The sequence below is a fragment of the Oncorhynchus kisutch genome, linkage group LG27 (assembly GCF_002021735.2).
Source record: "Oncorhynchus kisutch isolate 150728-3 linkage group LG27, Okis_V2, whole genome shotgun sequence".
In the NCBI taxonomy this organism is placed as follows: domain Eukaryota; kingdom Metazoa; phylum Chordata; class Actinopteri; order Salmoniformes; family Salmonidae; genus Oncorhynchus; species Oncorhynchus kisutch.
The window spans coordinates 19,998,817-20,142,995 of NC_034200.2; the positions used below are offsets into that span (position 1 = coordinate 19,998,817).

The following is a 144,179-nucleotide window of genomic DNA, read 5'->3' on the forward strand; positions in this document are numbered from 1 at the left end:
AAGTTGTAGAAACATCTCATTGTTCAATGGAAACAGGATGCACCTGAGCTCAATTTCGAGTCTCATAGCAAAGGGTCTGAATAGGTATTTAAATAATATATACATTTGCTAACATTTGTAAAAACCTGTTTTCATTATGGGGTATTGTGTGTAGATTGAGGGGAAAAGTTATTTCAGCCATTTTAGAATAAGGCTGTAACGTAACAAAATGGGGAAAGAGTCAAGGGGTCTGAATACCTTCCGAATGCACTGTACCTGTTGTGTGAAGGATATGTACAAAACACCCATTTGCAGGATTTAATGTGGCACACTCAGAAAATGGGTGAAGATCAAAACGGATCCAATCCATTGGAAATGAATGAGAACTAATGTGATATAGAAAATCAATGGTTTGTGTTGTACAGCCCAGCAGCTTGCCTCCAGAGCACATACTGCAACACAGCTGGCTGCATGTTGAACATCATACTGACACCTAGTGGTTTAAAGTCTTCCATGATGTATCAGTATTCCCGTTGAATGGGAAAAGGGAGCACGAAGGTTGTGGTAAGACATATTACATTGGGATTCTGGGCAAAGAGCATTGTAGTGACCTTAACTTGTAATATTTGGAAGGAACACAATTTATTTCCAGACTAATCACTTTATTAGGCAAGCTGGTGATATATTTACCCTCTGTTAATTCAGGATACTGTGATTTAAAAAAATAAAATTTAAAAATTTAAAAAATTAAACAATGACCACACTATACCTGAATTCATTAGCAAATTGCATAAAATATAGAGGAAAGTCATGCACCAAAATGAATTAAGAGACAAAGCTAAACTGATTTGCCATGACTATAGTATGTCCACAGCATTACAGGCTTCTGATCTACAGTAAACTTGTTCCTCAACTAGAGATACTAAATGCTCCAACCGCAGTGATATTAAACACATACCAGACAGTGGGCGATAATACAGTATCCTGAGTGGGTGATCTGAGTGAGTTGTGCTCAGATAGATGCTGCTCTTCCAGCTGACACAGTGTTGTTGACAGAGCACCTCTCTTTCTGAATCCATGTCTGTTTTTATCCTGTTGGGTCTCTTCGAGAGGTGACGTGAAAACAAACACTTTGACACCGATTCATTGTGATACAGACTGAAGCTGCTTTCAGGGCTGGTTTCTCAGACACAGATTAAGCCTAGTCCCGGACTAAAAAGCTATTTAAATGTATGCTTTTTGGTCCAGGGCCAGCGTTAATCTGTGTCCGGGAAAGCGTCCCTTAATGAGATGTTTTTAATGTAGAGATGCTATTCCATTTCTAGTAGTCTAGAATATCAGACTCGCTTTTTACTCATGAGTCAAAACGTAGGATAGTGACCCTTCCTTATTGATGTGCAGAGAACTCTCTCGCTCTGCTGCCAGTTGTGGCAGCATTGGGAACTCTGAAGGGTTTGAAATAATTTCATTAATTCCAATGTCTTTCCTCCAGGTTACCTCTTCTCTGAGGCCTGCAGCACCTGTTCATAGGGTGGAGGAGGGAGGTTGCAGTAAGCAGGAGGGGTTGGGGTTGGGTGTGGGTAGGGTGCTGCCAAGTGGGAGGGGTAGGGATGGGGGCTGTAGGGGAAGGTAGGGGTGAGGTTCATCCCTCCTGGGTCCCCATAGTTCTGCATGCTGGCCTGCTGCAGTCCTGGAGGACAAAGAGAGTAGATAAATTAATGACAACTCACGTAGTTCACCATCTACGCACAGTATTTTGTTTCGTAAGGTTGACGTAAATAATGTGGCCAGCAATACAGGGCATTTCACAAAAATACCACTGTTGTCCAGACTTGTCTGCTACAGTGAAAGCTGAGCTGAGTGACATTTGGTGTGAGAGAGGTCCGAATCTGAGCACGTGTTAAAGGCATGAATATGAATAAGCAGCATTTCTCAGCTCAGTTGCATTTGGTCCACTCAGTGACAGATTTTGGTGTAGCACTGAACTAGAATGTATCACATTTTAAACCTCAACACAGAAAACACATGGAATAATAGCACTATTATATTTTACTCTTCTTCCCTCCAGAGCCAAAACATGAAATATGAATACCCATATTTCCAGATCAATGAGTGGAGGGGCTAGTGTGTGTGTGTCAGTCAAAATAGCAAGAATGTGTTCAGAGTGACATCCGCCAGAATGGATCCAAGAAGCCGACCCAGTGTTAGTCCCACATTGCACCCTATTCCCTTCATAGTGCACTACTTTTGGCCCAAACCCTATTTGTAGTGGACTATATAGGAACCAGTGTGCTATTTTGGATCCAGAATCAGAAAAAGAGAGTCAATCTCTGTACTGAGATCCGAGACTGATCCTTTCTGACCAGATTATTATAGTAAATTGAGAAAGGTTTATTTGTACTCTGCTATGTATAAATGACTGCGCTGAGTCTGGAATAGTGGGAGATGAAAGGAGAAAAGGAAATAACTTGATGGGGGGTGGGGATAAAATAGAGAAGATCTGGAGAGAGGCTGTGGTAGTGGGGTATTGAGTAAGAAAAGAAAAGTGAGAGGAGTGAGTGGGAGAGGGAATAGAAGAGGAGGATGTGCATATGGGACTCACCTGGAGCTGTCATTGGGTGTCTGGCGAATGCCACATTAAAGGTGTCTTCAGGAAGGGGGGAGGGGTACATGCATCTGCGGATGAAGAACCCCGCCCCACAGCAGAACAACACACCCATCATCAGCAGCAGCCTGCAAACAAAGACAGCAAAAACTTACATAATACACGCTACTTAACCATTAATTCATGGCCTTACATAGTCAGACTAAGAGATAAAAGAAAGATGGCATGAAAGGAATAAGGAGCTTCAAGATGTTCTGACTGAGCAAATTAGACTTGAGTCTTCTGTGATATCAGTGGTAGTTGTTGATAGAATTCATGGGCTCAATTTACTGGACTGAAAGAGTTCATCCTTGACAGTCAAATTTCTACTACACTAGTATAGAAATACCTTAATAGCCCAATATTGATATTAATTGGATTGTCTCTGAATGTTTGAAAAGGCTGAGAGACCTTGCTTTAACTTTTCTGTCTGCAAAAATACCTTTCATAAGCTTTGTTTAAACCTGGTGCTAATGTAGCACATGGGGATGTGTGAAACTTATTCCTCGGCCTGAAGTGTCCCCACTTGCGCCAGTGAATAGCTAGTTTTTCGTGTGGCACCAACTGGTGAGAAGATGCTTCAAGAGGGCGGTCACGAGGCTAGCAAGGCAAAGGTCCTGAGTTCTTGTCAGGCATGGGCCGAATCGGAAGGAAGTGATACTCACTAAGCAAGCAGCGTGACGTCGTTTACAGTGGTGCCGTGACCCAGATTAACAGTTGCGCTCAGATCAATGATGGGATTGCTGTTGAGTAAGTTTAAGGGGTGAATGGAGCATATGGGGATGTGTGATGCCCCACCACCACATATGGGTGCCCCACCACCACAGAAAGCACTGAGCTAAGCTGAATCACCTGCAATTTGGAGCTAACTTACTCAAGAAAGCAAAAAAATAGAAAATTATGAAATCAATGTTGTTGTTTTTTACATTGTTTGCAAACTGATATGTGACACGTATTAATACCAAAATAACATGCAAAACAGGGGGGCCACTGCATAAGACAATGGTGCCACCTGTCAATTATTTTTTTTAAATGGTCTCACTGTCAAGATCTGTCTACACTTGTGAGATATCCAGACCAAATACGTGCCTAACTACCTCCGGAGGTGGTCAGGGAGATCAGATCACAATGCATCTTTTTTTCTTTCTTTTTTGTCTACACCTGTCCCAAAAAATTTGGACAACATCAGGACAAAGGACACATGTTACCACCAGGTATAAATGGGGCCATTGTCTTATTGCATCTGATTTAAGATGGGGGCTAGGTGAAGGATTCATTCGAAATTATAAACTGGGCGGTTCGAGCCCTGAATGCTGATTGTCTGACAGCCGTGGTATATTTAAGGAATAAGGCATGAGGGGGTGTGGTATATGGCCAATATACCACGGCTAAGGGCTGTTCGTGTTGTGTTGTGCATAAGGAGTGCCTGGCTACAGCCCTATTGGCCATATACCACAATTGTTATTAACAACTTGTTACCAACGTAATTAGAGCAGTTAAAATAAATATTTTGTCATACCCCTGGTATAAGGCTGTCAGCCAATTAGCATTCAAGGCACGAATCACCAAGTTTATAACAGAAGTTATACCACAGGTATGACAAAAATATATATATTTTTACTGCTCTAATAAACAGTTCATAATAGCAATAAGGCACCTCGGGGGTTTATGGTATATGGCCAATATACCATGGCCAGGGACTCCCCGTTGAGTCGTGCATAAGAACAGCCCTTAGTCGTGGTATATTGGCTATATACCACCCCCACGCCTTATTGTTTAAATATAGTATAGGGACCTTTCTTTCAAACTGGTGTACTGAACTGAAGAACAAACTAAAGTCAAGACCAATGTTCCCTCCTGAAGGACTGCTGCGCTGAAGAAATACCACGACGCGCAAAGACGAGACTGAATTTAACTGAGTTCGTCCCATTAGTTTGCACTATATAGATCAATGTTTTTAATTTTTCTCTGATCAACATTATATCAGCCCATTTTCAATGAAACAAACCAAAACAAATCTAACTTTGCAAGATTGGGTCTGTGATTTTGTTGTAGGCAGAGCCAGAGCGCAATGGAGTATAATTATATTGGCCGAGGTAGCCCACGAGCGGTCTTTCAATCACCCAGTTCAGATCAGTGCGTACAGCAGCGCGTGTGCGTGCACATGTTGATATTCTTTGCGAGTTATTAGCCAAGTTATAGATAAGTATAGGTCAGTAACAGGGAGATACTTCTTCACACAAGAGCACAAAACCTGTAGGCTACATTTCAAGTTGTCTTTGAAAAGTCAGTCAGGTGAAAAACTTATGTCTTAAAGGGGCAGTGTCGTATTTTGAGACAGGCTTGAATATGCAAATAGCCAGCCTACATTGTAATAATCATACATTTTGTTTTGTAAAGTGGTTTCTTGGTCATACAACACAATACAAAGCAATTTACAGTCACCTATTTGGCCCATGGTGTTAAAGACCAAGTAAAAAATCATTAATTGATGTCAAGCCCTTCATAATGTAAACACGCTGTAGGCCTGTACTGAACACCACATATAGGTTACTGAAGGTTATATCATAGAAATCAAAAGCTATTTCCATGTGAAAATGTTATGAGATTTGCTCCATTGGTTTTGTTGGTAGGTCTACTTTATGCTCAAATAGCCACAATAGCCTATTGGCAACCATCTAAAACTGTAAGGGTACAGCCTTAGTGTTCACTGTAAACACATGCCAGGAGTTGCACAAAAATCTCACAATGTTCAAGTTTCCGCTTACAAGACCTAAAATGTGCTCAGTTCCCCCCAAAATTTGAGGGAGCATTGGTCAAGAGGAACTTCTATGCTGAAGTATGACAAATAATTTTAGACCCAAGCCACCGTCTGTACCCGGACTTTGAACTACTCCCCTCCCGGGAGTAGAGGGTATAGGGCAACCCTCAGCAGGAAAAACAGAACTAGACAATCATTTGTGCCAGGTGTGATATCCCTCCTAAACAGCTCGGGCTAATGTTCCTACCGACCCAGTAAGGCCAGCAGGCTACTCTCTTTTTATTGGTATGTAACTGTTATGAAAGTTGTATTGTCAATTTGTTTTGCTATTTAAACGCCACTTTAAACGTGTACATGACACTGCAACAAAATATCCCCATGAGGACAATTAAGTCAGTAAAGTAAAGAAACCCACACACACCACAGGAGGCTAGTGGCACCTTAATTGGGGAGGATGGGCTCATAGTAATGGCTGGAACGGAGTGAATGGAATGTTATTGAACACATCATGTGTTTGAAACCATTCCATTTACTTCATTCCAGCCATTATGAGAAGTCCTCCCATCAGCAGCCTCCTGTGGTACACACACACACACGAGAGAGAGTAGTTTCTGACTGAATTGCATATTAGGATCATGTCATAACAATTAAGCATTTCACTGTGAGCCAGTGTAGCTATTTTAAGCTACAGCAAGAAGCCCTCGCATGAGGGGCATGTTCTAAGTAGAAACAAAGAAGTTCCCAAAGGACCGCAAACTCTATGATCAAACTAATGTCTTATGCATAAATGCACACAAGTACATGCAGGGAGCAAGTTGATGCGAGAGAGAGTGAAAAATACAGAGCGAGACAGAAAGACGATTGAGAAAAAGAGAGAGAGGAGGGAGGAGAGAAGTAAGACTGGCAGGCTATTATTGGGGGAACTCACCAGAAGTACCATAGTCTCTGGATGGAGAGGGCTCGGACACAGCACCGTGTCCCACAACAGTCCTCATACGATCGGCATCTACAATACACACACACACACACATACACAGAGGAAAAGGTTATTCCAATCACCAGCATCTAGAATACTGACTAAGAGACGGCTTTTGTGCAAACAGTATAGTCTTCCAACATCCCTATCAAAACACATTAACAAATGGCAGTTCTCATAAGCACAGTACAATTTACAATACTGTGGGAAAAGTCTGACAAAAATACCAAGTGGCCCAGTAAAATAGACACGTCAAGCAGATAAACTGCTCTGCGGTCTAAGATGAATATTGAGTAAACTATTGAGGGTACACTGAATTTAGTTCCACGTCCATTAATTTCAGTTTGTCTTGAGTCCCTGAGCTGAAATTGGATCGCTATCTGAATCCCCTGCAGATCAATTGTATAGCAGCATCTGTATAGAGGAAATCTGATGATGAATTGTTCTCTGTGACTTGACTACAGTGTGTGCGACACACACACACACACATACCCTCGCCCAGATACAACAAGTTTTCTACGTCAAATATTGGAACTTTTAGGTAGCCATTTATTTATTTATTTTGTATATTTTTTTTGAAAGTTAACAATTAATCATACTTAGTAAAAAATGATTATTATTGGATAATATGTTTGATACAGTGTGATGTTTTTTTGATGGGGTGGGGCTGATTGTGTCAGGCAGAGATGTGATTTGGCGTTTTTTTGATGGGGTGGGGCTGATTGTGTCAGGCAGATATGTGATTTGGCAGTTCCAGTCTTCAGATCTGCCCTGCACAGAGAGCAGCAGTGTCTGATGTTTTTCAAGGGCGTATAGCAGCTTCAGTTTTAAACATGGAGGAGAGATTATTTATGGAATCATTACAGATTTCAGAGAAATGTTCATCATCCACTGAGCTGCACTGAACGTTAAATCCTCTGGCTAAATAGACAGCAAACCACTTCCATGACAAATCCTCCTCAACATTTAAAATGCTCCCTCTCCTACTGTCAGTATTTTGTACTGTATTTCAACACCAGCCGTACTAGAAGGGTGAGAGCTAAATTACCAGCTTTCAGCATTAAAGTGATACTTCAGGATTTTGGCAATGAGACCTTTTATTTACTTCCCCAGATTCAGATTAATTTATAATTCACTGTATCACAATTCCAGTGTGTCAGAAGTTTACATACACTTAAGTTGACTGTGCCTTTAAACAGCTTGGAAAATTCCCGAAAATGATATCATGGCTTCAGAAACTCTGGTAGGCTAATTGAAATCATTTGAGTCAATTGGAGGTGATTTGAAGGCCTAACTTCAAACTCAGTGCCTCTTTGCTTGACCTCATGGGAAAATCAAAATAAATCAGCCAAGACCTCAGGAAAAAAAAATGGTAGATCTTCACAAGTCTGGGTCATCCTTGGGAGCAATTTCCAAACATCTGAAGGTACCATGTTTATCTGTACAAGCAATAGTACGCAAGTTTAAACACCATGGGACCACGCAGCCGTCATAATGCTCAGGAAGGAGATGCGTTCTGTCTCCTAGAGATGAACGTACTTTGGTGCGAAAAATGCAAATCAATCCCAGAATAACAGCAAAGGACCTGGTGAATATGTTGGAGGAAACAGGTACAAAAATATCTATATCCACAGTAAAACAAGTCTTATATCAACATAACCTGAAAGGCCGCTCAGCAATGAAGAAGCCAATGCTCCAAAACCGCCATAAAAAACGGTTTGCAACTGCAAATGGGGACTAAGTTCTTACTTTTTGGAGAAATGTCCTCTGGTCTGATGAAACAAAAATAGAACTGTTTGGCCATAATGACCATCGTTATGTTTGGAGGGAAAAGGGGGATGCTTGCAAGCTGAAGAACACCATCCCAACCGTGAAGCACGGGGGTGGCAGCATCATGTTGTGGGGATGCTTTGCTGCAGGAGGGCCTGGTGCACTTCACAAAATAGATGACTTCATGAGGTAGGAAAATTATGTGGATATATTGAAGCAACATCTCATGACATCAGTCAGGAAGTTAAAGCTTGGTCGCAAATGGGTCTTCCAAATGGACAATGCCCCCAAGCACACTTCCAAAGTTGTGCCAAAATAGCTTAAGGACAACAACATCAAGGTATTGGAGTGGCCATCACAATGCCCTGACCTCAAACCTATAGAACATTTGTGGGCAGAACTGAAAAAACATGTGTGAGCAAGGAGGCCTACAAACCTGACTCAGTTACACCAGCTCTGTCAGGAGGAATGGGCCAAAATTCACCCAACTTATTGTGGGAAGCTTGTGGAAGGCTATCCGAAACGTTTGACGTTACACAATTTATAGGCAATGCTACCAAATATTAATTGAGTGTATGTAAACTTCTGACCCACTGGGAATGTGATGAAAGAAATAAAAGCTGAAATAAATCATTCTCTCTACTATTATTCTGACATTTCACATTCTTAAAATGAAGTGGTGATCCTAACTGACCTAAGACAGGGCATTTTTACTCTGATTAAATGTCAGGAATTGTGAAAAACGGAGTTTAAATGTATTTGGCTAAGGTGTATGTAAACTTCGGACTTCAACTGTATACTGTATCTAAGAAGTAATAATAAGTGTATGTTGGGCTACTAACAGCTTATTACACATGTGCCTCACCCTAATCATTTGGTCTATTTTCACCAATTCAGTATTGTAAACATATCGTTCGTGGCCACACGTGTCAAATTAAAAGCTTCTTTAACGCATCAAATAGTGTTATATGATGTGTATCTTTTTTGACACTTAAAAGACCCAAACGGCGTTCCATGTGCCTCACCCTAATAATTATATTTTCACCTCTTAATTTTGCCTACTGTTTTAACTTGGTAGTGCACATGTAGCCTATAACCTGTTTTAGAGAAATGTAATCATTGAGCTTTCCTTGTCTGTTTATATGCCCCTTTTATTTATCCTACGGTTCTAGCTTGTTGTACAAGGAGTATACTGTAAGAACGGCCCATGTTCTGAATTCTGTCACTGTACATTTCAAAAGTGCTGCTGTTGGGACAGCTTTATGTAGGCTCTAACAGTTTGTGGGCACCGTTCGTCACCGTAATAGTGCAATTAATGTATTGTTTAGTCTTGTGTAGTGGCTTTGCTGGCATGCATCCCACATTTTGTTTTTTTCCCCACTAAGATGTACATGCTAAAATCACCACTGCACTAGTGCAATGATGAAGTTTATAGGTATCTGCTAGCATTCCGGCAGATACTCTTAACTTCCTTCATACTGGTATGGTAGAAAAATGACAAGATTATGTTATAATACTGTTTATGCATCAAATAAGGTTTGATGAGTACTCTCATCTGTGTCTGTGGGACTGGGGTTGGGCCTTGGCGCTAGCAATTGATTTATGATGCCTTGGTGATAAAACCTACAGCCTGCATTCCATAGAATGAGTTGGTGTTTGTATACTGTGAGGTACCAGGGAGGAGATGTCTCTGGTGTGGACGGCTGATAGGAGGAACCTTGTCTTAGGGGCCAAACCCTCGTTTCTATACAATTTGAACAGTCCTCACTGTAAATGCTATCTGGCTGGGGGATACTCTTTCTCACATACAAATCCAGACATCTGTTGTTTGTCACGTATTCAGGAGTGTGTGCCTTAACTAAGAAATACTGTGGCTCGGTTCTGCTCGTTGAGTTCTCGCATCACATTTCAGAGTGTGGAATCCACCCGCTTCATTGCAATAATGAATCGATATTAAATAAAGATGACAAGAAATTACAAAGTCTCGCTCCTTTGAATCAGAAATATTCCACGGCACTGGACACAGAGACATAAAAATTGTATCCACTAGTTCTTCTGACTCTGGGGAAGTAGATAAAGGACATCATTGTCAAATCCCGAAGTATAACCAGAGACTCTGGGTTCGCGCCCAGGCTCTGTCGCAGCGGGCCGTGACAGGGAGGTCCGTGGGGCGACGCACAATTGGCCTAGCGTCGTCCGGGTTAGGCCGGTAGGGATATCCTTGTCTCATCGCGCACCAGCGACTCCTGTGGCGGGCCGGGCGCAGTGCATGCTAACCAAGGTCGCCAGGTGCACGGTGTTTCCTCCGACATATTGGTGCGGCTGGAGGTTGGATGCGCACTGTGTTAAGAAGCAGTGTGGCTTGGTTGGGTTGTGTTTCGGAGGACGCATGACTTTCGACCTTCGTCTCTCCCGAGCCCGTACGGGAGTTGTAGCGATGAGACAAGATAGTAACTACTAATAATTGGATACCACGAAATTGGGGAGAAAAATAAAAATCCGGAAGTATCCTTTGAAGGCCATCCATTACAGAAGTCATTAGCAGCACATCGCTAGGGGCCCGATTTCAATTGAGGAAAGTATGCCTTTCTTACGCACTTTTCAGTAATCGGTATTCAGACTTACCTTATTAAGGTGTGTAACAGGCTTTGCAGGCGTGGTTCCCTTACGCGCTGAATACATGTAATTTAACTGCTGAAAACTCTCCCACTTGCTGGCAACAAATTTTTTCACAGCGTTTTCATTCAACAGGGTTTTCAGTACATTTATGTTAAGCCATCCCTTTAAATACGGTGTACATTAATTTTGTTGACAGACTAGAATGCATTAAGAGAATAGGTTCAGAAAATAGGGATCGATGAAAGAAAGCCATCTAAATAAATACATATTCGTCTCCGTATCGACACCAACTGGTAGATTTAAAAATATTCAGATCTTGTAGATTATTTATGCAAATTTTAGGGTTAGGAAAGTATGTATGAATCATAAAAAAATGCTGGTTTGGAGAGACTTTAGCAATGGAATATATTGATGAATAAAAAATACAGTGGTTTGAGATATAGAATTAAAATAGGGTGAATAGTGTACAATAGTAGGCTATACTCACCTCTATTGCCTATGCTAACCATGGAACTGTGTGATGACACAGCTAATTATTGCGCCATGCTTTGGGTTCAAACTGTACAGCTTGGTCTGCACTCTGCTCCATAACGATTGAATTAGCCTACATGCAGTGGCAATTTTAGCATGTTTTTATTTATTTAATTTTATTTAACCAGGTAGGTTAGTTGAGAACAAGTTCTCATTTGCAACTGCGAACTGGCCAAGATAAAGCAAAGCAGTTCGACACGTACAACAACACAGAGTTACACATGGAATAAACAAACATACAATCAATAATACAGTACAAAATCAGAAAAAAATCCAGAAAATCACATTGTAGGATTTTTTATGAATTTATTTGCAAATTATGGTGGAAAATGAGTATTTGGTCACCTACAAACAAGCAAGATTTCTGGCTCTCACAGACCTGTAACTTCTTCTTTAAGAGGCTCCTTTGTCCTCCACTCGTTACCTGTATTAATGGCACTTGTTTGAACTTGTTATCAGTACAAAAGACACCTGCCCACAACCTCAAACAGTCACACTCCAAACTCAACTATGGCCAAGACCAAAGAGCTGTCAAAGGACACCAGAAACAGAATTGTAGACCTGCACCAGGCTGGGAAGACTGAATCTGCAATAGATAAGCAGCTTGGTTTGAAGAAATCAACTGTGGGAGCAATTATTAGGAAATGGAAGACATACAAGACCACTGATAATCTCCCTCGATCTGGGGCTCCACGCAAGATCTCACCCCGTGGGGTCAAAATGATCACAAGAACGGTGAGCAAAAATCCCAGAACCACACGGGGGGACCTAGTGAATGACCTGCAGAGAGCTGGGACCAAAGTAACACAGCCTACCATCAGTAACACACTACGCCGCCAGGGACTCAAATCCTGCAGTGCCAGACGTGTCCCCTTGCTTAAGCCAGTACATGTCCAGGCCATGTCTGAAGTTTGCTAGAGAGCATTTGGATGATCCAGAAGAAGATTGGGAGAATGTCATATGGTCAGATGAATCCAAAATATTACTTTTTGGTAAAAACTCAACTCGTCGTGTTTGGAGGACAAAGAATGCTGAGTTGCATCCAAAGAACACCATACCTACTGTGAAGCATGGGGGTGGAAACATCATGCTTTGGGGCTGTTTTTCTGCAAAGGGACCAGGACGACTGATCCGTGTAAAGGAAACAATGAATGGGGCCATGTATCGTGAGATTTTGAGTGAAAACCTCCTTCCATCAGCAAGGGCATTGAAGATGAAACGTGGCTGGGTCTTTTAACATGGCAATGATCCCAAACACACCGCCCGGGCAACGAAGGAGTGGCTTCGTAAGAAGCATTTCAAGGTCCTGGAGTGGCCTAGCCAGTCTCCAGATCTCAACCCCATAGAAAATCTTTGGAGGGAGTTGAAAGTCCGTGTTGCCCAGCAACAGCCCCAAAACATCACTGCTCTAGAGGAGATCTGCATGGAGGAATGGGCCAAAATATCAGCAACAGTGTGTGAAAACCTTGTGAAGACTTACAGAAAACGTTTGACCTCTGTCATTGCCAACAAAGGGTATAACAAAGTATTGAGATAAACTTTTGTTATTGACCAAATACTTATTTTCCACCATAATTTGCAAATTAATTAATTAAAAATCCTACAGTGATTTTCTGGATTTTCTTTCTCATTTTGTCTGTCATAGTTGAAGTGTACCTATGATGAAAATTACAGGCCTCTCATCTTTTTAAGTGGGAGAACTTGCACAATTGGTGGCTGACTAAATACTTTTTTGCCCCACTGTATGTGCAAGTAGAGATACTGGGGTGCAAAGGAGCAAGATAAATAAATACAGTATGGGGATGAGGTAGATTGGATGGGCTAATTTACAGATGAGCTATGTGCAGGTGCAGAGATCTGTGAGCTGCTCTGACAGCTGGTGTTTAAAGCTAGTGAGGGAGGTAAGAGTCTCCAGCTTTAGTGATTTTTGCAGTTCGTTCCAGTCATTGGCAGCAGAGAACTGGAAGGTGAGGCGGCCAAAGGAAGAATTGGCTTTGGGGGTGACCAGTGAGATATACCTGCTGGAGCACGTGGGGCAAAAAAAACTAAAATGTGGGATACATGCCAGCAAAGCCACTACACAACACAACACTAAACTATACATTAATTGCACTATAATGGTGACAAATGGTACCCACAAACTGTTAGGGCCTACATAAAGCTGTCCCAACAGCAGTCCCAACACCTTACCACTGCTACACCTGGCTATTAGCGGAGCCTTATCTGGCAGGGCTACAGTTCATTCAGCCTCATTTACTGCCTTTTAAAAAAACATAGCTGACATGGCTGACTTGCTTAAACAAATGTAGTTTCTACTGACAAATGAGATGTACAAACTATTGCATAAGGGGACGACAAGCAGATAAGAGGCCATCCGTAATTTCGATGAAGACATTAATGAGCGAGCTAGGACGGACGTAGTCTATTTAACTATTTGTTCAGCACTTTTGAAATGTACAGCAACATAATTCAGAACATGGGCTGTTCTCACAGTGTTCTCCCTGTACACCAAGTCAGAACCATAGGATAAATAAAAGGGGCATATACTGTAAGACAATGAAAGCTCCTACAATATTCGATGATTACATTTCTCAAAAACAGGTTATAGGCTACATGTGCACCACCAAGTCATAACAGTAGGAGAAATTAAGAGGTGAAAATATACCAAATTATTAGGGTGAGGCACATTGGCTAATTACAGCATACTACACAACATACACTTAGTATTACTTTCTTTGCTACAGTGTGCATATCTCCCTGGCATATTACATAATTTATGCATCAGCATACAAGACATTTTTGGACTTACCTTGTTGTGCTGTGCTCACTTGAACAGCAAGGTGTCGCGGCGGTCCTTCGTGGGCAAATTTTGTCATCAAACTTTGTCATCAAAGTCTGGCATTCTCTGGATTTATGGTGCTTTCAAGACAACTGGGAACTCAAGAAAAAAAGAGTTGAATCATGATGATGTCAGTGATCTTCAGGTTGTAGCTCTAAAAAGAAGCCTGAGTTCCAAATTTACAATTCCGAGTTGGATGAAAGTTCAAAAAGTATTTTCCAATTCGTAGCTAATTTCCCGAATTCTCAGTTGTATTGAACTCACTAAAGTCCGATTTTGGAGTTCCGAGTTAACAGTTGTTTTGAGCAAGGCACAAATGATGATTCATTGACAGCATGGCCAATGCTGAATGTTTATAATTTTAAACTAGGAAAAGAGACCTTAGACTTGGGACTACACAGCCACTCCACTGAATAGCAAGTTAATGGTTGTTTTGCAATGCTTGCAGTTAGCCACTGATTCCTTCCAAACCACTCATTGTTGAATTTGCAATTTCCAACTTGTTGTGTAATATTTATGTCCACTGTCCGATGAGCACCGATTTGATCTATCATTTCCCTTTCATTATTTCTCTTCATATGATTAGAATTCAAAAGGATTTGCCAGTAGATTGTTGACTTGATTCATGATGATGACTGCTAGCTAAGATTTTGAAAGTATGATGTTGACATGATCAGACCAAGCAAAAAAAGAAATGTCCCTTTTTCAGGACCCTGTCTTTCAAAGATAATTCGTAAAAATCCAAACAAATAAACCCCCCCCCCCCCTCTAAATAGGCTCTGGATCACCACTGCCTACGTCTTTTTTTTTCTAAAACAGATCTAAAACAAGTGTAATTTATATTTACAACTCCCTTATCCAAACTAATTACTCATTTATCTAGCTCCTTTCAATAGTTCTTATCATGTTGTGAATTACAGTGCATGGAGAATACTGTTATTTCTATCAAAAGAAATTAAGGAGATGTTTTTTCCACTTGGAACCAGTAGGTTCTTTCGACCTTATTCATGGTTTACTCTCGGGTAAAAGTGGTGGAATTATGAGGGAATTAAGTCAAGGTCAGATTACAGCGTAATTATAAACACACCTCCACCACACCTTAATTTCTTAGATCTCCACCAGAACTAATAGCGGCTCAAGATCATGCTATTCCCATGATTAAGTTCAAGTTCAGAATACGCAAAGAGAGAAAAGTGCATAAAAATGGAATGACGTTCCATTTACACTCGTGTCGGATGCGCATAGAGCTGAGCCAGCAGTCTCTTAATAGTGCACTATAATTCCACACAGTCTGCCTGCACTATACTCTATTTCAGTAGATCTGTGTGTGCACTTTTTTTTACAGAGGCAATGCAATCCAAATCTCCCAGTCAATGCAGTAAAGATCTCCTTTCTCTACCACCATAACTTCAACTCCTACTGATGTATCACCACTGTAATGCATTTCTAAAAGCATAGTGGCCAGCTTAGTGGCCAACATGTCTTTATAATTTCAAAGACTTGGTCTGAAGACTAATGCTTAGCCCATTAGTTCAATGATTTAGATCGAAATCAAAGATCTTCAATGAGGTGATTTCTCAACCCAGTGGATGCTGTGTGGGATTTGATGATTGGATTGGGAAAAGTTACAGCTTATTCTTTCTTTCCCCTCGCCGCTTCGACGGCATCCTATATGAATGACAGCCAAAATCAATCAGTCATAGGCCGGTATTAACTCATTAGAACTTTTCCAATCTGGTGATCTCGCCGTATTCATCCACATCCAGGGACCACTTTCTTTAATCAAACACAACCCGGTCTTTAAACAAGCCAGAGGGAATCAATAGACTGCACTCTTTAAGTTCACAAACAGTTCAATCAGCAGCATACCACCCTGCATCCCACTGCTGGCTTGCTTCTGAAGCTAAGCAGCGTTGGTCCTGGTCAGTCTCTGGATGGGAGACCAGATACTGCTGGAGGTGCTGTTGGAGGGCCAGTAGGAGACACACTTTCCTCTGGTCTAAAAAAAAATATCCCTTAAGGCAGTGATTGGGGACATTCCCCTGTGTAGGGTGCTGTCTTTCAGATGGGATGTTAAATGGGTGTCCTGATTTACTGTGGTCACTGAAGATCCCATGACACTTATAGTAAGAGTAGGGGTGTTAACCCTGGTCTCCTGGCTAAATTCCCAGTCTGGCCTTCATACCATCATAGTCACCTGATCATCCCCAGCTTACAATTGGCTCATTCATCTCCTCTCCCCTGTAACTATTCCCCAGGTCGTTGCTGTAAATGAGAATGTGTTCTCAGTCAACTTACCTGGTTAAATGAAGATGTGTTGTAAAATATGAATGTCTTAACAATAAATATAATGTATGCTACAATTAAATGTTGTCTGTGTCCAGGTAATTTTGTTACCCATGTGTGTGTACAGTATACTTACATTAAATGGATGGGGTAGCCTCCTTCAAAATACCAGCAGTAGTTCTTGGAAGCTGTGCACTGTCAATGACAAGAAGAAAACTAGTCATTGATTTATATTTGCTGGTATGAGATCAGAGGGCAAGTCAGAGGGAAAATTAAGTATTCAGCATTTAAGTAGGAAACTTGTCAACCATGTGAATACCTTGTTGTTTTATTTCTCTGTGATGTGCCAGATGTGACCACCAAACAGGACTTGGTTGGCTTTTCATTAACACAAGTGATACAAAAATCACTTACTGTAAGCAAAGTTTATATTTGATGAACCAAACTTCTATTTCATGCAATGCTCTATGTTCAGAGGCCAACTCAAGATGATTGTGAACCGGTGACTGCAAAGTCCAGACCAGACCAGAACCCACTATGCACACATACAGTTCAATGCCACCTCTGTCAGACTAGGCCCAGCACCTAATGTATAACAAGCCTCTAAAATGAGATACTAGAGAAAAATAGTCTGTGGGCTCTCACTATTATCTGCCTTCACTAGACATAATCACACTATTCCCCAGTGTTATTTTCTATGGCTCTGGCTTCTATGATGATGAGACATCCATTTTTGTTTGATGTCCATCCATCACCATGTAAGGTATGTGTGAGCTGTGAGGTGAGCCGGCTAGCCTTGGCCTTTCTTGGATGGGAGTAATTGTGAGAAACACTCCAGCCTAGATCTGCCAGGTGGATGTTTGTGTCCACGGTCAATTGCAGCATGTCCCTTTCATTTACACTCATGGCAAAGGGACAAAGCAGCCCCTGAGCAGGACTGGAGTCTGCTTTTGGTCATCAGCAGAGGAGCTGGGCTCACGAACAATACCACAAAGAGCTGTTTGTCACTGCTTCAGTTCTGTCACAATTAACGATTAGAAGAGGAAGAGATGCCTGTGTGTATGTGTACGTGCAAATTAGTGAACTGTAGGTGTGTGTGAGTGCATGTGTCTGTTTGTATGTGCAGTCAGCTTTGTAAAATGGTATTGTGTGATCTATTTATTGGATGTTATTGGATGGAACCAAATGGTCTAGAGGCAAGACAAGGCCAAACTAATTGTGGTATATATGATATATGAGTTTTTCTAAATATTGTTTCATTTCAAGAATATAGATTTTAATACATTATGTACAGAATATAATTCAATATACCACGGATTTATGTGACCTTATATAATTGCCTAGCGTTCATAGGCCTAAATAGTTCTCAATAGCCCACAACTTCTGCAGCAGCAGGGCGCATTGTTTTGTTGACTTTCAATAAACCCCAAGGCTATAATATTTCAGAGAACAACGAGACAGTTCTGAAGACCGTCATACCCAGGCCTTTCAACGGAAACAAAAAGAGGACAACAATTATTCACTTTAACATTGAATTGAATTTCTGACTAAAAATATCAGACTCACCTCATCCACTAACCAAAACAGAAGTATGATTCCACACAGAACTGGCATCATTCACGAAATGTCAACTTCGCTCACGGACAGTAGCCTCCACCTAAATACCGTGATAGTCCAAAATTAATCAGACAGGTTTAGAAATCATTTGTCGCCACAGTGCGTTTGGTGAGCCACCGGCCATGACTCCGATGTTTGGTCGACTGTCGGTGCCATTGGTCAATACGGTTTCAGTCCATCAATCAATCGGAGTTGATCTCTTCTTCAGTTGAGTTTGTCATTATCTTTTGCAATAAATTGTATCGAACATAGCCTATTCTTTTCACACACATAAAGATGATAAGGCGACACGCCCCCACAGTAACTCTAGGAACACTGCTATCAAGGACGCAGAAGCACTGCTTGAAAGCAATCGCAAACCATTGAACATTTTTAGCTTTTTTTTAACCCAGGACAGGCTATGAGTCCACACTGTCACAACTTCAGTGTCACAACATTTAGATCACACAAATCATATGCAGTACAGGCAATGCAATATAGGTTGTCATTTGTAAAAGTAATGAGTAATTCATAAATGTATTTATTTTTCGCTTAATGATCTTATTGGTGTGGATTTACCCTGTTTCAGGAGTAACCCAGTGTTTTCTCTGATCACCATCAGCTCTACTCTGTGAGGCTATCAACAGAAGCAGATGGTACAGGCAGGAGCAACACTCATGTCCATCGACTGGTAACCATAGCCTGCAGATGAGACCAGTATTATGACCCTGGGCCAGGGTGCAACAGCTACCTGTTTGCTTGTGAAAAAAATTAATATATATATATATATATATATATATATATATATATATATATATATTAATATATATATATATATATATATATATCTCATGCAGGATTCTGCAATGCTTATTATTGATGGTTGCCTGCTTCTTTCATCGAGAATGTAACGGCAGAATCAAACAGGAAGATGATCAATCAAGCACACATTATATGGCCTATTAATATGGGAAAACTGCAAATTATCAATTTTATTGCAAATTATACACAGTTACAATACACACATTATTAAAACATTCAGGCATTATAATTCAATATAATAGTACAATTCTCCCTCAAACTGTTAAATGTAATTTTCTCTACATATAAATTGCTAATAACACTAGTGACACCCAGTTAATGTGGCCAAACTGCACTCACTGGGTAGTGAATACTTGTGTAACATGGTAGACATACACAGTGGGCTCCAAAATTACTGGCACCCCTGACTGGCAATGCACAAACAATGCTTGAAACAAATATAAACAATATATTTATAGAGAAACTCAAAATACCAACATGTGAGAAATACTGTACTTTATTAATGTTTCAATGGAACCAACCAAAATAATTGATCAATGTCCTCCAAATCAAGGTTTCACAATTAATGGCACCCTTAAAGATTATTGTAAATAACATCTACCAAAATTAAACCACAAATTAAATTACACTTATTTAAGTTTATCTAAGCCCTAAGGAACTATATTGAGCCAATACATCACTTCCTGTTTAACTAGGGTATACAAATTAGGTAACACACATGCAATATCCCACTGTCATCCAACACCATGAAGAAAACAAAAGAACTGGCAGTTCAAAAGAGACAGATTGTCATAGACCTTCATAAATCTGGTAATGGCAACAAGAAGATCCACAAGCGATTGAATATACCACTGAGCACTGTCAGGGCAATTATTAGAACATTCTAAAGATATGGAACAGTTGAAAACCTCACGGGTAGAGGACGCAAATGCATTTTGCCTCCCAGGATGGTGAGAGAAGCAACAAAATCCCCAAGAATCACTGTGAAAGAATTGCAGGCCTTGGTGGAGTCTTTGGGTCACCAGGTTTCAAAGAGCACCATCAGACGCCACCTCCACATCCACAGGCTCTTTGGAAGGGTTGCCAGAAGAAAGCCCATTCGGATCCCAAGACACAGACGCAAGTGCTTGGGGTTTGCCAAACGTCATTTAAATTATGACTGGAAGAAGGTGCTCTGGTCAGAGGAGACCAAAATGTAACGTTTTGGTCAGATACAGCATTGGCATGTTTGGCGTCAAAACAGAGATGCATACAAGGAGAGGCACCTCATACCCATGGTAAAATATGTAGGTGGGTCAGTGATGTTTTGGGGCTGTTTTAATTACAGAGGTCCAGGGGCACTTGTTAAGATTGATGGCATAATGAATTCTACCAAGTATCAGGCAATTTTGGCTGACAATCTGGTTGCCTCTGCCAGAAGGCTGGGACTTGGCCGTAGGTGGACTTTCCAACAAGACAATGACCCGAAACATACCTCAAGATCCACACAGAAATGGTTCTGTGACAACAAAATCAATGTTCTGCCATGGCCATCTCAGTCGCCGGACCTCAATCCAATCGAAAACCTGTGGACTGAGTGGAAGAGGGCAGTTGATAAGCACAAACCCAAGAATGTGAAGGATCTGAATAGAGGAATGGTCCAAAATCCCTCCAAATGTGTTCCTTAACCTTGTCAAACATTACAGGAAAAGACTCCATGCTGTTATCCTTGCCAGAGGTGGTTGCACTAAGTACTAAATGAGTGCCAATAATTATGAAACCTTGATTTTGGTTAAATGCATTTTGTATTAAATAATTGAATGATTTTGGTTGGTTCCATTGAAACAATAATGTACAGTATTTCTCACATGTTGGTATTTTGAGTTTATCTATATAATTATATTGTTTATATTTTTTAAAGTATTGTTTGTTCATTGCCAGTAATTTTGGAGCCCACTGTACATCATTAGATGGGACTGGCATGAATGGATAACAATGGGAGGGAACTGAGCAGGCCAAGGCACAAATTCAGTCTGTCAGCATCCTAGAATTAAGTAGAATACTTATTATATTGTATGGTGAACAGCTAATTTTGAGATCCTTGAAATACTGGTTTGAAACAAAGAAAAAGAAACGTATTGCACAAACTACAACTAAGGAAACAAGCTAGTGAATGATTTAGTGCTAAAACCAGGGAAGCGGTGTGAAGTCATGATGCGGTCCAAAAGTTCCATCCCACCTGAACAGGCTGAAATTCCAGACATTACAAAAACATCTAAATCAAGTTAACTGCAATGCCCCTTTATCAAACACTGAAATATGTCCTCCGATTGATTTTTGAACTTGTACTGTTGAAAAGCAATATCCCATGTATAAATACAATAAAGTATACAAACTAAAGACTAGACAGAGCAAAATAGTGTTTTTTAGACAACTGCAAACGTCAAGGAGTAGGGCAATCAAAGAGTCAGTCTGGTGGGAATCCGTGATTTCATCTGCCTCCCCCTTGCTTGAGGAACAATAGAGGAGAAAGAGAACAAAAGAGGAAAGGCCCACCCCCCACTTGTGCAATGTCAGGACTTGCCTGGACCACCTATTGAGATATGCCTTTTGTTAAGTAAATCAGGTGTTAAATTAGGTAAAAAAGGAGGCTGGATTGCTACTTTAAAACAACTAAATAGATGTGTCAATTGCAGTCCACTGACAATGTTGCAGTTACAGTGTAAATAACACACTTTCACTTGCCAAAGCTATCCGAGATACCATTTACCTGAGGTATCATACAAACACCTATTGTACGGTGTTAATGATTTGAACATGTAGGCCGTCATTGTAAATAAGAAATTGTTCTTAACTGACATGCCTAGTTAATTAAAGGTTAAATTAAAAAAATACCAATAAATCCATCGATCAGTATGTCACTGTTTTGCCTTACACTTCTGTCTGCACAATAGCTATACAACATGTCAATATTAAAACGTTATATGAGATAAGTAAAGCACACCAGCCAATGATAAAGCACCATGAGCTGTGATCAACCACAGGAATGTTACAGTACATTCAACTGTAATGTAGATTAACTTCAATAAGTAACAATGCAAACATCAAACTATATATCAACTGACCTTCCATCAATGTTAAGATGTGGTCTGTAGTAACAGCCTAACCCTAAAATAATAAGCAGGCATGCCCTAGGCTGAGTTTACACAGGCAGCCCATTATCTCCCTCACCAATTTTAAGCGTCAGCTGTCAGAGCAGCTTACTGATCGCTGCAGATGTACACAGCCCATCTGTAAATAGCCCATCCATCTAACTACCTACCTTATCCCCATATTTGTTTTTCTGCTCTTTTGCACACCAGTATTTCTACTTGCACCCTTGCCTCTCCCAAGTCCATATGAGAGTTGCAGCGATGAGACAAGACTAACTACTACCAATTGGGGAGAAATAAGGGGTGAAAAATACCCCCAAAAAGTCTAATTCTGAAAAAGATTGATGTGAAAAGATCTGATGTGATTGGTCAAACATTTCCTGGCTACCCAAACTCCTTGCTCAGGTCAAATTCTACAGTACGCCACACACACGGACGTTAGCTTCTTTTCCGCAATGAGTCAGGATCGGAGTACCTCCCCAGCCAGAACACACGTGGGTAAAGTGGCATTTTGAAAATGTGTCATTGGCTAGAGATGATCCAATCGCTTATTACTTTGTTTTGTACAACACACCTCATTTTGACGTCACTACAAACGACTTCAATGACGGCAGTCTCAGACTGAAGTATATAGAGCAGTGGACGAATTCAGTTTGAGTCGTCAGGCTAGATCAAAATACCAATTAGTGGATAAATATCAGAATTGGGCTGCTGTGTAAATGCAGCCTCTGAAACACATAAAATACCTTAACATTTCAAAGATGCGCTGAGCGTATGTCTACAGTACAGCATGTTACAGTAGCTTTACTGTAGAAGGCTTATGGATGGATCTTGTACGCTTGGACATCCACCAGTAGGTTAAGCGTTGCAAAATTCTGGAAAACCTGGGAATTTTGGGAAAGTTACTGTAATTTCACAACCCTTGGTAGGCTGCTGGGGCCCCTCGGTAGGCTGCTGGGGCCCCTCGGTAGGCTGCTAGTCTCTAGGTGTCCTGGGCTGAGCCCTGCAGGCTCAGCTGCTGGATGCGGTCGGCCAGCTCTAGACAGTGGAGGACCCTGCGGCGCTCTGCATGGAGCTGGTCACGGGGCACCTGGCCCAGCAGCTTCTGACTGAAGAGCACCAAGTCCTGCATAAAGATACCCACTGGCTCCCTGGTGGCTGGGGGCAGCTGGGTGATGGTGCATGAGTCAAAGCGGAAGTTGATGTCTTTGGCCCTAGACAGGCCGGGAGCCCACTCCTCAATCCACGTGAGAGGCCTGTAATAAATCCATAATAGAATAGATAGAGGGGTATAGTTAACCCAACGTTTCAGCGTGGACTACGAGTATTTCTAGATGTAATAAAGGCAATTACGTTTTGTACTGGCAGAATAGCTAAGTTTGAGATGTTGTGAAAGGACTTATCTAATTTGTTTATTTGATTAATCCAAGAGTACAGAGTACATACTTCTGCTCTTTGGTTATGAGTTGAGCGGTCATCTTCATGTACTTGTTTTGCTGGTCTTCCTCCATGCTGGCAGCGGTGACAGACAGCTCTCCAAACAGATCGACCAGCCAGGTGAGCCGGGCGATGCCACTGAAAGCTGGAAAACCAAAGCCCGGCTTCAGAGGACCTCCTATTGTGAGACACACAGGAAAACTACAGTCAGAAGTAGTTGTAATGGAACATGTAATCCAATGGCTCATGTTAATCATCCTCTGCGCACATTATGCCCTTTGTATTGATTTTGTATTTCATCACATTCCGACAGTACATAAACTGGTGTGGTGCTGTTGCAGTATATGTCACAATTATGCATAAAATGAATGAACCATTGAAGTGAATCTCCCAACAGATGTTACATTTAATTTTGCACTTGCTGCCTCCTACAGTCGAACTACGAAAACTGCCCTGACTCAAATTTAAGAGAAACTACTCCCTCTTACTCCTCCATTCTCTCCACTAAGCTCCGACTTCCATTCTTGGTCAACAGGCAGCTGCTATAAAATACTGTCTGTCATCTGAGGTTATGTGAAGCGTGTGGAGTTGATAACTATGATTTATTATTCAATCATGGGTGCTTTAGGAGAAGTCCATTCATATGCATTCACTTGCCTCTTCCCCAGCTGCGAGGCTCTGATGAAATAGGACAGAGCTAGTCAACATCCCAAATGGCACCCTATTCCCTATGTAGCGCACTACTAATGACAAAAGTAGCGCACTATGTAGGAAATACAGTACCATTTGACACACCTCTGGATTTCATCAACAACACCCTTCTGTATTTCACACCAGAGACCAGCCTGCCTGCCTCACTCCACAGGCAGGCTCTCTTTCACATCAAACCCAACACGTGTACTGTGGAGAATGAAAACACAACATTTCACAAGTCGCTTTGATGGGAGCCTTCATTACATCAAAAGCTCTGGAATTAAATATTCATCCCAAAGCCTGTTACCTGGATGATGCACATAAATTTGATACATGCTATGCAGTTAATTTTCTGTAGCAAATATTGTATTTGAGGTGATGTCTGTATCAGTAGTGCTGGGGCCTTCGTGTATCACAGTTGTGTTTTCACCTGGGATTTGTGCTATATTCTCAATTCCAGTCTCCGTCTCACCTGTGAAGTGAAGGAATCCCTCCTCCAGCCTTTTCCCTGCTACGTCCTTCTTCAGCTGCTTGAAGTCGGCTGTTAGGAGTTCTATGTGCTCCTCATGCAGGACCACTCCTAGGAACATAGAAGACATAGAACTTTAAATACGTAGGTGATCAGTAGTTATTAAGATACACAGATCAGGGTTTCCATTAGCCTGTAATAGCCTGGCTTTTGGCCACCCCCAAAAATATGAAAAGCCCAAAAATAAAACTGGTACCGGCCAATTGTCAGGGAGAGATTATTATATATTTTTTAAATTGTGAAATAATGCTTTTTATCCTATTCATTGATAAAAAAATACCAGTCGATGTAAATACATTTAACCAGTCATGCTTATTGGTAAATGGTTATCGCAGACAGCATACAGATACAGAGCCTAGTTTAAGCAGAAAATCTGTCAGACAGCACAAGAGCTGCTGCTACAGCTCCTGCTGGAGTGAAATGTGCTTTTATAAGCCCAATCATTGTGCAACAATAATACATTGAAATTGCATGTTAAAAACAGTTTTGGTGGTTGTGATTAAAAAGAGCTAATATTTTTATTTCTCAACTGGTAATTGAAGCACGCCTCCCATTCGTCATTCATGTGCAACGGTAGGCAGGCTTCATCACGTCACACTTTACAATGTGAGCTCGTGGTAGTATGCATTTTGAAAACTTAATTGTGTGAAACCTGAATGTTTTACTTCATATTATGAGGCATGTCTTACCTTGCTTCAAAGTAGCCTAGCCAAAATCTAATTTCAATGCCATTGAAACATTAACCCTATTACAGGGGCTGAGTCACTGGCTTGCTGGGGCTCTCTCATGCCGTCCCTGGAGGGGGTGCGTCACCTGAGTGGGTTGATTCACTGTTGTGGTCATCCTGTCTGGGTTGGCGCCCCCCCCTTGGGTTGTGCCGTGGCGGAGATCTTTGTGGGCTATACTCAGCCTTGTCTAAGGATGGTAAGTTGGTGGTTGAAGATATCCCTCTAGTGGTGTGGGGGCTGTGCTTTGGCAAAGTGGGTGGGGTTATATCCTTCCTGTTTGGCCCTGTCCGGAGGTGTCCTCGGATGGGGCCACAGTGTCTCCTGACCCCTCCTGTCTCAGCCTCCAGTATTTATGCTGCAGTAGTTTATGTGTCGGGGGCTGGGGTCAGTTTGTTATATCTGGAGTACTTCTCCTGTCCTATTCGGTGTCCTGTGTGAATCTAAGTGTGCGTTCTCTAATTCTCTCCTTCTCTCTTTCTTTCTCTCTCTCGGAGGACCTGAGCCCTAGGACCATGCCCCAGGACTACCTGACATGATGACTCCTTGCTGTCCCCAGTCCACCTGGCCATGCTGCTGTTCCAGTTTCAACTGACCTGAGCCCTAGGACCATGCCCCAGGACTACCTGACATGATGACTCCTTGCTGTCCCCAGTCCACCTGGCCATGCTGCTGCTCCAGTTTCAACTTCCACCTGACTGTGCTGCTGCTCCAGTTTCAACTGTTCTGCCTTATTATTATTCGACCATGCTGGTCATTTATGAACATTTGAACATCTTGGCCATGTTCTGTTATAATCTCCACCCGGCACAGCCAGAAGAGGACTGGCCACCCCACATAGCCTGGTTCCTCTCTAGGTTTCTTCCTAGGTTTTGGCCTTTCTAGGGAGTTTTTCCTAGCCACCGTGCTTCTACACCTGCATTGCTTGCTGTTTGGGGTTTTAGGCTGGGTTTCTGTACAGCACTTTGAGATATCAGCTGATGTACGAAGGGCTATATAAATACATTTGATTTGAAACCATTATGTTCTATTGGCTTTTAAATCAACTTTCTTTCATTGTCCAGTGAGTTGCATGTACAGTGTAAAAATGAATTACCATAATCTAAATGTGATTTCTGTCATTCTGAGCACCGTGTGTAGACGCCCTAATCTTGTAACACACCCAATGCATATGGGGCCTTTAAATTCCTCAAATGTCCTGTCAATTAAAATGCTGCCGGTCAAATGTCCGGCGTCACATTTTCCAAACGGAAACCCTGACACAGATACACGTCTACTACATCATCATGACCATGTCATCAAGACTTATTGAAATATCTTCCAATGATTCTGTCCAACTCACCTTTTTCCTGAGCCAGGTCCCAGAGTTCCACAGCAGTCTTGTGTGTCATGGCCATTGGATATTCCACACAGACGTGCTTCCCAGCTTCCAGAAACATCCTATGGTCCGTTAAGACATGCAACATAGTATAGGATAAATGTTTTTTTACAGTATCCAAGAAGGGTGTCCAAGAGACAGCGCTTGAACAGAACATAAATTCCATTTCAAGAACTGTCCTGTACTAGGGAGTTGCACAACTCAAATGTAACTTTGTAAACCAAACTGACCAGCAAGGGCTCCCAAGTGGCACAGCGGTCTAAGGCACTGCATCTCAGTGCTAGATGCGTTACTACAGACCTGGTTCGATTCCAGGCTGTATCACAACCAGCCGTGATTGGACGTCCCATAGGGCGGCGCACAATCGGCCCAGCATCGTCCGGGTTAAGCAGTCATTGTAAATAAGAATTTGTTCTTAACTGACGTGCCTAGTAAATAAAGTTGAAATAAAAAAATTGTATACAAAATAAGAACCCAATGTTTCAACAACCCATCGTGTTCAGAGTTGGGAAAACTTCACATTGACCGCCCTTCAAACTTCTTGTAACTTTCTCAATTTTCCTTCAAATTAAATTGACCAAAAAAAAGACAATGAAGTATCCTCTATGAAAAAGCTGTTCTCAATAACATTTCATGTCTTTTTTCCCTTTACAGTATGAAGGGCAGTACCTGCTGTTCCATTTAGACAATTAGCCTGGAACTGTCTACCAGTGAAACATGATGGCCATGTTCTAAACACCCTCATTAACCAGCCTAAAATAACTCTCCATTCTTTAATAGCCCATCTCTGCCTCTCTGTACACTCTGTACATTTAGCAGTGAGAGGGAGAGTAAAAACCATAATTTCAGTGCGTTTTCGCTACAGTTCGCAGTCATAAAGAGAGCCATTAGAGAGCTGTAGCCTTGGTGGTCCTCTCCAGGGTTCGAGTGGTGTACATCAAAACAGCTACACTGAAATGTTTCTTACGGAAGAAATATGAAATGCATTTGCAGCATAAGCATGGTAGCAATTAAAAGGGGTTTTGAAAAATTAAAGGAGTCGCACACTCTAGGAGCTCAGATGCAATAATTGAATAACCAACGTTTCGACAGACAAGCTGTTTTCATTAGGGTATAATGAAAAACACTGCAGGGTGACTAGTTTATATAGTGTCAAAGGACACACACAGGTGTCTAATCGTGGCCTGATATCATTGGTTAATTCTCATATATTAAAATAGCATTCAAAAAACCTACATTAATAGCATACGATCACAGATACAATAAGCCTACAAACATTTACTATAGCAAAATCACAATAATCACAAGAACGGCTTCAGATCAAAGTCTACGTTGAGACCGAAGGGAGCAAGGGTCTTTAAATTAAAGATCCAGACAGCCTCTCGTTTTAACAATAATTTGACGAGGTCACCCCCTCTCCTAGGGAGGGTGACATGTTTGATGCCAATATAACGTAGGGACAAAATCGAGTGGTTTGCCCCCAAACAAGTTGGCTTCAATTGGGTAAGTCAAGTTTTTGCATGGTGATACGATGCTCCGAGATACTAACTTTTAATTGTCACTTTGTTTTACCCAGATAATTTTTTACCACAAGGACAAGTTAGAAGATAAATAACTGCCTTAGTGGAGCACGTAATAACACCTTTGATTGGGATCTGTTTCCCTGTTTGGGGGTGTTTGAAGGATCCATATTTCTAAGTGCCATTGCATTGAGCACAGCCATTACACTGGTAGTTTCCATCCAGTAGGGGCGCAAATAGACGTTGTGCAGGGATATCTTGGGGGGGTAAATCAGAGTTTACCAGTTGATCTCTGAGATTTCTGCCCCGCGAGAATATGACCAAGGGAGGGTCCGAAAAAACACATTACCGATACTGTCATCGGATCTTAGAATGTGGCAATGTTTAATCTGACCATTTTTGTACCCCCTCTCCTTGAATTTTCTTTGCGTCTCAGCCATATTTCTGTCGAAATCTGATTGTTTTTTGCAAATTCTTTTGATTCGACAGAATTGGCTGTAGGGCGAACTGTTTTTTCAAGGGAAGTGGGTGACAAAAATGAAAAGGGAACAGTTCAAAAATGATGGTAAAATTATTAGACTAAAGGTCCAGATTGAATCCAAACATTACACTATTGATTTTATGTGGATTTTACATGTAATACAACATTGAATTTACTGTGTCACAATATGTCTCAATGTTGTATAATATATAGCTTATATACTAGAGCTGTTAAATCTAATTTTATTGGTCACATACACATATTTAGCTGATGTTATTGCGGGTGTAACGAAATGCTTGTGTTCCTAGCTCCAACAGTTTGTCTGAGGGTTTAGTAAATGGGCCAGGTTCAATTAATGGTTAATTAACGTACAGTTTTTACACCGAGATGGAGCCTCAGTGGACTAAGAAACTAAGTAATGAGGATTGATACAGACAATATACGTGTTCAGGTGCTGACTCCTAGTGGTGATTTGTAACATGGTGAAAATATAGCTCTTGTGTAAGAGCATTTCAGATAGAAACAAAACGGACAAAGGGATAGCTAGACAACTACCACAGAGGACTATAATAGAGATATGGGGTCATTGAGAGAGAGAAAGCGTTTTACCTGATGTTTTCCTCATGGGCAGCGTTTTCAGTGCAGACGAAAGCCACCTTTATGTCGTCCCGGCTCAGGGCATCTTCAACAGTGATTTGTTTCACTCCCTGCTGCTCCTCCAGAATCCTCCTATGGGAAGACACCACCAGAGTCATATTCACTACGGGATAAATGCTTTGAAATAGTCACAGGGTTTGCTACAGTATGCACGACCCAGCTGCTGACTGTGACGACAGTGACTATATATCTATTTCATATGTGCAATGCAAATTTAATTTTACTGCACATATAATAAATATGCACTAAAATCAAGGTATTTTTTCAGTGTGTGAATTTTACCATTGTTTTTTAACACCTGTTGTTCCTGCCAAAACCAGCACATGGACCTAGACACACTGCTGTGCACAGTGTGTCCAAAAAACAATGAGATGAGTCTTGGTACCTCACCTGGATATGAAACCTTTGACACTGAGCTTCTCAGCTGCGCTGGAGGGCAGAGGGGCTAGCATGTCCCTGATCCTCACAAAGCCTGCCGTCCCAATGCCAACCACCACTGAACCAAACATGTCTGACTGCAAAGAGACAGAGTCAGAGCTTATCAACTGTGCACTCTGCATAAAGACCCAAGACCAGTTCTGGACAGAGATTCTCAGGAACACAGACATTTTTTTCTGTATAGTTTTGCTAATTAAAAAAAATGGCAACTGCCATCAATGGAGAATTTAACGATTCAAAATATTTATATCAATTAACTAAATAAATCTGTATTAAAACTGTTGGATCTGTCTGAATTTACAGAAGTGAAACATGGTTGTTGGGAAGGAAATGGTTAGAAAGAAAACACCATGTTTCACTTCTGTAAATTCAGACAGATCCAACAGTTTTAAATACAGATTTATTTAGTTAATTCATATAAATATTTTGAATCGTTAAATTCTCCATTGATGGCAGTTGCTATATTTTTTAACTAGCAAAACTATACAGAATAACATTGCTGTGTTCCTGAGAATCTCTGTCCAGAACTTGTCTTGGGTCTTTACGCAGAGTGCACAGTTGATAAGCTCTTCACTTCCTATCAGTCAGAAAATGGTGCAGTGTCAGAAGGGCACTAGCTATTATGGCTGGGATGCACTGTGGGTGCTGATCATTACAAATACACATAAAATGAACCCTCAGGTCTCCAATGCCTTACACAAAGTAACTTGAAACTAGACCAATGACCAGGAAATTCATAATTGACATAATAATGATAAGTATATGATCTAACATGACATCAACAATATTGCATTGCAGGTAACAATGCTGTCCTCGTTGAATGAGTAGCTAGTTCCGTACTGAATTGAAACTGGTTTACATTCAAGCTTGATTTCCTTACCTACCCTTTTCTGAATTGCCTTTGAAGACCCTTGTCTCGTTGAAGTGAATAAAATGCTTATGTTAAACAAAGTAATCGACGCTCTTGCCCGGGTGATATAACTTTCATAACCGGCTCACGTGTTTTTTTTTTTGTGTGTGACGTCCATAGAACGCGGTGATTGGTGAATCAAGTCTACTCACGTGATGGACATCTCGTCGGAAGTTATGTGGTTAGAATTTTGTTGTTGTTATAAAACAAATACAGACCTGCTATGACACTAGGTAATGATGATATTTTCGTTTCTTTACATATATTGTTCACGAATGTTTATATGTATGTGTTTCTGTTCAAGCTAAATTTGTGATGGTTTATGCAACAATATATGGCGACTCCCATGGCACACGAATGTTCTCAGTCTAACTAAGGGTGTTATCACATGGTCCCTTACAGACAATTTTTGTGAACTCGGTGCGGTTGTTTTTTTTTTTTTGCAGTGTGAACACTAAAGGAACGAGCCTAAATTGAGAACATCACGAGAGGTTGTCTGAGTTCGGTTGGCATGAATTCCGCGGTCCGGTTCCCTTTTTTAGGACACTGAACACAAAACTCCCCAGGTTATTTTGTCATTATTCCCGCACTACACTGCTGCAACAACATTAACCCCTGCCATAGCCCCTCACATTAGTGCCACAAAATTCAGATTTTAGTCCAGATTATTTGTTTGCAATATGTGATCTATAGGCTAAGAGAGCTTCATTAACTGTTAATTCGATTGTGGGGTTTGAATAGTGTGAGAAGACGACAACATGTTTGGTAAGAATCATAACATATGGTACAAAATATATACTAGCTCTTAAAGGGGCAGTAGCCTAAATTGGGTGTACAATTGTCAATTACAGCATGATTTAATCTGCAGTTATTCTGTTACCAATAATATTTACATGTTAATAGTATCTTCTGCTTACAATTATGTCTCACTTTTTAAATAAATGCAATATATTAGCTTCCAAAATGTAAGTAGGTATAAGGTATATCTAGCTGTCCGATAACACAGTCTGATGGAATGGCTTGTCCTGCACTTTGTAAAAACCCACAGTACATTGATTGAATGTTGGAAAAAGATCTTGGTTCCTTTCTAAACATAGCAATGTAAATGCAAGGAGGACTCGGACCACAAAATAGGTGAAGTGCATAGGCAAAAGAGTTTCAGTCCTTGTTCAAAGGTAAGGGCGGTGTGAATACAAAGAGAACTGAGAACTTTTCCTTTTTTTCTACCCCAGAGTTCACTTGAAATAGGACTGTGTGAAAACACCCTAAATGTCTATGGTTTATATACGGTCTATGGTTAAGACTCCTTTTGTCCTGACCTAGATGAAGGTCTGAACTCTATTTTAAAAGTACTGAATTTCTTATTCATTTAAGTTCGTTGTAATAGTCTTCGAACAAAATGCTTACACCGGACTACAAGAAAGCTTTGCTTGAACGAATCTCCTAAACTGTCTGCTACGGTGCTGTCCTTGGTTGCGCTTATCCTCGACGATTGTAATTGCACTTTAAATACACCAGATGGAGATGTTGCCACAAGAATCCCAAGGTTTTGACCCTGAAATTAATATGGAGATAATTTTTATAAATACATTGTAAATCTGTACATGTGAGTTCTTCAATGGGGTTTCAGTGTTATATTGTGTTTGAAGTAGTATGTCTTTGCTGGTGTTCTCTGGGTCTGATACAGTCAACACGGTGGATTCGGGCCTATTCTGACTCAAGGGACTCGGCATCGACTCCGACTCGGGGGACTTCATAAAGGCCGAGCTCTTCCTGACTCCAGCGGAATCATATTAAGCTACTCGGGTTCTGGCTAATGGTACTCGAGCCGAGTACACTTCAGCATACCAGGCCCAATTCAACTTTTTCAGAAGTATGCCATATGAGGTATTTATTCGTCAGATGATGGAAGAATAAAGAAAAAAACAAATTAATGTAATAATTTCACCTAAAATTTGCTGGGTCATTTGCAAGCTAAAATTTGGCCCATTAGACTATTAGATGGAGAAGAACCGTAGAGAATCTATGCTATAAATTCATTAAATTTTACTACATATTAATTGGGGAACTCCACTCACACTAATTCTATTAATTTCAGTTCTTCGGACAATCCTGGCTTAATATCATGGCATTAAGAATTTTTAGGCATATACTGGTGGCCATGTGAATATTAGGACGACTTGGAATACATGATCCACGACAGACAGCACATCTCAGTGTCATAGGCTATAGCCTATTTTTCTATAGTAGGCCTATCGGTAAACGCTGAAACATCCTGACAAAATACACCATATAAGTGGCCTAATGTAATTTTCTGGACTTTGTAAACTGTTGAGAATAAACCCATAACTGATCCAAATGGTTGTATTATAATCAGGGCTTTATTTAGGCATAAAACACAAAAGGATGTTCGAGCGGTAATTCAAATTATCCTACATCACTGCAGTTTACAGCCCAGACAATATTTGTGTAGTAATAATAATAAATTACTCATTTCACTGTGTTGTTGTAGCCTAGGAGGTATAATAATTATATTTTCTAAAAACGTAGGCCTATCAATAGTGGTGCGTGCACAGCGCAGCCTGGAGGAACGAAAAGGCCTAGCCTATATCTTCCATTTGATAATCTGCTATTTAGGCTGAAGGAGTGATGCAGCCTACAACCATGCATGTTGAATTATTGCAGTAGACTATTAAACTGTTACAAATGTAGTCTATAGCCTGTTAAAATAGCTAAATAAATAACGACCATAACAGTCAACAGAAAAAAATCATGGCACTCGAAACGTCATGATTTTGGGTTTGATTCTCGGAGCCACAAACTGAAAATGAACCCATGCATACTGCCGCTTTAGATAAAAATGTCTGCTTAATGTCACATTCATTATTTTTGCACACCTCTCCCAATCAACACCTGTGATTGCTTTATGCCTCGCTTTATGTCTATCTCAAATGTCAATATGCCTTGTATAGTTATCATTGTTTTAGTTTACAGTGGAGCCCCTAGTCCCACTCTACATGCCTCAGATCCCCCCCACCCACACACACATGCTATGGACTGCCTTCCCATTCTGACGGCAGAAAATAAAACGGCGTATCTAAACAAGGTAAATTATACATTTTATCACCAACTGTAACTTTGTCATAGTGTTTATTTGTCATGACCCAAAACAAAGTTTAATTCAAGATTAAGACCTAACATCACCAAGATGCTACTATTTCCTATCTGTTTTACAAATCTGAGATTGTAATTTTCAACATAGCAAATAGCAGCTTGCTGAAGTATCCTTAATAGGAAGCTAGCATTCCCTCTAAAGCAGGTATTCCCAAACTGGCAATGCCGCCAGGGGTAAGCCAAATACAAATGTGATTCACATAAAAAAATATTCACATTTTCAAACAGTACAATTACATTTTCCAACGGGGCTATACATTTGGGTGAGGTTTTTTTCTCGCCTGAGTATCCCTGTTCACTGCCAAAAATAAAATTAAACCATCCAGTGTTGAAATAACAACACAATGTCAAATACAGGTAGCCTAGTCAAATAATTTACCTCCAATCACATTAATCGTTACTCTTGCGCAGACATTTAGAAACGAAACATGACATTTTGAAAAATAAGCCACGTTTTTTTTTGAGTGAGAATAAATACGTCTTTCGAGTAGTAAGACATGTATAAAAGCAACAGGTACCATTAATAAGAAGGGGCTAGAAGCATCTTATATGGTGAGCTACAGAGTAGCTAGGACAGGCAAGCCCCATACTATTGTGGAGGACTTAATTCTTCCTGCTGCCACGGATATGGCTGGGACAATGCTGGGGGAAAAGGCCCAAAAAACTATACAGACATCGTCTCCATCAAACAACACTGTTTCACGAAGCATCAGTGACATGGCAGGAGATGTTTTGAAACAATTACTGCTTTGCATACAAGCCAGTGAATTATACGCGTTACAGCTGGATGAATCAACAGATGTGGAGGGCCTGGCAAGGCTCATGGTATATGTCTGTTACGTTTATGGTGGGTCAATTAAAGAAGACATCCTCTTCTGGAAACCAGGACAACATGAGAGAATATTTTTTAAGTACTGAACAGCTTTGTGACATCAAATGGACTTTGGTGGTAAAAATGTGTTGGTATCTATACTGATGGCGCAAAAGCTATGACAAGGAGACATAGTGGAGGCTAACTGCAAAGTCTGCTTGTGGCTAATCCTTATTGTGGCTAGCTTCACATAGATGGGTCCGGCCACACTTAAAATAACTGTCTTATAAATTAGGGTTATTTTAGATGATGACACCTAGCTATATAGTTAGCTAGCTAACGATAGCTACTGAAACAGATTATGTCATTGTGCTATGTTTTTGGGGAAGAACATTATTTGCATCCATGAGCTAGCTAGCTTTTTTTATGACCAGCACTGTGTGCGTGAGACAAGTATGATGATGATGAGAAGCTTAGAGGGTGGGGACCGTTGGGCGGCGCGAACGTGGCGTGGGAGGCGGTGAAAAAGTAAGACATTTCCCAACTTTATGCAAATCACCAGTGGCGACTGCTGGGCGATGACCAATCATATCGAGTGGTTCCCATGATGAATTTGATGCTATGCGACCCAAGGCTGGAGACTTTCTTCAGCAAAGATGGCTGACAAAAATACTAGGATGGTAGCAAATGTACACTACCGTTCAAAAGTTTGGGGTACTTAGAAATGTCCCTGTTTTTGAAAGAAAAGCACATTCCTTGTCCATTAAAATAACATGAAATGTATCAAAAATACAGTGTAGACATTGATAATGTATTAAATGACTACTGTAGCTGGAAACGACTGATTTTTAATGGATAATCTACATAGGTGTACAGAGGCACATTATCATCAACCATCACTCCGGTGTTCCAATGGCATGTTGTGTTAGCTAATCAAAGTTTATCATTTGAAAAGGCTAATTGACAATTAGAAAACACTTATGTTAGCACAGCTGAACTGTATTTCTGATTAAAGAAGCAATAAAACTGGCCTTCTTTAGACTAGTTGAGTATCTGGAGCATCAGCATTTTCGATTACAGGCTCATAATGTCCAGAAACAAATAACTTTCTTCTGAAACTCATCAGTCTATTCTTGTTCTGAGAAATGAAGGCTATTCCATGCGAGAAATTGCCAAGAAACTGAAGATATCGTACAGCGCTGTGTACTACTCCCTTCACATAACAGCGCAAACTGGCCCTAACCAGATAAGAAAGAGGAGTGGGAGGCCCGGGTGCACAACTGAGCAAGAGGACAAGTACTTTAGAGTGTCTAGTTTGAGAAACAGACGGCTCACAAGTCCTCAACTGGCAGCTTCATTAAATAGCACCTGCAAAACACCAGTCTCAATGTCAACAGTGAAGAGGCGACTCCGGGATGCTGGCCTTCTAGGCAGAGTTCCTCTGTCCAGTGTCTGTGTTCTTTTTTCATCTTAGTCTTTTCTTTTTATTGGCCAGTCTCTCTTCACTGTTGACGTTAAGACTGATTTAAAAAATGATTAAGAAAACACCAGTCAATCAATCCATTTATAAAGACCTTCTTACATCAGCTGATGTCACAAAGTAGTGTACAGAAACCCAGGCTAAAACCCCAAACAGCAAGCAATGCAGGTATAGAAGCACGGTGGCTAGGAAAAACTCCTGAGAAAGGCAAGAACCTAGGAAGAAACCTAGAGAGGAACCAGGCTATGAGTGGTTGCCAGTCCTCTTCTGGCTGTGCAGGGTGGAGATTATAACAGAACATTGCCAAGATGTTAAAATATTCATAGATGACCAGCAGGGTCAGATAATAATAATCACAGTGATTATAGAGGGTGCAACAGGAGTGAACAGGTCTGCACCTCAGGAGTAAATGTCAGCTGGCTTTTCATAGCCGATCATTCAGAGTATCTCTTCTGCACCTGCTGTCTCCAGAGAGTTGAAAACAGCAGATCTGGGACAAAGTAGCACATCCGGTGAACAGGTCAGGGTTCCATAGCCGCAGTGAGAACAGTTGAAACTGGAGCAGCAGCACGACCAGGTGGACTGAGGACAGCAAGGATTCATCAGGCCAGGTAGTCCTGAGGCATGGTCCTAGTGCTCAGGTCCTCTGAAAGAGGGAGAGTTAGAGAGAGCATACTTAAATTCACACAGGACAGCCGACAGGAGAAATACTCCAGATTGAACAGACTGACCCTAGCCCCCCCGTCACAAACTATTGCAGCATAAATACTGGAGGCTGAGACAGGAGGGGTCAGGAGACACTGTGGCCCTGTCCGATGATTCCCTCGGATAGGGCCAAACAGGCAGGATATAAACCCACCCACTTTGCCAAAGCACAGCCCCCACACCACAAGAGGGATATTTTTAACCACCAACCTACTATCCTGAGACAAGCCTGAGTATAGCCCATGAAGATCTTCCCCACGGCACAAACCCGAGGGAGGGGCGCCAACCTGGACAGGAAGATCACGTCAGTGACTCAACGCACACACTCCTCCTAGGGATGGCATGGAAGAGCACCAGTAAACCAGTGACTGAGCCCCTGTAATAGGATTTGAGGCAGAGAATCCCAGTGGAGAGAGGGAAACCAGACAGGCAGAGAAAGTAAGGGCGGTTCGTCGTTCCAGTGCCTTTCCATTCGCCTTCACACTCCTGGGCCAGACTACACTACACACATAGGACCGACTGAAGAGATGAGTCTTCAATAAAGACTTAAGGGTCGAGACCGAATCTGCATCTCACATGGATAGGCAGAAGGTTCCATAAAAATGGAGCTCTATAGGAGAAAGCCCTGCCTCCAGCTGTTTGCTTAGAAATTCTAGGGACAATACTGAGGCCTGTGTCTTGTGACCGTAGTGTACGTGTAGAAATGTACGGCAAGACCAAATCGGTAAGATAGGTAGGAGCAAAGCCATGTAATGCTTTGTAGGTTAGCAGTAAAACCTTGAAATCAGCCCTAGCCTTAACAGGAAGCCAGTGTAGAGAGGCTAGCACTGGAGTAATATAATATTTTTGGGGTTCTAGTCAAGATTAACTGAAGTTTATTTAGTGCTTTATCCGGGTAGCCGGAAAGTAGAGCATTACAGTAGTCTAATCTAGAAGTGACAAAAGCATGGATACATGTTTCTGCACCATTTTTTGGACAGAAAGTTTCTGATTTTTGCAATGTTACATAGATGGAAAAAAGCTGTCCTTAAAACAGTCTTGATATGTTCGTCAAAAGAGAGATCAGGGTCCAGAGTAACGCCAAGGTCCTTCACAGTTTTATTTGAGACTACTGTACAACCAAGATTAATTGTCAGATTCAATAGAAGATGTCTTTGTTTCTTGGGACCAAGAACTAGCATCTCTGTTTTGTCCGAGTTTAAAAGTAGAACATCTACTTCCTTCTGTCTGAAACACAGGCTTCCAGGGAGGGCTATTTTGGGACTTCACCATGTTTCATCGAAATGTACAACTGTGTCGTCCGCATAGCAGTGAAAGTGAACATTATGTTTCCGAATGACATCACCGAGAGGTAAAAATTATAGGGAAAACAATAGCCATCCTAAAACGAAGCCTTGAGGATCACCAATATTTATCAGACAAACGGATATCTTTCCGACAGATAAGATCTAAACCAGGCCAGATCTTGTCCGTGTAGACCAATTTGGGTTTCCAATCTCTCCAAAAGAATGTGGTGATCGATGGTATCAAAAGCAGCACTAAGGTCTAGGAGCACGAGGACAGATGCAGAGCCTTGGTCTGATGCCATTAAAAGGTCATTTCACAAGTGCAGTCTCAGTGCTATGATGGGGTCTAAAACCAGACTGAAGCATTTCGTATACATTGTTGTCTTCAGGAAGGCAGTGATTTGCTGCGCAACAGCTTTTTCATTTTTTTTGAGAGGAATGGGAGATTCGATATAGGCCGATAGTTTTAAAATTATTTTCTGGGTCAAGGTTTGGCTTTTTCAAGAGAGGCTTTATTACTGCCACTTTTAGTGAGTTTGGTACACATTCAGTGGAAATGGGGCCGTTTATTATGTTCAACATAGGAGGTCCAATCATAGGAAGCAGCTCTTTCAGTAGTTTAGTTGGAATAGGGTCCAGTATGCAGCTTGAAGGTTTAGAGGCCATGACTATTTTCATCAATGTGTCAAGAGATATAGTATTAAAAAACTTGAGTGTCTCCCTTGATCCTAGGCCCTGGCAGTGTTGTGCAGACTCGGGACAACTGAGCTTTGGAGAAATACGCAGATTTAAAGAGGAGTCCGTAATTTGCTTTCTAATGATCATGATCTTTTCGTCAAAGTAGTTCATGGGTTTATCACTGCTGAAGTGAAAGCCATCCTCTCTTGGGGAATGCTGCTTTTTAGTTAGCTTTGCGACCGTATCAAAAATACATTTAGGATTGTTCGTATTTTCCTCAATTAAGTTGGAAAAATAGGATGGTCGAGCAGCAGTGAGGGCTCTTCGATACACCTGTATTTTTATCGAAGAACTATTTGGCCTACCGGCCAAACCCTCCCCTAACCCGGACGACGCTGGGCCAATTGTGCGCCGCCCCATGTGTCTCCCGGTCACGGCCGGCTGCGACAGAGCCTGGAAGGCATGCATCAAGGACCCCACACACCCCAGCCACGGGCTGTTCTCTCCCTAACCTTCGGGCAGATCAGAGCATGAGGTCCAACAGGCTCAGAGACCGTTTCTATCTACAGCAGGGATGGGCAACTTTGATGAGGGTGGGGCCAAAAAATCTAAACTCATGAGGGGCCGCAGTTGCTTGCGAGTCTTGGTACCCACAGCCCCCCCCCCCCCCCCCCCCAATTTCCATCAATTCTACACACAACGAAAAGTATGTGAACCCTTTGGAAATACCTGAATGTCTGCATAAATTTGATCTGATATTCATCTAGGTCACAATAGACAAACAGTCTGCTTAAACTAATAACACAAATTATAAATTTTCATGTATTTATTGAACACACTGTGTAAACATTCACAGTGCAGGGTGGAAACAGTATGTGAACCCTTGGATTTAATAACTGGTTGACCCTCCTTTGGCAGCAATAACCTCAACCAAATGTTTTCTGACAGTCCGGAGGAATTTTGAACCATTCCTCTTTACAAAACTGTTTCATTTCAGCTATATTCTTGGGATGTCTGGTGTGAATTGCTCTATTGAGGTCATGCCACAGCATCTCAATCGAGTTGAGATCAGGACTATCTGGGCCATTCCAGAAGGCGTATTTTCTTCTGCTGAAGCCATTTTGTTGTTGATTTACTTCTGTGTTTTGGGTTGTTGTCCTGTTGCATCACCCAACTTCTGTTGAGCTTCAATTGGCAGACAGCCTTACATTCTCCTGCAAAATGTTTTGATAACCATGGGAATTCATTTTTCTGTCAATGATACAGTAGCAAACTGTCCAGGCCCTGAGGCAGCAAAGCAGCCCCAAACCATGTTGCTCCCTCCACCATACTTTACAGTAGGGATGACGTTTTGATGTTGGTGTTGGTGTGCAATGCCTTTTTTTCTCCACACATCATGTGTGTTCCTTCCAAACAACTCAACTGTAGTTTCATCTGTCCACAGAATATTTAGCCAGTATCGCTGTGGAACATCCAGGTGCACTTTTGCAAACTTCAGACGTGCAGCAATGTTTTTTTTGGACAGCAGTGGCTTCTTCTTCCTTGAACACCATTCTTGTTTCGTGTTTTACGTATTGTAGGCTCGTCAACAGAGATGTTAGCATGTTCCAGAGATTTCTGTAAGTCTTTAGCTGACACTCTAGGATTCTTCTTAACCTCTTTGAGCATTCTGCGCTGTGCTCTTGCAGTCATCTTTGCAGGACGGCCACTCCTAGGGAGTGCTAAACTTTTCCTTCATTTATAGACAATTTGTCTACCAGGGACTGATGAACAACAAGGCTTTTAGAGAAACTTTTGTAACCGTTTTCAGTCAACAATTCTTAATCTTAGGTCTCCTGAGATCTCTTTTGTTCGAGGCATGGTTCATCTCAGGCAATGCTTTTGTGAATAGCAAACTCAAATTTTGTGAGGCAAGGCAGCTCTAACCAACATCTCCAATTTCGTCTCATTGATTGAACTCTAGGTAAGCTGACTCCAATTAGCTTTTGGAGAAGTCATTAGCTAGGGGTTCACATACTTTCTCCAACCTACTCTGTGAATGTTTAAATTATTTATTCAATATAGACAATTTGTGTGTTATTAGTTTAAGCACACTGTCTATTGTTGTGACAGATGAAGATCAGATCACATTTGAGGACCAATTTATGAAGAAATCCAGGTAATTCCAAAGGGATCACATACTTTTTCTTACCACTGTACATAAGAGGAAAACTGCTGATGCACAACCAAATTTCACCTGGTGTATTCTACTATTCTAACTCGCAACAGTAAATTGAGACCCCATCCCTGATCTACAGCCATCCAACTGCTGAACACTTGAACTGACCACCTCCTCTGTACACATCATAACTGCTGCTACCAGACTCTTATTATACTGCTCAATTTATACTTGCCCCCCATCCCCAATACACATGTAAATATTGTACTATAAATTGTGCCTTCCTGTATTATACTTATGTGAAAGAAATACTGTATTATTCCATTTCCATTGACTTCACGTTCGTATTCTTATTTTTGTACCATTTCTTATTGTTGAAAAGGAACCTGCAAGTAAGCCTTTAGTTGGACGATGTATACCATGTGTATCCTGTACATATGACTAATAAAACTAGAAAGTGAAACTAGTTCATCCAAAGTAAAAGTGACATGTTGGTTTTCTAAGTAGTCTATGGACAAGGAATGACAGCAATCCATGCTTTGGATTCCATCTGGGCTTCATGTCCAAATCATCAATAAAGTATCAAATTTTGAAACTATAAATGATTTGGACATGGAATGGTAATAGGCACCATTGACTTGCATTGGATTTGTGCCAAACAAAAAAGTTAGTTTTAAAACCGTGTATAGGTAAACAAAACCAAAAGCATCTTACAGGAATCCAACGTGTAATTTGTGTGAACTATCCCTTTAACAAAGTATATGAAGATGACAAACGTTAACTGAAGCTAAATAAATATCATTTCATGACTTGATTCAAATGATCTGAATGTGGTCTCCTTTTGATGCACAGATCCTGATGAAATGTGGGATGATTCAGTTCAAAGAATTGGGCTCTGACCTTTTTTGGCAAAAATACAAAGTTTTTATGGAAAGCAACTAATCCAAGCAAATTTGTCAATTTGAGATTTCAAATAGATAACATCTTTAACATTGTATATCTGTCATTGAACAGTCTACTCCCCAGGGTCTTCTTGTCGCTGGTACAGAGAGTGTGCTACTCTGAGCAACAATCATTAGGGTCACACGAAGCAAACTCCAGTCCGATGGCCATCTACACCACCTTGTTGACTGGTGCTGGATGATGCATCATTACCTTCTGAAAATTAAGTGTCACTTAGGTCTTGCCATGTTCATCTTCATATCATGACCTTAGAAAGAGGCAACATAACATGGATCATAATACAAATGTTAAATCAAGACAAGATGTCCTCACCTTAGACTTCAAAAAGAATGACCTAATACTCATACATTGTATTTCTGCCTGCACTCATTTTATTTGCTAGAGATCTTCTCCAGGTTGGACTACCACCGTCTAGCCCTTGAGCAGCTGGAAGCCAACCAGACAGCCATGGACATTCTGGGAGCACCACCCCCCGAAGGTCCACAACATCCACCTGTCTGACCGGCACAACTATGTGGAACTTTACTGCTCTCTGGGGGTCATTCCTCCTACATGGGGAGCCAACTAGCAGCATAACTGTTTGCTATCAAAATTCTAGTGGCAATATTATTCTATAGAAAGACAGGAAATTGATTGATACATTGAAGGTCAGTGTGGACTTACATTCTAAGTACATGAAGGTCATTTGACCTAATGCATACAGTACCTTTGTCTTCTCCCTGGCAGCGCTAGGCAGAATTTAACAGGCAGTGCTGTAGAGGGTCAGCTTAGACCACACCACTGTCAGATAAGACAGGACTTGACACAGCCAAACTGGTCTTCCTGATCTGCTCACCAGAACTGGTGCGATGAAGGTATAACTGCTGCACTCGTCCGTCTCCTCATGTCAGTCGCAGACTTGTAGCCATAGCACTTTGACATGCATTCTTTCAGGACACCATTGGACCTTGTTTTGACAACGGCATACACAAGATGTTTCCTGGTTTAAAATCACCACAGAAATACCATTGCTTTGACCAATGTTTATTGATGCTTTGTACATCCTCAAGACATTTACATACATTGTACAAGGAAATAAGTGCCATTTATGCATTACATGTCATGCACATTCATTATAAACAGTGCTGTCCTGAGCAATATGTACATGCCTTAGGAGAATGAAGGTACTGTAAAGAGCAAATTAACAATGTAATTGCTTAGTACAAAGCCATCATATCTTTATAGCCGGCACTTGGAAAAAATAATTTTGTCATTGGTTCCAGTTGTACTATACACAATCTGTGCGACCAGAAAATGTCTCCCATAGTGTTCTATTGCACTATGATGTATGATTGTGAATAAATAGTAATGTCCTAATTAATCAGTGAAAATGAAATATATAAGACATGGAAATAATCAGTGATATAGATTAATTGAAGTTATGATGAACAATTGTACTCATGAAAGCTGAACGTACTGCATGAATATTAGGAAAAGAATGATAAACAAGCAGAACATGAACAACATTGACCGAATGTGAAAGAATGGCAAACAAAACGTCAGTAGTTCATTAAAATTGTTTTAAAATTAATAAAAATGTGATGCAGACATAGTTTGGCTTGTGAGTGGAGACTTGTAAATTGTTTACCACACACCAATCAGTAAAGATCCCATCTACAGTTGGAGTGCTTATAGGCCTACCCTTCTATCAGAAGATGGTCTTCTGTAGGGAGCAGCGTGGCTCCTCGAACGTGAACCGCTTAGAGACAGCCTTCGCATCCGGAAACAGAGTCTCTGGGTTGGGCACCGTTGGCCGGCACGGACCTATGGTGTAGGCTGCTACTACCATCAGCTCCTCTACCACAGGACCTTCCTCCTCTGAGGATAATGAGGAAGGGGGGGCAGACTTGTCATGTTCCCATTGGCAGATCTCACTGGTGATATTCTCTTCAGTCTTCTTCTGGGCTTGCTCCTGGAGCCAATGATGCCTCAGGCACTCTTCAGCAGTGGCACGAGACCTTTACACAGGATAGAGAGGGATGGCTCAGTATCCTGTTTTCTGTTACATTTTCAATAAATCAAGAGTATGAAATTCACTGTTATGCTTTTATCAAGGTCTTCAATTGGGGTGGAAAATCTACCTAGGAACTACCAAAATCGCTAAAACGAATAATTTGTGAATAATAACAATATTGGTTTGGGATAATCTCACTTGGGCTCTTTGATGAGGAGTGACTGGATGAAGTGGATGGCTGAGAGGTCCTGGAGTTCATTCTCTGTGTAGTCAATGTTGATCTGGGAGATGTTGAGGAAAGTCTCCTGCTTGTCTTCTCCAAGAAATGGTGAAGTCCCCGTCAACATCATGTAGGCCAACACCCCTATGCTCCTTGGTTCGCAAGACATAGCATACCAAATTATCTGTTGCCATTGAAAGAAATGGAACCTGTCATCACTAAGTCAAACATATAGGTTGAGATTTTACTCATCTTACCACATGTCAGTTGCTGTGCTGATTGGTTCATAATTTAGAATCTCTGGGGCTGCAAACAAGAGAAACAGTGAATATTTTTGCTAAAGTAAGACGTGATCATCCAAGTTGTTTGAGTCAATGTAAGTAAGTTCAATAAAAATACAATCAAAAGGGGTTATCACTCACCGACATACTCTGGTGTGCCCATGATCTCCCTGAGCTCCTGGTTCTGACACAGCCTTCTGGAAAGGCCAAAGTCCACTATCTTTATATCCCCCAGAGGACAGGCACTGGTCAGCAGGATATTCTGAGGCTGAGGGACAAGACCATTCAATGGGACAGTGGATGAGGATCATTGAATCGTTCAGCCTTTCCTCTGTTCATTCTGTCATGATGTTATGGAGAACCATTTAATCTGACCTTTCTTTCCAAAATGTTTAAACAGAATGCTAAAATGGAGAACAAAAATAAAATAAAAAAATCAGTCAGATGTCACAAATACAGCATCATACTATGCACCTTGAGGTCCAGGTGGACAATGTTGTTCCTGTGTAGGAAGGCCACACCCTCCAGGATCTGTCTCATTAACCATTTGACCTCCTCCTGGGTGAAGGCCTCGTCTCTCTCGGCAACACACTGGTTAAAGATCTCCCCTCCCGCCGCACTATGGACACAGACACACAGCCGAGTGAGAGTGGTTTATTGGAATGATGGAAAATGTCCCTGAGGACACTGTAGTGGAAAAGATGAAGAGGATACTAACAGTCTCTCTACATAATCAACACCTATGCGGCGATCCATAATTTAAACTGAAGAATAGAGTTCATTCAACAATATGGTCTAAGTAAAATAAAACTCAAAACAGTGTTTCTGAAATTAATGAGGTACAAATTTCAAATTTAGACAAAACAGTGTCCTTAGCTGTCCTCTTTGCCCCTGTTTATAGACAATGTGAGAGGATGACCAGTATTTGGTCTCCAACTCCAGTGAGACAAACAGCTCAGCCAATGACCTGATTCTCACTCTGGTATCCCAGTTCAAAGCGGTTCAATTTCTCATTTGTTTACTAGTTTCAAGGACAGAAAAAGAGCCTCAACGGAATTAAAATTGAGGGTGGAGTATGAGCAGTGAGGTAGGTGTGTGCACACGAGCATGTGAGTGTATAGAGGTCAGTGCATGCACACAAGCGTGACTGTATTGCGGTTGATGCGTGTTCGCAGAGAGGCGTGTGTTTTTCCTCTGGTCCAGGCAGCCAAGGTGATGAACTTCCTATTGCACAGCAGCCATCCTCCAGCTCCTCATGTGTCATCTGACAGAACTAAAGAGATCCCACTCCGCTCTGGGTCGCTCCCTCCCTCTGCAGCCCCTCGGTGCCTGAACAGAGCTCCGCTATCCCCCTATCCCAACCTGCCCACTTCCTGATTGATCTGACTGCTATGCCCCCAGAATATCTACAAAAACAACCAAGTGTCATTTGCAAATGACATCTCTAGCCCCATTCAGATCATAGATAATTATCAATACCAAACAAAAACAGCAGTTCCGCTCCATTTCCTACCAAAGTGGAGAATGCCCCATTATTTATTGTAATGTAGAAGTCTCTGACCAAGCCAAATAGTATGAGATCTCAACTCACAATTACCCTTTCTCAGAGCATTTCTGTTTTGATTTTCTCATGCGGACAGACCACTCAATAGGGCAGAGAGCCAAGCTTTCACTCACTGGGCACCTTCAAAAGGAGAAGATTAAAACATGAATACAACAAACAAAATGTAATCTGGTCAGAACTATAAATATCTCAGAGTGAGTACTGCCATTGACCTACTCAGTTGACAATCATCTGAAGCACAGAAAACACATACAGCAGCCCCAAAACAACTCACAGTACACTCATCCTGATATTTATCCTATTGAACCACAATTCCATGTCTCTGATGGCATTCAATTCTCATAGTATTTCATATATCTCCTCTTAGATTTGTGCATTCATTGATTGGACTGGTCATGAATTAGTCATTGGAGTGCCACCATGGGCCAGTGAACAGATACGGCACCATTGAACGTGCACTTTCAATTCGATAGGCAAATTTAAGGCAAAGTTCCCTGTTAATATGGAGAATAAAAATAAATAAAAGTTACAAAACAATAACCCTTCAAACTATTCAATGTCTGGAATGCCTTCAACACAATGTTGTCATAAGTCTTATAGAAAAAAACTAGTCACTCTAGTGCAAAGTTAGTAGATGAGCAGCTGGTCCCAATGGTAGTAAGAAGCAGCAGGGTTCTGACATCCCTCTAGCCTGCTCTACTCTAGTCAGCAAAGCATGACAGACGCTACAGCGGGGTTTAGTGTTAGCTGGATTACCCTCCTACTCAGGCAGAGGGAGACCGGTGGTCTTTCCAACTCACTGCACAGTTTTTCCAACTGACTCGCCGATTCCCTGCAGTGGGGATTGTGGTATTCATCGTTAGGAACGCGAGTGACGACTTTCTGCAAGCTGCTCTTCTTAGCAGAGCAAAGCTGGAGATCAGAACCAGAGCTTGACATCGCTAGTGAGCTTGAAGATGTCATGCTGGCAGGTGCGCACACACACAGACAACGTTAAAAGTGAATAGGTGTACACACAAACAGCTGTTTGTAGTAATACTTACTACTCGAGCACCAGGACCATCTCTGTCAGGGTCTCGTAGACTTGGTGCAGGTTGATAATTCTGTGGCTAGTGTTGGTGAGCTCCAGCACAGCGATCTCGTGGAGCACCTCCACTCTGCAGTCCTGACCCTTCCTTCGCTTCTTCAGGAACTTGGCTGCATACTCTGTCCCTGTGCTCTTCTCCATGCACATTTTCACTATGGCAAACTTTCCCCTGGAGACAGATGGGGAACTTAACGTTAAAAATATTGAAGTACCGGCCTTAAATGAGCAAACTTCCCCCTACGATATAAGGATAAAAATAAAAAAGGACTACAGTGTGTGACTAAATAGTAATGAATCTGTTTGAGAAAGCCAACTACAGTGATACGAAAGTGATTGTTGATGGTGATTACGCATCTTGGTGGATAATCAAGTTAGTAATTTACATCACACTGCTTTGTCCTCCCTTTACTAGAATCCTTACACCTGAATGCAGGTAGACGTAGAGGGAAAATATGGGCAATAGGGTGAAACGGCCATCAATTGTTGTCATGGTCACTGAATATGCCTTCTCCCTGCATTTTCATATTCGTTAAAATCATTAGTAAAACAAAGACGACCTTCAAGCTCACCCAACCATTGATTTTAAAATGACCCACTTTTAAATGACCCAGTGTCCAGACAGAGAGCCATGCTGTGTTAATCAATGACCTCATACAGTATTATTGGCTGGCTAGCGGTCATGTTTTGGCTCTGGGCTTGATGTTCCATTGACTACCTCTACCCTCACATGCAGTGAGATTCAGCAAACTATGCCTTCATACATAGACCTACACATTAGGGCTCCCGAGTGATGCAGCGGTCTAGGGCACTGTTCTAAGTGCTAGAAGCATCACAACAGACCCTGGTTCGATTCAAGGCTGTATCACAACCGGCCATGATTGGAAGTCCAATATCGCAGCGCACAATTGGACCAGCGTTGTCCGGGTTTAGCTGGGGTAGGCAATCATTGTCAACAAGAATTTGTTCTTAACTGACTTGCCTCGTTACATACAGTGCCTTGCGAAAGTATTCGGCCCCCTTGAACTTTGCGACCTTTTGCCACATTTCAGGCTTCAAACATAAAGATAAAACTTTTTTTTTTTGTGAAGAATCAACAACAAGTGGGACACAATCATGAAGTGGAACGACATTTATTGGATATTTCAAACTTTAACAAATCAAAAAAAATTGGGCGTGCAAAATTATTCAGCCCCTTTACTTTCAGTGCAGCAAACTCTCCAGAAGTTCAGTGAGGATCTCTGAATGATCCAATGTTGACCTAAATGACTAATGATGATAAATACAATCCACCTGTGTGTAATCAAGTCTCCGTATAAATGCACCTGCACTGTAATAGTCTCAGAGGTCCGTTAAAAGCGCAGAGAGCATCATGAAGAACAAGGAACACACCAGGCAGGTCCGAGATACTGTTGTGAAGAAGTTTAAAGCCGGATTTGGATACAAAAAGATTTCCCAAGCTTTAAACATCCCAAGGAGCACTGTGCAAGCGATAATATTGAAATGGAAGGAGTATCAGACCACTGCAAATCTACCAAGACCTGGCCGTCCCTCTAAACTTTCAGCTCATACAAGGAGAAGACTGCTCAGAGATGCAGCCAAGAGGCCCATGATCACTCTGGATGAACTGCAGAGATCTACAGCTGAGGTGGGAGACTCTGTCCATAGGACAACAATCAGTCGTATATTGCACAAATCTGGCCTTTATGGAAGAGTGGCAAGAAGAAAGCCATTTCTTAAAGATATCCATAAAAAGTGTCGTTTAAAGTTTGCCACAAGCCACCTGGGAGACACACCAAACATGTGGAAGAAGGTGCTCTGGTCAGATGAAACCAAAATTGAACTTTTTGGCAACAATGCTAAACGTTATGTGTGGCGTAAAAGCAACACAGCCATCACCCTGAACACACCATCCCCACTGTCAAACATGGTGGTGGCAGCATCATGGTTTGGGCCTGCTTTTCTTCAGCAGGGACAGGGAAGATGGTTAAAATTAATGGGAAGATGGATGGAGCCAAATACAGGACCATTCTGGAAGAACCTGATGGAGTCTGCAAAAGACCTGAGACTGGGATGGAGATTTGTCTTCCAACAAGACAATGATCCAAAACATAAAGCAAAATCTACAATGGAATGGTTCAAAAATAAACATATCCAGGTGTTAGAATGGCCAAGTCAAAGTCCAGACCTGAATCCAATAAAGAATCTGTGGAAAGAACTGAAAACTGCTGTTCAAATGCTCTCCATCCAACCTCACTGAGCTCGAGCGGTTTTGCAAGGAGGAATGGGAAAAGATTTCAGTCTCTCGATGTGCAAAACTGATAGAGACATACCCCAAGCGACTTACAGCTGTAATCGCAGCAAAAGGTGGCGCTACAAAGTATTAACTTAAGGGGGCTGAATAATTTTGCACGCCCAATTTCTCAGTTTTTGATTTGTTAAAAAAAGTTTGAAATATCCAATAAATGTCGTTCTGCTTCATGATTGTGTCCCACTTGTTGATTCTTCACAAAAATATACAGTTTTATATCTTTATGTTTGAAGCCTGAAATGTGGCAAAAGGTCAAAGTTCAAGGGGGCCGCATACTTTCGCAAGGCACTGTATAACATGTCAAGGACTGTAACAGACAAGGAAGTCGCCATCAACCATGCCCAATACTATAACCTCAATACATAATAATATGGTAGCAAGTTCAGAGTAGTGCCATGCATGCCTGAATCCCTTAATCCAGTTATTCAAAGCGGAGTGTCTTTAGCCTTTAACCCAGGCTGACGTTGTTAACCCTTGCTGCTGCTGATAAACCCATTCATGTCTTTAGTAGGGAACAGGTGTCTCCATTAAATCTGGTTGTGCGTGTGTGTTTGGCGAGGGGGATTGCCTAAGTCAGGGGAGGCATAGCTTTGTGAATCTCAAAAGTTCCAGTGCAGTCAAAAACTTGATTTTCCTGTTAGGACACACAAACCCAGCGCTCAGTGCCGTTTAATACGAGCATGGCCTTATTTCTATGACAGCATATTGGATGCCTGTCATTCATATTACATTCACCCAGCTCAATGTAACATTGATAGGTTTAGCCTACTACGTGATACACACATTTTTCCTATACACATCATGAGGTTGGTACAACCTAGCCTATGAATGAATATTTACAACTTAGGTGCACAGGTAGAGAGAACATTTGAGTAATCAAGTTGACAGACATTGACACATTCAATATCGTCTTGCACAGTCTTGCCTGCATCTAGATGATCTGGGGTGTAATCATTAGTCCAACAGTTGCAAACAAGAGTTTCTATTGGTCAAATTCAGGTATGTTTGTTTGTCTCAGTTTCATTCCGTATCAGAAATGTTTTAACAGAATCTGCGGAATGAATACACACATGATCACATTCAAACACAGTTCACTTTCATAGCAGCCTTTGATCAGTCTCCTCTTCACTTCGCTTGTGGATTACAGTGCAACACATCAGCGGTCTAAAGCAAAACTTTCATATCATAACTGGTAACAGCTACACAGCCTACATCAGTCAACCTAGCTACTAGAACTAACGCATTAGGAAACCCAGTGGCAATAAATTAATAAAAGCTTACCTTGGCACACAGAGCTCATCTCTATTTTTGAAGAAATTAATCTGTTCAACTATTGTCTGAGTCAACTACTCACCACATTTTATGCACTTCATTGTTAGCTAGCTGTAGCTTATGCTTCAGTAATAGCTTAATTCTCTAATCATTTGATTGAGTGGACAACGTCAGTTCATGCTGCAAGTGCTCTGATTGGAGGACGTCCTCCAACCTATCATAATTATTGTGTAAGTCTATGGAAGGGGTGAGAATCAGGAGCCTCCTAGGTTTTGTATTGAAGTCAATGTACCCAGAGGAGGACAGAAACTAGTTTTCCTCCGGCTACACCGGTGTTATCCCAGTGAGTGCTGTTGAGGCTACTGTAGACCATTGCAAAAATGTTTTTAATTTATTATTTGGTGAAGTGAATGTATTTAGTATAAATGTATCTAAAAAGGATAACTAACATTTCACTATTAAAACATTTCTGAAAGTCACTAAGGGTCCTCCCCTGAGGAGCCTCCACTTACACAGCCCTTCAGAAAGTATTACAACTTTTTCACATGTTGTGTTCAGCCGGAATTAAAAATGTATTTGATTGTTGTTCACTGGCCTACACACACACACACACACACACACACCATAATGTCAAATTGTAATTAAGTTGACATTTTTACATATTAATAAAAAAATGAAAAAGCTGAATGTCTTGAGTCAATAAGTATTCAACCCCTTTGTTATGGCAAGCCTAAATAAGTAAAAATATGCTTAACAAGTCACATAATACGTTTCATGACCTCACTTGGTGTGCAAGTGTTTAACATAATTTATGAATGACCACCTCATCTCGGTACCCCACACATACAGATAATTGTAAGGTCCCTCAGTCAAGCAGTATATTTCAAACACAGGGAGGTTTTCCATTGCCTCGCATATTTGTAGATGGGTAGGGAAAAAAAGAAACAAAAGCTGACATTGGGTGAAGTTATTAAAATTACACTTTGGATGGTGTATCAATACACCCAAAGAGAGGCATCCTTAACTCAGTTGCCAGAGAAGGAGGAAACTACTCAGATATTTCACCACGAGACCAATGGTGACTTTACAACAGTTGCAGATTTTAATGGCTGTGATAGGAGAAAACTGAGGATCAATAACATTGTACACTAGGGCCTAATGAACTGTAACTCAGTAAAATCTTTGAAATTGTTGGCATGTTATGTTTATTTTTGGATTTCAAATAGAATACAAATGGGCATGTTGGTCACGGATGCCTTAAGAAAAGGTATGGTCATGGATCAGAAAACCAGTTAGTATTTGGTGTGATCACCATTTGCCTCATGTAGTGTGACATCTCCTTCACAGAGTTGACCAGGCTGTTGATTGAGGACTGTGGACCCACTCCTTTCAAGACACAACAATGGGCCTCAGGGTCTCGTCACAGTATCTCTGCATTCAAATTGCCATCGATAAAATACCACACTGCCACCACTTTGTTCAGAAAACCACCCACACGATGCCATACACACTGTCTGCCATCTGCCCGGTACAGTTGAAACTGGGATTCATCCGTGAAGAGCACAGTTCTCCAGCGTGCCAGTGGCCATTGAAGTTTGCCCACTTTAGTCAGTTATCAGACTGGTGAGGGCGATGAGCACGCAGATGAGCTTCCCGGAGACGGTTTCTGACAGTTTGTGCAGAAATTCTTCGATTGTGCAAATCCACAGTTTCATCAGCTTTCCTAGTGGCTGGTCTCAGATGATCCCGCAGGTAAAGAAGTCAGATGTGGAGATCCTGGCCTGGCGTGGGTACATGTGGTATGCGGTTGCGAGGCCGGTTGGACGTACTGCCAAATTCTCTAAAAACAATGTTGGAGGCGGCTTATGGTAGAGAAATTAACATAAAATTATCTGGCAACAGCTTTTGTGGACATTCCTGCAGTCAGCATGCCAACTGCACACTCCCTCAAAACTGTTTGCTTGACTGTCGCTGAATACGGGTTCGAGTCGCGGTCGGGGCTATCCCCCAAATTCGCTAGTAAAAAGCAGTGCCTCAAAGAGTGACCCCAAACTCCCGGCCCTAGTCATGTCTGTTTGATTTATAATTTTCATAAATTAACTTGCTGCTAGCTATTACCTAATAGACAACTTTGATCTAAATGATCACAGAAGAGCTCTAATGATAAAAGTCACCCGTGTGTTTGCCCAACATCTCCAGGTAAAAAAGGTATACCCATGCAGCCTCAGGAGGTCTGGCTCCAACTACATTACCTACATCTCAGACAGTTTAGCAGGGAAATGTGAGAGACTTGTTTTCAATGAGAGAGATTAGTCAAATTGGTAGATCTATTATATGTGTGCCATTTCTATGCTTCACATTTTTAAGTTTTGTTTGTGTCTTTTACTTTTGTACACCTTCAAATACACTACATGACCAAAAGTATGTGAACTGTTGCCACAAAGTTGGAAGCACAGAATCATCTAGAATGTCATTGTATACTGTAGCATTAAGATTTCCCTTCACTGGAACTAAGGGGCCTAGCCCGAACCATGAAAAAAAAATCCCCCTCCACCAAACTTTACAGTTGGCACTATGCATTTGGACAGGTCGCGTTCTCCTGGCATCCGCCAAACCCAGATTCGTCTGCCAGAATTCCAGATGGTGAAAAGTTATTCCTCACTCCAGAGAGCACTTTTCCACTGCCCCATAGTCCAATGGCAGCGAGCTTTACACCACTCCAGCCAATGCTTAGTATTGCGCATGGTGATCTTTGGCTTGTGTGTGGCTGCTTGGCCATGTAAACCCATTTCATGAAGCTCCCGGCAAACAGTTCTTGTGCTGACATTGCTTCCAGAGGTAGTTTGGAACTCTGTAGTGAGTGTTGCAACCGAGGAGACGATTTTTTACGCACTTCAGCACTCTGTGGTCCCGTTCTGTGAGCTTGTGTGGCCTACCACTTCACGGCTGAGCCGGTTGTTACTCCTAGACGTTTCCACTTCACAATAACATCACTAACAGTTGACCGGGGCAGCTTTAGCAGGGCAGACATTTGTTGAAAAGGTGACATCCTATGATGGTGCCACGTTAAAGTCACTCAGTAAGGCCATTCTACTGCCAATGTCTGTCTATGGAGATTGCATGGCTGTGTGCTCAATTGTATACACCTGTCAGCAACGGGTGTGGCTGAAATAGCTAAATCTACTAATTTGAAGGGGTGTCCATATACTTTGGCTTGTGTGTAGCTGAAAATACAATATTTTTGGTTATGGAAAAGATATGTCACAGCAGTTTAGATGATATAATAATTCTCCACACTACTTTTTTTGTCAAACTGAAATTAGGCATACTATTAGAATTTTAGCAACCACGAAATGGCAGACCAATTTTCTGCATAGTGCACATAAGGAAATTCATTTACAGTAGTATTGGACTTGGCCAACTAGTTTACAACTGAACAAGTTACACATGGATTGGGTTGCAAAGGGTCAGACATTTTCTGGAAATTTTCCATGGGAAGTTAAGTCTGGGAATTTTGCTTAAATTCATCAAAAACCTTTTTTGTGGGATATGCAAGGCAAGTCTAGGTTTTGTGGCATATTTTGGTTAAACTATCCCCAATTCAATGGAAATGCACCACTGCATGCACAGTGCATTCTTCCATCAAAGCTGATTCTCAAGATCTTGCACACTAATGAGATGCTATGGAGCCCACACTACTACACTGAGCCAAGAACTACATGCTTTCTGGTAAGTTTGAATTACAATACTGGGTGGGGTGAATATGACATGGAGGATTTTTTGTTAACTAGTAAATAGTACATATAGCTTACAGCACAGTGTGTTTAAATCATTTAACTTAACAATTTCTTCTAGTTAGTTTTTGCTACCATGTGGGGTTTAGCTTGCTTGAGCCTGCTAACTGAGTGTTAATTCACCCGTTTCCATACACGTTTCATTTAAACAATGTATCTTACAAAGTAGTTGTTTAATCGAACTGCTTAACTATTTTATCTGTACATGGAATTGTATTTTTTACATTTATTTTCATCTAATTGTTACAGGAAAATGCCACGGGCACTATCTGATCTATGGAGACATTTCACTGCAACTAATGTAGAAGGAAAAGCTGTGAACATGTGCAAAATCCTATGTGAAGAATGCAACAAAGATGCAGAGTCATCTGGCCAAGTGCATAAAGTTCCCTCAGCGCGCACAACCTCCGACATAAGTCCCTCTACTTCTATTCGAGGTGACAATTATGATGAAAAGACACCTTATCAATAGCAACAGCTCATGGTCCTCCTGGAATCAGAAGTTTTTTTGACTCAATGGAGGAACATAGTCAGAGAAATGCTGATGAATGTCTTGCTCGAGCTGTGTCTGCAACTGGTTCACCTCTGATGCCCACAGGCAATGTGTATTGGAAGAAATTACTGAATGTTCTTCGCCCAGCATATACCCCTCCAACCAGACATGCTTTATCTACTCATTTGCTGGATACAGAGTTCAAGTGAAGCTCAAGCAAATCATTGAGATAGCAGACTGTATTGCAATAATCTCTGGTCGAATGTTCATGGGCAAGGAATAAGTAACTACATCTTCACCCCTAAACCAGTATTCTACAAGAGCAGACACAAGTGACAATAGACACTGGTCTCTACATTGCAAATGTGCTAAAGGCAGTCATCAATGACCTTGCACCACATTAGGTATTTGCACTGGTGACAGACAATGCTGCAAACATGATGGCTGCTTGGTCTAAAGTGGAGGAGTCCTACCCTCACATCATACTCATTGGCTGTGCTGCTCCTGCATTGAACCTGCTCCTCAAGGACATCATGCCACTGAAAACAATGGATACACTCTTCAAGAGAGCCAAGGAAATGGTTAGGTATGTGAAGGGTCATCAAGTTATAGCAGCAATCTACCTCACCAAGCAAAGTGAGAAGAATAAGAGCACCACATTGAAGCTGCCCAGCAACACCCATTGGGGTGGTGTTGTCATCATGTTTGACAGTCTCCTGGAAGGGAAGGAGTCTCTCCAAGAAATGGCCATATCACTGTCTGCCGATATGGAAAGCCCCATTAAGATGATCCTCCTGGGTGATGTATTTTGGGAGAGTGGTAAGCAGCCCGAAACTCCTGAAACCTATACCAGTAGCCATTGCACAGATTGAGGGTGACAATGCCATCCTGTCTGATATTCAGACTCTTCTTGCAGATGTAAGAGAAGAAATCCATACTGCTCTGCCCACTTCACTGTTGCGCCATGCAGAGGAAACTGCAGTTCTGAAATAAAAAAACGTGAAGACTTATGTCTGAAGCCCATACACACCGCAGCGTACATGTGGGACACCAACTATGCTGGCAAGAACATCCAGAGATCAACAAGGCACTACCGTGTCTCACCACCTTGGCATGGATGAGGGCAAGGTTCTTGGCAATCTGGCGAAGTACACTTCCAAGCAAGGGCTTTGGGATGGAGATACAATATGGCAGTCGTGCCAACATATCGCATCAGCTAAGTTGGAAAGTGACAGCAAAGATGAGGCCTCTGAGTCTGATGTTTAAGAAGTGGACATTGAGGAGGTCCAGGGACAAGACATGGAAGCCTGAGGGGAAGACAACCAAAGCTTTAGATTCTAGACTATCATTTTACAGATGTATGTTGAAAACATTTTTGGGAGATGCGATGGATCATTCAATATTCCCTTTTGTTGTTCAGTGAAATCATCCCATGTGAAGAGTAAACTAATTTAATTAAAAGTTCAATTCGTAACTAGTTTTTTTTCTATTGTAAGGATTATCATTTGCAATTATGTATACTTATGATAAGGTCAAATGTTTATGTTTCTGTCTCCATATGATATGGTAAATATATCCAATGCTAAAAACATCTATATTTAAAATGGTATTAATATTAATTCCCATATATTCCCATTAATTCCCACAGAAAGTCTCCACCTCTGAATATTCCCCAATATGTGCAACCCTGCACATGGGCAAATATTGTGCTACTATACCTTGTCTCGGATATCCAGATAAAACAATGAACAAATGATAAATACATAACAGTACACCTATCTATGAGTGCCCATGGTTTTGGAATAGGTTAGTTGAAAGGCTTTTGTCCATACTTTTGCATAGACAAAATCTCCTGTGCCACTACGTACTATAGCTTGCTTCAGTTCTCTTAATGTTTTGTATGTGAAAGGCTAGACTCACTTGCCAGTCTTGCACTCACAGCTGGGGAAAGGGACTGGTCATTGGGCATCTACTGTATCTTTAATGCAAATATATTTGCCATCCTGACGGTTTTCATTTGAAACCAGGGATTACAGATGAGAATTTGGTTTGCCATCTGGTGCAATGTCAAATGCATATTAAAAAACAAAATGCACATCCTTGATAAATAAATGAAAACATATTCATACATCCAATGGATGGTGCCACATTGAACATAGATTGAAAATGACAACCAAGCACTATGATCTACAAAGTATCCCACGTTGGAACATGAGCATTTATACACCCAGGTAGATAATTGCTATTTTTTGTTGGACTACTGTATGTTTTTAAGGTCCAACCGGTTAACCTACTAGCTACAATGTTCAACTCACCTGCCTAGCTCTTTGCCAGGTATAACGTTGTATAGTTCCTTAAATGACTCGGTCCTGATTGGGGTTTTGATGTTGTCCAGAAGAAGCGCAGTGGCTCCCCGGTTCGTCTCGGTCTGACCGCGGCATCTTGTGTCGGTGAGCCCTGGACTGGGTGGTGGAATCATTCTTGGTTCACTTGTTGAATATTCTTTCAGGAAAACACGCGTTGTTGAGAATACCACAAAAGTACCTTTCTTTTGCGTATCGGAGAAGCTTCCAAGTAAGGGCACTAGAATGTTTTATTCTCGTCAACCACTATGTGTCTAATGAGAGTCTTGAACGTTATCCGCAGTTGTGATGCAGTCAGGCATAGAGAGTTGTTTGACTGGCTGCTCTGATAACGCTCCTCGCAAAAGTCAATTTAGCTCAGTGACTGATATATCGCACCCATCAACTTAGATAGACACCGCATCATTGTATCTGTCCCATTAAGACTTCTGTGAGAGCATGGGCAGCGCTCTCCATTTTAAAGTAGTCAATTTTCTTCGTCTTCCACTTATATGAGTTGGCAAACAAACTGAAAGGGTCCATACTGCCACCTGCAGAGTGGTGTTTAAACAGGTATAAAGCCACGGATGGCAATTTACTGCAACCTGCAGTTGGAAAGTTTACTCACAAGTATAATGAATTAGCTGATCCCTCCTGATGACCCGGATGGAATCATGTGATCCTTCCTCAAACTATAGGAAGTTCCACCCAATTGACTACTTGAAAATTGTGGAAGTGCTCAACGCTGCTTCCCGTGGTAAATCAATTTTCTGGGCACTAAGAGTCCTCTATCTATCTCTATGATTTCACCAGACTTCGGTAATGTTGAAGAGTTAAAGGGGCAATCCTTTTAAAAGCTTAATACTGTTTTGGTAAAAAAAATATATATATATATATATATATATATTCTTGAAGAATCAATAGGTGCATATTAATTTATAAGTCCAACAATGTATGTAGCATCAAAGTACCACAGTATGAGTAATAATACCCATAAAACCTACCGGTCAAACAAGGAAATGGTTCCAATTGTTTTCCACCTTTCATTTTTCCCATAGGGGATTTTAGAAACACTTAAAGGGCTGCGTTTCATGTAAGCTTACCCTGGCGTGACGTTTTGATAACCATGTAAATCTCTCTAGGACAAGGTGACTTTTACCAATATATTTTCCTGCATTTACCCCCCCCCCAAAAATGAAATGCTATTTAGCTACTAATGCCTTGATCTGGACGAGACTGCTGAATTGAAGCAAAGGTAAGAATCTCTGGATTAACTATCTAATGTTAGTTAAATCTAGTAATGAATACATTTGCAATTCTGTTAACTGTCTTGTGCAAGTTTTAAATTGACACATGACCTGTTAGCAAAGGTGTCAGCTAGATATGAAGTGCAGGGATTTAAACTAGTAGAAGAAAGGTGCTTTATGAAGTGATTGTTTATTGACATTCGTTAACAGTACTATGCTCGAATTGAAAGTGCAGCCTGAGAATTACTGCATGTGAGCTCATCAGACAGGAAATCGTGGGGATTGACAGTGAAACATGTAGACCTGTGAGAGGGTTTCTGAGAACTAAAGAATGGTCATAAAACGTTCACTAGCAGAAAACAATCTCTTTAAGGAAAAATATAATGTAAGATTTTCAAAATAAGATTGTTTCAAAATGAAATTGCTTGTTCTTCGCCACAGGAAATGTGCATGGCATTAGACACATTTTCAACAGTAACTTAAAACATGCTGATACTTACACTGTACGTACTGAACAAAAACAGTGTGGACAACAAGTTAAAAAAATACATGAATAACACCAATCTTGTACTGCATATGACATTTTATCATTTCAAAATGCTTTGACAATATTACATTTCCTGTATAAACTTGATCTTACAGCCTTCCAATTTCATAATAGCAACTATAAATGCACTCACTGTACATTTCAAAATCTCAATTGTCCAAGGAAAGTGAAAAGATTTTAACAATAACATAGGTCAAGTAAGTACAGTAGTATTGTTCAATATCAGTTTCTGGTGTCTCTTCTAATATCAAACAACAATAACAATGAACATGAAGATAGCACATACACAATTATTCAATTGGTCTGCAATCAACTCAGTTATAGGCCTACTTATGCCTGACAGTGGCATTTTGTCATATACAGTGTTTATGTTAAGGCATGGCATTTGCAGACCACAACAGCTGTCCTATCCTATAATGATAAAGTCGCTATAGGTTATGTGCATTAAATGACACCATGAGTGTAAATTGATAAAACAACCATGTCTGTCCTAAATGGATGTGGCATGGTAACCTAGAACTGACCAAAGACACACCAACATGACTTTAGTTTTAAGTCCATTACATTTTCATGTCACAGCATGTATGACTGTGGCCAAGGTTTGACATACAGGCATAGACTGAAACAAAATCAAACTCTGCTATAACACAAGTGCGGTAACAAGTCAACAGCATTGTAATCTACTGTTGTTGTTTTTTTGTTCAGCCAGAACTATAGTGTATAATAATTGCAAGTAGTGTTACATTAAAAAATATAATAGATTTTTGTTCAAATAGTGGCATACATATATTTAAGGTGAACTTACTGTGTCAACTCCTCAGTAGTGCAACAAATATTCAGGAAGAATAAGATCCAGTACAATCTAAACAAAATAACTGCAATTTTACTTTAATTGTTCTCTCTTGGTTTGCCTCAGTGTTTGAATATACATTTACACAATGCAATATGTCCAGTTGTGTGTTCCATGCTTGAAAAAGTATATAAAAACCTGGAAAAATATTTAAACCCTTCATTCCAAAATAATCTGTCTACCATGTACAATGAAACGCAACAATCTTGTGACAATGAAACATTCATAATATCCTGACTCAAGTGTGTTAAAACAAGAGATGACACACCTCATGTAAACATCAAATGCTTCTCAAGGTCAAGGGGGGGAAATAAGTGTTGTTTTCACATGGAGCACATCGGTAAAAAATTCTGATCAGACGTTGTTTAAGGGGGTTTCTTCACCTCGCTTCACTCTAATTACCTATAGTAAAACTGGTTTCTGTTCGTTTCCCAATCAACTTTAAGGTTTACGTCAATTACACGTGTTTTTAGCGATAAAACATAGTTTTGATTTCATTTAAAGTATAACAACTTCAATATCATTAGAATCCTCAAACAGTCGTTTTGCAATTGTGGTAGGATCTTGCAACACTATTGAATCTCTTCTGATACATCACAATGTTCACAAAATCTTGGTAAAAACTTGAGAGATGTTGAGAGATGTTGATGACCCAGTACTTTGCTGATGTCCTATCCTGGGATAATCCCAGTGGCAGCGGTATTTGAAGTGGAATTGCCAAAGTTAGAACACAATGTCATGAGATAATGTTTGTTGTAGTGGTTCACGTGACAGTATTTGAGGCATTTCCCTCCCTCTGATAATACAAGTTGAGGCATTTCTTCTAGTGATAATGTTGGTTGTGATTGGTGATGTGACGATGTTTGCTGAGGCTGTTGGTGCAAGGTGCACTGTGAGAGAGGGACTAGACTATTCATTGGCGTGTGTGATGTGTTGAGTCAAGGCCCTGAGTGCTGTTATAGGCTGAGCAAATAAGAGCTATTGCACACAGCTTGGTGCCTTAATGCAAACAAAGGTACATTGTTACATGTGAGTAATGCATGTGGTGGTGCTTGGCTTTTCCTTTTGCTTGTATACTGTACATAAGATTGTTAAAAAAGAGAAATGTACAGTCCTCTGGCTGTTGTATTGAAATGTACAGTATAAAGGGAGTGTTGTGTAGAGTTCACAGTCCTGAGGCACAGGATCCTATTTAAGTTCTTGATTGCTTCGCAAATGGCACCGTATTCCCTTCATAATGCAGTACTTTTGACCAGAGCTCTATGGTCCCTGGTCAAAGGTAATGCACTATATAGGGAATAAGGTGCAATTTGGGATGCACGACTTCTCTCTCCTTCACTCAAGGCCAAAAGTGCTGGTTTCCTCCACAGCGATCAGCAGTTTCTCATAGAGCATGGTGTAGGAGGGGTATGGTGGGAGATCCAGCCGGTTGAAGCATGTGTGTGCCCTGGAAGATATAGACCATGCATCAGAGCAGACAACCAATTCAACAAATACTATGCAGGGGTTTGGAGGATAACAGCATAGGACAGTCTGAATCAATAACTGTAATAGCAGGAGGCAATGGTAGAAATTATTGTCTAGGTCCACTCTACTTTGGGTAGAGAGCTTATATTACCTTGGAAGAGCAGTAATCTTGCCCCACTTCTCGATACAGAAGCGCCGCAGGCCGTTACTGCCCCGTAGCGCAGTGAAGCCCTCGTAGGGAACACTGGAGGTGCCAGTCACAAACTGCAGCAGACGCAGCCTCTGCTCATTGTTGAAGCGCTCCACGGCCCCCCAGAACCACCGGATCACTATGTGGCTGTCATGGTAGCCTGCGATGCAGAAGGACAATAGGGCATGCCAAAGACTGGGTACAGGGGTTGGTAGCTTGGTCCCATATCAGATGTGATGTGCGGTAGCCAACTCCTTTATTGTTGACATGCCGTAGAAGAGTTGGCTACAGCACATACAGTATAGAAACCAGGCAACAGGGATGATGGTTCAACAAGGGACTGTGGCGTCCCTTAGAAATAAAAAAAAACATGTCAAATATGGCTGCGAAGTGCCAGGGACCTCACAATACAATCTAATCATGATACTTAGGTGCGGAAACAATATTTAAATAAAACATCTCCCTCTTTCCTTCAATTTTCCCTATCTTTGGTTATGTTACCGTGGCCATTGCTTTTGCAGCCTTTTTTCCAATTGCAAGTTTTGGAACATTCATTCCAGCAACATAGCTGCAACCAATGATTATTGGCTATTGAAAGGCTTTGAAGCCACTGGTTGATCATACTGGCTATAGCCACGGGAAGTAGGGGAGCTGAGGGTTAACAATAAAAATATAATATACAAATAACTAAAAACAATTGTGCACTAGGCTTTTATTACTCTCGTAGGAGCAGAGAGAAATACTTGTCAGCAGAGCGGGGGAAAAAATACCTCCCCATCTAACAATTGAATGTGCCCTTTACATCACATGGGCAGTGGCGGATTGGCCGTCGGGAGCCCCGGGACATTTCCCGGTGGCCTGAGGGTCGTTTTGGCCTGCCGTGAATAGTCAACTTGACCAGCGACAATATAGCAAGCAGGAATGAGTTGACTGAGAATCCACGCATCAGGCGTGACTCTCACTCTCTCGCTGCAGTGTCCCCGCGCCAAAAATTACATCAGGTCTCTCCGCGACGCACATAGCAACCGTCTACATGCTTCTCTACGGATAGCATTTTAGACAAGTCGCACGGCGAAATGGAAGGTCAGAAAAGGAAAGGTGGAGCAGAAAAAAAGAGAAAGGCCCTTGCCACAGATGCTGCAAAATAAGCGACATGTTTACCAGTAAGCGACCAGACCAGGTCAGTCAAAAACACGAGCTAAAACTGACACACACACACACACACACACTACACTCAGCATGGCTAACTAAGTACCCTAACTAATAATAGTGACACAACGGCCGGTAGGCTAAACAGTTTGCACGTCTTACGTCTTCGTGGAGGAATTATATCATAGCAATGAGGGCAACATAGCGATCATAATGTCATTGAAGGCAATATGTTTCAACTAGTAAATAATAGTATACCTAGACTATGGACTTACCAGCATTCCGTCATGACTTACGCCACATAAGCGAGGGAAACTGCACATACACTGAACAGTGAAACAGGCTACAGTAATGTAACCATGATACATCCATGAACGTAACACAGTAGCCTGTGTGACACAACACAGGCAATGACAAAGATCATTAGCGCCATTAGTACCAGCATGACTACTTACTACAATAATATACAGCTCTGGGAAAAATTTAAGAGACCACTCTTAATTTTTCCCAGAGCTGTATTAATGTAGCCTACTGATACACTAATGATAGTGAGTATGATACGAGTATTTTCTTTGCAAAGGTGAAGAAGGAAGCAGCAGCACTAGAGGTGCAACTGGAGATGGTGGTCAGTTCAGAGTCGGACTCTGAGCAGGAACTTTCAGGTACAACTGAAGAGCACAAACCTGAACATGGAGGCTATGATTTCAGATTCATATGTGCTTTATTTATGAGATTATCAGCAGGACTGTAATCGGGGGGGGGGGGATACAATGATAGAGAGGGAACTGAAAATCCATTTGATTATTTTGACTTGTTTTTTCAGTACCACCCAAAACAAACCACTCAGTCATTTCCAATGTATTCCACTCCAAAGATGGCACAAACACAAAATGTCTGACATACAATGAAGTAACTCACTCCTTGTTCTGCTCAGTATGTCTTGCATTTGCAAAATAGTGATAGTGCATTTGTCAAAGGAGGCATGCAGGCCTGGAAACATGCCCATCAGAGAGTACAGGAACATGAGAGAAGCAAGACCCATAAAGAAAGTACAGAAGCCTTTTCCTCAGAGCCGGCAAAGCAGACATCTGTACCCTTCTGAGTGATGAGGAAATGTCAGTTCAACGAGACCAGGTCAGAAAGAGGTGGCAGGTCATGGAACGTGTGATTGATGTAGTTAAAGTTATTGGTAAATGTGGGCTTAGCTACAGAGGACACAGACACACAGCTACATATAACTTGGAAAACATGGCCGTCAATCATGGCAAGTTTCTTGAGCCTTTATATTTGCTAAGAAAATATGACGTCTGCCTACAAGAGCATGTTAGTGATTGCATCGAGAAGAGCAAGAATCAGATGGGAAGTAAAGGAAGAGGGTCCTTGGTAAGTATGATGTCCAAAACAACAGGCAATAAAGTAATTGAAGTCATCAGAATGTTGATTCAGCAGACAATTGCTGTTGGAGTGAGAAAGGCAGGGATGTTCTCAATACAAATGGACACAACACAGGATTTAACATCCAAAGACCAGTGTGCAGTAGGTCTGCGATATGTCCACGAGAGACTCATTGCGGTCATTGACTGGGAGTCATCGACTGGATAGGACTTTGTGGACCTTGTGAAACAGACCCTTGAAGATGGACATAGATATCAAACAGTGTGTTGGTAATGCAACAGATGGAGCACCTAATATGGAGGGACAATACAATGGCTTCTCTGCTTTGCTCACAGGAGAGTCTCCTAACCAAGTACTCATATGGTGGTACTCACATGTCCTCAACCTTGTGCTATTTTGACACCACTGGGGTTGTTGTGGCAAGTGAATCCCTTTTCTCACTACTGTGTTCGTTTGAGATTCCTACAAGCGCATGAAGCTATGGGAGGTAACCAGTGAGGACAGGAGACACAGAAGGCTTGATGTAATTGGTGAAACACGCTGGTGGGCCAAAGACGAGGCCTTGAGGAAAGTATTTGGAAGCTTTGCAAAGCCTGACCGTGCACTTTACACGGATGTGGTCATCACTATGGAAAGAATTGAAAAGGATGTGACCATAAAACCGGCTATCCGAAGCAAGGCCCAAGGGTACAAGGATGCTCTCCTAAAGTATGAAACCATACTTTAAAAAGTATATATATTATTTTACCTTTATTTTACTAGGCAAGTCGGCTAAGAACAAATTCTTATTTACAATGACTGCCTAGGAACAGTGTGTTAACTGCCTTGTTCAGGGGGAGAACAACATTTTTTTCCTTGTCAGCTCAGCTTTTTTCCGTTATGCAGCAAATGCAGTGCTGTGTGCAGATGTCTCCTGCATGAATCCTGAAGCATTTTCCTGAGATCAGAGAAGAGGGCCTTCCAAAGACGGCCATCAAGGAGCTCAGCAAATTCTTATTGGAATTTGATGAACATGCCACTGTTGCGGCATTGCAGGCTGAACTGATCAGCCTTGCACAACAGTGGGGAAGACTGAAACAGTCAGCATTGGAGGAGTACAACACCAGGACTGCCGCCACCAGTGATGAATCAGGGGAAGGCTTTGAGGACCCTGATGAAAGTGTGGAGTTGGTGAGCAGAATTTGTTCCACATGTAAAAACAGCCCGATACACTGCTATCTTTTCCTGTCTCTACAATCTGCTCACAGATGCGTATCACATAATCTGGTTTGGGCTACAAGTTCCTCCTCACCCTATCCATCACTCAGGTGGCTAGTGAGAGGACCTTCTCCACCCTGAGATTTGTGAAGAACTGCCTAAGAACCTCCCTCACCCAAGGAAACCTTGAAGCGTTCCTTTTGATGGCAACAGAGAAGGAGATTCTTATGGGACTTGACAAAGATGTCCTCATTGACAAAGATGGCAGTGAGTTATTGCGCCACCTACTGGTTTACTAGTGATATTACTTACTGGTTACTCTGAAGTAGCTATGCTATGACTCTTCCTTAACAGGCTGACAAGGGTGAAAGAAAATTTGCTGTGAGTTAAAGCTTTTGTACAGAGGCATGTTTTTTTTGGACTTTTGTATAATACTTGCAGTTATGTAGCCAATGTTCAATTTCATTGACTCGGTGTATAGACGTTTATTTTTGTGCTGTTTGCTTTATGGACACCAGTGAGTGAACATTGAAATCCACATTTTCTTGTAGAGAAATGCTTTTTCGTCTTCTGTATTATAATGGCTTACATTGTTGTAGCTTATGTTCAAGTTCAGTGAATGTGTGTGTGTAAAGTTTTGATATGCTTGAATATAAAGATAATCACTTGAGCTAACTCTGTATCTCATCCTCTTTTTAAAAAGTGTAGGCTCATTGTTTTGTGTGTCTAGCCTTGTACATTTGAATGTGCTACAATATGATTGGTGTATTCCTAGTGAGTTTTTGAGGGTGCTCCAATAGCCATCGCATACCTTGAAAACTCAGTGTTCAGATAGGCTACTTGTTGGTCAGTCCCAAATGTTTGTATTTTCTAATGTGGATAACTTCTTTCCAGATGAACATAGTGGCCAAATGTAACTAGTTTGGTACCTGTTACATCAACAAATAGGGTTAGCCTACAAAATTAGCAGTCTGGTGGTTTGCGTGAACAGGGTGGCCTGGGATGGAGTCAAATTCCCAGCCTGAATTATTGTTTCAGTCCGCCCCTGCACATGGGTGCCATGGTAGTGGATACATTGCCTTTAAAAACATGTTGGTACACACGTTAACCGTAGTCCTAGACTAAAACACATGTTTGTAGATTCTCCATTAGGTAATGTTCAGTAATGTGCTCTGTTGAAGTCTGCTCACCTCCTCTATACTCTGTGTTGTTCCTCCAGTCATTGAGGTCTATCTCAGCTGTCCCAGCGATGACCAGCTCCAACTCTCTGGCATCAAACACTGACACCAGCCGGGAATCCACCACCTTGAGAAATATATCCGAAACATAGAACATTAAAAACGATGTAGGAGTGTACATATTTAGACACATTGCTCATGTCATTCACTTGGTGACTTCATTTGATAGTCATGTTCTATTGCATTCTAAGAAACTTGAAGAAATCATATTTGAAGTGCAAAGTGAAAGCCCTCTGAAAGCATAGACAGGCTGGGAAAAAAACAAATTAGACATATTGGGGAAAATCATGCCATGGCCAGTGACTGTTGCCCTGAGAGTGTTTACTGTACCTCATAGAAGCCCCTGACCAGTGCCTCTGTCTGTTTGACCACTCCTCTCTCCACCCTCCATTTCACCATGCGGTCAATGTACTCCTTCTTATTCTTCTCTGTCACATTAATGTTGGCCCCTCCAGACTTCAGCTCTCTCTCTGTTACCTACCCGCAAATAGAGCAATATCCATGTTACAATACAGACATACCTTACAATGAAAAGGTCCCAATGAAAGTACACTACATGACCAAATGTATGTGGACATCTGCTTGTTGAACATCTCATTCCAAAATCATAGGCATTACTATGGAGTTGGTCCCCCCTTTGCTACTATAACAGCCTCCACTCTTCTGAGAAGGCTTTCCACGAGACTTTGATAAACTTGGATTTTTCGGCAGGGATATACAGTTGAAGTTTACATACACTTTGTATGGAGTCATTAAATCTCGTTTTTCAACCACTCCACAAATTTCTTCTGAACAAACTATAGTTGTGCCAAGTCGGTTAGGACATCTACTTTGTGCATGACACAAGTAATTTTTCCAACAATTGTTTACAGACAGATTATTTCACTCTATCACAATTCCAGTGGGTCAGAAGTTTACATACTAAGTTGACTGTGCCTTTAAACAGCTTGGACAATTCTTCATGGCTTTAGAAGCTTCTGATAGGCTAAATGACGTAATTTGAGTCAATTGGAGGTGTGCCTGTGTATGTATTTCAAGGCCTATCTTCAAACTCAGTGCCTCTTTGCTTGACGTAAAAAGAAATCAGAAAATAAAAAGAAATCACCCAAGACCTGATTGCTGCAGGAGGGACTGGTGCACTCCACAAAATATATGGCATGATGAGGCAGGAAAATTGTGGATATATTGAAGCAACATCTCAAGACATCAGTCAGGAAGTTAGAGCTTGGTCGCAAATGGGTCTTCCAAATGGACAATAACCCCAAGTATACTTCCAAAGTTGTAGCAAAATGGCTTAAAGAGAACAACGTCAAGGTATTGGAGTGGCCATCACAAAGCCCTGACCTCAACCCTATAGAAAATGTGTGGGCAGAACTGAAAATGCGTGTGTGAGCAAGGAGACCTACAAACCGGGTTCCGTTACACCAGCTTTGTCAGGAGGAATGGGCCCAACTTATTCACCCAACTTCACCCAACTTATTGTGGGAAGCTTGTAGAAGGCTAACCAAAACATTTGCCCCAAGTTAAACAATTTAAAGGCAATGCTACCAAATACTAATTGAGTGTATGTAAACTTCTGACACACTGGGAATGTGATGAAAGAAATAAAAGCTGAAATAAATCACTCTCTCTAATATTATGCTGACATTTCACATTCTTAAAATAAAGTGGTGATCCGAACTGACCTAAAACAGGGAATATTTACTGGGATTAAATGTCAGGAATTGTGAAACTGAGTTTAAATGTATTTGGCTAAGGTGTATGTAAACTTCCGACTTCAACTGTATACAGGATGCTACCTTCCACAGCATAACCTTCACTCCAGATCAAAACTCCACACGTACAGCCTAATTTTGGACAGACCAGATACAACTTCAGTTAGCACTGAGGCGTGAAGTGAAATGTGTCGAATCCTTTGAGCCCAACACATGGCAGGAGTCTCACAGACTATCCTTCCTAAATCCAGTGGTCTTGAAGCACCCTCCTGCTTTTCAGGACCATCCACCGGCACTTTCTACAAGAAATCTGCCTCCAGAAATAAAGCTTCTCCCAAGTGAGTGTGACTCCTTCTCCCACTGCCTGCTGCACTGCTGCTTGGATTCCACCTTCCATCTGTTCACTTTCTGCTCTGGCTTGTCTCCTCCTGTCTGGTACAGGTACCCCCACCACACTCCCCCCTCTCTACCGAGCTTTCGCTCGCCTCAGCACACAGGCACTGTTGGGCCGAGTGACTCTGAACTTACAATGACTAGCCCAGAGTTATTATTTTTTTTCTTGTGCATTTTGCTATGTGCCTCATGACTCCTGCATGCTTTGTTGACTATGAACTTTCTTGTTTACCCTACCGTGGGATAGACTGTTTGTTCCAACACTCGGGACTCTGACTCTCTATTGGTTACATAGACTTTTGCCCCCCCCCCCCCATCCTATTCTAACCACCTCTCGACGGCTATTTGTTATCAGATGAAATTGCTGTATAATATGATCCTGTTGCCATCTAATGCTCATTCAAATGTCAAATCAACACTGCAGAGCTCTCCCTGTCCTATGCCGTGCCTTGATTGTATTACTGTTGATGATATCTGGAAAAGTGCATGTAAAGCCTGTCCCATCTACTGTTGCTAGCCCCAATTCTGACTTGTGCTTTGATATCTGTTTCACTGATATCTGCTTTCGTAAAAGCCTGGGTTTTCTGCACGTTAACACTAGAAGCTGATCCATTTTTAGGTAATAAGCTTCTAGTGTTAACGTGCAGAAAACCCACATATTGCACTTTTACTTTCTTCTCCAACACTTTGTTTTTTTTGCATTATTTAAACCAAATTGAACATGTTTCATTATTTACTTGAGGCTAAATTGATTTTATTGATGTATTATATTAAGTTAAAATAAGTGTTCATTCAGTATTGTTGTAATTGTCATTATTACAAATAAATAAATACAAACCGGCCGATTTAATCGGTATCGGCGGTGTTGGTCCTCCAATAATCGGTATCGGCATTGAAAAATCATAATCGGTCGACCTCTAATGGAAAGTGTGGTTTCACAGCTCCAATCCAGATGTGTTGGTCATTATTTGAGAGGTGGTTAAGGAAGAGTGTTTTGAATACTGATGTCAACCTTTCTGGCTATAACCTTTTTCGGGAAGACAGATCTTCCTAGGGTGGGGGAGTGGCAATCTTTACCAAGGATCACCTTCAGTGCTCGGTTGTCTCCACTTAGTCTGTCCCCAAACAATTTGATTTGCTGGTTTTAAGCTTTAAACTTTCAAATAGCTCTTTGTTGACTGTTGAAGGGTTTTCTTCATCCTCCATCAGCACCGGCCTGTACCCTACCTGCCCTAAACTCTCTCCTGGCCCCTAAATTCTTCCTGAATTTGTCCTGCTACAGTAGGTGACCTAAACTGGGACATGCTTAAACTACCTGACCAAGTCCTAAAGCAATGGGACTCCCTAAATCTTTCTCAGATTATTACCAATCCCACAAGGTATGACTCCAAACACCCAGAAAAGGCTACTCTCCTCAATGTTCTCCTCACAAATAATCCTGATAGGTACCAAACTGGGGTTTTCTGTAATGACCTTTGTGAAAACTGTTTAACAGCCTGTGTTCGTAATGGCTGCTCAGTGAAATGTCCTGTCCTGATTTGTCATAGACACTTGCTAAAAAACTTTGTGACCTGGCCTCTGTAAATTGGTAAAGAATCAGCTTGATCCCCTCTGTCAAAGAAGCTTGGACATTATTTTTTGATATCTTCAGTGATATTGTTAAAACTTCTTTGGGATAGGGGGCAGCATTTTCACTTTTGGATAAATAGCGTGCCCAAATTCAACTTCCTGCTACTCATCACCAGAATATAAGATATGCATATTATTAGTAGATTTGGATAGACAACACTCTAAAACTGTTTTGAATCATGTCTGTGAGTATAACAGAATTTATGTAGCAGGAAAAACCCAGAGGACAAACCATTCAGATTTTTTTTTCTTGAGGTCACTGTCTATTCAATGAGGTTTCATTGGGAAACCAGAATTCGAAGGGACTTGTTTGCAGTTCCTACCGCTTCCACTGGATGTCACCAGTCTTTAGAAATTTGTTGAGGTTATTCCTTTGTGTAATGAAGTACAGCCATCTTGAAGAAGTGTCACGTTATGTGTACTGTTTGAAAGTTGCGCAAGACTAGAAAGCATGCTTGAGTTTGTCTTCCTGTATTGAACACAGTCCTGTTTTCAATTTGATCGATCATTAACGTTTAAAAATACCTAAAGTTCTATTACAAAAGTAGTTTGAAATGTTTTGGCAAAGTTTACAGGTATCTTTTGAGATATTTTGTAGTGACGTTGCGCAAATTGGAAGCTGTGTTTTTCTGGATCAAACACTCCAAATAAATGGACACTTTGGATATATATTGACGGAATTAATCGAAGAAAAGGACCATTTGTGATGTTTATGGGTCTTCGGCCTGGTTTGCTAACGACATCTCTCAAAGAGTGCAGTGTATAACGTCAGAACATCTGCTCTCCCAGCCACTGCCTGTCACCAAGGGAGTACCCCAAGGATCGATCCTAGGCCCCATGCTGTTCTCAATTTACATCAACAACATAGCTCAGGCAGTAGGAAGCTCTCTCACCATTAATATGCAGATGATACAGTCTTATACTCAACTGGCGCCTCCCCAGATTTTATGTTAAACGCTATACAACAAAGCTTTCTTTGTGTCCAGCAAGCTTTCTCTACCCTTACATTTCTTCTGAACAGCTACAAAACAAAGGTCATGTGGTTTGGTAAGAAGAATGCCCCTCTCCCCACAGGTGTGATTACTACTTCTGAGGTTTAGGGTTAGCATTCGGCCATAAGATTTGCCACCAATGCTCCTTTATAGGAGACATCACTGCACTCTCTACTCTTCTGTAAACTGGTCATCTCTGTATATCTGTCGCAAGACCCACTCGTTGTTGCTTATTTATAAAACCCTCTTAGGCCTCACTCCCCCCTATCTGAGATATCTACTGCAGCCCTCATCCTCCACATACAACACCCTTTCTGCCAGTCACATTCTGTTAAAAGTCCCCGTAGCACACATGTCCCTGGGTCGCTCGTCTTTTCAGTTCGCTGCAGCTAGTGACTAGAATGAGCTGCAACAAACACTCAAACTGGACAGTTATCTCAATCTCTTCATTCAAAGACTCAATCATGGACACTCTTACCGACAGTTGTGGCTGTGTTGCGTGATGTATTGTTGCCTGTACCTTCTACCCCTTGTCTGTGCCCAACAATGTTTTTACCCTGTTTTGTGCTGCTGCCATGTTGTGCTGCTGCCATGCTGTGTTGTCTTCTTAGGTCTCTCTTTATGTAGTGTTGTTGTCTCTCTTGTCGTGATGTGTGTTTTGTCCTATATTTTTTTAATTTGTAATCTCAGCCTCCATCCCCGCAGGAGGCCTTTTGGTAGGCCATCATTGTAAATAAGAATTATTTCTTAATTGACTTGCTTAGTTAAATAAAGGTTAATGTTGAGCAATTAGGTCTGGCTCGCAGTCTGTGTTCCAATTCATCCCAAAGGTGTTCGATGGAGTTAAGTCATGTCATTGTATGCTGTAGCATTAAGATTTCCTTTCACTGCAACTAAGGGCCCTAGCCCGAACAGCCCCAGACAATTATTCCTCATCCACCAAACTTTACAGTGGGCACTATGCATTATGGCAGGTATCGTTCTCCTGGCATCCGCTGAACCCAGATTAGTCTGTCAGCCTGCCAGCTGGTGAAGAGTGATTCATCACTCCAGAGAACACATTTCCATTGCTCCAGAGTCCAATGGCAGCGAGCTTTACACAACTCCAGACAATGCTTGTCATTGTGCATGATGATCTTAGGCTTGTGTGCGGCTCCTCGGCCATGGAAACCCATTTCATGAAGCTCCCGACGAACAGTTATTTTACTGACATTGCTTCCAGAGGTAGTTTGGAACACGGTAGTAAGTGTTGCAACTGTGGCCAGACCATTTTTAAGAGCTACGCGCTTCAGCACTCGGCAGTCCCGTTCTGTGAGCTTGTGTGGCCTACCACTTAGTGGCTGATCTGTTGTTGCTCCTAGACCTTTCCAATAACAGCCCTTACAGTTGACCGGGGCAGCTCTAGCAGGGCAGAAATTTGACGAACTGACTTGTTGAAATGGTGTCATCCTATGAAGATGCCATGTTGAAAGTCACTGAGCTCTTCAGGAAGGCCATTCTACTACCAATGTTTGCATGGTGCTCGATATTTATACACCTGTCAGCAACGGGTGTGGCGGAAATAGCTGAATGAACTAATTTGAAGTAGTGTCCACATACTTATATATATCTCTATTAGTGTATATACTGAAAGATATACACTGATCATGAGGATAATTTCATAGTAAAATAACATCTTATACTTTAGCTTGCTTTGGGTTTGTTTAGACACTACGCATTTCTTATCATTGAGGACACCACCGGAGGTTGCTGAGGGGAGGACGGCTCATAATCATAGCTTGAACGGAGCGGATGGAATGGCATCAAACACATGGAAACCATGTTTGATGTATTTAATACCATTCCACTCATTCCGCTTCAGCCATTACGACAAGCCCGTCCTCCCCAATTAAGGTGCCACCAACCTCCTGTGGAGGACACACATACCTGTCCGAAGACTTCCTCATTCACAGTGAAGGTAAGGTCCAGCATGTCTGTGATGTCATTGTCTTTCATCCACTGTAGACTCTGATGGAACTCCTCGTCTAGGTATTCCAGATCACTCAGGTCAGTGGCTCTGCACAGGTAAACATATTTATCTCACACATGAACTGCTTTGGGATTCTCTATGTATAACTGCACAAAACAACCCACTGCCTTAAAGTCAATCAAGGGGAGTAACTCCCTCACTAGCCCGAGGTGCATTTTATTTGTGTTTAATTGTAAAAAATGCTGATGGTGTCTGTTGTAGCCCATTATCATCCTATCTGGGGAGACTTGTCATTAGTGCTCACGCTAGTAAGTCACTCAATCTGGGTTAGACTGTGTTAAGCCTCAAACTTCTTTGGAAATTTATGCCAGACTGCACACTAATCCAATATGGATAATTTTTCTTTGTTGTTAACTTCACTAGGGTAGGGGGCAGCATTTGGAATTTTGGATGAAAAGAGGTGCCCAAATTAAACTGCCTGCTACTCAGGCCCAAAAGATAGGATATGCATATGATTAGTAGATTTGGATAGAAAAGACTCTAAAGTTTCCAAAACTGTTAAAATAATGTCTGAGTATAACAGAACTGATATGGCAGGTGAAAACCTGAGGAAAATCCAACCAGAAGGTACTATTATTTTGAAAGGCTGTTTTTACATTGAAAGCCTATCCACAATACAAAGACTTAGGACCCAGTTCATGAGCTCTGTGTCTTCCTTTACATGTAGCCAGTCTTTAGGCATGGTTTCAAGCTTTTCCTCTGAAAAATTAGGGAGATAGAGCACTTTCAATGAGAGGCCAGTGAAAATTTCCATTCATCAGCCATGCGCCCTAATCGGGAACGCACCTTTCTTGTTTCTCCTTTCCTATTGACGAAGCTTTTGTCCTGTTGAAATATTATTGATTATTTATGACAAAAATAACTGGAGGATTGATTTTAAACATCGTTTGGCATGTTTCTATTAACTTTTTATTGTACTTAAAAATATAAAAAAATATTCTGGAATTAGTGCATGCACCTTTTACTGGCTTACTGGACAAAACACGTGAACAAAAAGGAGGTATTTGGTCATAAAGAGGGACATTATTGAACAAAACAAACATGTATTGTCTAACATGGAGACCTGGGAGTGCCACCAGATGAAGGTCATCAAAGGTAAGTGATTACTTTTAATGCTATTTCTGACTTTTGTGACACTCTCCTTGGCTGGAAAATGGCTGTATGAGTTTCTGTGGCTAAGTGCAGACCTAACATAATCGCAAAGTGTGCTTTTGCCGTAAAGCGTTTTTTAAATCTGACACAGCGGTTGTATTAAGGAGAAGTTTATCTATATTGTATAATTTAGCAATGTTTATGATGAGTATTTCTGTAATTTGATGTGGCTCTCTTGCACTTTCACCGGATGTTTGTTTGAGACTACGCATTTCTGACCATAACACGCCAATGTAAACTGAGATTTTTGTATATAAATATGTAACATGAAGTTCTATGAGTGTCATCTGATGAAGATCATCAAAGGTTAGTGATTAATTTTACCTCTATTTCTGCTTTTTGTGACTCCTCTCTTTGGCTGGAAAAATGGCTGTGTTTTTCTGACTAGGTACTGACCTAATATAATCATTTGGTGTGCTTTCGTCGTAAAGCTTTTTTGAAATCAGACACTGTGGTGGGATTAACAACAAGTTTATATTTAAAATGGTGTGAAATAATTGTATGTTTGAGGATTTTTAATTATGTGATTTCTGTTGATTTGAATTTGGCGCCCTGCAATTTCACTGGCTGTTGGCGAGGTGGGATGCTAGCGTCCTACGTGTACCAGAGAGGTTAACGTGGCAGAGACATTTTTTCTGTACAGAAGAATTGTAAATGCCAACGTCGAGAGACCGAGACACTCACAGTCTGAGGAGAGCCTTGTAGAAGGGCCGCGTGAAGAAGGCATCCAGGAGATACTGGTGGATCAACACCAGTCCCAAAATACGCCCACTAAACCGGAACCTGCACACAAACACACACAGACAGGTCTCACACACAACTTCAAAATCTTCAATATAGAAATGCCACCAAAAATAATTTACAGAAACTCATTACAAATAAAGTCAATGATTCACCAAATTACATTTTTGAAAGAAGCAATGTTTTTTAAGCATATGTTTTCTTTTCATTCTCCTCCATTTACACTGAATGATGTTAACGGTCAGGATTTATTTCCTAATAGTAATGCAAAATTAACACTTTTACAGAAAGACCTATGTGAAGGACAACTTACAGAAGAAGAACTTTGAGGCAATTAAAACATTTCAGTCTGAAAAAACACCAGGGCTTGATGGTATACCAGCAGAGGTATATCAGACCTTTTTTGATGTACTCAAATATCCATTATTAGCATGTTTTAATTACTCCTATAAAAATGGTAGACTTTCAGGTACTCAACAATGACGGATTTCATTACTACTAAAACAGGTATAAAGATCTAGTCCATTTAAAAAAACTGGAGGCCCCTTACACTTCAATGTTGTGATGTGAAAATCCTGGCAAAATGCATAGCACATACAATAAAAAACGTTTTACCAGATATTGTTAATCCTGATCAGACAGGTTTTCTACATGGATGATATATTGGAGATAATATCAAAATATTACTTGAAACAATTGAACATTATGAAACATCAAAGATACCAGGCATGGTCTTCAGAGCAGATTTTGAAAAGGCGTTTGATAAAGTATGATTAGAATTTATATACAGTGCCTTGCGAAAGTATTCGGCCCCCTTGAACTTTGCAACCTTTTGCCACATTTCAGGCTTCAAACATAAAGATATAAAACTGTATTTTTTTGTGAAGAATCAACAACAAGTGGGACACAATCATGAAGTGGAACAACATTTATTGGATATTTCAAACCTTTTTAACAAATCAAAAACTGAAAAATTGGGCGTGCAAAATTATTCAGCCCCTTTACTTTCAGTGCAGCAAACTCTCTCCAGAAGTTCAGTGAGAATCTCTGAATGATCCAATGTTGACCTAAATGACTAATGATGATAAATACAATCCACCTGTGTGTAATCAAGTCTCCGTATAAATGCACCTGCACTGTAATAGTCTCAGAGGTCCGTTAAAAGCGCAGAGAGCATCATGAAGAACAAGGAACACACCAGGCAGGTCTGAGATAGTGTTGTGAAGAGGTTTAAAGCCGGATTTGGATACAAAAAGATTTCCCAAGCTTTAAACATCCCAAGGAGCACTGTGCAAGCGATAATATTGAAATGGAAGGAGTATCAGACCACTGCAAATCTACCAAGACCTGGCCGTCCCTCTAAAATTTCAGCTCATACAAGGAGAAGACTGATCAGAGATGCAGCCAAGAGGCCCATGATCACTCTGGATGAACTGCAGAGATCTACAGCTGAGGTGGGAGACTGTCCATAGGACAACAATCAGTCGTATATTGCACAAATCTGGCCTTTATGGAAGAGTGGCAAGAAGAAAGCCATTTCTTAAAGATATCCATAAAAAGTGTTGTTTAAAGTTTGCCAAAAACCACCTGGGAGACACACCAAACATGTGGAAGAAGGTGCTCTGGTCAGATGAAACAAAAATTAAACTTTTTGGCAATAATGCAAAACGTTATGTTTGGTGTATAAGCAACACATCTCATCACCCTGAATACAACATCCCCACTGTCAAACATGGTGGTGGCAGCATCATGGTTTGGGCCTGCTTTTCTTCAGCAGGGACAGGGAAGATGGTTAAAATTGATGGGAAGATGGATGGAGCCAAATACAGGACCATTCTGGAAGAAAACCTGATGGAGTCTGCAAAAGACCTGAGACTGGGACGGAGATTTGTCTTCCAACAAGACAATGATCCAAAACATAAAGCAAAATCTACAATGGAATGGTTCAAAAATAAACATATCCAGGTGTTAGAATGGCCAAGTCAAAGTCCAGACCTGAATCAATCAAGAATCTGTGGAAAGAACTGAAAACTGCTGTTCACAAATGCTCTCCATCCAACCTCACTGAGCTCGAGCTGTTTTGCAAGGAGGAATGGGAAAAAATTTCAGTCTCTCGATGTGCAAAACTGATAGAGACATACCCCAAGCGACTTACAGCTGTAATCGCAGCAAAAGGTGGCGCTACAAAATATTAACTTAAGGGGGCTGAATAATTTTGCACGCCCAATTTTTCAGTTTTTGATTTGTTAAAAAGGTTTGAAATATCCAATAAATGTCGTTCCACTTCATGATTGTGTCCCACTTGTTGTTGATTCTTCACAAAAAAATACAGTTTTATATCTTTATGTTTGAAGCCTGAAATGTGGCAAAAGGTCGCAAAGTTCAAGGGGGGCGAATACTTTCGCAAGGCACTGTATAAATGCCTGGATTACTTTAATTTCGGTGAATCTCTTATATAATGGGTTAAAGTTATGTACAGCCACCCCAGATGTAAAATAGTAAATAATGGTTGCTTCTCAGAAAGTATTGAGCATTTAAGAGGAGTAAAACAAGGCTGCCTGTTGTTTCCATATCTATTTATTATGGCCATTGAAATATTAGCTATTACAATTAGATCGAAGAAGAACATCAAGGGGTTAAAAATCCAGGGCATAAAAACAAATGTCAATGTATGCCAATGACTCAAGTTGTTTTCTTAAGTCCGCAATCTTGATCTCTGCACAGTCTCATGGAAGATCTTAATCACTTTTCTAGTCTCCTTGGACTAAAACCTAATTATGACAAGTGTACCATATTACGTATTGGATCATTCAAAAAGTATTTACACTACCTTGTAGGTTACCAATAAAATGGGCAGATGGTGAAGTAGACATACTTGGTATTCACATCTCAAAAAAGATAAAAGAACTGACCAAATTCAATAGAAAGTTAGCAAAAATAGATAGGATTCTGTGACCATGGAGAGGTAAATACTTGTATATTTAAAAATCCCATTGATGAACTCTTTGGTCCTATCACAGCCTACTCCAGACGACTTGTTTTTTAAATCATATGAGCAAAAAATATAAAATTTCCTTTGGAATGCTAAGCCAGACAAACGTGCATATTTAACTTGTTTGCCTGCCATATATTAAAGATACAAATTATCAGAAAGGAATTGGCATAAATAACAAAATATATGCCAGTTTCATTTGAGGAGCAAAAAGTTGCATAATAAATGGGAAGAGATTTTCGATGTACCAATTCCATGGCACATGGTTTATGAACTGGTACAAAAAAACAACACTTGATTCAACATTAAAGTTTTTCAATGTAAATTATTATGCAAAGTCTTGCCAAAAACACAATGCTATATATATGGGGCATACAACTAACTATCTCAGCTCTGTAGATTTTGCTGTGAAGAGACGAAATCAGTAGATCATTTATTCTGTAGCATATTTCTGGTCACAGATTAAGGAATGGTTAAAAAATCACAACATTCACTTATAATGAATCTTACAAATAGCAGTGTTGGGTGATTTGGAAAGCCAAATAATAATACTCGTAGGAAAGGTTTTCATTTATAGCTCACAATCTGTGGATACTATATGATTTTAGAAAGTTTCAAAATGTATGTAAAACATCATAGCACAATTGTAAAATATAAGGCACATGGAAACCAAACGAGGGTGGTCTATGGTGATAGATGGGCTGAGAGTAGCTGAAGGGTGGGATTAAAGAGCTTATGTTCAGTAATGTACTGTTATGTGACTGCTTATTATAAAAGTACTATGTATGTATGTATGTATGTATGTACAGTGGGGAGAACAAGTATTTGATACACTGCGGATTTTGCAGGTTTTCCCACTTACAAAGCATGTAGAGGTCTGTTATTTTTATCATAGGTACACTTCAACTGTGAGAGACGGATTCTCAAACAAAAATACAGAAAATCACATTGTATGATTTTTAAGTAATTCATTTGCATTTTCTTGCATGACATAAGTATTTGATCACCTACCAACCAGTAAGAATTCCGGCTCTCACAGACCTGTTAGTTTTTCTTTAAGGAGCCCTCCTGTTCTCCACTCATTACCTGTATTAACTGTACCTGTTTGAACTCGTTACCTGTATAAAAGACACCTGTCCACACACTCAATCAAACAGACTCCAACCTCTCCACAATGGCCAAGACCAGACAGCTGTGTAAGGACATCAGGGACAAAATTGTAGACCTGCACAAGGCTGGGATGGGCTACAGGACAATAGGCAAGCAGCTTGGTGAGAAGGCAACAACTGTTGGCGCAATTATTAGAAAATGGAAGATGTTCAAGATGACTTTCAATCACCCTCGGTCTGGGGCTCCATGCAAGATCTCACCTCGTGGGGCATCAATGATCATGAGGAAGGTGAGAGATCAGCCCAGAACTACACGGCAGGACCTGGTCAATGACCTGAAGAGAGCTGGGACCACAGTCTCAAAGAAAACCATTAGTAACACACTACGCCGTCATGGATTAAAATCCTGCAGCGCATGCAAGGTCCCCCTGCTCAAGCCAGCGCACGTTCAGGCCCGTCTGAATTTTGCCAATAACCATCTGGATGATCCAGAGGAGGAATGGGAGAAGGTCATGTGGTCTGATGAGACAAAAATAGAGCTTTCTGGTCTAAACTCCACTCGCCGTGTTTGGAGGAAGATGGATGAGTACAACCCCAAGAACACCATCCCAACCGTGAAGCATGAATGTGGAAACATCATTCTTTGGGGATGTTTTTCTGCAAAGGGGACAGGACGACTGCACCGTATTGAGGGGAGGATGGATGGGGCCATGTATCGCGAGATCTTGGCCAACAATCTCCTTCCCTCAGTAAGAGCATTGAAGATGGGTCATGGCTGGGTCTTCAAGCATGACAACGACCCAAAACACACAGCCAGGGCAACTAAGGAGTGGCTCCATAAGAAGCATCTCAAGCTTCTGGAGTGGCCTAGCCAGTCTCCAGACCTGAACCCAATAGAAAATCTTTGTAGGGAGCTGAAAGTCCGTATTGCCCAGCGACAGCCCCGACACCTGAAGGATCAGGAGGTCTGTAGGGAGGAGTGGGCCAAAATCCCTGCTGCAGTGTGTGCAAACCTGGTCAAGAACTACAGGACATGTATGATCTCTGTAATTGCAAACAAAGGTTTCTGTACCAAATATTAGGTTCTGCTTTTCTGATGTATCAAATACTTACAGTATGTCATGCAATAAAATGAAAATGAAAATGAAAAAAAATTATACCATGTGATTTTCTGGATTTTTGTTTTAGATTCCGTCTCTCACAGTTGAAGTGTACCTATGATAAAAATTACAGACCTACATGCTTTGTAAGTAGGAAACACTGCCGATTTTGCAGGTTATCAAATACTTGTTCTCCTGGATGGATGGATGGATGGATGGATGGATGGATGGCAGAAAAGCTGTAAAAAACACAAGATATGTGAAGGAAGAGGGGAGTTGGTGGATGGGTTAATGTAAAATAAACTACAAATCCAATTAGTGTTTAGATCTCTTGACATGAGATTTCTATTAAACCCATTTCTTTTTTCCTCCAAGCAAGAACAAGCCCAGGGTCATGATCATTAGGACATGGAAAACATTTGAAAATGCTCTGCAACGGAAAACAATTAAGAGTGTTTCTTATTATAGACAAGGTAGTCCCTCCTGGTTTGTCAGTTTTCTTCCCTTTGGGGCCTAATGAACACACCCCAGGTTTTATGAGTTTGAAGGAAGCTTAAACACAGGACAAGCAGATGCCCTCCTCACCATTCCAGATGGTTCTCTACGAAGGCGGACATGGGGCTGATCTGGACGGTGTATGTGTCGTTGGCTGAGTACTCAAACAGGCCATAGTAGGGGTTGAACAGCTCCTGAGACAGCAGGAAGAAGAACTCTCTGGATGGTCCACTGTAGTCCAGCCTGATGGTGTGGGAAAAGAAGAGACCTGAGTTATGTCAGTAGCAGACCAATAAAACAAACATTCGTTAACCTCTATCGCCCAAAAATTAGCAGTTTGTTCTTTAAAAGACGAGAGGGGGTTCCTTCTTGACACGTCCATTACTTTTTCATGTGTTCAGGTAAATAGAAGCTTTGGTGTACCCCTCCTCTCCTATGAAGGTGATGTAGAGCTTATTCCTCTGTAGTTCCTTGCGTGAGTAGGCCATGACCTGGTTAAAGGTACCCTCCAACAGGTGGTCTCTCCGGACGATAAGCCTGGAACACAACAACATCATAGGATGCTCAGCAACACAGACATGGATTTACAGTATAGTGCTAATTTGCATACACCACTACTGTTTCTTAGAAACAGTCGGGTTCTATTCTGTAAGTGTATTTGAAAAAGGTGTGCGTAATCATGTTAATGGACATTTTAGACTGCTTTCCTTACTTGATCTTTCCTGGGCCCTGGCCATAGCCTTTAGCCTCCAGTTTCCTGTAGAAGTTGCGTAGTTTGGCCTCAAAGTCTCTCCGGTACGGGGCAGGCGCTCTTGCTCTCGACATTCCTGTTGACAAGCACATTCAACTCCGTGACATGCAGTCCTCCAATGACATGAGACATGGATATAACACAAGTATAACCATATGTGACATGGTTTTTGACCAATTCTTGTGAATACATTTTCAACCCACTACGGCTCCGTTTGCCATTAGTGCCAAACCACCTGGAGAGTTCTGTGGTGAAGACCCTGGTGAACAACGCGGAGAGAAGCTGAAGCCAGGATGGAAGGAGGGCTGAACATAGGACATGATCTCCTCTTCAAACAAGCTGTAGGGACATTCAACAAGTGACAAACATGGAAATAATGACAATACTACAATGGAAACATTCAGGGGGTAATATTAACAGTTGCCACCAACCTCAACAGTATCACCAGGTCTGCATCACATGCTAGTTTCTCCAGTCTTTGGGTACCCTCTGTTCTGATGTAGTGGATCTTTTCCCTGCAAGCACACATGACACAGACATTATAAACATACACTATAATCTGGACTAGACTGGGTGTGTTCTATTAAACCTGACAGAATATAATAACTTTATTTGGTTACACTTTACATTAGTGCCTTTACTACTGTAATGTGATGTGGTCATCCTGTCTGGGTTGGCGCCCCCCCTTGGGTTGTGCCATGGCGGAGATCTTTGTGGGCTATACTCGGCCCTGTCTCAGGATGGTAAGTTGGTGGTTGAAGATATCCCTCTAGTGGTGTGGGGGCTGTGCTTTGGCAAAGTGGGTGGGGTTATATCCTTCCTGTTTGGCCCTGTCCGGGGGTGTCCTCGGATGGGTCCACAGTGTCTCCTGACCCCTCCTGTCTCAGCCTCCAGTATTTATGCTGCAGTAGTTTATGTGTCGGGGGGCTAGGGTCAGTTTGTTATATCTGGAGTACTTCTCCTGTCCTATTCGGTGTCCTGTGTGAATCTAAGTGTGCGTTCTCTAATTCTCTCCTTCTCTCTTTCTTTCTTTCTCTCTCTCGGAGGACCTGAGCCCTAGGACCATGCCCCAGGATTACCTGACATGATGACTCCTTGCTGTCCCCAGTCCATCTGACCGTGCTGCTGCTCCAGTTTCAACTGTTCTGCCTTCTTATTATTCGAACATGCTGGTGATTTATGAACATTTGAACATCTTTGCCATGTTCTGTTATAATCTCCACCCGGCACAGCCAGAAGAGGACTGGTCACCCCACATAGCCTGGTTCCTCTCTAGGTTTCTTCCTAGGTTTTGGCCTTTCTAGGGAGTTTTTCCTAGCCACCGTGCTTCTACACCTGCATTGCTTGCTGTTTGGGGTTTTAGGCTGGGTTTCTGTACAGCACTTTGAGATATCAGCTGATGTACGAAGGGCTATATAAATAAATTTGATTTGATAATTATTCCTGTAATTACAGTAATTACTAGGCTGATGATAGCTACAAGACCTACATGTACAGTTGAAGTCAGAAGTTTACATACACTTAGGTTGGAGTCTTTAACTCGTTTTTCAACCACTCCACAAATTTATTGTGAACAAACTATAGCTTTGGCAAGTTGGTTAGGACATCTACTTTGTGCATGACAAGTCATTTTTCCAACAATTGTTTCCAGACAGATTATTTCACTGTATCACAATTCCAGTGGGTCAGAAGTTTACATACACTAAGTTGACTGTGCCTTTAAACAGCTTGGAAAATTCCAGAAAGTTATGTCATGGCTTTAGAAGCTTCTGATAGGCTAATTGACATTATTTGAGTCAATTGGAGATGTAATTGGATGTATTTCAAGGCCTACCTTCAAACTCAGTGCCTCTTTGCTTGACATCATGGAAAAATCAAAAGAAATCAGCCAAGTCCTCAGGAAAAAAAATTGAGACCTCTCACAAGTCTGGTTCATCCCTGGGAGCAATTTCTAATCGCCTGAAGGTACCACGTTCATCTGTACAAACAATAGTATGGGACCGCGCAGCCGTCATACCGCCCAGGAAGGAGACGCGTTCTGTCTCCTAGAGATGAACGTACTTTGGTGCGAAAAGTGAAAATCAAATCCAGAACAACAGCAAAGTACCTTGTGAATGAAGATGCTGGAGGAAACGGGTACAAAAGTATCTATATCCACAGTAAAACGAGTCCTATATCTCATAACCTGAAAGGCCGCTCAGCAAGGAAAAAGCCATTGCTCCACAACAGCCATAAAGAAGCCAGACTACGGTTTTCAACTGCCGAAGAACACCATCCCAACTGTGAAGCACGAGGCTGGCAGCATCATGTTGTGGGGGTGCTTTGCTGCAGGAGGGACTGGTGCACTTCACAAAATAGATGGCATCATGAGGCAGGAAAATTATGTGGATATATTGAAACAACATCTCAAGACATCAGTCAGGAAGTTAAAGCTTGGTCGCAAATGGGTCTTCCAAATGGACAATGACCCCAAGCATAAGGACAACAAAGTCCAGGTGTTGGAGTGGCCATCACAAAGCCCTGACCTCAATCCTATAGAAAATGTTTGGGCAGAACTGAAATAGTGTGTGCGAGCAAGGAGGCCTACAAACCTGACTCAGTTACACCTGCTCTGTCAAGAGGAATGGGCCAAAATTCACCCAAATTATTGTGGGAAGCTTGTGAAAGGCTACCCAAAACGTTTGACCCAAGTTAAACAATTTAAAAGCAATGCTGCCAAATACTAATTGGGTGTATGGAAACTTCTGACCCACTGGGAATGTGATGACAGAAATAAAAGCTGAAATAAATCACTCTAATATTATTCTGACATTTCACATTCTTAAAATAAAGTGGTGATCCTAACTGACCTAAAACTAGTATTAAATGTCAGGAATTGTGAAAAACTGAGTTAAAATGTATTTGGCTAAGGTGTATGTAAACTTCCGACTTCAACAGTATATTCAGTAACACACTAAAATATATTAAATAAGAATAATGAATCCGAAGAGCTTTCAAATTGAGAGAATATGTGGGATGGGGAATAAGTGCAAATCATTAATGCAAATCGTAAGTCAAATCCCCAAAATAGGGAGAGAAAAAAAGAAATTCTTATAAATATTCACTCAAATTGAAACAAAAGTAAGCCTATGAGGAATTATTTCCATTACACAATTTCTACCAAATCCACACAAAGTAATCAAAGGTGAAGGGAACTCTACAGGGATCTAGACAACAAATCTGTAGCTTTATCCTAAACCAATTAAAGAAATCCCATTGGAGAATTCAAGTCTAAAGCAGCCACAAAATGGCGACAAATTACTGTGTGGCTTTTTATTTCTCATTGAGGCCTAGAGCCGGGCTGCCCATCCCTCTTCCTGAAGATCTACTGTCCAGTAGGTTCAGTCCAGCCCTAATTTAGCATATCTGATTCAGCTAGTTAAGGTCTTGTTGAGCAGCTAATTAGTAGAATCAGGTGTGTTAAATTAGGGTTGGACTGAAAACCCACAGGACTGTAGGGTTGGGCAGCCCTGGCCTTGATCAATCAATGGTTCCTACTGGTCTAAGCCATTGTCACTCAGCTCTCTGTCTTTGAGTTTTTGACCACCCCATATTGGTCACCAGGCCAAAAATTCTAAGGTTCTCCACTGTATGATCCCTTAAGTGGGCATACAACCCTTCTGAATGTGGACTAGATGTCCTTCAAGTTCTTATTCCTCCTATAGGCTGAGATTACCCTGAAATATTTCAAGGCCTCACAATCATTCCAGGCCTGTTGAAAATTTGATTGAAGTTCAGAATGGAACCCCTCCAGAGCCTGAGAATAAGTCCCCAGGAATGGAACCACAGGGCGGTTATCCTTCTCTACCTTATATGCTCCATGGGTCTGGATGGTCTGATTTACCTCAGCCTTAACCTCTTTTACGAACTGCCTAGAGTAGCCCATGGGCCTTAAGGCTGAGAAGAGTATTCTTGTGGCCTCTATTTCCCCAGGGAAACTACACATTTTGTGGAAAAGTATAAATTGTGAGTTGATCAACCCCCTTTGTGTGTTTTGCATGGAAACTACATTTGTAAAGTAGGCCATGTCTATCTGTTTCCTTAAATAAAACTTCAGTTGCCAATTGTTTGGTTTCTCCCCCCTTTTGAATGAAAAATACCTGTGTATCTAGAAATTCAAATGTTTTGTATTGCAAATTATGTGTAATGGTGATTGCTAAGTGATGTGAATTCAAAAGGTTTAAGAATTCCCTGAATTTAGAGATGGAGCCTCTTCACAGTCCAAAAATACCATCCAGATACCTAAGGTGCAGCAATGGTAAGGTCTTACATTTAAGGAAAGCAGTTTCTTCCCAAAAACTCATGTACACATTTTCAAAACTTGGGGAGAATGTCTTTCCCATGTCTGTACCATGTATCTGGAGGATAGTACTTCCCATTGAACTCAGTCATTTCTGGTGAGACTCAACTCCAACAAATCCAAGATAACCCCAAGATAACCCTATCCGGTCGACTAGGGTCAGGATACAAAAGGCATTTGCAACTGCCTGTAGATCTAATTTGGTATCAATGTTTGTGTACAGAGAATTAATATCAATGGAGAATTTAAAAAAATGTATTGGTATCTTTAAACTCTTCAGCCAGTTCACAAGTATCCTTAACATAGCTGAGATAGAGGATTTATATAAAAATCAGTATATTCAGCTATTTTTATTTATTTAACTAGGCAAGTCAGTTAAGAACAAATTCTTATTTCCAATGGCGGCCTAGGAACAGGGGGTTAACTGCCTTGTTAAGGGGCAGAACCTTGCCGGCTCGGGGATTCGATCTCGTAACTTTTCAGTTACTAGTCCAGGTGTTCTAACCACTAGGCTACCTGCCGCCCAAGGCAATACAGTGCCTTGCAAAAGTATTCCCCCCCCCCCCACCCCCCCGGCATTTTTCCTTTAAATGTATTTTTATTTGGATTTCATGTAATGGACATATACAAAATAGTCCAAATTGGTGGAGTGAAATGATAAAAATTACTTGTTTCAAAAGATTTTTTAAAAAATATTTAAAAAATGAAAGTGGTAGGTGCATATGTATTCACCCCCTTTGCTATGAAGCCCCTAAATAAGATCTGGTGCAACCAATTACATTCAGAAGTCACATAATTAGTTAGATTCGACACAGCTGGACTTTATTTAAGTGTCACATGATCTCAGTATAGGGCCAAGGGAACCACCAGTTCTGAAAGGTCCCAGAGTCTGCAACACCACTAAGCAAGGGGCACCACCAAGTAAGCGGCACTATGAAGACCAAGGTGCTCTCCAAACAGGTCAGGGACAAAGTTGTGGAGAAGTACAGATCAGGGTTGGGTTAAAAAAAATATCAGAAACTGAACATCCCACAGAGCACCATTAAATCCATTATTAAAAAATGGAAAGAATATGGCAGCACAACAAACCTGCCAAGAGAGGCCCGGCCACCAAAACTCAGGGACCAGGCAAGGAGGGCATTAATCAGAGAGGCAACAAAGAGACCAAAGATAACCCCGAAGGAGCTGCAAAGCTCCACAGCGGAGATTGGAGTATCTGTCCATAGGACCACTTTAAGCCGTACACACCACAGGGCTGGGCTTTAAGGAAGAGTGATCAGAAAAAAATAAGCAAACATATTTGGTGTTTGCCAAAAGGCATGTGGGAGACTCCCCAAACATATGGAAGAAGGAACTCTGGTCAGATGAGACTAAAATTGAGCTTTTTGGCCATCAAGGAAAACGCTAAGTCTGGTCGCAAACCCAACACCTCTCATCACCCAGAGAACCCCATCCCCACAGTGAAGCATGGTGGTGGCAGCATCATGCTGTGGGGATGTTTTTCATCGGCAAGGACTGGGAAACTGGTCAGAGTCTTCCAGAGATTTGAGACTGGGACGGAGGTTCACCTTCCAGCAGGACAATGACCCTAAGCATACTGCTAAAGCAACACTCGAGTGGTTTAAGGGGAAACATTTACATGTCTTGGAATGGCCTAGTCAAAGCCCAGACCGCAATCCAATTGAGAATCTGTGGTATGACTTAAAGATTGCTGTACACCAGCGGAACCCATCCAACATGAAGGAGCTGGAGCAGTTTTACCTTGAAGAATGGGCAACAATCTCAGTGGCTAGATGTGCCAAGCTTATAGAGACATACCTCAAGAGACTTGCAGCTGTAATTGCTGCAAATGGTGGCTTTACAAAGTATTGATTTGGGGGTGGTGAATAGTTATGCATGCTCAAGTTCTGTTTTTTGTCTTATTTCTTGTTTGTTTCACAATAAAATAAAATAAAATCACCTTAAAAGTGGTATGTTGTATATATCAAATGATACAAACCCCCCAAAATCCATTTGAATTCCAGTTTGTAAGGCAACCAAATAGGAAAAATGCCAAGGGGGGTGAATACTTTCGCAATCCACTGTACAATAAGATTCTGAGCCACAATCACTTGCTATTGGTCTACTGCAGGGAACTCGTGGGAGAACTGTCCATGTCTCATGAGATCTATACATTTTAGGTAGTAAGTAAAACTGCCTAGGTTTTGGAGAATCTGGCCCAAAAAGGTAGACCATCTGTTTATCTGTAATATACTTATCCTCACTCACTATCTCCCTGATTAGTCTGTGTGTTTCCAGTTGTTGAGTGGAGCAATGGGACATAGTTTTTGACATTATCTAACTGTCTATTATCTTCAATAAGATATTGCATTTTATCCATTATAACAATCTGAGACCTGTTATTTGCTGGTTTACTCACAATATTCTGATACCTACTCAATGTTTTTAGAGCTTGAGTTTGTTGCTTTGTAAGGTTAAACGTATGTACAGGTCTGGGTTTGAATTGTGAAAAGGAATCCACATCCCTTTGTATAAGTATCTGTATAGATTCTGACACTGACTCCAACTTAGGTTCCCAATGTGAGGTGTTCAAGTTGAGGGTTAAGGTTTAACTGGGATTTGGACATGAAGTTAGGGTTGTGGTTGAGGCTAGGGTTAGGGTTGAACCAGAATGTTGACATGAAGCTAGGGTTAGGGTTGTGGTTGAGGCTAGGGTTAGGTAAGGGTTGAACCAGGATGTGGACATGAAGCTATGGTTAGAGTTGAGGCTAGAGTTAGGGCTAAGGTTATGGTTACTGCTAAGTACAGTGTAATAATGCATAATTACAATACTTGTTACACTAATTACATGTAGTTACACATTAAGGGCACTGTAATGTAAAGTGTTAGCCTTTATTTTTCAGAGTGGGAACTTCAGTTATGGAAGTATGGTACCAGTACAGCAGTGATTGAGATATTCACATTCCCTGAATCTACAAAGTCCTCATATAAAAAAAATCTATCAAATTCATCCCCCAGTGTGTATATCTACCTCAGGGAATGGTTCCTGGACAAGGCTGGCTGGCGCTCCGTAAGAACTTCTAGTATTCCAGGCTGACGGAGGAAGGCCACGATCTTCTCATTATAAGCTGTGAATGGAACAAAGACATTGAATTCAGAAGACAGTTAGACTGACTCACACAGCAGAAATTGACTCACACAGACTAACTGCAGAAACTGTATCACACAGCAGAAACTATAACACATGGTTTGTGTGCTTTGTGTATTGTATGTGCTTTGTGTATTGTATGCACCTTGTGGCACTGGATCAGGATGATGCTGGCTCCGCATCGCGGCCACCACACTGTTCCCAGGCCGTGATAACAAGGCTGCACCTCGACTACGGGACACCTCCGAGGCCTGACAGAATACATATGACAAAAGGTACAGCTATAAACAAGCAAATACATCAATTAAATTCCATATTTCCATAATTCGATTACATTATGGTCATCAATCACACAGTTACAACACTTAAAAACAAGGACATGTATTCTCTATAGTACTGGTTGACTTCTGACCTCTCCAGCACTGTAGCTGCGTAATCTCTGTAGGTGCTGCCTGTGGGTCAGGTGGTTGGGCAGACAACCGTTCTGAAGAGGGATTCTCGGGTCGATGAACGTGGTTGCTCGGCTGTTGTGGTCCACAAAGAAGTTCTGGACCACAGAGAAGATGTTACAGGAAAAAACGTAACAAAGTTAGAAACACAAATCTAAACACTGCTAGATCTGAAGACAAAGGCCAAATCAATAGAATCATTGGTAAACTTATTCATTTTTTAAAAACATATTTTCCATCTTGTCAACCAAGGTACAATAAACTATTATGTCAATAAGTGGGGGAGTTAGCTGTGGATGAACTAAGGGTTGATGTCTCTGCACCTTGCCCTGAGGGTCAGTCTTGATCTCCCAGCCCCGGGGCAGTTCAAACTGGGCGTCAGAGAAGCGGTTAAGGAAGGTGACCAGGTCTCTGTTGTGCTGGTACCTCTCAAGGTTACGAGCGTCTCTACGAATCTTCAGGATCATGTGCTTCAGGCACGTGCTGCTGGTGAACATGCGGTAGGCTCCCTGAGAAGAGAAAAACATAACAGCATGACCCTGGATACTAGAAACACCATACGCAACCAATCTGAACCACAATGGAGGAATATTCAGCATCTGTTACTGAAGACTAGAATATGTTACTGAGCATTGGTATTGGTGTTCAAAAGGGAATTGTTTACTCTAATTGTCCACTGTGTATAGTTACGTATAATTGTCCACTAGGGAGATAGGTACTCACATAGTTGGCATGGAGGACAGTGAAAAACTCTGGGTGTGTGATGAACTTCACCGCTGGGCTCTGTAACAGAGCTGTGATCTTCTGACTGTTGACTGGAGATGATGACGAGGAGGAGGAGGAAGAGGAGCTGTCTCTTCTCAGCTCTACACACAGACACCAGGAGAGAACAAAGAAACCATTAACTGAATGGTGACAGTCGAGTACTAGATTGTGTGTAAAACTTTGAAAACCCCTTTGTATACCCATGACATTACTTTTTACAATGGAAGATTACACTTCAGTTTATTGCATTCTGTAATTGTGACATTGTGGTGTGGTCCCACTTACCATTAGCCATCGAAGGAGAGTCTGCCTCACTGCTGTTGTTGTTGAGGCTTGTTCTCTCACTCCTGCTTCTGCTTCCTTCATTCTCACTCCTGTCTGTGGCCATGGTCCTCTGGATGCTCTGGTACCTGACAAACACATCAGCACACATTTACTAAACATCCTTAAGTCAGAGCAACAGTGCCTCAATCTAGACCATTCCTTTAAATGTGCAAGAAACGGCTTGTTAATAAGATGATTTAAGGTAAAATATCTTTAAAATATATTGAAATGAGATACATTACTTTTTTACATAGATTTTTTTAGAGGATCAGCTTAATATTGCAGAAAGATTGTTGCTTCCATCAATGTAATTGTCTGCATCATTTCTAATCCCCCATATCATTTTTTGGGTAAATATATATATATATATACATACAGTGCCTTGCGAAAGTATTCGGCCCCCTTGAACTTTGCGACCTTTTGCCACATTTCAGGCTTCAAACATAAAGATATAAAACTGTATTTTTTTTGTGAAGAATCAACAACAAGTGGGACACAATCATGAAGTGGAACGACATTTATTGGATATTTCAAACTTTTTTAACAAATCAAAAACTGAAAAATTGGGCGTGCAAAATTATTCAGCCCCTTTACTTTCGGTGCAGCAAACTCTCTCCAGAAGTTCAGTGAGGATCTCTGAATGATCCAATGTTGACCTAAATGACTAATGATGATAAATACAATCCACCTGTGTGTAATCAAGTCTCCGTATAAATGCACCTGCACTGTGATAGTCTCAGAGGTCCGTTAAAAGCGCAGAGAGTATCATGAAGAACAAGGAACACACCAGGCAGGTCCGAGATACTGTTGTGAAGAAGGTTAAAGCCGGATTTGGATACAAAAAGATTTCCCAAGCTTTAAACATCCCAAGGAGCACTGTGCAAGCGATAATATTGAAATGGAAGGAGTATCAGACCACTGCAAATCTACCAAGACCTGGCCGTCCCTTTAAACTTTCAGCTCATACAAGGAGAAGACTGATCAGAGATGCAGCCAAGAGGCCCATGATCACTCTGGATGAACTGCAGCGATCTACAGCTGAGGTGGGAGACTCTGTCCATAGGACAACAATCAGTCGTATATTGCACAAATCTGGCCTTTATGGAAGAGTGGCAAGAAGAAAGCCATTTCTTAAAGATATCCATAAAAAGTGTCGTTTAAAGTTTGCCACAAGCCACCTGGGAGACACACCAAACATGTGGAAGAAGGTGCTCTGGTCAGATGAAACCAAAAATGAACTTTTTGGCAACAATGCAAAACATTATGTTTGGCGTAAAAGCAACACAGCTCATCACCCTGAACACACCATCCCCACTGTCAAACATGGTGGTGGCAGCATCATGGTTTGGGCCTGCTTTTCTTCAGCAGGGACAGGGAAGATGGTTAAAATTGCTGGGAAGATGGATGGAGCCAAATACAGGACCATTCTGGAAGAAAACCTGATGGAGTCTGCAAAAGACCTGAGACTGGGACGGAGATTTGTCTTCCAACAAGACAATGATCCAAAACATAAAGCAAAATCTACAATGGAATGGTTCAAAAATAAACATATCCAGGTGTTAGAATGGCCAAGTCAAAGTCCAGACCTGAATCCAATCGAGAATCTGTGGAAAGAACTGAAAACTGCTGTTCACAAATGCTCTCCATCCAACCTCACTGAGCTCGAGCTGTTTTGCAAGGAGGAATGGGAAAAAATGTCAGTCTCTCAATGTGCAAAACTGATAGAGACATACCCCAAGCGACTTACAGCTGTAATCGCAGCAAAAGGTGGCGCTACAAAGTATTAACTTAAGGGGGCTGAATAATTTTGCACGCCCAATTTTTCAGTTTTTGATTTGTTAAAAAAGTTTGAAATATCCAATAAATGTCGTTCCACTTCATGATTGTGTCCCACTTGTTGTTGATTCTTCATAAAAAAATACAGTTTTATATATTTATGTTTGAAGCCTGAAATGTGGCAAAAGGTCGCAAAGTTCAAGGGGGCCGAATACTTTCGCAAGGCACTGTATATAACATTCTATTGGTTTAAAGAATTTTGTATAGTATTTTTTTTTTAAATGGAAGTTTTGAATCCGGCGTTGTTTTGCGTATCAATTCATAAACCATGTGCATTGGAACGGGTACATCAAATCTCTTCCCAACTATTTTGCAATTTATATGGCACAGCTGTCAGGTTTTTGGTCCTTAAATGAAATTGGCATATGTTTTTATTTATCACACTTTTTTCTTTAACCATTTATGTTCTTTAATACAGGGCCGACATAGAAGTTCCTTACTTTTTCCCCTTCTACTTGCCTCTACCATTTTTGTCGTAATGTTGCAATATACATTACTTGTTTGTATTAAGCCTTTTTTTAAATAAGCAAAAAATGTTCTGCTAATGACGTTAGATAATTTATCTTCGTGAGAAAAAAAGTAATTAAAAAACATTTTTATTGAATTATCACTCAATACTGTACAAGAAATGTAGGCTTGCTTAGAGTTAATCCCCAGAGAGAAAGAAGTTGAATTTGCGACCATTAATCAATGGATTCCACTACTGTAATAGTCTTCAATACATGCGAGGTCTGTGCAGGGGTTATCCTGACAGAGAGAAGGATCTATGACACAGCCCTGACACGGCCCACTGCTCATGTCTCCAGTTGGACACACAAAGGGAAATCCCCCAGCCCAGCGAGGGCAAGCCCTGTCCTCGCCTTCAATAAGCATTTCAATTCATTTCTCCTCCCTCGCTCTCTAGGTCTCCAATCTCATTAAGAGATTTCATGCACTGCAGTTGTATAATAACACTTATGCAATTCTTCACAGCCTGTTGTGCACATTTCTCATCTGATTATTACTGTCAAGACTTAGTGACTTTTCCTCCATTCAGAATATCTCAGGCATTTCATGGAAAGTTCTTCTAGTAGTGGCTCATAAAGACACGGTACAAGCATAAAAAAGACAGCCACAGCCCTAACCAAATGTTCAACACAAGGCAGCAAATGCTTTTGAAAGAAAATCCAAGCAATCGGTATCAATGGGGGGCGGGGTTCTTAAGTGTCTGCCCTATATGTGAGAGATAATGTACAAGAATGATCAGGATTTTTTAAACATGTATTTAACCCCTTAACAGTCCATATACACTGCACTTCCATAATTTTTTTCCAACTGGTACTGGAAGACCTTCAGATGAGTCTTGTGAGGTCTGTGGGCGTCCTAGAGCAAATTAACCGACATGACGTGTTTGTGAGAGTCACCTTTCCACGGTGTCATATTAGTGTGTAGCCCAAACTGTTCGGGCAGTAAAAGGGATAACACCATCATGTTAGTTAGAGACTCAGCTTTCCACAGAGGCGTATTAGTTTGTAGGCCAAACCCTTCCAAACGGTTGTCTCATGATCTGACAAACACCACTCTAGCTCTGCTACCTTTCACCGCAGATGAGGAAGTGCTACATACATTAGGCAGATGTGGTAGATTGCGATGCATCGAATGCAAAAAAATCTCTATCTTAAAGTGACAGATTTTGATGGGGATTTTTGTATTATGCAAATTAATTTCCGCGGAGCACAGACATCAACTTTAGGGGGTTTAATACAAAACTCCCCCATTCTCGGAATGAACTGAACCAATTCTAAGAAAATCATCCAAGAAACAAATAAGCTTTAGGTTCTTCTTACAACCACCAGATGGTCCTGTATAGTGTACGTTTTCACTTGTTTTCTTTTACGAAAGTAGGATCTACCTCTCTCCTCTTTCTTCCCATCTCCCCCATTCACTCACCTTCTATTGAGCTGTTCCATCTGCTGAACGGATCCTGACCTCCTCATGCCGTCAGGCGTGGCTGCTGAGGTGGGTCTCTGCCACGTGGTGGTCCTGTTGATGTGATCCACGTAGAACACACGACCGTGGCTGTCCACACGCGCTTCCCAGTCTATACACAAACACACAGTGGAGACAATTATTTCTTAGTTACTACCATTAGTTTTGTCCTGGTATGTATTGTTCATCAACAAGGAATATGAATGATATGACTCAGAGTCTCAGACAAAGTTATATACAAAGCTCACTTGGTGGTAGTGGTTCATCTATAGTGGGGTAATGATGAGGATCATGACGCAGAGCAGGAAGCTGGCTGACTGGAGGATGACTGGACGGTAGAGGACAATCTCCTATGGGACGACAAAAACAGGTCAGTATATCCTAACTTACCAAACTCACATCTCTATTTTGCTAGTTAGTATTCAGTGAGGAACCCAACTCACGTCCTATCTTCCCACTGGGCCCGGCCACGGGAGACTCTCCGTTTTCTATGAAGCTCTGGGGGCTCTGGACCTGTGTGGATAGGGCCACCTGCCACTGGGGCATCCCATCTCCTGGCTCCCTGCTCTCCGCTCCGTTCACCTCCATGTCCTCATCCTCCTGGGAGGGGAAATCACTGCTCTCCACAGACATCCTGGCTACAGCCACTAGAGGTGCCTGGTTGTGACTTCCTCCTCTGACCTCATAGCAGGAATCACTGCAGCAGGGCTCCATGTCGTCTTCGTCGGACACTCTCTGGTCACCCCTGACCTGGCCCTGGGGGTGGCGGCCCTCGCTGTCCAGTAGCAGGGCCAGGTCGGACAGACGCTCGATGGACACGCTGCGAGGCAGGGTCCTCCTGGGCCCGGGGGTCAGTGGTTCTGCCGTTTCATCCTCTTCTGAGCCATCCTGGACCCTGGGGCTGAGCTGGTCAGGGCCAGGGTCTGGATCGGGCTCTGTTTCAGCCTCAGCCCGCTGTCCCTCCCCGTCCTCCTGGGTGCCTGGCTGGGCAGAGGGCAGACTATGGAGGAGGTGGTGGATGCGGATGTAGTGGGAGCGAGGGGTCTCAGGCTCCCCACAGGCCGAGGCGATGACTGTCTCCAGCTCCGACACGGGCAGGGAGCAGGGCCGGTTCTTACGCCTAGGGGTGGTCCTGATGCGCAGGGAGCAGCATTCCTCGTCCCCTTCCTCCTGACCCACCACCTGTTCTGCTGGCTCCCCAGGCACTCCACTCTCCATGTCTTCCAATACAGTAGGGATGACCTGACCCTCTGCTGGTGTACTGTCCACCCCCTGCTCTGGGTCAGCAAGCTGAGGACTGGAGGGGGTTTGCTGCCCCCCTTCCTCCCTGTTATCCTCTACCGAGGGCAGCTCCTCTGCAGCCACAGCAACAGCCACAGCCACCTCTTCCTGAGCCCCATTGACCTCTGGTTGACTTGGTTCTGTTTTTAGCGCCTTGGTTCTGGAACAGCCAGGCCCTGAGTCTCCATCTCCATCCATGGGCTCCTCTGAACCCAAAGGCCCTGCTGGATGCCCCTCCATGGGCGTGTCTGTAACTGTATCTCCTCCAATTGGAAGTTCTGGAGCTCCAGCTTCTTCCTCCTCATCCATGGGGAGTTCGGGAGCCCCTGGACCCAGGCTTATGGTGTCCTCGGCCTGGCCCTGGGCCTGGGAGGACTGGCCCTCCCCCTGGTTACTGGTCTCCTGCACAGCGGCACACTCAGGCTCTGTGGTGAGAGACATGTCTTCATCATCTGCAGGAGGAGAACAGAGCTCATTACCTCCCAGTCAGAGGCCTGTGATGGCCTGCCAGGCTGCCTGACACAAAGTGGGTCATATCAACATGAACTCACACTATTCATTAGTTAATAGACCACTCTGTTTCTGCTTTGGTATGTCAATGAATGGAAAATCCTGTATACATCGAGTATGACAATATGGCAATTTATAATAAGAGAACCTATTGTTTAAAAAAAGTGTCAACTCAACAGCTAAACCAATGTTTAATATCTGCCAGTCTAAACCTAGATTTGAAAGTTGATATTTACAGAAAGACTTACAGTACATATTATATATTATCTTCCCACCTCTGTATTGAAAAACACTAAGTGAACCTACATGAGGGGAAGCCAACAAACAGGATGTACAACTCTCTGATTCAAAGGTGTTGGGCTAAATGCGGAAGACACATTTCAGTTGAAGGCATTCAGTTGTACAACTGACTAGGTATCCCCCTTTCCTATACAAACCTGGGTTCAATTAGCATGAGTTTTTGTTCAAATACTTTGAGTGTTTGATTGAGTCTGTTAAGAGACCCAGATGGGTGGGGTTTGTATTTTGGAACTATTCCATTAGTTCCATTACATCTAGACAGTTTGATCAAGCTCAGCAAAACTATTTGAAGGCAAACGAGTACTATTTGAACCCAGGTCTGGATGTATGTGAGAGGATGTGTGAGAGGAAGAGGAACCTGGATGAATAGAGGAAGTGATCTCAAATCTGAACTGCAGCTGTCCACTGACATGTTCTGTCGGCACCCTTCGGCCCAGCGTGTAGCTGACCAAACGGTCACTGTGTAGAGGGGAGGGAGGGTGAGGGAGAGGGAGAGAGAGAGAGAGAGATGGTGGGAGAGGGAAAAAAGTGCAGGAGAGAGGAACAAATTGAGAGAAAGATGGGGAGGTGACCGGAGGGAGAGAGAGAAGATGGGGGGGAAAGGGTGGAAGGAGAGGGAGTGGGGGTTGGAGTTGGAGTTCAAAAGAGAGAGACATGTTACTTTATGATTTTAAACATTATTTCAAGAGCTCCCCAAATATCTATTAATAATCATTTGATTATCCTGATAAATATATGAGCATGCTGTGTATTCCTGAGCCGTACCCAATAGCATGCTTCTCCAGTAGCCTCTGCACCGGCATGGACTGCTTGCCCAGGAAACGTTTGATGATAGGACGACTCTTGGCAAACTTGTCTTTTACCTCGATCTCCAGAACGTCCGTGGGCAGAGACACAAAGTTGAAGCGCTGAGGAGGGAGAGAAAGACATAGTATCTATTTCAAATGCCTGTAAAGGTGCCGTGTGTGTGTGTAGCCTTATACAGCTGCATATCCCTGTGTGTAGCTGTTAATAGTGCTGAAAATACTTGCAGCTGTAGGAAACAAAGAGGGAGCCGTCAATGGTGCCGAACTCTTTGCACTCAAAGTAAGACTTTGGAATGGAGGGAACAATAAATATGAAACAATGCATTACCTAACCTTGTGTGATCTTCAATGACAATGATGCCAAATGTAGAGGTATGCGATCTCTATAACAGATGAGTTAAGCATTGGCATTCCTCCAGGTGTAGCTTTATCTCTACATAAACTGACCTCTTTGGCTGTGGCCTACTGTATAACCAGGGAGTCAAGAGGGAGTGAAGGAATGCCGCACCTGATCTGAATATCAAAACAGGGGACCGGGAGGGAGTAGGGTGCACTTTTCTTCTGCCTGTACATAGCCTCTCTCACAGAAGCCCCCAATCAATTCAAGGTACAAGAGGGAGACACAAAGATGGAGGGAGGCACCTAGCTTTTTAGCTATCATCAGACTGTACTTCCAGCGCTAAGCTCTTGACTATACAGTCAGATCCAGCATGAAGCATGCATGAATCATCTCCGCAGGTCTCATACCTCCTCCTCTATACCGATAATTTCCATGAATACATAGTGGTGCTGCTATATCCTTCCCCTCAATATACCTAAAGGGGTGTTGCCACTGTGCTAAATCAGAGCTGGGCCTGTGATACATCTTCTGCCCTTTCACAGTGACACCACATAATTGAACCATTAGCCAAATGAGTAAACCAGCAATAGCCTATTATAGGCAGAGAGAGCAAATTTTGACAGGCATTATTATAAAAGAGGATTACCACATGAGAACTCATGGTGTAAATGTATAATTCATACATTATAAATGATAATACATTTGGCAGGGGTGGAGCACTGCTGTGTTCAGGAGGAAGAGATACAGGCAGGGCGGGAGTACTGCTGTGTTCAGGAGGAGGAGATACAGGCAGGAGGGGAGTACTGCTGTGTTCAGGAGGAGATACAGGCAGGAGGGGAGTACTGCTGTGTTCAGGAGGAGATACAGGCAGGAGGGGAGTACTGCTCTGTTCAGGAGGAGGAGATACAGGCAGGGCGGAGGTACTGCTGTGTTCAGGAGAAGATACAGGCAGGAGGGGAGTACTGCTGTGTTCAGAAGGAGGAGATACAGGCAGGGTGGGAGTACTGCTGTGTTCAGGAGGAGATACAGGCAGGAGGGGAGTACTGCTGTGTTCAGGAGGAGATACAGGCAGGGTGGGATTACTGCTGTGTTCAGGAGGAGGAGATTACAGGCAGGGTGGGAGTACTGCTGTGTTCAGGAGGAGATACAGGCAGGGTGGGATTACTGCTGTGTTCAGGAGGAGATACAGGCAGGAGGGGGGGTACTGCTGTGTTCAGGAGGAAGAGATACAGGCAGGGCGGGAGTACTGCTGTGTTCAGGAGGAGGAGATACAGGCAGGGCGGGAGTACTGCTGTGTTCAGGGGGAGATACGGGCAGGGCGGGAGTACTGCTGTGTTCAGGAAGAGGAGATACAGGCAGGGTGGGAGTACTGCTGTGTTCAGGAGGAGGAGATACAGGCAGGGCGGGAGTACTGATGTGTTCAGGGGGAGATACAGGCAGGGCGGGAGTACTGCTGTGTTCAGGAAGAGGAGATACAGGCAGGGTGGGAGTACTGCTGTGTTCAGGAGAAGGAGATACAGGCAGGAGGGGAGTACTGCTGTGTTCAGGAGGAGGAGATACAGGCAGGGTGGGAGTACTGCTGTGTTCAGGAGGAGGAGATACAGGCAGGGTGGGAGTACTGCTGTGTTCAGGAAGAGGAGATACAGGCAGGGTGGGAGTACTGCTGTGTTCAGGAGGAGGAGATACAGGCAGGGCGGGAGTACTGCTGTGTTCAGGAGGAGATACAGGCAGGGTGGGATTACTGCTGTGTTCAGGAGGAGATACAGGCAGGAGGGGGGGTACTGCTGTGTTCAGGAGGAAGAGATACAGGCAGGGAGGGAGTACTGCTGTGTTCAGGAGGAGGAGATACAGGCAGGGTTGGAGTACTGCTGTGTTCAGGAAGAGGAGATACAGGCAGGGTGGGAGTACTGCTGTGTTCAGGAGAAGGAGATACAGGCAGGAGGGGAGTACTGCTGTGTTCAGGAGGAGGAGATACAGGCAGGGTGGGAGTACTGCTGTGTTCAGGAGGAGGAGATACAGGCAGGGCGGGAGTACTGCTGTGTTCAGGAAGAGGAGATACAGGCAGGGTGGGAGTACTGCTGTGTTCAGGAGGAGGAGATACAGGCAGGGCGGGAGTACTGCTGTGTTCAGGAAGAGGAGATACAGGCAGGGTGGGAGTACTGCTGTGTTCAGGAGGAGATACAGGCAGGGTGGGATTACTGCTGTGTTCAGGAGGAGGAGATACAGGCAGGGTGGGAGTACTGCTGTGTTCAGGAGGAGGAGATACAGGCAGGGCGGAGGTACTGCTGTGTTCAGGAGAAGATACAGGCAGGAGGGGAGTACTGCTGTGTTCAGAAGGAGGAGATACAGGCAGGGTGGGAGTACTGCTGTGTTCAGGAGGAGATACAGGCAGGAGGGGAGTACTGCTGTGTTCAGGAGGAGATACAGGCAGGGTGGGATTACTGCTGTGTTCAGGAGGAGGAGATACAGGCAGGGTGGGAGTACTGCTGTGTTCAGGAGGAGATACAGGCAGGAGGGGAGTACTGCTGTGTTCAGGAGGAGATACAGGCAGGGTGGGATTACTGCTGTGTTCAGGAGGAGATACAGGCAGGAGGGGGGGTACTGCTGTGTTCAGGAGGAAGAGATACAGGCAGGGTGGGATTACTGCTGTGTTCAGGAGGAGGAGATACAGGCAGGGCGGGAGTACTGATGTGTTCAGGGGCAGATACGGGCAGGGAGGGAGTACTGCTGTGTTCAGGAAGAGGAGATACAGGCAGGGTGGGAGTACTGCTGTGTTCAGGAAGAGGAGATACAGGCAGGGTGGGAGTACTGCTGTGTTCAGGAGAAGGAGATACAGGCAGGAGGGGAGTACTGCTGTGTTCAGGAGAAGGAGATACAGGCAGGGTGGGAGTACTGCTGTGTTCAGGAGGAGGAGATACAGGCAGGGCGGGAGTACTGCTGTGTTCAGGAAGAGGAGATACAGGCAGGGTGGGAGTACTGCTGTGTTCAGGAAGAGGAGATACAGGCAGGGTGGGAGTACTGCTGTGTTCACGAGGAGGAGAAACAGGCAGGAGGGGAATATCCCTCCCTAACCAAGTCAAATGTCAATAAGCTCTGTTTGCCTCCCTGCCAGTATTATGCAGAGATCAATATCTTTAGTAGATGTTGTGGGAGATGATATTGTGCTACCAAATCATTACATCCAAATACAAGTTTTTGCAACACATGTTCATCATTTTTTCTCTTGAGTAAATATAACCCATTGTAATGTTGGGTAAGTGTACATGTATAGGGCCTACCTGTATAAAACCAGTCCGAACATTGAAATAACCATTACCAGTATTGCACAGAACGTTTACACGATATGAATCACTAACACAGCTCTCCACTCACCTCTCTCTGCCAGTGGGGGTTGATGGTGTTACAGACGATGCCTGAGCGTTTCTCCTGGCCGTGGTGTGGCAGTGCCGGGAAGATGCTGTTCCTGCCGGGGTGGATGGCGATCTTAAGGTAGGGGTCAGGGTTGAAGAACATCCCCTTCTTCAGCCCTGTGGCATGGAAATCTGCCAGAGATGATAAGAGTATAGAGAGAAGGAAAGGCTTTGAAATGTCACCTATACGGGGTTAAGGACATCACATTCTTCTGACAAATTGGATTAGAGTGCAGGCAAGAATATGCTTGAGAAGCTCTGCAAATAATTCAGTTCAATATCTCGCCAAATACAACAGTATATTGTACTTCTACAATAATAGTAGTAATAGATTCTGCTACAGGAGAGCAGAGAGAAAATAAGTAATCCTGAAAAATACATTATTATTTAGAATAGTGTGGCATTTAACTTCTCTCCAACTCTGCTCTCTAACAATTGTGACAGCCATGTCATACAGTAGCATAACCTTCCAGTGATCTGGGACTAGACAGGGACTGCTACAGTCCGCCTGCTTGTTCAGTATTTGTAAGCCTGTGTTGATCAATGCTAAAGATGAAGGGGGAAGAGCTGCCTAAAATTCACATTTGCCTCCTCCTGTCATCTCCCATGCAGTGGTGGGGGGAGAGTAATATTTAGATACACAACTTCCCCAGCTGTCTCACCCACCTTTCATCTAACATCACATCAGTGTGTGTTACCTCACTGTGAATCAGATGGAACTGGATCATACCGCCTCTAATGCTGCTGCTGCTGCTACATCCCTCACTGTTAGGAATCAAACTCAATTCAGGCCTGTCAGAAACACTTGGCACAATAGACTGTTCACCTGAGAGGGAGAAGCTGATGAGTCTTCTACTCCCTGTGCTCTGGGGGACTTCTTCATTGGTGACGGGCTTAAATACCTGCAGGAGGGAGAAGGAGGGAAGGAAAGAGAGATTGATTGAATGAAAGAGAGAAAGGGTTAGAGGGAGTGATAAAGAAAAAAGAGAATGAGAGCGAGACATCAGCGCCAGCCTTTACAGCATCTCTCCTCCTTGCTCCACCTCCACAGGTGTAAGCCTGTCTAGTGGTCCTTATAGCAGGCAGGCGTGTTATCTTTCTCTATCCATTACTACCCAGGGAAAGATTCAGTAAAGGGAAAACAGCCACAGAGATGATCAAGGCCACTGAGAGATGGGGGATGAGGGATAAGGGTCAGATGCAAGACACACACGCGCGTGCACATTCCTGTAGGAGTATTGTGTGAGCCTCTCTAGGTGGACCAGTGATCATAGCAGTGTGGTGGTGTGTAGGCTGTGGGGGTCTGCAGCAGACATCTGGAACTTAAAGGCATCTACAGAGAATACGTAGAGGGGGCTGACGGAGTGTAGCGTAGTGATGCAATTACATTTTCGTCACAAAAGAGGCGGCTCCTTGTAACACCATACACTCCGACATTCGATGCAGTTTTCTTCTACCTGGAGATTGAGACTCAACGTATCATTGTTTCCACTGCCGTGGGGGCAGTGATGTTGCTGTCCATTAGGCTATATAGACTATTCATTAAAGTAGCCTATTTTGCATTGATAACCAAATATAATCTCAGTGTCTGTTCAAGCAATAAACCAGACAACATTGTAGCCTTATAGAATCCCCTCAAATGTATTTTGTTTAATGTTATTCTGGGAGCGAATACATTGAAGCAGCATGTCAAATTAGGATAATGTTGTAGGTTACACTGGCAAGTAAAATAATATTTACCAGGGCATTTTATTTAATTATAAATCAGATTATTTCAGATGGAGATGAGGGAAGCTAAAAGGCTAGCCAACTTGTTAGCAAGGTACGACAAGACAAGATATTCTTATTTTGTTTTCACCACAAATGAGAAGACAACAAGAAATCTCAAGAATCCACCATAAAAGTATTTTGTTTAGAAGTAATAACTAGTGATTTAAAGGCTATTGTGAAATGCTAGAACCTGCTGAAGCCAACTAGCTAGCCATGTGACTTTTTCTCCACACCAAAACATTATGTTCTATTTTTAGCTGATATGGGAATGAATACACAAGCAGCATATCAAACTGGTATAATGTTTTAGGTTAAAAGGGAAGTATAAGAATATTTGCCAGGGCATATTATTTAATTATAAATCTGATTGTTTCACATTGAGATGTGGGAAGTTAAAATGGCTAGCTTTCTTTTTAGCCAGGCTAAAGCCAGCTAGCTACTGGCTGGCTACTACTAGCAATGAAAACACAAAAATAAAAAACTTTGCCATCGCCCCCTTGTGAATGGGACCTGCGAGGATATCATGTTAACCAAAGGTGTCCCCTACTCCAAAGATCCCACTCCACCCACATGCACACATGGAGCTTGTAGTAACCTTAAGTGCCCACAAGACCTGTACTACAGCTTACTCCACAACAGGGCCAGCACAAGGACAACAGAATGAAATTCTGTAATTCCCTTCCACTCTCTGTTCACCTCTGGCTGTGGCTTATCTGTCTGTCTGTCTGTCTGTCTGTCTGTCTGTCTGTCTGTCTGTCTGTCTGTCTGTCTGTCTGTCTGTCTGTCTGTCTGTCTGTCTGTCTGTCCGTCCGTCCGTCCGTCCGTCCGTCCGTCCGTCCGTCCGTCCGTCCGTCCGTCCGTCCGTCCGTCCGTCCGTCCGTCCGTCCGTCCGTCCGTCCGTCCGTCCGTCCGTCCGTCCGTCCGTCCGTCCGTCCGTCCGTCCGTCCGTCCGTCCGTCCGTCCGTCCGTCCGTCCGTCCGTCCGTCCGTCCGTCCGTCCGTCCGTCCGTCGCTCTCTCAGCACTTGCAGTCTCTGTTTCTATCATTCTCTCCCTCTGTCGCTCTCTCTCCATTTCTCCCCCCCCCCCCCTCTCTCTGTCTGTCCCTCCTGTGGGTCTTAAATCAAATCAAAATGTATTGGTTGTGCATACACAGATTTGCAGATGTTATCTTTTCTTCTGACAGACAAATGTTATCCTGCTAATAAGCTTGTAATAAATGCCATTGTTTTCTTCTCCAGTCAATGAGAAAGGAAGGGTAACCAATCTAATATATGGATTTCTAAACCTAACATATCGGCACTTTAAATGGCGTCTGATAACCCCAAGTAATCCAGGCAGTTATAATGGACGGAGCTGGACAATAGATGACACCGGAGGGATTGCTGATCTCTTCCTGGAACTGTCAGGGTAGCGTGTAATTAACACGCTACCTCTTATCATCAGTGTCCCTAGAGGAGCACTAATGAACACAGAGCCCATGTAGCACTACCAGGTTTGGACAAAGTAGTCGTCCCACACACTCACCGGAACTGAGGGGTTCTTCACAGTCAAACTGGGGGTAGTGGCTCGCAGGGCCCCGCTCACACCATGGTAGTATTTAAAACAGATCTTGGTCTCCGCTGAGAAGAAAGAAGAGTCAGATGAAAGAGGACAGGGAACAGAAAAGAGTTTTTAAGAACAGGTTGTCCTATCTTTTTAGCATTTATTGGCACCTTGATCACATTTCACAGTTGGACAGCTTTCAAAAACAGGCCAGAGCCACACCAGTATGGCCTAAAGGCGTCCCCATGCTTCCCAGCCGAAACAGTTCGGAAGAGTTTGTGCATATATTATGAAGACATTTTGTGACGTTTTTTTGTTTGTTTTGTACTTGGACTGATCGGGCACACAACATTTTTTCTGGAGGCAAGCCGAAGTCGGTAGCCGAAATCTATGCCCCTGCATCGGTGATTGGTCAGAAGTAGGGATCCTTCAATAAAGAGACAACTTGTTTTCGTGCACATTTTTTTATTGAGAAATACTGCCTCAAACATCTTAGTTAGATATAAATATGCGCAACTAAGATCTCCTCTGCAAAAATGTCTAAATTAATGACAGAGTTATCATAGGTTAATTCTGACTATTTTGAGAAAGCTTATACTGGCTATGATGTCTCAAAATGGACAAACTATTCGCGTTTTCCAAGGGAAGGTCTTTTAATGGAGTATGCGAGCACACTTGTTCGGTTCGCCTAGTCAACTTTAGCTAGCCTCCAGCCGAACTGAAGCATGCTGACGCCTTTAGAAAGCTGTTCTGAGCAGCATGCCAATAAACTGGGGGAGAGAGAGAGCAGGCTGTCCTCAGCTACAGGGTTATTAGGACCTGAGAGTCAGACAGACAGATAATACTATCACTTTCATTACACAGAGTCTCAGTCTCAATCTCAGTGGCTTCTATCCAACCTGCTAATCTACTGTGGTAGCTAAAAAGAGATGCTTTGGAGTAAACACCACGGACTGGCCTATAGAGAGGCACACAGGCACCAGCGAACTGTATTGGGGAAAGATTGATTGATACATGTCCTGTCCGTACTAATGAGGTGGGAGGAGCTCTTTGAGGGATGAGTCTTACTGTAGGTAAATAAAAAATAAGCAGTGATAGCTAAATAACAAAATCACTCACAGCTGACAAATCTTTACATTAGCAGGATCAAATGAGTGGAAGATGGCACAATGGTAGTTAGTTATTCATAGTTCCACTTCCCTTGTGTGTAAGCAGAGCTGTCTACACCGGGGCCTAATGTACTGTACAGTCAGTGTGGATTCTCTAGTCTAGTGGAGCTAATGGGATCCTTTGGCTGTGTAAATTATTTTATTTCTGTGAATCTCTTGCCTAAAAGACTTGCTTTAATCAGTGCAGGGTAATAAGGATTGTACTGGGAAATCCTGATAGTTACAGACACAAATGTATGGGCACAACTCTTATGAGAAACTAAATGGATATGAGATTGTTTCATTGTTACGTAAAGATCTACAATATGCACTGACGAAGCAGTGTCCTGTTCTGAGAGCTCGATGCTACATCCGTTATAAAACAGCTCTCTCAGTGTGTGGGAGAAGTAGAATATTATAATGTAGGTGGTTTTGAATGTATTTCCAGAAATGCACTTACGCTCCACAAAATAGGAGTTGCCCTCAATCTTCCACACTATCTGGCCCTTGTGGGAACCATTCACTCCGCGGCTCTTGTAGTCTAGAAAGTTCTCAGACGACACCTCTTCTGAGAGAGAGGTAAGACAGAGAGGAAAGGTGTGAGACTTAAGGCTGGATTCAATCCGTATCGCGGAAGTTCAGCACTACAGCGCAATTTAAGTTTAAAGGCAATGTTCCTGCATTCGCAGAGACTGCATTCATAGTAAACGCTGCATATGTCGGCTCAATCGGAAATCACCTTTACATTTCAAGCGCACTAGAGTGCTGAACTTTGGCGATACGGATTGAATCCAGCCCAAAGTTACACAACATTATCACACAAGCATTGTCAGTTAGAGTACCTGTGGATATGAGTCTGCGCACCTTATCAGAAAACCAGAACACCTTAAGATTACCTTCAAACATATGTGAAAGCAGACCTGAACTGAGTCATCACATAGCTCTCCATGTACCTTACATACAGTACCTTTCAAATAGACTTGAAATAACACATTCTTGTTCCTGTCCTTGATCTACCCGATGTGTAACAGCTTCACAAGATTGGAAATAAACTGTTCTTCATCTCACCATCTCTATCTGGCTCTATCATCTACTAATTATTCATTTGGTCCCTTCTATGAAAATCAATGGTAAAATTAAATAATAAAAATATCCTAAAAGTTATGGTAGTGCTCACCAATGAGGTACATGCCGATCCAGTCCCCAGCGTCCACCTCCTCCTTGATGTCCCAGCAGATGAGGATGTCCTGGGTCTGTCCGATGGCGTAGTGCGAGGTGCTGACGGTAAGCGTGGAGCGGCTGTGTGATGTCACCAGGTCCGTGTCGCTGGTGGAGCGGTACATGGCCGCCACGTCCTCCGGCACCCCATTCTGGAAATTAACGTTGCGGAATTGTTCGGGGTTGTAGCTGTGGCGGATGTGGTCCTTACAGCGCCAACGGTTCTGGGACGAACGACACGGGGAGGCCATGGCTGCAAGTCTGAGTCCGAGAAACCTGTTCTGGAGGAGAGGGAAGAAAAGCAGAGAAGAGAATCTGAATGGGGAGGACGAAGAGCTTTTACTGGAGAGAGGTTAAGGAGGCTCCACATTTAGCATTCCTATCCGTGTTTTTGAGATACAGTCGATTAAGTCCAATCAAAACCTTTATCTCCATCTTTAAGAACACAGATGTGTTATTCTGTTGGTTATCTCTGAGCAGACTTTAGAGGCAGCGATTTCTACAGTCCTGCAGAGAAAGTGGAGCTACAGTTGGAAGATTACCAACAGGAAATCCCATGGGCTTTGGGAGGTTTCTCCACTATCTTGTAGTAGCTTCTCAGTGGGAGGAGAGACAACAATACAGCACAGTGCTAACAGTAAGGAACACTCCAGGGCCCTGTCCTGCTCAGGGTGTGAAATGGACTGTTCAAAAGTGATCGAGTGTGCTGCCTCTCTCTCTCGCTCTCTCTCAGTTCAATTAAATCTCTCTCTCGCTGTCTCTCTTAAACACACACACGCATACAAACACTGCTGGCTCAGTGATAGAGATAAATGTCTCTCTCTCTGTCAGTCAGTCTGCCTGGGCAGCAGACCAACACAATAGACAAGAACCCTACTCCCCTCTGAGAACAATCCACCGGCACAGACCCCTCAGTGACGTGTCTTATTAGAGCCACTCTCTGGCCCTCCAGTGTGGAAGGGCTTCCAGATGCCAAGCATCCTCTTCAACAACTATGCCACTGTTCTTCAGCAACAAGGTCACTTGTCTTCTGCCTGCCTCCATACAACCTATGTACAGTATGGATGGAATTCCACCATATACAACACACACTGTATAAGACATTGGTAAGAAGAGAATGAGAAGAGCAGGGAAGAATGTGAGAATTTCACTTGGCATTCTCTGCTGTGTGTGCAGGCTAAGTATAATAATTGAGTAGATAAAATACTGAAATGGTCACTAAGCTAAATCAAAAGAGGAGTTAGAGAAAAAGTTACTGCTACTGGAAGTGAGTTCAAATGCTTCACATTAAAATGCCAGTAGACAGTGCAGTCGTTTATGTTTCTCTCTGAATGGGACTATTACTTAACTCCTTTTAGGAGCCATATGAGATAACTTGGCTCATTGCTAATCAGCATCCCAGTACTATATTGACTGTGCAGATACTGAGGATATCTTAGTGCACTTACATAACACAGTAGGTCTGCATATTTCTTCCCTCACAGGAGCTCCCAACTGAGTAATAAATGCAGGGATGCAGACAGTATAATTGAGTCGGCCAAAAGTGTTAAATAATACAATCCTTATCATATTTTAAAAGCTGCCAATTCATTACAAAAATATCAGTACACTAGTGAAATGAAGGACAGTTGTAAATCCTTTGTGATTAAGGTATAGTGAGGTATAGTGAAATATGAAATGTTTTGTAGAGAAAAGATGCAAAAAGAAAAGATGCCTCTTTTCTTATAAAGATGGATGGTTGCCAGCATGATGCATGAATATGCCACACTGTAGTTAATCCCATACTGTAGGCTACCTACCTCCACATAAAGCTCATGATTTTAATCTCATTGGATTTACTCACTGAGACTAATCTGAAGAAGAGGATCTGGTGCGTTATCATCACGGCATCACAAATTACACTACAGCGGATCAACAGCGTGATGCTAAACAAACCACGTAGCTGATCATAGCATGCAGTGTTCAACCATGGGAAAGCAGCTAGGACAATAGATCGCATTCTGTTGCATCCAGATACTGAGTTTCTTCTTCGCTGCACTGGATTAGCAGCAACATCATATATATCCTACCAGTCAAAGGAGCAGTGTTCAGTCCTCCTCATGCAACTCTGCACGGGGACTCTTGGCTGATGACTCACTCAATGCATTTTTTTACTATCTACTGAGTGGTGGCTCAACATTCTCCTTCCTTCTGCTCATTTAGCTCCCACCAGGCTAAACCAATTACGGCTGCAGCAGAGAGGGACATTTTGGAGGATTTGATAAAAGTGCTCTCCTCTGTATCTCATCAACTGAGGAGCTCTTGTTACATAACTATGGCACACTTAGCATGCCCAACGATTTTTAGGAAGAACATATATACATTTAGATGTGCTCAGTAAAGTGTGTCAAATATATACATTCTGGCTCAAATCTCCCTCAAAAATCAAAGTAGGTCTAATATATGCCTACCACTAAGAAGTGTCAGGGATGATCTATCAGGCAATCAAATCCATTCCATTTTTTTATGAGAATAATGGCTGCAGACAGTTGGCAGGCAGGTAAATAGAATCCTTCTCCAACTTTTATGAGGCAGGGAGATGTCTTATATTCAGATAGCTTTCAGTTTGAACAAGCTATCTCCTCCACAGTGGTGATTTTAACATGGATTAATAGACAGCATGTTCTCCTTCAACATGATAGTTTGAGTCGTTTAGGGTCACTGGTGAATCAATAGTAATCTGACCAATCTCTCTGCAAATGGTCAGAATTATGGCTGCTTGTGAGCACCGACTGCCTCTTTTGATGGAAAGAGTGTCTATCTCCCTGTGCAGTGTTGAATTGTCTGGAACAGCTTGTGTATTCTAGGTGGCCTTCTATGGTATAGTAGTACAAGGGTAAAGGAAAAGGGAATACCTAGTCAGTTGTACAACAGAATGCATTCAACTGAAATGTGTCTTCCGCAATTAACACAACCCCTCTGAATCAGAGAGGTGCGGGGGGCTGCCTTAAACGACATCCGGAACAGTAGCAGTATTAATATAGTATAGTAGTACTATGTTAGTACTAGTAAACTACAAATATTGCCTTCCTCCTATTCTCACCTCTCTCTGCTCTGTCCTATGTAGTGTTGCATTTTACATTCACACACACACACACACTCTGTTCATCCCTCCTGCTCCCTCTCTCTAACAACCAAAAAGAGTAGGCCAATTTGCGTGCTATGTTGACAAGATAGGCAGAGGTCCCTTCCCCTACTATGGTGGAGCATCCCAAAAGGATTTACCTACTCTGACTAGGATATAAGGACTCGATCAAAACACTCTCCAAATTGCGAAATCGATACTCACTTCCCAATAATAATAATATCAAACACTACGAGACATTACATAGCCAACCTGGCTACAGGGGCGAATTTCTTTGGCCTGGTCATCAATATAGAGGCCGTACTCTACTGCATCCAATGACATAGCATGCAGCATCAGTGGAACAATCACAACACACGAAAAAATGCTAGAAATGTCTTTGTTTGAGAACACATATGAGGCGTAAACTATATTATTTTCTAGTGCATAGATCTCGTGATTACATCAATCTAAACTAGAGATCGATTCGGACACTGGCACGTATCAATTTAGCCATTCCTATCTTATTGACAGCTGGACAAATATGCCTACATTTATTCAAACGTACCTGGGTCAGTGTCACCTGCCTTTGAATCATAGCCTATTATAGATGAACCGTCAAAATGCTTATGGCATTTGTCATGTTTTGATGTTCTAAGAATATGATATTCTATATCCTCCGCTGGGCCATGTTCCAGGTTTGTCAGACGGTTTTCGGACCATTCTTACAATGATGCTGCTGTGCGATACGGTCTTTCTCCTGGGTACCACAAAGCTTCGACCAATTGCAGACCATTTTGCATCAATTCAGTCTCCGTTTTGCTTCCCCCGCCCATGCACGCACCACGCACGCACCACGCACCACGCAAATGATAGGTTTATACTCTACGTAAAGCACGCAATCTCTCTCTTGCGGCTTTCAGAAAAACTGAACTCCGACATCTCCGACTTCCGACTTAAATGCGTTCAACTAGGAATTCGGAAAAAAAATTGCTCTATATACTTTGTCTGATCTAAGTCCTTATCATGAAACAAAAGTCAAACACATTTACCATCAAGACGAAATCTCTTTCTAGAGCTCAGACTCAGACCTAAATACCACTGGCGTGCCTTTGTTGATGCTCCATTGTGTCAGTGTCCTACACATAGGTATTTAAAAAGATAATGATGCAGAAATGGTCTAAATGAGAAAAGTTACACTACCTGAGGACATGGTCATAAGGGCATATCTAAATTATTATTATTTCACAAATGTATGTCCCTTCAGTATCAATTATAGACCATGGTCTACAAGAGATTGTGAAGTCTAGGATACTTAAAAAATCGAATAATTCTTAAGTAGGCCTAAGCTATGTGTAATGTTTTTAATGGAGCTGCTTAATTATTAGGGACAGTTTACTGTGGGGGGGCCTAGCTCTCATTGCACTAAGATCAGAGCTGGCTGCAGACAATGATCAGCTAGGGGATCCGATTTTCAACATTTGAATGCCATATTTATAATTATATCAAATTATTGAATACATTTTCCACCAACAGGTTTCTGTTCCATTGCACCACACAACCAATAAACAAAGCATACTGACTTCGGGCACTTAATGGTTTGTGTTTACAATAAATAGACAATAAATAGACATCAATCTCGACAAACAGAAAATATATCCCTCCCTACCTTGTAGGCCTATCCACCAAGGCTTGGCAATCTCTGCATGTAATGAAACTTTTTGGTGTTTTGCATCAGATGTCTCTTTCCATTCATCAAATTCAGGTGTAAAGCACTTCATTAGTACTTTAAAGTAATTGACTTTTTGGGGTATCTGTACTTTACTATTTATATTTTGAACATGTTTACTTTTATTCCTAAAAAATGTACTTTTCACTTCATACATTTTCCCTGACACCCAAAAGTACAACATTTCAAATGCTTAGCAGGACAGGAAAACGTTTCAATTCACACACCTATCAAGAGAACATCCCTGGTCATCCCTACTGCGTCTGATCTTGCGGACTCAATAAACACAAATGTTTTGTTTGTAAATTGTCTGAGTGTTGGAGTGTGCCCCTGGCTATCCGTAAATTAAAATGGCAAGAAAATTGTATTATTTTTTGCCTAATATAATGAATGTAAAAATATTTCTACTTTAACTTTTGATACTTAAGTATATTTAAAACAAAATGCGTTTAAACGTTTACTCAAGTAGTATTTTACTGTGTGACTTTTACTAATACTTGAGTCATTTTTTATTAAGGTATCTTTACTTTGACTCAAGTATGACACTTGGGTACTTATTCCATCACTGATCAAATGGCAGCTGCACAGCTTGGATTGATTGCAATGATATCATTTTTCCAGCCCCGAAACATTTGATGGTCAATAAATAAATATTAATGATAATAATAATATCTATATTTTGTACATTTCAGTCTGATATAAGTTTCCATGACTTGCGCTATGCAGAACAAAAACAAAATGTTTCACTGACCAATCTGAATGACAAAAATAAACAATGCAATATACTGCGCTATTCAGTAGGCAATGCAAGAAGCCCCTGGAGTCCGTACAGCACCAGTTAGATGTCAATGTCATCGCTTAGCAAAACTCGTGTCACTCAGTCAGAGTCTGGATAATCGGTACTTCTTCCGAAAGAGTGGCAAAAAATTTTTTGCAGGTTCAGGCAGTGTTGAATAAGGTAGAGAGGGTAGATCAGGCTGAAAGTCAAAGAGCAGCAGTGGCAGAGTTAGCCCCACAGGTTTGTGCAGGGTTGGTGGTAGCTATTTAGCGAGTCTCCTTCTGCATGAGGGTTTGCTAATGCTAATAAACTTGGATTAGCGCCCTGCATCCTTAAGCTATTGGGTGTCAATCAGAGTTATTTAACAGTATATTCAGTGAATGGGCAAGCTAAAGATGTTGATACGAGTCATGATATTAGCGAAAGTGTTTATTTCCAGCTAGTGTATTTCATGGCTTTTTTTTCTTTAGCTAGCTTGGCTGGTTAGCCACTATGGTAGCTACTGGCTGGCTAGCTAGCTGAGACCAAAGGGATGAGATACATTTTTTCTGACTGAAGCACTTATCTTCTGACAGTGACACTCTGCCCCCCTATGGACTGAAGCGGAACTTTTCGACAACATTCTATTTAACCCAGTTTAAAATGAGCAAAGTTGAGGTGGTAGAACTGACTAAATGAAATGAATCAAGAAGGCCTTATAACCTATTCCATTCTACAGGTAAACATTATTGGATCATATTTGTTATTTCCATATAGGCTATGTAACTACACTGAGTGTACAAAACACTGGGAACACCTCCCTAATATTGAGTTGCACCCACTTTTGCCCTCAGGAAAGCCTCAATTTGTCGGGGCATGGACTCTACAAGGTGTCATATTTTGCTGGCCCATGTTAACTCCAGTGCTTCCCACAGTTGTGTCTATTTGTCTGAATGTCCTTTGGGTGGTGGACCATTATTGATACACATGGGAAACTGTTGAGCGTGAAAACCCAGCAGCATTGAAGTTCTTGACACTCAAACCGGTGTGCCTGGCACCTACTACCATAACCTGTTAAAAGGCACTTCAATATTTTTTTCTTGCCTATTCACCCTCTGAATGGCACACACACAATCCATGTCTTAATTGTCTCAAGGCTTAAAGGTCTATACTCAAGGTCTAATCTATACTGATTGAGGTGGATTTAACAAGTGACATCAATAAGGAATCATAGCTTCTACATGAATTCACCTGGTCAGTCTATGTCATGGAAAGGTTCCTATTGTTTTGTATAGTCACTGTATTTGTGAAAAACGGCATTATTATTAAATTGGTGGAATTATTTAATTGAGCTTTTATTTTGTTACTATTTTTATTCACTTAGCTACTTACTTTTTCTGTTGGTGTTGCATTGTCGAGAGACTAACCTGCAAGCATTTCATTGCACTGTGTACTCCATTTACAGTGCCATCCGCAATTATTGGGACAGTGAAGCTTTTTTTCTTCTTTTGGCTTTATACTCTATACTGAAAAGTAAAGTGCAGACGGTCAGCTTTAAGTTGAGGGTATTTTCATCCATATCGGGTGAACTGTTTAGAAATTACAGCGCTTTTTGTGTCACGCCTGCTCCCGCTCCCACTCAATCACCTGCTTTCATGTCGTCATGTCGTTTTGTTCTCCCTGCTCTGACGCTGTTCTGTCACTTGTCCGTTCATTAAATGTGTACTCCCTGTACCTGCTTCTCATCTCCAGCGTCTTCAGTGATATTGTTAACAAAAGAAAGAAAATGAAGAAAATGAGAATTAAAAACAGGTTAAGGCCCTGGTTTGACTTTGATCTTGCAGAGTTACTCCACCTCAAGAATTGCATTTGGCGAAAGGCTCGGGCCACGCATACTCAGGCTGACTGGCTCTCGTTCAGGCAAATGAGAAATAAGTGCACCCAGGCTATCCGGAAGGCCAAAGTTATTTACATTAAGGAGCAGTTCTCTCTCTGTCGGTGTAACCCCAAGAAGTTCTGGAAAACGGTTAATGACCTGTGGAATAAACCGTCCTCCTCACAGCTGCCCATTTCCCTTAAAGTTGATGATGTGGTTGTTACTGACAAGAAGCACATGGTTGATCTCTTTAATCACCACTTCATTAAGTCAGGATTCCTATTTGACTCAGCCCTGCCTCCTTACCCGTCCAACATTTCCTCATCCCCCACCCCTTCTAATGCGACTATCCCCGATGCTTCTCCCTCTTTTTCCTCTGACCGCAACAGCATTTATCCCTGCAGGCAGTCACTGATTCCGAGGTGCTAAAGGAGCTCCTTAAACTTGACCCCAAAAAAACATCTGGGTCAGATGGTTTAGACCCTTTCTTCTTTAAGGTCGCCAAGCCTATCTCCGACCTTTTTAACCTGTCTCTCCTTTCTGGGAAGGTTCCCATTGCTTGGAAGGCAGCCACGGTTCGTCCTTTATTTAAAGGGGGAGATCAAGCTGATTCTAACTGTTAGGCCTATTTCTATTTTCCCTGTTTATCAAAAGTGTTGGAAAAACAATCTGGTTTCTGCTCAGGTTATGGATATGTCACTCCAACCTTGAAGGTCCTCAATGATGTCACCATTGCCCTTGATTCTAAGCAATGTTGTGCTGCTATTTTTATTGACTTGGCCAAAGCTTTTGATATGGTAGACCATTCCATTTTTGTGGGCTGGCTAAGGAGTATTGGTGCATCTGAGGGGTCTTTGGCCTGGTTTGCTAACTACCTCTCTCAAAGAGTGCAGTGTATAAAGTCAGAACATCTGCTGTCTCAGCCACTGCCTGTCACCAACGGAGTACCCCAAGGCTCAATCATAGGCTCCACATTCTTCTCAATTTACATCAACAACATAGCTCAGGCAGTAGGAATCTCTCTCATCCATGTATATGCAGATGATACAGTCTTATACTCAGCTGCCCCTCCCCAGATTTTGTGTTAATTGCTCTACAACAAACAAGCTTTCTCTACCCTTAACCTTGTTCTGAACACCTCCAAAACAAATGTCATGTGGTTTGGTAAGAATAATGCCCCTCTCCCAACTGCTGTGATTACGACCTCTAGCCTGAGGTAGTCACCTCATACACTGTCCTTCTATCAGCACCTATCAAAGCTGCATGCTAAAGTTAAATCTAGACTTGGTTTCCTCTATCGTAATTGCTCCTCTTTCACCCCAGCTGCCAAACTAACGCTGATTCAGATGACCATCCTACCCATGCTAGATTACGGAGGCATAATTAATAGTTTGGCAGGTAAGGGTGCTCTCGAGCGGCTAGATATTCTTTATCATTCGGCCATAAGATTTGCCACCAATGCTCCTTATAGGACACATCACTGCACTCTATACTCCTCTGTAAACTGGTCATCTCTGTATACCCGTCAAAAGACCCACTAATTTATGCTTATTTATAAAACCCTCTTAGGCCTCACTCCCCCCTATCTGAGATATATAGTGCAGCCCTCATCCTTCACATACAACATCCGTTCTGCCAGTCACATTCTGTTAAAGGTCCCCAAAGCACACACATCCCTGGGTCGCTTGGCTTTTCAGTTTGCTGCATCTAGCAACTGGAACGAGCTTCAACAAACACTCAGTGAACAGTTTTATCTCAAAACACTCTTAATGACATTTGTGGCTGCTTTGCGTGATGTATTGTTGTCTCTACCTTCTTGACCTTTGTGTTGTTGTCTGCCCAATAATGTTTGTACCATGTTCTGTGCTGCTACCAATTTGTGTTGCTACCATGTTGTTGTCATGTTGTGTAGCTACCATGCTGTGTTGTCGTGTGTTGTTGCCTTGCTATGTTGTTGTCTTAGGTCTCTCTTTATGTGGTGTTGTGTTGTCTCTGTCATGATGTTTGTCCTATATTTATATCTTTTTTATTTTTAATCCCAGCCCCCATCCCCATAGGAGGCCTTTTGGTAGGCTGTCATTGTAAATAAGAGTTCTTAAAACTGACTTGCCTAGTTAAATAATGGTTAAATAATATAACAAAAATAAAATCTTTATGTTCATATAGCCTAGGGGCTTTGTATCTTATCTGTCATGTTTGGAATTGTGTTGCTCTATTATGTGGACACTTGCATTTTTCTTTTATGTTGAGTTGCTCTGGTTGTGTCAGTATACAGTAACTTTTAACAGCAACTACCCCTAAAAACAACTTCTCATTTTTAAAACAGCCTATGTGGCATCGATATGAGTCAGAAACACTTATTCTACTGTCAACATTGACTACAAAGTGTAAGTAGGATCATTTTGGTCATGGAAGTCAGTTTTGTCCAAAACTGAGTTTTGTGAGATTTGTGGCTGTGACCATCACAATGTAAATTAAGGATGGGTTTGTTTTAATCCTGCCCACAACTGGCAGCACACAAATAATCATACATTCTGGGGTGCAGCTGCACGTGACTCGATCGCCTGTGGTAAATTTAGGTTGACTTTGGATATCCCTATTGCAGCCTTTCTTAAAGTATGGTGGGTCGCGACATGTCATGGTAATTGTATAATTATTTAGGGAATTGATTTGGCCAAGTGCAACTGCGGTCTCTGTTCAGTGCGCTCTCTGCTTTGCAGCGGTCTCTGCTCAGTTTGGCAGCTGCGCGAAAGTGATGGCGGTTTACCAGACTTTTTTTCTGGCGTTATCTTGAAGATCACTCCGCGACACGCTGCAGGGCTGTCTTTCGACAGCAGATGATGCACTGTCAGCCACTGATTTGTCATTCCCACTCGCCTAATGGACTCATGCTAGCAACAAGTTCTGACTGAGCTCAATAGTCATGAAAAGCCAATACACCGATGAGTTTCTCTTTCATATAAACATTGAGAATTAACGAGGAGCTCCCTCAATGTGTTTTGTGCGGGGAAGTGCTTAGTAATGAGTCAATCAAAACGAACAAGTTCATATAACGCCACGTCCTGACCAAACATCCAGGCACAACATAACGGTACACTCAGAGTTATTTCAGAACAGGGCAGAATCCTTCAGGAAACAGTGCTTCGACTAGCAGGGCATTGTTGTCATTTTATAAAAGGTGATGATAAGCAGAAATAAGGGAGTACTTTCTCATAGTAGAATATGTGCGTTTCCCTTTCAAACAATCCCCTGGCCTTGTACAAAGCTAACAGGTAATGTTAGCCAAGCAAGTTAGCTAGGGCATGATTGGGAGTCCCATAGAGCGGAGCACAATTATCCCAGTGTCGTCCAGGCTTGGCTGTCATTGTAAATAATGATTTGTTCTTAACTGACTTGCCGAGTTAAATAAATGTTCAATTTAAATAAATAAAACTTTTTTAAATCACACGGATGTATTCCAGAAAACACACACACACACATTCCTAATGAGAGGTGTGTGGCTGGTGGAAGTTTTCAACAAGCATGTCTATTCTGGGCTCAGTTTTTGACAATGCAACACTGAGGTCATGCTCAGCATTGAGACTGTTTCTGTACGTGTTTTTTTAAGTAATCCAGAGTTGAGAACCCTGACTGACATAGGTATGTGGTGCCAAACTGGACCAGAACATCTACTGCTTTCTCATTTCTCAGTCAGACAGGAGACTGCTTCCTGCTGTAGATGAGCAACCCAGAACGGTGTGTGTGTTTGCCAAAAAACGATCTTGCTTCAATCAGTTTATTCCAGTTCAGAATAAAAAATGACTTGTATTTTAACAGCAACGGTTCCAACCTAGACTTTCTTTCGACAATAATTTCTACAGTGAGATGTACTGTAGGACTGATCATTTTTCATCTTCATCTGTACTGTTATTTAGGGTTGCACTATCAAAAAGCCAGCGTGTCTGTTCTGTTATGCATCTGTGTCATGTGATCAATCAGTTTGTTCCAGTTCAGAATGAAAATTATTTATTGAATTTTAACAGCAAAAGTTCCAACCTAGACGGATATGTAATAGTGTTTTTAATGGGGGAAAATAAACATAAATAGCTATTTATATGGCAAATTAATTTCATTGTTATTTGTTTTTGTCTATATTGCATTTGTTTGAGGCATAAGGGCAATGAAATGTTGCATATGCTCCTAAGCTTGGTTCACAGGAAAACACAGAATGTCTCATTTGGGTCCCAGGCTGAAAATGTGGGGCTAGTTTGTACCATATTTTTTTTCTTATACGAAAATGTTAGTAGTTAGGAACCATCTGTAAATTACATTATGTACATGTTTTAATATGTAAAAATTCCAGTGACTCCACATTTCAATGGCTTAAAAACCTCAAACAAAATATAAATTGTAGAAATTCCTATACAAATATTGAAGCATTTAATGAGAACTGAAAGGTGTGCAACATGAAAATATTGTCTCATGTAAATTGTGTAAATGGAGAAAATATATCTAAAGTCAGTTGGACATAAGCCGTCTGGCACTAGTTGTCAAAATAATTGGTCTAACTTTTCCCACCTGCGAACAAACACGCGAGACACTCAAATCAAACCACACCCAAATCAAGGAATGCAGTCGCCCTTTAAAACCAACTAATAACATGTTGCACCTCTACCATTCTACCTTTCAGATGAGCCAAGGAGGAGGACAGAGGAGAACAGTAGGTGAGTGAAGCACCTGAAACAGCAGCAGCCAGGGACAGATGGTAGGGAAGAGGAGGATTTTGGTCAACCATACACAGGCCCAAAACAAGTTAAGCTAACCCAGTATCCCCTTGACGTTTTGGATTGCAAAACTAAAGAAATACGGCAAAAAAGACAGAGACAGCAACAGAAGAATAGGTGATGGAGAGAGACGCCATACAAGACCCAGAGACAGCAACAGAAGAATAGGTGATGGAGAGAGACGCCATACAAGACCCAGAGACAGCAAAAGAATAGTAAGATATGATGGAGACACACCATACAAGACACAGAGACCAGAAGAATAGGATATGATGGAGAGAGACACCAGAAGAACCGAACAGGCCATAACAAAGAGGATAGACAAAGGAGACAGTCACAAACAATAACCTGAGACAGCAACAGACAAGACACAGAGAAAGTGACAGAAGAAGGCCGATGGAGAGAGAACAGAGGTGGATTGAGTACACAGCAGACTATCACTTCAAACTGCTCTATAGATTATAATTTGTTATATTTATTTGCCCAAATGATAAGAAGTGATGCACAGACTGAAAAAGCAAAACATGGCTTATAAAGAATTTGCTGGTGAGGTGAAAAAACCTTGAGAAATTACTTTTAAAACAATTGTTTACTTTTGCACTTTTTACAACCAGGACAGGATGAGAGAGGGTAGACAAGAGACGGCAACATATAATACTAAGAGACAGCAGCAGAAGAGGGCAGACAAGAGAGACAGCAACAGACGACACAGAAAGAGAAGGAGCGAGGCAGAGGAGGAGTGAACACACAGTAGACTGTATCAGTTAAAGTTGCTCTATATATTCTAAATACTGCACTGTGTGTGTGTGTTTGAGCGAGAGAGAGATGGTGTTTGGGTACTGTGGGATTCTTTAATCAGTTTGGCTCATTGGACAGATCAGAGTCTATGTTTGAAGTTGTTGAGTGTTGGTGGTTCCGAACTTGATGGAGGCCGCTGTGTTCTTGGGGACCTTCAATGCTGCAGAAATTTTTTGGTAGCCTTCCTCAGTGGTATTGAGGGCCCGATGTCCACAGGTGGGGGTTGTGCTTACAGCCCAACACCGTGCAGGACGTTTGGTATTTGCCAGAGAACACCAAGATTGGCAAATTCGCCACTGGCACCCTGTGCTCTTCACAGATGAAAGCAGGTTCACACTGAGCACATGTGACAGACGTGACAGAGTCTGGAGACGCCGTGGAGAACGTTCTGCTGCCTGCAACATCCTCCAGCATGACCGGTTTGGTGGTGGGTCAGTCATGGTGTGGGGTGGCATTTCTTTGGGGGGCCGCACAGCCCTCCATGTGCTCGCCAGAGGTAGCCTGACTGCCATTAGGTACCGAGATGAGATCCTCAGACCCCTTGTGAGACCATATGCTGGTGCGGTTGGCCCTGGGTTCCTCCTAATGCAAGACCATGCTAGACCTCATGTGGCTGGAGTGTGTCAGCAGTTCCTGCAAGAGGAAGGCATTGATGCAATGGACTGGCCCGCCCGTTCCCCAGACCTGAATCCAATTGAGCACATTTGGGACATCATGTCTCGCTCCATCCACCAACGCCACTTTGCACCATAGACTGTCCAGTAGTTGGCGGATGCTTTAGTCCAGGTCTGGGAGGAGATCCCTCAGAAGACCATCCGCCACCTCATCAGGAGCATGCCCAGGCGTTGTAGGGAGGTCATACAGGCACGTGGAGGCCACACACACTACTGAGCCTCCTTTTGACTTGTTTTAAGGACATTACATCAAAGCTGGATCAGCCTGAGTGTGACTCCAAATCCAGACCTCCATGGGTTGATAAATTTGATTTCCATTGATAATTTTTGTGTGATTTTGTTGTCAGCACATTCAACTATGTAAAGAAAAAAGTATTTAATAAGAATATTTCATTCATTCAGGTCTAGGATGTGTTATTTTAGTGTTCCTTTATTTTTTTGAGCAGTGTATAATCCATTTTAGAATAAGGCTGTAACGTAACAAAATGTGGAAAAGGTCAATGGGTCTGAATACTTTCCAAATGCACCGTAGGAGAGGTGCATGCCAGCAGATGAGGAAATTTGGCCAGGATGGAATAAATTATATAGGAAAACCTCAAAAAGAGCAAATGTAAAGTAGGGGTGAAAAAAGCACTACACTCTTAGAAAAAAACGTGCTATTTAGAACCTAAAAGGGGACTTTGGCTAGCCCCATAGGATAACCCTTTGAATAACCCCATATGGTTCCAAGTAGAACCCATTTGGGATCCGTGTAGAACCCTTAGCACCCCCAGGGGTACGCACAATGCCGTCGGGGGGTACGCCAAATAAAAATGTGATTCACATTTAAAAAATATTTTATACATAAAGATTTATTTTCCTCACATTTTCAAACAGTACATTTATATTTTCCAACGGTGCTATAAATTTGGGTGATTTTTTTTCTTTCTTTCCTGAGTAGCCTCGTTTCACAGCCAAAAATTAAAGTAAACCATCTAGTGTTCAGCGAAATATCAACACAATGTCAAATGCAGGTAGCCTAGTCAAATAATTAACATCCAATCACATTTACCATTACTCTCTCGCGGGAAACCTTCACTCTTATGCAGACATTTAGAAATGAAAGATGACCATTTGAAAAATAAGCCACGGGAGTTTTTTGAGCGAGAATAAAGACGACTTTCGAGTAGTAAGACATGTATAAAAGCAACAGATACCATTAATAAGAAAGGGCTAGAAGCATCTTATATGGTTAGCTACCGAGTGGCTAGGACAGGCAAGCCCCATACTATTGTAGAGGACTTAATTATTCCTGCTGCTGGCAATATGGCTGGGACAATGCTGGGGAAAAGGCCAAAAAATTATACAGACAATGCCTTCATCAAAATACACTGTTTCACGACGCATCAGTGACATCGCAGGAGATGTTTTGAAAGAATTACGGCTTCACATATAAGGCAGTGAATTATATGCATTACAGCTGGATGAGTCAACAGATGTGGTGGGCCTGGCATGGCTCCTGGTATATGTCCGTTACGTTTATGGGGGATCAATTAAGGAAGACATCCTCTTCTGGAAACCAGGACAACATGAAATAATATTTTTTAAGTACTGTACAGCTTTGTGACATCAAATGGACTTTGGTGGTCAAGATGTGTTGATATCTGTATTGATGGCGCAAAAGCTATGACAGGGAGACATAGTGGAGTGGTAACACGCGTCCAAGCAGGTGCTCCCGACGATACTTGGGTACACTGCAACATCCACCGAGAGGCTCTTGCTGCCAAGGGAATGCCTGACAGCTTGGAAGATGTTTTGGACACTGCAGTGAAAATGGTTAACTTTGTTAAAGCAAGGACCTTGAACTCTCTTGTATTTTCTGCATTATGCGAGCAGCGACCATGTAACTCTTTTAGAACATACAGAAGTGCGCTAGTTATCAAGGGGCAAAGTATTGACACATTTTTTTAAATTGAGAGATGAGCTTAAAGTTTCTTTACTGACCATTATTTTCACTTGTCTGACTGTTTGCACGATGACGAGTTTCTCACACGACTGGCCTATCTGAGTGATGTTTTTTCTCACCTGAATGATATGAATCTAGGATTACAGGGACTCTCCGCAACTATATCCAATGTGCGGGACAAAATTGAGGCTATGATTAAGTAGTTGGAGCTCTTTTCTGTCTGCATTAACAAGGACAACACATGGGTCTTTCCATCATTGTATGATTTTTTGTGTGCAATGAACTCAGGCTTACGGACAATGTCAAATGTGATATGGCGAAGCACCTGAGTGAGCTGGGGGCGCAATTACACAGGTACTTTCCCGAAACGGGTGACACAAACAAATGGATTCGTTATCCCTTTCATGCTCTGCTTCCAGTCCACTTACTGATATCTGAACAAGAGAGCCTCATTCAAATTGCAACAATTGGTTCTGTTAAAATGTAATTGAATTAGAAGCCACTACCAGGTTTCTTAACTTGTCCTTATCGCGCTGTTAAGACACTGATGCCCTTTGCAACCACGTACCTATGTGAGAGTGGATTCTCGGCCCTCACTAGCATGAAAACTAAATACAGAAAATGATTTAAGACTGAGACTCTCTCAAATACAACCCATTATGTGGGTTATGTGTATCCTTTCAAGCACACCCTTCTCTTTAACCTGTGGTGAGTTATTCACAATTTTTGTGCTAGAGTACGCAGCTGGAAGTTGAATGTTTGAAGGGGTACGGAACTATAAAAAGTTTGGGAACCACTGCACTATGTGATGAATAGTTCCAGCATCTGCCTATTACGTGTTGCATCACCTTCCCTGAGACAAAGTAATTGCTTCTAAACGTAACAGACTATTTACTAAAGTCTGTTTTAATGCAGTATTTCTGTCTTGTACTGTTTTCCCTAACATTGTCTTCCTCTATGGTAACTAGGATTGGCTACCTGACTCCTATCAAGGCATATCATTTACTTATTTGTCGGAAAAGGACTTACTTTGTACTTTTGAATATGGTGTGCATCTTACTTGTGGTGTGACTCGTACATTCACACAAAAACAAAGGAAGTCCTTCTTGTAAAGCTTGTATGTGGTTTTCTCACCTCTGTAAATTGAAACACTTATTGTAAGTCAGCATAACCATCTGGTAAACAACTGATGCACAATTCCACTGAAGAATGATGTGTGTAAGATTTTTCGGGCTGGCTTCTCGGACACATATTATGCCGAGGAGAACCTCCAACGAGCATGCTTTTTATTCCATGGCTAGGCGTAATCCCTTACCAGGGAACCAGGTCATACCAAGGATCATTTAGCTATTTGATTTGGAATTTTAAGACCCCTTGAAGTATAAAAAATACATACAGTATATACAGTACCAGTCAAAAGTTTGGACACACTTACATATTCAAGAGATTTCCTTTAAATTGTACTATTTTCTTCACTGTAGAATAATATTGAAGACGTCAATGCTTTGAAATAAAACATATAGAATCATGTAGAAACCAAAAAAGTGTTAAACAAATCAAAATATATTTTAGATTCTTTAAAGTAGCCACCCTTGATGACAGCTTTGCACACTCTTGGCATTATCTCAGCCATCTTCATGAGGTAGTCACTTGGAATGCATTTCAATTAACAGGTGTTAATTTGATCCAAACAGTTGTGTTATGACAAGATAGGGGTGGTATACAGAATATAGGCCTATTTGGTAAAATACCAAGTCCATATTATGGCAAGAACAGCTCAAATAAGCAAAGAGAAACAACTGTCCATCATTACTTTAAGACATGAAAGTCAGTCAATCCGGAGAATGTCAATAACTTTTCAGCTCTCGTGAGGACTGTCACAGGAAAAGAAGACCCAGAGTTACTTCTGCTGGAGAGGATAAGTTCATTAGAGTTAACTACACTTCAGAATGCGGCCCAAATAAATGCTTCACAGAGTTCAAGTAACTGAGACATCTCAACATCAACTGTTCTGAGGAAACTGCGTGAATCAGGCCTTCATGGTCGAATTGCTGCAAAGAAACCACTACTAAAGGACACCAATAAGAAGAAGAAGAGACTTGCTTGGGCCAAGAAACATGAGCAATGGACATTTAGACCGGTGGAAGTCTGTCCTTAGGTCTGATGAGTCCAAATTTGAGATTTTTGTTTCCAACAGCCGTGTCTTTCTGAGACGCAGAGTAGGTGAATGGATGATCTCTGCATTTGTGGTTCCCACTGTGAAGCATGGAGGAGGAGGTGTGATGGTGTGGGAGTGCTTTGCTGGTGACAGTGTGATTTTATTTAGAATTCAAGGCACACTTAACTAGCATTGCTACCATAGCATTCTGCAGTGATACGCCATCCCATCCGGTTTGCGCTTAGTGGGACTATCATTTGTTTTTCAACAGGACAATGACACAACACACCTCCAGGCTATGTACGGGCTATTTGACCAATAATGAGAGTTTTGGAGGGCTGCATCAGATGACCTGTTCTCCACAATCTCCGGACCTCAACCCAAATAAGATGGTTTGGGATGAGTCGGACCACAGAGTGAAGGAAAATCAGCCAACAAGTGTCCAGCATATGTGGGAACTCCTTCAAGACTGTTGGAAAAGCATTCCAGGTTGAGAGAATGCCAAGAGTGTGCAAAGCTGTCATCAAGGCAAAGGGTGGCTACATTGAAGAATTTCAACTATAAAATGTTTTTGATTTGTTTAACAATCTTTTTGGTCACTACATGATTCCAAATGTGTTATTTCATAGTTTTGATGTCTTCACTATTATTCTACAATGTAGAAATGTGTAAAAATAAAGAAAAACCCTTGAATGAGTAGGTGTGTCCAAACTTTTGACTGGTACTGTAATATTTGCTGGAAACTTTTATTTAGCCTTACTGCTATTTGCCCGAGTGGCGCAGTGGTCTAAGGCACTGCATCTCAGTGCTTGAGGCGTCACTACACACACCCTGGTTCAATCCAGGCTGTATCACAACCGGCCGTGATTGGGATTCCCAAAGGGCGGCTCACAATTGGCCCAGCATCATCTGGGTTTGGCCGGTATAGGCCGTCATTGTAATAAGAATTTGTTCTTAACTGACTTGCCTAGTTAAATAAAAAAAAATAAAAAAATAAAAAATACAAATGCATTGACTAACAGATTCACTACATGGAACAGATAGCCCCCCCCCCCCCCCCCCCCCCAAAAAAAAATTGTCTGTCCTATATCTGAGAGACATCGGCTGTACAGATCGGCTGTACCGACTTCAGACAAGTCCTAAGAAGCTTGTGGAGAACACCATAGTAATCTCTTACCAGGCAACCAGCTCAAAATGTTAAGCAAAGTGAGATTTGAAAAAAAGGTTGACTAACAGGATGTTCTCCAAGGTGTTTCTGTTAAGGGAAGTGTGAGAAGGGGAGCTCTGAGTAATGTCAAGAACAGCCTGCTCTGAAGATAGCTAGAGTGGAGAAATAGTTTTTCTTTCACGATAGTTATGCCAACTAGAAAATGGTAGAGGCCTAGATAGTATGATGGAGCATAGAATATGCATCTCTCAAAACAGGTAGACCTAAATTCAGTTAGTCAACATTCAGAACCACATGCTATGAGTAAATACATTATTTCAGAACTCTTTATTAATGTATTTTATCAACAATTTAATGCAAAGATTCAAAATGCGTAATAGTAGAGAGAGTTGTTCAAAAAGGGGACTTTTTTATTCTTATTTATCGATTGTGTTGCTTTGATGTGATCCAATAAAAATTATTGTTTAAAAAAACAAGGAAAGAAACAGCTCAAGCTCCTGAAGCAAATAAAATGTACACCTTCTTGTAAAAACAATTATAATATAAGCCATTTAGCAGACGCTTTTATCCAAAGCGAGTCCTGCGTGCAGACATTGATTCAAATATTTCAAACATCATTTGTATCTTTTGGTAATTTACAGTTTAGCAAAAAATGTTGAGTAAATAAAGTCTGAAGCAAAATTACACAGAATAGAAATTACATGTTCAAATTGTATTGCTATGATTGAGAAATTCTTTGAGATAGTAAACATAAAACCCTCAAAAGTATATACCTTATTCACAATTTACATCAGTAATGGTTTAAAGACCAGTTCCTCTCTAGTATACATACATGGTATGTGGGCTTTTCTGAGAAGTTGTTCTACTTTGGCTACTATGGCTAGTGTGGTTATGACTCTTCAGACATGGGATATGCTTTGCAAGTAGTTTCCTAAAGTGGCTTTGAAACTTTTTCCCAACAAACGTGTAGAAAACAGGGCTTACACAACAGTAGAGGTATGCTATATTCCTAGTCACATACAGAGCGTAGTCAAGCACATCAGAGCAGTCCTCAGAACTATGACTGTTGGAGATCTGGAGGGCTCTCAGCAGTATCACAATATTGTATGGGGTCCAGCACACGAAAAATGCAAATACAATCACAAAAATCAGCTTGACTGCCCTACACTTCTCTCTCATCCGGGTTGACATGATTCGGACTGTGATTCTAACATAGCAGTACATGACCATGGCCAAAGGAAGTAGAAAGAAGATAACAAACTGCTGATAGTAACCCACCAGCTTCCATTTGTTCATGATCTCCTTGGAGAAGCCTGTCTCCTGACAAAAGTGTTCGGATTGAGAATCCTTCCAGACGTTGTACAGAACTAACTCCTTGACGCTGGCCAGAAGGCTGATACACCACACAACTGCCGAGGAGACGCAGGCGTAGGTCTTCCTCCTCCGTTTGGCAGCATTAATGGCATGGACCACAGCCAGGTATCGGTCAAAGGTCATGAGAGTGAGGAAGAGGATGGAGCTGTAGAATCCGATGAAGTACACGCTGCCCACCAGCTTGCACATGTACGGGCCAAAGATCCACTCAGAGGAGTGGTAAGTGGCCCAGAAGGGCAAACTGGACGCAAACAGCAGGTCAGAGATGACCAGGTTAAGGAGGAAGATGTTGGTGACGGAAGTGAGCTTCTCGTATTTGTAGATAATGCATAGAACCAGCCCATTTCCAACCACACTCAGCAGGAAATTGATGGTGTAGAATGTTGGGATGAACTTGGCTCCAAATCTGTTTACCTCAGTTTTACCACACAGTTTCACAATATTATCCATGACATAGCTGGGGTCTACAGAGTCGTTATAATCTGTATAATTGTCCTCATTCCAAAAAGCCAAGAAGTCTTCATTCTCCCCCATGGTTGTCCGTCTCTTAACCTGTTAAGAGGGTGTAAATATAGTGTTTTCATTTGATTTTATGGTCTGCTATTACCTCCTATATATTTACAAATTGCAAGTTAAAATGTTAAGTATATACAGTATATATGTAGTAAATGCCTAGGGATTATGCTTTAATTTCTTTAATTGCTTAAAATGATTTTAAGTAAATACTAGAAAGTACTCTTTGTTACTACATAACTTATTGGTAAACAAGCTGCAAGTGGACTGGAAAATTAAGTGATACTTTATTAACAACTTACCAATGTGACCTTTCTGGGTGCTGATGTGATTGTCAGAAAGAAAGTAGTTTTTCTGTTCATGTGTCAGCGCTAGTAGGTTGAATCTTTGTGTGTGAGAGTTGTTGCTACTGATGAGATATATGATATGTGATTAACTCCTACCTAATAGCCTCCCTTACAAGGGGCTGTCTTAACACTGTTCAATACAGGAAGTTCTGGAACCTTATTCATCATTATAACCATAAAGTGTTGTAACATGGGATTCAATTCATAACAGAAGGTTTATTAAAATACTTTACAGTCAACAGTGCTCTTTCTCTGACAAGAAAATACATGGAGAAATGTATACAATTGTTTTGAAATGCAGAAAACAAAAAGAGAAAGACAATTGTATGGACTCGTCCAAAATATATAAAAAGTATACAACAAACCTTATCCAAATAGCTCATCTGATAGAACGTTTTTCAAAATAAGATGGATGAAAGTTAACCAGGTCACACTATTTATGGGTACAACAGACAGAGGATGCACACCAAACTGGAAGTCTTCCGACTAGCTTGGAAGGACGGTACCGTGCAGTACCGTAGAGCCCTTACTGCTGCTCGATCATCCTATTTTTCTAACTTAATTGAGGAAAATAAGAACAATCCGAAATTCCTTTTTAATACTGTCGCAAAGCTAACTAAAAAGCAGCATTCCCCAAGAGAGGATGACTTTCACTTTAGCAGTGATAAATTCATGAACTTCTTTGAGGAAAAGATTATGATTATTAGAAAGCAAATTACGGACTCCTCTTTAAACCTGCGTATTCCTCCAAACCTCAGTTGTCCTGAGTCTGCACAACTCTGCCAGGACCTAGGATCAAGAGAGACGCTCAAGTGTTTTAGTACTATATCTCTTGACACAATGATGAAAATAATCATGGCCTCTAAACCTTCAAGCTGCATACTGGACCCTATTCCAACTAAACTACTGAAAGAGCTGCTTCCTGTGCTTGGCCCTCCTATGTTGAACATAATAAACGGCTCTCTATCCACTGGATGTGTACCAAACTCACTAAAAGTGGCAGTAATAAAGCCTCTCTTGAAAAAGCCAAACCTTGACCCAGAAAATATAAAAAACTATCGGCCTATATCGAATCTTCCATTCCTCTCAAAAATTTTAGAGAAGGCTGTTGCGCAGCAACTCACTGCCTTCCTGAAGACAAACAATGTATACGAAATGCTTCAGTCTGGTTTTAGACCCCATCATAGCACTGAGACGGCACTTGTGAAGGTGGTAAATGACATTTTAATGGCATCGGACCGAGGCTCTGCATCTGTCCTCGTGCTCCTAGACCTTAGTGCTGCTTTTGATACCATCGATCACCACATTCTTTTGGAGAGATTGGAAACCCAAATTGGTCTACACGGACATGTTCTGGCCTGGTTTAGATCTTATCTGTCGGAAAGATATCAGTTTGTCTCTGTGAATGGTTTGTCCTCTGACAAATCAACTGTAAATTTCGGTGTTCCTCAAGGTTCCGTTTTAGGACCACTATTGTTTTCACTATATATTTTACCTCTTGGGGATGTTATTCGAAAACATAATGTAAACTTTCACTGCTATGCGGATGACACACAGCTGTACATTTCAATGAAACATGGTGAAGCCCCAAAATTGCCCTCGCTAGAAGCATGTGTTTCAGACATAAGGAAGTGGATGGCTGCAAACTTTCTACTATTAAACTCGGACAAAACAGAGATGCTTGTTCTAGGTCCCAAGAAACAAAGAGATCTTCTGTTGAATCTGACAATTAATCTTAATGGTTGTACAGTCGTCTCAAATAAAACTGTGAAGGACCTCGGCGTTACTCTGGACCCTGATCTCTCTTTTGAAGAACATATCAAGACTATTTCGAGGACAGCTTTTTTCCATCTACGTAACATTGCAAAAATCAGAAACTTTCTGTCCAAAAATGATGCAGAAAAATTTATCCATGCTTTTGTCACTTCTAGGTTAGACTACTGCAATGCTCTATTTTCCGGCTACCCGGATAAAGCACTAAATAAACTTCAGTTAGTGCTAAATACGGCTGCTAGAATCCTGACTAGAACCAAAAAATTTGATCATATTACTCCAGTGCTAGCCTCTCTACACTGGCTTCCTGTCAAAGCAAGGGCTGATTTCAAGGTTTTACTGCTAACCTACAAAGCATTACATGGGCTTGCTCCTACCTATCTCTCTGATTTGGTCCTGCCGTACATACCTATACGTACGCTACGGTCACAAGACGCAGGCCTCCTAATTGTCCCTAGAATTTCTAAGCAAACAGCTGGAGGCAGGGCTTTCTCCTATAGAGCTCCATTTTTATGGAACGGTCTGCCTACCCATGTCAGAGACGCAAACTCGGTCTCAACCTTTAAGTCTTTACTGAAGACTCATCTCTTCAGTGGGTCATATGATTGAGTGTAGTCTGGCCCAGGAGTGGGAAGGTGAACGGAAAGGCTCTGGAGCAACGAACCGCCCTTGCTGTCTCTGCCTGGCCGGTTCCCCTCTTTCCACTGGGATTCTCTGCCTCTAACCCTATTACAGGGGCTGAGTCACTGGCTTGCTGGGGCTCTCTCATGCCGTCCCTGGAGGGGGTGCGTCACCTGAGTGGGTTGATTCACTGTTGTGGTCATCCTGTCTGGGTTGGCGCCCCCCCCCCCCTTGGGTTGTGCCGTGGCGGAGATCTTTGTGGGCTATACTCAGCCTTGTCTCAGGATGGTAAGTTGGTGGTTGAAGATATCCCTCTAGTGGTGTGGGGGCTGTGCTTTGGCAAAGTGGGTGGGGTTATATCCTTCCTGTTTGGCCCTGTCCGGGGGTGTCCTCGGATGGGGCCACAGTGTCTCCTGACCCCTCCTGTCTCAGCCTCCAGTATTTATGCTGCAGTAGTTTATGTGTCGGGGGGCTGGGGTCAGTTTGTTATATCTGGAGTACTTCTCCTGTCCTATTCGGTGTCCTGTGTGAATCTAAGTGTGCGTTCTCTAATTCTCTCCTTCTCTCTTTCTTTCTCTCTCTCGGAGGACCTGAGCCCTAGGACCATGCCCCAGGACTACCTGACATGATGACTCCTTGCTGTCCCCAGTCCACCTGGCCATGCTGCTGTTCCAGTTTCAACTGACCTGAGCCCTAGGACCATGCCCCAGGACTACCTGACATGATGACTCCTTGCTGTCCCCAGTCTACCTGGCCATGCTGCTGCTCCAGTTTCAACTTCCACCTGACTGTGCTGCTGCTCTAGTTTCAACTGTTCTGCCTTATTATTATTCGACCATGCTGGTCATTTATGAACATTGAACATCTTGACCATGTTCTGTTATAATCTCCACCCGGCACAGCCAGAAGAGGACTGGCCACCCCACATAGCCTGGTTCCTCTCTAGGTTTCTTCCTAGGTATTGGCCTTTCTAGGGAGTTTTTCCTAGCCACCGTGCTTCTCCACCTGCATTGCTTGCTGTTTGGGGTTTTAGGCTGGGTTTCTGTACAGCACTTTGAGATATCAGCTGATGTACGAAGGGCTATATAAATAAATTTGATTTGATTTGATTTGATACTGAGAGAAAACATGTTCATTTCCTTCCAGCATGAAAACGGCTGTCTAGCAATGATCAACAATCAACTTGACAGAGCTTGAAGAATTTAAAAAAGAATATTGGGCAAATATTGTGCAATCCATGTGTGCAAAGCTCTTAGACTTACCAAAAAATACTCACAGCTGTAATCATCACCAAAGGTGCTTCTACAAAGTAAAATACCTATATAAATTAGATATTTCTGTATTGAATTTTTTGTAAATTTGCAAACATTTCTAAAAACATGTTTTCCCTTTGTCATTATGGGGTATTGTCTCTAGATTGGTGAGATAAAAAAAAAAATGCAAGTCATTTAGAATTCAGGCTATATCACAACAAAATGTGGAATAAGTCAAGGGGTATGAATACTTTCTGAAGGCATTGTACATTAAACAAATTGTTTCCTTGGGTTTTATGCCAGTCCATTCGCTCCGTTCCAGACATTATTTTGAGCCATTCTCCCCTTCAACGGCTGTTGAACAGGACAATGACCCAAAGCGCAGCCCCAGCTTCTTCACTGTTGACGTTGAGACTGGTGTTTTTCGGGTACTATTTAATGAAGCTGCCAGTTGAGGACTTGTGAGGCATCTGTTTCTCAAACTAGACACTCTAATGTAATGTACTTGTTCTCTTGCTCAATTGTGCACCGGGGCCTCCCACTCCTCTTTCTATTCTGGTTAGAGCCAGTTTGCACAGTTCTGTGAAGGGAGTAGTACACAGCGTTGTGCGAGATTTTCAGTTTCTTGGCAATTCCTCACATAGAATAGCCTTCATTTCTCAGAACAAAAATAGACTGACGAGTTTCAGAAGAGTTCTTTGTTTCTGGCCATTTTGAGCCTGTAATCGAACCCACGAAATGCTGATGCTCCAGATACTCAACTAGTCTAAAGAAGGCCACTTGTATTGTTTCTTTAATCAGACCAACAGTTTTCAGCTGTGCTAACATAATTGCTAAAAGGTTTTCTAATGATCAATTAGCCTTTTAAAATGGTAAACTTGGATTAGCTAACACAACATGCAATTGGAACACAGGAGTGATGGTTGCTGATAATAGGCCTCTGTACGCCTATGTAGATATTCCATTAAAAATCAGCCGTTTCCAGCTACAATAGTCATTTACAACATTAACAATGTCTACGCTGTATTTCTGATCAATTTGCTGTTATTTTAATGGTCAAAATATGTGCTTTTCTTTCAAAAACAAGGACATTTCTAAGTGACCCCAAACTTTTGAATTGTAGTGTAAATATTTGCATTTAAAAGCACCGGCTGCTTTTTGATTGCAGAGAGCTCATAGTGAGGAGGAATACTCTGGACTGATTTACATCAGTATTCAGACCCTTTGCTATGAGACTCGAAATTGAGCTCAGGTGCATCCTGTTTCCATTGATCATCCTTCATTTTACATTTACATTTACAACTGCGTCCTGGCCAAGATAAAGCAAAGCAGTGCGACAAAAACAACAACACATAGTTGCACATAAACAGACGTACAGTCAATAACACAATAGAAAAATCTATGTACAGTGTGTAAAAATGTAGAAGTGTAAGGAGGTAAGGCAATAAATAGGGCATGGAGACGAAATAATTACAATTTAGCAATAACACTGGAGTGAGTGATAGATGTGCAGATGATGATGTGCAAGTAGAGATACTGGGGTGCAAAAGAGCAAGAGGATAATTAACATTATGGGGATGAGGTAATTGGTTGTGCAGGTACAGTGATCGGTAAGCTGCTCTGACAGCTGGTGCTTACTTACACACCCTTAACCAACAATGCAGTTTTAAGAACAATATGTGTCAAGAAAGTATTTACCAAAATAAACTAAAAGAAAAAATAAAGAAAAAAAAAGAATTAAGGAGCGACAATAAAATAACAGTAGCATGGCTATATACAGGGGGTACCGGTACAGAGTCAATCTGCTGGGGCGCAGGTTAGTCGAGGTAATTGAGGTAATATATACATGTAGGTAGAGGTAAAGTGACTATGCATGGATAATAAACAGAATAGCAGCAGTGTAAAAATGGGGGTGGGGGGAGAATGCAAATAGTCTGGGTGGCCATTTTAATTAACTGTTCGGGAGTCTTATGGCTTGGGAGTAGAAGCTGTTAAGAAGCCTTTTGGACCTAGACTTGGCGCTCCGGTATCGCTTGCCGTGCGGTAGCAGAGAGCACAGTCTATGACTAGTGTGGCTGGAGTCTTTGCCAATTTTTAGGGCCTTCCTCTGACACTCCCTGGTTTCGAGGTCCTGGATGGCAGGAAGCTTGGCCCCAGTGATGTACTGGGCCATACATACTATGTAGCAGTTGCCATACCAGGCGGTGATGCAACAAGTCAGGATGCTCTCGATGGTGCAGCTGTAGAACTTTTTGAGGATCTTTGGACCCATGCCAAATCTTTTCAGTCTCCTGGGGGGGAATAGGCGTTGTCATTCCCTCTTCACGACTGTCTTGGTGTGTTTGGACTAGGAATGAAACGGTTACTGGTTTCACGTTAAACCATGGTAAAATGGTTTAATTACCGTTTCATTAAAACCGTATTTGATTACCACGGTTTGAAAAACTCACGGAAAAATACTGTCTAGCATCAACCAAAGTATGCAACAGTCTGACGCAGGTGCAGAATGCAATGTGGGTTGTTTTGTTTTGTGTGAAAACCTGGAAGAAAGGCAGTGACTACTTGCAAGGTAAGTTAACTTTTAGCTCAATGCATGATGTGGGGACTTTGGAATGGAGAAAAATGTCATGGTTTGTCTGTCTAACTTGCTATTTAAAAATATATATATATATTATTCTTTTTTCACCTTTATTTAACCAGGTAGACAAGTTGAGAACAAGTTCTCATTTACAACTGCGAACTGGCCAAGATAAAGCAAAGCAGTTCGACACATATAACAACAGAGTTACACATGGAGTAAAACAAACAGTACAGTAGAAAAATAAGTCTATATACAATGTGAGCAAATTAGGTGAGATAAGGGAGGTAAAGGCAATAAATAGGCCATGGTGGCTAAGTAAATACAATATAGCAATTAAAACACTGGAATGGTAGATTTGACAGTAGATGAGTGTGCAAAGTAGAAATACTGTGGTGCAAAGGAGCTAAATAAATAAATACAGTAGGGGAAGAGGTAGTTGTTTGTGCTATTTATAGATGGGCTATGTACAGTTACAGTGATCTGTGAGCTGCTCTGACAGCAAATAGCTTGTCATTAATGTAAATTGAAGCTTTCGGTGTTACCTACTCTTGTAAAATCACTACACGTTCTGCTGCTGTATGCGCCGTGTGTCTGCAGACTCTATTCTCCCATTGCACACGATAACACGTTATGTAGTTTAGTCACGCAACAAAAATATTTTGTTCATTTAAAATCCATCAGTCATCGACTAGGTTGTAAAAATGTTCCAACAGGAGAAACACTACACTCCTACACAAGACTCCTGTATTTATGTCAATTGTTGGGCTCATTGCAATTACTATCACTGTCTTCTTAAGACGAATTTGTAAGTATGTCAATTGTGCATGGGGTCATTGCATATACTCAAATGCAAAACAGAAGATACTGTGTGTGAGTGTGTGAGAGAGTGAGTAACGACGTGCACTTAGAGTCGGGAAGCAAGTTTAGATAGTGAGTGTTTTAATAAAATAAAACAGAACATAATACAAAACAAGAACCTCGAACAACACACACACAATGAAACAGAAACAATGATGACTGGAGAAGGAACCAATGGGAGGGACATATATAGGGCAGGTAATCAACGAGTCCAGGTGAGTCTGACGATGCGCGTAACGATGGTGACAGGTGTGCGCCTTAACGAGCAGCCTGGTGACCTAGAGGTCGGAGAGGAAGCACACATGACAGTATCCCCTTCCCGACGCGCGGCTCCAGCTGCAGAACGCCACCCAAAGTGACGATCCCGGAGAACAGGAGCGGACCGGACACCTCTGCAGAGGCACAGGAAACTCTATCCGGCTGAGACGCAGGAGCATGGCGACCTAGAGAGCCGGAGAGAGAGCATAACTGACGGTACCCACTCCCCGGCGTGTTCGGCACCAGCCGCAGGATGCCAACCCAAGGGACGATCCTGGGGATCAGGGGCGGACCAGTCACCTCCGCTCATGCGCGGGAACCTGTCGCCGGCTGGGACGAGGGAACCTACCAGACCGGCTGAGGCAGGGGAGCCTGGCGATCCGGTTGAGGCATGAGAGCCTGACGAGCCAGTGGATGCAGGGGAGTCTTGCGATCCGGCAAAGGCATGAAAGCCCGAGGAGCCGGCTGAGGCAGGGGAGCCTGTCGATCTGGCTGAGGCATGAGAGCCTGACCAAAAAAAACAAAAAAATGTTTTAAGAAAACAAACAGAACATAATACAAAACAAGAACCTCGAACAACACACAGACATGAAACAGAAACAATGACGACTGGGGAAGGAACCAAAGGGAGGGACATATATAGGGCAGGTAATCAACGAAGTGATGGATTCCAGGTGAGTCTGACGACGTGCAGGTGCGCGTAACGATGGTGACAGGTGTGCGCCATAACGAGCAGCCTGTAGACCTAGAGGTCAGAGAGGGAGCACACCTGACAGAGTGAGTGAATAATAATAATGTAACACATAATAATAATAATAATAATACATTTGCTATTCCCTTGTTTACATAGTGGGCCCCCTCCTCATCTACAGTTGTGACACAGACACTCCAGCAAGCCTTTAAAAGGCAGGCAGCTTATGCAACCATATCAAAACATGCTCAAGACCTCACTGCAGCCCTTTCATATTACATTGCAAAGGACATGATGCCATTTCAAATTGTTGAGAGGCCTGGCTTTCTGAGGATAATGAAGGTTCCCGTGCCTCACTACAAAGTGTCATCACAAACATTATTTTCCAAGACTGAAATCCCAAACCTGTACAACCAGGTTAAAGCTGATGTTCGAAAAAGTTTGGCTCAAGCCACATGGTTTCTTGCAACTACTGATCTCTAGACCAGTAAAAGCGGGGGTGGTCAACCCTACATTAGCCTTACTATCGATTACCTCACCCCAGACTCACCTCAAACAACAACATTGATGAATACGCTGATTCGGTGAGCGAGTTCATTAGAAAGTGCATTGACGATGTCGTACCCATAGCAACGATTAAAACATTCCCAAACCAGAAACAGTGGATTGATGGCAGCATTCACATGAAACTGAAAGTGCGAACCACAGTTTTTAACCAGGGCAAGGTGACCGGAAACATGACCGAATACAAAGTGTAGCTATTCCCTCCGCAAGGCAATCAAACAAGCTAAGCGCCAGAATAGAGACAAAGTAGAGTCACAATTCAACGGCTCAGACACAAGAGGTACAGTGGGGCAAAAAAGTATTTAGTCAGCCACCAATTGTGCAAGTTCTCCCACTTAAAAAGATGAGAGGCCTGTAATTTTCATCATAGGTACACTTCAACTATGACAGACAAAAAATCACATTGTAGGATTTTTAATTAATTAATTTGCAAATTATGGTGGAAAATAAGTATTTTGTCACCTACAAACAAGCATGATTTCTGGCTCTCACAGACCTGTAACTTCTTCTTTAAGAGGCTCCTCTGTCCTCCACTCGTTACCTGTATTAATGGCACCTGTTTGAACTTGTTATCAGTATAAAAGACACCTGTCCACAACCTCAAACAGTCACACTCCAAACTCCACTATGGCCAAGACCAAAGAGCTGTCCAAGGACACCAGAAACAAAATTGTAGACCTGCACCAGGCTGGGAAGACTGAATCTACAATAGGTAAGCAGCTTGGTTTGAAGAAATCAACTGTGGGAGCAATTATTAGGAAATGGAAGACATACAAGACCACTGATAATCTCCCTCGATCTGGGGCTCCACGCAAGATCTCACCCCGTGGGGTCAAAATGATCACAAAATGATCACAAAATCCCAGAACCACACGGGGGGACCTAGTGAATGACCTGCAGAGAGCTGGGACCAAAGTAACAAAGCCTACCATCAGTAACACACTACGCCGCCAGGGACTCAAATCCTGCAGTGCCAGACGTGTCCCCCTGCTTAAGCCAGTACATGTCCAGGCCCGTCTTAAGTTTGCTAGAGAGCATTTGGATGATCCAGAAGAAGAAATATAACTTTTTGGTAAAAACTCAACTTGTTGTGTTTGGAGGACAAATAATGCTGAGTTGCATCCAAAGAACACCATACCTGCTGTGAAGCATGGGGTGGAAACATCATGCTTTGGGGCTGTTTTTCTGCAAAGGAACCAGGACGACTGATCCGTGTAAAGGAAAGAATGACTGGGGCCATGTATCGTAAGATTTTGAGTGAAAACCTCCTTCCAGGATGACAATGATCCCAAACACACCGCCCGGGCAACGAAGGAGTGGCTTCGTAATAAGCATTTCAAGGTCCTGGAGTGGCCTAGCCAGTCTCCAGATCTCAACCCCATAGAACATCTTTGGAGGGAGTTGAAAGTCCGTGTTGCCCAGCAACACCCCTAAAACATCACTGCTCTAGAGGAGATCTGCATGGAGGAATGGGCCAAAATACCAGCAACAGTGTGTGAAAACCTTGTGAAGACTTACAGAAAACGTTTGACCCCTGTCATTGCCAACAAAGGGTATATAACAAAGTATTGAGATAAACTTTTGTTATTGACCAAATACTTATTTTCCACCAAAATTTGCAAATAAATTCATTAAAAATCCTACAATGTGATTTTCTGGATTATTTTTCTAATTTTGTCTGTCATAGTTGAAGTGTATCTATGTTGAAAATTACAGGCCTCTCTCATCTTTTTAAGTGGGATAACTTGCACAATTGGTGGCTGACTAAATACTTTTTTGCCCCACTGTATATATTTATAAACACCCAGAACATTTATGGGGGATTGGAAATTATGCAGATTACATTGATGGAATGTACATTTTATATGCACTATTAAAGCTGATCTACCCTCAATTTTTTTAAAGACTAATACAAATTAAATAAATAAAACAAAATTAAAAAAGATATAACAGTTGACATGTGTCATAATGTAACTTTGTGATTTTGCCAAGAATATCTGTCATCATGATCAGCACTAGAATAATATTTTGAATATTTCAATGATGGCAATCTCAGATTGAAGTATGAGGTGAACATAGAGCAGCGAAATAAGTCAGTTTTAGTTGTCAGACAAAGAATTGTGTGCCATTTATAGAAAAGGGACAATAAGGATAGGATTATTTGTGGCCGACAAAACAAACCATCGGTATGGAACCAATCAGAACGGTTAGAATGTGTTTCCCTTCTAGAAATTGTCAGGAAGGTACTCAGAGCTAGACTCATTGCGGAGAAGAAGCTAATGTTCGTAGGCGTGTTGTAGTGTTTGGCTGGAGCACAGAGTTTGGATTGCCAGGCAACACCATACAAGCTGTATTGTTGCTATTTTGTCATATACATTGTTCCAATGAATAGTAGGTCTATGCATTTGTTTAGTTCAGAGCCAGATTCAGATTTTCTTCACTACTGTCAGCATGTTATTATGTATCTCCAAGAGTTGTGGTCTAAAATAGAAATGTGTACTGAGTCCTACCCAGACACAGAGATTAGGCAACAATGTGTGTTGCAGAGGATGTTTTTTTTTCTCCAAAATGCAGAAATGAAAGCTACACTAGTGCTCCAGATGTTCCCATGGGGTAGTTCAGTTAACATGCTGTTATGATGTGTAGACCAACAGGATGCTGCTGTATGCTGTCTTAGATCTTCAATTACGAACATCCTCACTATTTCGAAATGCCCTGGATACGTGCACTTGGTGAAAAAATAAAAACAATCAGTGATTGCCTAATGCCCTCATTCCTAGCAAGCATTCTGTAGACTATTATTTGAAACAGTCTAAATCTTCAATAATACATACAACAGATAATGGTCATACATTAAAACAAATAGCAGGGAACATACTCAGAAGTACATTAGCACAAAGCTTCATCAAGTGGTCATCAGTTGGTGGCTTCCCTTGAAAGACAATATATTCACATCCGATAATGAGCTGGTATTGACTATTGACATTTTGGGGCAAATCGCTTCTACTCGTGGTCCACGTACAGGTTTCCCTGGGTATCCAGGCTCTCCTGGTTGCCCTGGTAACCCATCTTGTCCAGGAGAGGCACAAGAACCAGCAGCGACCAAGACCCATTTGCGACCAAGCTTTAACTTCCTGACTGATGTCTTGAGATGTTGCTTCAATATATCCACATCATTTTCCTCCCTCATGATGCCAATTATTTTGTGAAGTGCACCAGTCCCTCCTGCAGCAAATCACCCCCACAACATGATACTGCCACCCCCATGCTTCATGGTTGGGATGGTGTTCTTCGGCTTGCAAGCCACCCCCTTTTCCCTCCAAACATAACGATTATGACGATTATGACGATTATGACCAAACAGTTCTATTTTTGTTTCATTAGATCAGAGGACATTTCTCCAAAAAGTATGATCTTTGTCCCCATGTGCAGTTTCAAACCGTAGTCTGGCTTTTTAATGACTGTTTTGGAGCAGTGGCTTCTTCCTTGCTGAGCGGCCTTTCAGGTTATGTCGATTTAGGACTCGTTTTACTGTGGATGTAGATACTTTTGTACCTGTTTCCTCCAGCATCTTCACAAGGTTCTTTGCTGTTGTTCTGGGATTGATTTGCACTTATCGCACCAAAGTACTTTAATCTCTAGAAGACAGAACACGTCTTCTTCCTGAGCGGTATGACGGCTGCGTGTTCCCATGGTGTTTATACTTGCGTACTATTGTTTGTACAGATGAACGTGGTACCATCAGGCGTTTGGAAATCACTCCCAAGGATGAACCAGACTTGTGGAGGTCTACAATTGTTTTTCTGAGGCCTTGGCTGATTCCTTTTGATTTCCCTATGATGTCAAGCAAAGAGGCACTGAGTTTGAAGGTAGGACTTGAAATACATCCACAGGTACACCTCCAATTGACGCAAATTATGTCAATTAGCGTATCAGAAGCTTCTAAAGCCATGCATCATTTTCGGGAATTGTCCAAGATGTTTAAAGGCACAGTTAACTTAGTGTATGTAAACTTCTGACCCACTGGAATTGTGATATAGTGAATTATAAGTTAAATAATCTGTCTGTAAACAATTGTTGGAAAAATGACTTGTGTCCTGCACAAAGTAGATGTCCTAACCGACTTGCCCAAACTATAGTTTGTTAACATGACATTTGTGGAGTAGTTGAAAAACGAGTTTTAATGACTCCAACCTAAAGTGTATGTAAACTTCTGACTTCATCTGTACCTGTTGTAAGTTTGCAGTCTGTAGAATTCATTTTACTTTTTAAAACCAATGTCTGCATAGAATCTGTTCTGTTTGTTTCTGTTTTTGATTCCATTGAATATGTGCAGTGTGACGCATAAGTGGTAATGTCCAAACCACATTACATGTATGGACTACTTGTCACAGACCAAGAAGTTTGCATGAGACAGTGGAGGTGGTTATGTGGAGCTGAACTAACCACTATATACTGAAATAGATTCCCTTCTCTTCATCAGAATTGTATTCTGTTTGTTTGTGTCAGTGTTGGTGAAAGAATGTGGTTTGTGTAGCTACGTAGGTTTCCATCCAATTGGCGACACATTTTCATGCGAATATTCCAAAATCTGCATAAAGAGAATATATGCTTTCCCCACCAGTAGTGTTTCCACCAAACGGACTTGCAGATATAAATCAGTGGGAGAGGACGTAGTGCACACAAAATTGACTTTTTTGCTTAAATCTAATGTTCAATGTGTTTCCATTGCATTTTCAACTCTATGGATAGTTTCGGCACAAAAACTGTTGTGTTAAATAGTAAATGTACCTACTCTGATCTTGGCACGTGCACTCTAGCCAACAGATCGCAGATACAGTACAGATAGGCTCTGGCGGTAGGCTAGTCTACATGATGAGATTATGGATAAGAGCGAAAATGTTTTAATTTGTCAAATCAGCATGGATCATCATGTCACCAGAATAAGACCCTTGCACTTTCACCACCCTGTGAAGTTAATCAAACATTTTCTGTAACCAAATTTAAACTGCGTGGTTTCCCAAGTGTTAGTGGGACACACAATTTCATTGTGTGACTCCAAATTTACTTCGATATGATGGTTATTTCTCACATAATACATTTTACTGACACAAAAAGATACAGTGATTTCGAAAGAAGGAATTAGCCTATCGTGATATTTGTTTTATATGGTATGACTTTACTCGCATGAAAACTGTAGATGAAAATGGGTTACAGTCTTCAAAATAGACCTGTAGGTCTGTATAGGCAGATTTCTGAAGAAGAAAATAAGTTACATTTGAGAAGTGAGATATTTACAAACTGATGAAACGTACCTCTCCTTTGCTGAATCTGAGCCCAGTTTCACCCTACAGAGCGGCAATGAGATGGAAAAACATGAAATCAGAGTCTAAAAAGGCAGTGTGAACATCTATATCAGTTACGAGTACTGCATGCCCCTCAAGTAGAGTCGAGAGTGGGGAAAAGTTACATACCCTTGTCCCAGGGGTCTCAGGCACACCATTATTCCCCCTCTCACCCCAGAGAAAGAGAATGGGAGGGTGACGATGAAAAATGAAAACGCCATTAACTGCTGTTTCTTCAAATATAAGTCATGAACAAATCAAAACAAAAAAAAGACTAAACACACGTGTTGTTTTGTACTTGGCTTCCTTTGGGACTGGGCTCTCCAGTTTCCCCCTGAAAACAATGGAAGACATGTTACCTACAGTCAGTCATAATATGACTATTAATATGACATATTATGATACTAACAATTAATCAACCAACAAAGCCATACTCTACAGAGTTAACTTACTTTTGTAATATAGTTGATAAGTGAGCATCATTTTGCAATTCATTACCTTTGAACCCCGGGCAGTCCTTGGTCACAAGGTGTTAATATAATTTAATTATGCCAATGTGCTTTCATTAATTGATAAAACCCTTAATCTATTTTATGAGAATTTGTAAGATTCTCGTTTGCATAAAATAGACGGAGACCAGTCTTTTTAAATAATAGGTAACAGAATTTATTCTCGGAGCGCGCTCCCATTTCACCACGAGCAACAGTTTATATACAAATCATGACGTCATTTCAATGCTTTAACATAATCCCCTCCTCTCGACCGGGACAAAGTGAGGTGAAAAGTTCATTCTAACTTACTAACACACCCCCAGGTAACTTTTGACCCCTCAACATTATCGATCACCACTGAGCTGACAGTTCTAATTAACAGAAAACTTAGGAATGCACTCACTGTCTATTCTAAAAAAAAACAGAGCTCAGTTCCGTAGGTTCAACTATAGGCTAACGACCTTATGTGTTTACACAGTCCACAACCCATTCGTTTCTTCCTAGTTGGAATGGTGTTCATTAACTTTAATTACTCCTTGTCCGTGTCACACAATCCCAACTCATATTGTTAATCAGATATAATAAAACAAAGTATAAGTTTCCAAAGTATCAGAGTCCTGGAAATGATAACTTTCATACACGCAATCAAACACATCCGCACAAAACTAACACAGTCACACAGGTGAAGGTAGCCCATAACACAGTAATCATAAAAATGTTCCATCTTCCAAACACACTGTCAACCCAATTAGTCAGAGAAGTATCCACCCCTGAGTTTACTGCCAACTCGTGAATTAGGGTGTGTAAACCAGACAAGGCCTTGGTCACTGATCCATCCAAAACTGTCATCGGGTCCAAATTACCTCCATACACTCCTCCCACGCTTTTCAGCCAGCAAACATCCAAGACAATTCTATTCTGCCAAGTCATTCATTACATCTCTAATATATTTGGTGAAGCGCTGTGGATTTTTAATAGATAGAATTGATCCAATCCACATTCTCATTGAGAGTGGACCACCAAAAAATACTTGACTCCAGGATCTAATTTAAAGCTTTGATCTCATCTGCCCCCCCCCCCCCCCCCCCCCCCCCTTTTTATACCTGGAATGCACTAGGTTATCAACTGAAACCCTTCCTTTCACTACACTCCATCTTCTTCCATGCTGGGTATGTAGATTTATGTAGCCCTCTCACATGATGTGAGCTATAACCTGTTTCCATGAACTACACAGAGACTTGCATAGATGTCTTCCATAAAAGCTACTCTTAGTCCTGAACTGCCAAGGAGTCAGAGGCCCCACTTGGTCTACATAGAACTCCACTGAGACATCCTTCCCTATCCTACTCTCACTTCCTGTTTATCCAGATCAAGTGATCTCTTATGCTTGGTTAATACTAATTCCTCATTGTTTAACTATGTCGATATTACCCTCTGGCATTCTCGGTGTTCATGGTGTATCAGGAATAAGGTCCCACAACCAGACAGCAAAGGATCGACCAGTGACCCATAAAGCCCCACCCTCTTCCAGATAACACATCATTAGCAAGAGCCAGACACACTTTCACTTCTATGAAAGTGATGAAACAAAAACAGTGATGGAATGACAGGTAAGGTAATCTTCATTCGAGAGATGGCCCCCAGAATTCTGTTAATTCCAGTTCTCCTCTCGAAC

The 144,179-nt window shown here is 41.9% G+C and overlaps 5 protein-coding genes and 1 long non-coding RNA gene across 10 annotated transcripts; 1 reads left to right on the forward strand and 5 right to left on the reverse strand.

Annotated features, from left to right (window-relative positions):
* Positions 1-283: 283 nt before the first annotated feature.
* On the reverse strand, positions 284-18,357 carry LOC109872276 (vesicular, overexpressed in cancer, prosurvival protein 1-like). Of its 4 annotated transcripts, none has more exons than XM_031806701.1 (6): positions 17,985-18,345; positions 16,542-16,600; positions 14,090-14,211; positions 6,313-6,390; positions 2,582-2,712; positions 284-1,669 (listed from the first exon to the last, which is right to left on the reverse strand). In XM_031806701.1, the coding sequence occupies exons 3-6, from the start codon at positions 14,167-14,169 to the stop codon at positions 1,473-1,475; spliced, it is 486 nt and encodes a 161-aa protein (XP_031662561.1). In that variant the 5' UTR covers positions 14,170-14,211; positions 16,542-16,600; positions 17,985-18,345; the 3' UTR covers positions 284-1,472. The 4 variants fall into 4 exon arrangements, with proteins under 4 accessions (XP_031662561.1, XP_031662560.1, XP_031662559.1 ...); XM_031806700.1 differs by having other exon boundaries at positions 17,972-18,345; XM_031806699.1 differs by having other exon boundaries at positions 14,090-14,218; positions 17,972-18,345.
* A 606-nt stretch (positions 18,358-18,963) lies between these two features.
* On the reverse strand, positions 18,964-30,831 carry LOC109872337 (biliverdin reductase A-like). Of its 2 annotated transcripts, none has more exons than XM_020463538.2 (7): positions 30,697-30,831; positions 29,765-29,889; positions 29,327-29,446; positions 26,681-26,778; positions 24,557-24,664; positions 23,401-23,569; positions 18,964-23,210 (listed from the first exon to the last, which is right to left on the reverse strand). In XM_020463538.2, the coding sequence occupies exons 2-7, from the start codon at positions 29,881-29,883 to the stop codon at positions 22,937-22,939; spliced, it is 888 nt and encodes a 295-aa protein (XP_020319127.1). In that variant the 5' UTR covers positions 29,884-29,889; positions 30,697-30,831; the 3' UTR covers positions 18,964-22,936. The 2 variants fall into 2 exon arrangements, with proteins under 2 accessions (XP_020319127.1, XP_020319128.1); XM_020463539.2 differs by having other exon boundaries at positions 30,693-30,814.
* A 42-nt stretch (positions 30,832-30,873) lies between these two features.
* On the forward strand, positions 30,874-32,653 carry LOC109872338 (uncharacterized). Its single transcript, XR_002252446.2, has 2 exons — positions 30,874-30,955; positions 31,169-32,653. It is a non-coding gene; the product is annotated as an uncharacterized LOC109872338 (long non-coding RNA).
* Positions 32,654-42,984: 10,331 nt separating this feature from the next.
* On the reverse strand, positions 42,985-57,816 carry LOC109871546 (serine/threonine-protein kinase 17A). The gene is made up of 7 exons (XM_020462433.2): positions 57,305-57,816; positions 47,079-47,291; positions 44,946-45,090; positions 44,613-44,739; positions 44,448-44,496; positions 44,169-44,342; positions 42,985-43,974 (listed from the first exon to the last, which is right to left on the reverse strand). Exons 1-7 carry the CDS (start codon positions 57,466-57,468, stop codon positions 43,665-43,667), a joined length of 1,182 nt encoding a protein of 393 aa, XP_020318022.1. The 5' UTR covers positions 57,469-57,816; the 3' UTR covers positions 42,985-43,664.
* Positions 57,817-58,749: 933 nt separating this feature from the next.
* On the reverse strand, positions 58,750-110,780 carry LOC109872362 (E3 ubiquitin-protein ligase HECW1). The gene is made up of 28 exons (XM_020463568.2): positions 110,536-110,780; positions 106,824-107,145; positions 106,107-106,214; positions 104,481-104,575; positions 102,012-102,087; positions 101,148-101,317; positions 97,395-97,537; positions 96,988-97,088; positions 94,982-96,271; positions 94,787-94,888; positions 94,500-94,650; positions 90,696-90,820; positions 90,369-90,511; positions 89,969-90,154; positions 89,609-89,743; positions 89,342-89,447; positions 89,080-89,176; positions 82,141-82,224; positions 81,945-82,048; positions 81,671-81,785; positions 81,382-81,495; positions 81,049-81,201; positions 75,206-75,304; positions 73,267-73,396; positions 66,942-67,088; positions 66,564-66,678; positions 61,594-61,792; positions 58,750-61,422 (listed from the first exon to the last, which is right to left on the reverse strand). The coding sequence occupies exons 1-28, from the start codon at positions 110,563-110,565 to the stop codon at positions 61,311-61,313; spliced, it is 4,752 nt and encodes a 1,583-aa protein (XP_020319157.1). The 5' UTR covers positions 110,566-110,780; the 3' UTR covers positions 58,750-61,310.
* A 15,367-nt stretch (positions 110,781-126,147) lies between these two features.
* Positions 126,148-128,144, reverse strand: LOC109871588 (C-C chemokine receptor type 3-like). Its single transcript, XM_020462490.2, has 2 exons — positions 128,025-128,144; positions 126,148-127,761 (listed from the first exon to the last, which is right to left on the reverse strand). Exons 1-2 carry the CDS (start codon positions 128,082-128,084, stop codon positions 126,655-126,657), a joined length of 1,167 nt encoding a protein of 388 aa, XP_020318079.2. The 5' UTR covers positions 128,085-128,144; the 3' UTR covers positions 126,148-126,654.
* Between the last annotated feature and the right edge of the window lie 16,035 nt (positions 128,145-144,179).

Excerpts from the sequence above, each read along its gene's own strand:
- LOC109872337 (XM_020463538.2), bottom strand. The coding sequence starts at position 29,883 with ATGTTTGGTTCAGTGGTGGTTGGCATTGGGACGGCAGGCTTTGTGAGG. Across the intron at positions 29,447-29,764 it reads GTCAAAGGTTTCATATCCAG|GAGGATTCTGGAGGAGCAGC; the intron begins GTGAGGTACCAA and ends GTCTTCCCATAG. Across the intron at positions 26,779-29,326 it reads GCCCATGAGGAAAACATCAG|GATGTTTCTGGAAGCTGGGA; the intron begins GTAAAACGCTTT and ends AACGGACCATAG.
- LOC109871588 (XM_020462490.2), bottom strand. The coding sequence starts at position 128,084 with ATGAACAGAAAAACTACTTTCTTTCTGACAATCACATCAGCACCCAGA. Across the intron at positions 127,762-128,024 it reads CACCCAGAAAGGTCACATTG|GTTAAGAGACGGACAACCAT; the intron begins GTAAGTTGTTAA and ends CCCTCTTAACAG.
- LOC109872276 (XM_020463460.2), bottom strand. The coding sequence starts at position 18,022 with ATGATGCCAGTTCTGTGTGGAATCATACTTCTGTTTTGGTTAGTGGAT. Across the intron at positions 16,601-17,971 it reads TGTTTTGGTTAGTGGATGAG|TGCACAGCTTCCAAGAACTA; the intron begins GTGAGTCTGATA and ends TGTCATTGACAG. Across the intron at positions 2,713-6,312 it reads CAGAGACTATGGTACTTCTG|GCTGCTGCTGATGATGGGTG; the intron begins GTGAGTTCCCCC and ends CTTTGTTTGCAG.
- LOC109871546 (XM_020462433.2), bottom strand. The coding sequence starts at position 57,468 with ATGATTCCACCACCCAGTCCAGGGCTCACCGACACAAGATGCCGCGGT. Across the intron at positions 44,497-44,612 it reads GGGCACACCAGAGTATGTCG|CCCCAGAGATTCTAAATTAT; the intron begins GTGAGTGATAAC and ends TCTTGTTTGCAG. Across the intron at positions 43,975-44,168 it reads CTCCTCATCAAAGAGCCCAA|GTCTCGTGCCACTGCTGAAG; the intron begins GTGAGATTATCC and ends TCCTGTGTAAAG.
- LOC109872362 (XM_020463568.2), bottom strand. The coding sequence starts at position 110,565 with ATGATTCAAAGGCAGGTGACACTGACCCAG. Across the intron at positions 104,576-106,106 it reads CAACTCCTATTTTGTGGAGC|CGGAGACCAAGATCTGTTTT; the intron begins GTAAGTGCATTT and ends CTTTCTTCTCAG. Across the intron at positions 97,089-97,394 it reads CTGGAGAAGCATGCTATTGG|TGACCGTTTGGTCAGCTACA; the intron begins GTACGGCTCAGG and ends CCCTCTACACAG.